Raw genomic sequence first — 122,377 nt, 5'->3', positions numbered from 1 at the left:
TAATTAACCTCAATCGTTTAGTATCACTGGGATCTAGTATAGATTGATCAATTTTGAGTTATGTCTGTTGAAAAACTGCAAGAAGCATCTTTCTAACTCTCAAAGAATTATTTTTTTCTCAAAAACATGAAATAGTTGCAATACCAAAGCTACAATTAAATAATGACAAGGTTAGAATATTTTATTTTGACACAGCAGCAGGCAAGGGAGTCTTCTACGACAAGGCTTGTGAAAATGCCTGGTGCCTCTAGCACAAAGCCTGATGCTGTCTACTTATGTTGTGGTCACAATACATAAATTCCACTTTGCTTCAATATAAAACCCACAATATCTGGTTTATACCATAGCCAGCCAGAAACGTGCTCTCCCCGCTATTGTGAAACCAAAAAGACCCATGTTTTTCTGCTAGCACATAGCTAACAAAAGTCCCCCAACCTTTTGTTGTACTGCAACTCCCATAATGGTCAGGCAGCCAATTAATTATCATGGCAATCTATTTCTATGATACTCATTGTAATCCGTTCTTTTGCTTTGGAAAATTAAATAAAAGGTTGTTAAAAGAATGACACTTTATCCCCCTCTCAATATAATGTTTAATCTAACCTTATGTTAAAAATGGTAAAATATTGTCTGTCAGTACAGCCAGATGTAATGGACATTTATCCTAAATGACTAAACATCTACCACTTTAAATTGGGTAGCTATAAAATCTTACTTTTAGTAAGGTCGGATTAAGTGTTTCAATTGATAGAAAAGATATTTATTGTCTTATATTTTAAGAACCAGCTGTACTTTTTAAGCATGAGTGCCGAGACCCTTGTGCTTAAATGAAAGGGTTTACAACCTAAATTATTAAGTGTCTGGGCTCCGCACTCTACTACCATGCAATAACAAGAGGTCACTTCAAGACAACACTTTTCAATTAAAGGTGTAAATCTGGGAGGGAAATTGGAAATTATTTTTGGACCAGGAATTTAACATCTGGAAATTCCTACAGACTCACTTTATACACACTGGTAATTATATGTTTCTATGTTTTCTTCCTTGTTTTTCCAACCTGTTTTTGTACCTATATTTTGACTCACTAGTCATCTGGTCTCAGTGCATCAGTATTCTAGAAAGGTATATCGTGGCAGTACAATATATTAGGATTATGGGAGCCCTACGGCCCCTTTAGAAGGCTGGGCTTTGTACAGCTGTGCAGACAGGAACTCCCTGATGGAAGCCACGCAAACTATGTTACATACCACATGTATGGCATGTAAGTAGTTACACTTTATATATATGGTTTCATTATCTATAGATAAACGGACAAGTACCCCTTTAGTAACTGCACTCTCCAATACTTCCCTCCATTGGTCACAGTGTAGGCGACGTCCCCCAGTGGCAGTAACTGCAAAACGAATGCATGGAAAATACATCAAGCCGGAAAGGGCTCAGTGATTCAATTAATGGATGAAGCTTTTAAAATAAATACCTTAAAGACCCTGGTATCCAGTAGCATAACTACAGGTGTTGGCACATGTCTCTAGGGGGCCCGGTGCAACCCCTGCGAGCCCTTGTTCCTGTGTCCTCGTACTGGTTCAAAATTTTGACCTGAACCGCACCGGTCACAAGTTGGAAGGACCCTTTCTAAACTATTTTGGACCGGCACAGGGAGACAGGAGCGTATCGTGTACCATGTATGTGTAAATGGGGTGACATGGAGTGTGTGTTAGAATAAATGTGTTCATGTGTGTGTAGTGAATATGAGTAAGTGTGTCTAATTTGTGTGTTTAAATATGGGGCAAGGGGCCAAGAAGGTCCAGACAAGTTGTTTGGGGGCAATGAAGGCACAGACCAGCTGTTGAAGTTGGGGGGCCCCGTATTTGTGTATGCATCTCCCATACACAAATTCAAAGTTAAGGCAGAAAGATAGGGAGAAAGGAGATACAGGCCCTGGAGGATGAAAAGAAGACTATGCTAGTAGCGTCCAATAGAAACTGCTCTATCGTAGGAATAAGGGGCCGTGGAGGAATGACTTGGTGGCTGTGAGGGCTGGAAATTTAGTGTCTGTGGAGTTTTTAATTCTCTTTATATTTATTAAAATGATATCACAAATTTAGGAGAACGTTGGCCAGGGTACGCAGGAAGAGATGGGTTTTTCACAATTTTCTTTTTTTAAAAAAAAAACGTCAGTACCGGCAAATAGATACTTTAATTATGTAAATTTTTTAACATTTTTAAACACACACACAGATTAATGACCTGTTTTTCTCTCACTTGATACATCTTGAATATGGTATCACCTTCCTACTGCCTTCTGCTTGTCCACATCGTGTAGCTATGGAGACCGAGCAGGGTGGCAGATTCTGTTTACTTGGAGCTCCAGCACGATCCTGTTTGCTGGCATCTGTCCAGACTCAGAATGCAAGCTGGTATTCTGTAACTAGGTGCTGCCTTCGTCAACAAGAGTAGTGTCTAAAATGACCAGTACTCCAGCATTAACCTCAAAACAGCACATGGTATCCCTGATCTATTGTATTATAATGTAATTCTTTGTTATTGTCACCAATAGATTGGATTTTAATAACAAAATGTTTGTTATTATAGGTAAAATATTTTATTTCTACTTGCACCAACTTTTAAACTGCCTTCAATTCTGTTAACATAAACAGGCCACTAAATTATCTGTGAGTGATGTCGAACATGTCAATAACTTGGTAATTCCTGAAAATTAATAGTCATGCTAAAACATTTATGCTCACATAACATTTATGTTTGGTGATCACCTAATTAAAACTATACTTCCTGTTTTCTGCACTAAATATAGAGTTTTGCAAATATGAAAACATCAGAACATGACATATTTAGTAAGTTCCGATTAGAGATCCACCCTTGTATGTGTATTCTACCCTACCACTGTTTCCTAACTTGTTTTGTGTTTTATGTTCACCATAAGACTTACTTAAATGACAAGCACTTTTTGTGCTTCTGGCACTAATTTGTATTGGGTTTGTCCTTGGTCACAGAATGTGATAACACTGTGGCTATCACCTTTTGAGTTGGCAGACAGCCAAGAAAGCATCAGAATGGGCTAACACAATATAGCTCTTTTTTGCTACAGTATTGAAAAGATAAAGTTCTACTTTCAATGATATTGAAATGTGGACAAAAGGTTGAGAACACCTGCAGGGTTTAGAAATGCACTTGTAGAAATGTGTCCGTTTTCTAAAACATCAAAACCAGGGTTTAAATGTCGTTGTTCAATACCCTCATTTGACGTTATGTTAACATTTATGTCTAAAATAATGTTTTTGCCAAAAGCATGATTTGATCTATAGCACGTGTTCCATTCATGTTTGTCCTTAAAAATCTCCATGGATCGAAAAGGAATTTTTACTTCTAAGAAAGGACCACTTCCAACCTTGTTTGCCCATACCATGTAATTTTATCTGTAACCAAAGATTATCTAGGTGTCACAAGCAAGGTCCACTGCAGTCCGTGCCACAGCCCAGTCCAGAACCGCACATATTTCAATAACCACCCTAGCACAATTTTCTACGTAAGCAATCAATACACCCTACAGTTTAAATAACTAGTTGTTATCATATTTATGCCACTTAGTAACTTGGCTCCCTCGGCACCTGCTGTGTTTGCTTGTTATCAATAACCACCAGGCCCGGACTGGCCATCGGGCACACCGGGCGTTTGCCCGGTGGGCCGGGCCACATTGACTTAGGGGCTGATGGAGCTGCAGCTCCAGGCCCCTACCCTACCTACGGCCGCATTAACGCAGGGCATAAGGGGCACCTGCCCCTTAAGCCCGCCGCAACTGCGACCGGGTCCGCCACTCTAAGGGGCCGGGAAGTCCCCACCAAGGCCGGCCTTACGGGTCTGCGGCCGCACAGGGTTTAAATTAAAACATCGGGGTTTTTTTAACTTTATTTAACATCCTCCATGTTAAATAAAGTTTTTTTAACTTTATTTAACATGGAGGATGTTAAATAAAGTTGAAAAAAACCCCCGATGTTTTAATTTAAACCCTGTGCGGCCGCAAACCCCTAAGGCCTGCCCTGGTGGGGGCTTCCCGGCCCCTTAGAGCAGGACCGGCCTTTGGGGTGTGCGACCGCACAGGGCGTCACACTCTAGGGGGGGGTCCGCACCGGGTGCCGCTCATCAGGGGGTGCCAACTTGCGGCACCCGGCACCCCTCCAGAGACGGACAGTAATGTCCGCCGCTGGAGGAGCAGGCTCGCAAGGGAGCGGTATCGGAGGTCTTTAACAGACCTCCGGTTCCCTTGAGTGATTTTAAGCCGGGTTCAACCCGGCTTAAAATCACTCAAGGGAGCCGGAGGTCTGCTAAAGACCTCCGATACCGCTCCCTTGTGATCCGCGCGGCAACAGCTGCTGTGTGCCGGGGTTTGTTGTTGGATCCCGGCGCACAACACTGAAGCCACGCCCACCGCTGTCCGTGCCCTCTGAACCGGAAGAAGACAGAGAAGACAGAAGAACTGAAGAAGAGGAGCGAAGAGGAGGAAAAGGAGCTGTAAGGAGAAAAGAGGAAAGGTAGGAAAATATTCAGTGAGAGTGGATTAGTATATATGTGTGGATTGGTATATAGGTGTGGATTGGTATATGTGTGGATTGGTATATATGTGTGGATTGGTATATATGTGTGGATTGGTAAGTGTGTGAGAGTGATGGGTGTTATGCTGTACCATTTCCAATGTCTTTTTCATGATCTAATTATGCTCTAAAAGTACATCATAACTCCCATCACTCTATACTGTTCCATACAGTGGCAGAGCTGGGAGGCAGAGGCTTTGCACCCTCACCGCAGGACTCCTGAAAGGTAAGTGAACTTCAAAGAGGGAGAGGGTAGATAGTTAGGAGGGGGTAGATAGGGAGAAGGGCGTGAGACGGGGGAAAGGGGGTAGATAGGGGAGAAGGGAGTGAGAAGGGGTAGATGGGGCAGAAGGGAGTGAGAAGGGGTAGATAGGGCAATTATACTCCTATCATGCCAAGTCTGCGAGTACATCCTGGAATCTGGGTATGCCTGGGCATGATAGGAATGTGATTGCTGTTAACAATCATATATATATACATATAATATTGTTTTTTAATTGTTTTGTCCTATTTTGGTGTGTTACTTACTTTAAATAAAAGGGTTTTTTTATGGTGTGGGGAGGTCATATTCGGTTTCGGACAGGTAAATGCTGCATTTTCGGTTTCAGTCCAGAATTCGTTTCGGTGCATCCCTACTACTAAGCCAGACTATGAAGTGGTAGGCCTACACCACAACAATGTTTGGCGTAGTATATAGTGATTGGGGTTATGCTGCACTATTGTCAATGTCTGGCTCAATGTATAGTGATAGGGATTACGCTGTACCACTGTCAATGTGTGCCTCAGTATATAGTGATAGGTGTTATGCTGTACCACCGTCATTGTCTGCCTCAGTATATAGTGGTAGGTGTTATGCTGTACCACCGTCAATTTCTGCCTCAGTATATAGTGATAAGTATTATGCTGTACCACCGTCAATGTCTGCCTCAGTATATAATGATAACAGTGAGAAGAGGCAGAGGTGGTAGATAGTGATACAGGGGGATAGATAGTGAGAAAGGGGAGTTTTGTTACAAGTTTTTATTCCTTTCTTTTTTTGGGATGGGGGGGCACCAGAGGAGAAGTCCGCACAGGGCGCCAGAACACCTAAGGCCGGCTCTGCCTTAGAGTGGCGGACCCGGTTGCAGTTGCGGCGGGCTTAAGGGGCTCTGCCTTAATGCGGCCATATAGGCCCAGTCAGTCCAGTCCTGACTGGGCCTATTTTAAGGTAGGAGCCTGGAGCTGCAGCTCCATCAGCCCCTAAGTCAATCCTGCCCTGCCACAGGCACGGTCGCAGTTGCTGCTTGCTCTGGCAACAAGGTAAATAGGGTGAAGGAAGGGGCTGCAGTGAGAAGGGGCAGAGGGGGGTTAGGTAGTGAGAAAGGGGGAGAGGGGATAGATAGAGGCGGTACATATTGAGAAGTGGGGAAGGGGGTTACATAGTGAAAAGGGGGAACATAGTGAGAAGGGGCAGATAAGATGATGAGAGGGGGTAGTGTGAATGCGTATGAGAATGAATGAATAAATGTGTGGATGAATTGTGTGAATGCGTATGACAATTAATGAATTCATGTGTGGATGAATTGCTTGAATGATTTGTGAGACTGCATTAATGAATGTGTTAATGATTTGTGTGAATGATTAAATGCAAAGATGGTACATGAAGGGTGGGCTTTAACAATAAATAAATAAATAAATATGGGCTGCTCAGGCTTAAATGCCCGGGCCTATTTTTTGTCCCAGTCCGGGCCTGATAACCACTAAAATACGTATTGAGTAATTAGGGGTAAAGTGTAATGAGGAGTCCAAATGTGTCTTGAACCGACATTCCTGGACCATTTACATTATAGTAGAAGTTGCATGATTATCGTGGCTCAATCTTTAACTTGTCCCAGTTAAATAATTGTACTACTTCTTGTAAGTACATCGATTGCACACTCCTTAAGTACAGGAATCATTCACTTTCCACTTCTGTGCTGTTCTACATGATTGTGTTTAGACAGATACCCACAGACAGGAAAGTGCCGCCTCAGCATATAGAAATATAAAACGTTCCACATACACAAGCATATTATTAGAACATTTCATTCTGTTTCCTTGTAAGGATTTCAAAATAGGTCAATCTTTATATTACAATGTCTGCTATCAGGGAGTTAAGTCTGCATTGACTTTACTTTCCCCAGTGGTCAGGTGTAGGAGTAGTTTATTGACATGGTGTTTTCTATGTGATGTGGGTTTTGGGGGGATTTCATGCAGTTTCCTGTTTTTCACAGTGTTTATAATTCCAGCACTGTGATCACCATTGTCAAAATCAGGGCCGATTCAAGAGTCTGGTAGGCCCTGTGCAAGAATTATAATAGTGGGCCCCCTCCCACCTATATAGATAGAGATTTCTTTAGGGGTTTTACGTATGCTAGTGAAGTCGCAATGACATCACTGAGCTAACTGTATTGTTTGTTTATTTTTCATTTATATTTTTTTGCATATTTTTTTCCCTTTCTTGGAAGAGGAAGATACATTGTTTTTTACTTTGTTCCCTCTGATGCTCCCTGCATTGATCAACCTACTGGTAGACATCATTAATGATGTTTCCCTGAAGGGAATGCCCGATCATACAATTGGGCATTCTTTATGTAACTGTTTACCAGTGCTCACACCAACAGCTAACAAAGGGGAGGACACAGGCAGTCAAAACAGTGCAAACTGTGTAAAAGAACCCACAACTACTCAAACAAATATCCCCCCCCCCAGAGTGGGCCCCCTGTTGCCGGTTATCAAAATGTATGTGAAAGTTTCCTTTGATTTAGAATTAAAATTACTGTTGCCGTTGACCATTATTTGAGGGACATACAGTATATACATTTCATGTGTTGGTGACCAGCACCATTTTAGCAATACTTATGCCTTAGATGCATAGGTGTTTTTTTAAAATGGGATTTGCGTCTTGCTTTGTTTTGTGTACCTATTAGTCATTATTATTCAAGCAGCAACCCCAGAATCTGAATGTGTATGTCTTTTATGTTTTCTCTCTCTTTTCGGTATATTTTTTGCACTGTGTATATTTGTAGGTTCAGACCAAACCTTAGGGTTGAGCACCCCACCTACCACACAGGTGACTGTTTAATGGATAGCATGAGTGTCTCATTGGGTTCAAAATGCAATGTAGTCCCACGGATTTTGTTCCTTGGTAAGAAAGATTGCCATGAAAGTTAGACTCGCCAAACTTAGTGGTGGGCTGAGCAATATATGGCCATACATTGTGACGCAATCCCCAATATTTATGCCTTAGGTGGTTTTTAAATGGTATCCGTTGAGTATGCGCTCAATTCTTGCTTTGTTTTATTTATACAGTTCACGTTGGTGACCAGCACACATAAAGTGATGCCCTGCATTATTTGGGATATTTAACTGTAAGTAATCTACAGGTATTGGTCTGAGAAAATGGTCAATGTAGTCACGTTAGGCTAGCGTGCATCTCCTCATTATGTAATCTAGCACATTAGCGTAAGGAGACAATTTTGAGCTCAGGCAGGCTACAAGGAAAAAAGGTGAGAAAACTATTCCTTTGTCTGGCACATTTAACACCATGTCCAAGTGGTTAAAGTAAAGTGAATGTATGTGCCATGGCACATTGGATAGTACTTAATCAGGGTATTAAATGTCAGACAAGGTACGGGATCCTGTGTGAACAATGTGTTTGTGTCAGAGCAGGATGTATAGGGTGACTATTGTGTGACTAGTGTATGAGTGAGGTCTGTATCGTGCTTGCACGCCTTGTGTTTGTGGTTTATAGGATATATTTGCATGATAAGCCAAATATTATGAGCATACTTAGTTGGTTAACCATGTGTTAAATGTAGTGTAGCCACCAGGCTTTTGTGTTGTGCATTCATAGCTTTCTGATGTGCCCACTCGGGAGGCCATATCCACAAACATCCTATACTGACCAGTTATGGACTACTACAGTCTGGAGCTCTTGCCAAGGTTTTGTTACATTGTACTGCGTGAAACCACTATAAGTTATATAATTTGTTGATCACAATATGTGACACTAATCATGATCATACTACTTTTTTGGAATGTTCTTCTTTTTTCTTTACATCCATTCCTTCATACTCTTACTACTTTGCAGACATACAGTTTTATTATTATCATTATTTATTGTTTTATTGTAAGCTCCTATGAGCAGGGCCCTCATCACCTGTTCTTTCTGTAAGCCAAATTGTTATGTTATATACTTCTTGTCCTGTCTACCTATTGTACAGTGCTACGGAATTTGATGGCGCTATATAAAATGCAAATGCTAGCTGATTACTTATTTATTGGTTGGTTTATTTATTTATTTGTAGTAAAATATGTTGAGAAAAAGACACCCGGAGAGACCTGTTTGAAACACAAATGTCCCAAGTGTTACACAGCGGTATAAACACAGAGGCACTCTTCATTACTCAGAGCCTGACTGGTACAGATGACATTTCTCAGTTGCTATTTTTAGAGGAGATAGCTTGTCATGTATTCTGCACAACAAGCGTATTGAAGCTAAGGCATTCAGATACCAAGTCTATGAAGCCAGATTGCACTGTAACCATTGATGTATATTCACTAAACATTGTTTGCAAGTAGAGTATTTAATCTCAAGGACATTCTGTGCTGAGGGTAAATTCTAGGGACAATGAAGGATGCTGGGAGTGACAGTGCAGGAGAACAAGGAGATGGTGGGAGAGATGGTGGGAGAGATGTTGGGAGAGATGTTGGGGGAGAAGGGAAAATGCTAAATGAGAAATGTCAGGCGGTATTGTTAGAATAGGATGCTAACAGCCTGCTTATAATCAAGATTCATGCGATTCTAAATAATGAGGACATAGGTGACCATTTAGCTCCGGTCAGTTTTAGTAGTAATGAAACAGCACAAAATTAAGTGAGAAGAAAGTTAATGTGTGGCACGAAGAGTACAGCCAAGAATGGCTTTTGAGTAAGGGTTGGTAGAGCTGGTGGGTCTGGATTTGTACAGTGCCGTTAAGTTGGGGAAAATATGGAGCATTATGAAATGTCCTTGTTTTCCATGAAAACAGCCAAGTGCCCCCAAACCTTTGAATGGTTGCGTAATATTACCAGGTTATTTATACAAATCTTGAAATCACCAGGAATCAGTAAGCACTACATGCACTAAACAAAGTGGACAAGAGAAAGAACCTAATAAAACATAATTAAGTTAATAGATATTTTCATGTAGTTGTAAGGGATATATGAACCGACGCAAAATATCAACACTTAAACACACAACACAAAATATATATATATATATATATTGTGACAGAAAGCAGGGGATGATAATGGAGGGAGTGTACTTATCACCTTATATTTTGCAGGGTGGTTACCCACAATAGTTTCTACTAGCCCCAGGGAGATGTATTGTTAAGAATGTAATTGCTGATGTCTGTTATTTGTCTATTTTGGGTCCCTGGGGTGGAGCACTTGGAGAGTAGGGCGGGCCAGTGCTCCACTCCACAGTTTGTGAGCAGCCGAAGACCAGCAGGTGAGAATCCAGTGCGGAGATTCACAGAAACTCTCCTACTACTCACCTGGTTCCACTAATTAATGGGAGAGGCCGTTAAGTAGCCTCCTGATCTGGGAGCAAGAGAGATCATTTGGCTCCCTGAGTGAGCATGAGAGAGCTGCCAATATTATATACAATTTGTTATTTTGTTTGTTGGGAACGGATAAGCCGTCCAACTGCAGCTAGGCTGGAGAACCGTGTATTAGTTAGTGCTCACGAGAGCAAGGCTTTTTGTTTTGATTTATTTATTTTCTGTAATGCCTGTGATGACAAGATAAAAACAGGCCCAGCCTTTTATTTTACCCTCCTCGTGTCTGAGCCGTCTCTGCAGCCTGGAAGACTGTGTGTAAGTAAAGATTCCCGGACAGAGTACCAAGTGAAGGGGTATTGTGTCACAATATATATATAAATATAAATAAAGAAACAAACAACTTTCATTGTATCAACCAAACAAGCTTACTATAAAAATCCAATACTTTGTTACCATATCAAAGCACTCTTGGCACAAACCCAGAGTGCAACCATACTTAAAATATATACTTACAAGCCATCTGCCCTAAAGACAGAAGGCCCACTAAACCACCAGTTCACCCTTTCTCATTCTTATTTATTTATTGTAAATAAAAAAGGGCAATCTTAACCCAATAAAAGTCACGACAATTAAAATAAAAAACATTATTTTGCCTGAAAAGAAGCTCCCCTATGTCTTCACCTTTGGCTCTCCGGCTATGCTGCTGCTCACCATACGCTCGTACGAGGTCAGTGCAGACAGCTTGCAGTTCGCCGCAGGTAATGCGCAGCACCTCAAAAACGGTGGTTTTTATAGGGCAAATTCCCGCCCTTTGCCCAGCGCGTGGCAAAAAAGCACGGGCAGTTTAAGCAGTGCAAGCGCAGCTAGAAGCGTCTACCTTTATTTTTTCATTTTTTTGCTGAACTTTTGACCTAACCTGCTTGACCTGACTGACCTCTGCATGACCCTTTATCCCCACAACCACATGCCGCCCTGATTGCTCAATTGAGCCAGGGCCAGGCATTGATTTTTAACGTCCATTTCAACTTTTTAAAGTTTAAAGTATAGGAGCACTGCTGCCATCTCGTGGCCATTACTTTTATAAACCTGCACGTGACATTACGAAAATAAAGTGCAGAATGATATATGGGCATGGTGCTGTGCTGTCTCTGTAACTTCAATAGCAGTCATAGAAAGCAAATCTAACCTACGACTGTAAGCAGGCAGTGCAATAAGTTCACAACATCCCCAGGACACAATGATGCAGCCAAAAGCAGAATATGTGTTTTCAGAGATTGCTTTACTGGCCCATGCCCCATGTGGGGCAGTTTAGCAATCCCCACAAATTATAATTTGAGCTACCCTGGGGCCACGTCAGGAATGTGCAGTTTATTTAAATATTCCATTGCCGACATTGTTATAAAATTGAAAGTTTAATTTAAGTTAGATGACCTTTTATGGGTGAATCCATGTATCCGACATTGTATGGAATCCTATATGGAAAATCAGATATATTCCTGCTAAAAAGTCAATAAAAGTGCCATAAAAAGTGCCAACTGAGTTCTAAATCTCAAAGTATAACAATTTCTTATTTAATTATAGGTTGACTAGTACTCCCGGGGTCATTGAAAAGCTAATCTATACGTATAAGAGGATTAGTAGGATAAACAAAGCTGTACAGTTATTTTGAGTCTGTGTGGACAGGTTGAGCCATATATACAGCACTTCAGGCAGAAATACACTTGCTTATGATAACCATGGAACCTATAATACTAAATAAAATACATAACCATTAAAATCACTTAGAAGCTATCACAGTGCATGGACATGAAAAATATTATTACCAGGAATCAGTTTACTGCCAATATTCTTACAGATTTCTCCAGCGGTGGATTAGTCACCAGAGACACTTGGTTGTTGGCAATTCCTAACAAATTTTTATTATTATTATTTATTGTTTTATATAGCGCCATCAAATTCTGTAGCGCTGTACAATGGGTAGACAGGACATAACAAGTAGTATGTAACATAACAAATTGACAAACAGAGACAACAGGTGAGGAGGGCCCTGTTCAGACGAGCTTCATCAGATTGTGTGATATTTGTACAGACAAATCATTTGTATGAACCCTGTTACCCCTGGGCTCTTTATATATATTTTTAGTGTTTTTGAAGCATTGGTTGAACTTCTTTTCCTGTGGTTTGAGCTCTTGGATTGACTTTGTTCTTATTTTTTGTATTTTTGTATTTTTTTTTTTTGGAATATTTGTCCATTCTCTGTTGATTGCGTCTGACAAATCATAGCTATGTAAATATTAGCCTTAGTCTATTTGCTACTATTGTATAACCATTGAAAACTTTTTTTTGAACCCAAACAATGAAAAACAGTATTGCAAAAAGCTTCCTACATCAGAACAAGTCGTTCTGTACACAGTATGCACGGAAAACTTCAGAGTCCTTAACTAAAAGCAAGACCGATTAAGTGCATTATTTGTAATATTATCATTATAAAATAACTAACAGTGTTCATAACCAAATGTCTCTACCACTTACCCACTTACATGGTAACACCGCCACCGTCGGCAGTTCTCGAAAACATCTAAATTGTGACACTTTGTAATTGTAGCTTCCAAAGTAGGTTTGTCCTTATCTGAATTTTTACTATTTACACCTAGGTCTTGACAGATTTTTCATGAAAACATAGACAACATTCAAGGCAGATAGGAAAGCTTCCTATTTCTTCCAGCTGTAGAAATCTCAATCTTTATCCGACCCTTGGTCTTGCCTTAAATTCCAGATAGCCTTATGCCTATCTCATGTACGTTTTAAATTCCTTTAATTTCATGCATTAACCACTGCCACTTATATATATGCAGATATTTACAACAGACATGGTAATATATTACTCTGATGAGAGCCTATGGTTATTGGTGCCTAGGTGCAGTGTTTCTCAAGCATCCCCCAGGCCCCAGACCCACTGTAACTAACACGGAGACTAACACAAACATGTAATAGCACACAAACTTGTTCTAACACATACAAACCATACACTCACTCCGACACTATACACTTACACATACTCTCTCTAACCCATACACTAACACTTTAGGGGCAGATGCCTACCATGTCAATGTCTGGTTTAGTGTATAGTGATGGGAGTTACACTGTACCACCATCAATGTGCTGTACCATATCTGTTCAGTAAATGTTATTGGACATCTAGCAGGACCTGCCCCTGAGCTGAATGTTGCCAGCCAACCATGGTGAAAGCAATTCTGGGCATGTTTTAATACAGCTTTCCCTAATTTATTTTAGAATTGATGTATTAAGGTATACAAAGAAGACAACATGGTATGCGTACAAATCCAGGTAACGGAGTGGACGGATTTATGATTTGATGATGGTGCAGGTACATGTGAGTGAGTTAAGTGATATTGTGTTAGGGAGGTCATTGCAGTACAGAAAGAAAAAGTGCATTTGGTGTGAGGGTGTAGCAGACGTTAGCTCATCAGATTCCACAATGGTGATTTTCTGCTTTCTAGGCGTTTGTCCAAAGAGGGTTCATAACAGCCAATTGAAATAATTTGATTACTTTTATATGACATTGCTACTGTGCAAAAAAGTTACTTATGCACAATATTTCTTCATAGCATGTTTATATATATATATATATATATATATATATATATATATATATATATATACCGTATTGGCTCGGATATAGGCCACACCCTAAAAGTTTGGTGCTTTTTTAAAGAAAAAGTTTTTTTAATAGACATGCTGCCACTCTGTCCCCCCCCCAGATATGCTGCCACTCTCCCCCCCAAGATATGCTGCCACTCTGTCCTCCCCCCAGATATGCTGCCACTGTCCCCCCCCCGAGATATGCTGCCACTGTCCTCCCCCCCGAGATATGCTGCCACCCCCCCCCCCCGAGATATGCTGCCACTCTGCCCCCCCCCCCGACTTACCGGAGCAGACTCCCGGGTGTCTTGCGGGGCCGGCGGGGGACATCTACGCAATACGCGTATACAACTTCCGGTGCCGGCACTCAGCGGATGTGCCGGCACCGGAAGTTGTATACGCGTATTGCGTAGATGTCCCCCGCCGGCCCCGCAAGACACCCGGGAGTCTGCTCTGGTAAGTCTTGGGGGCAGAGGTAAAACGCATCGTGCGGAAGTTCACCGGCTGCAGCGATGCGCGTAAGCAACCTCCGCTGCCGGCACGTCTGCACGATGTGCTTTAACAATCTCCCTTGCCGGGGAATTCCATATTACTTTGTGGTATCACAAAAAAAGTAGAACCAATCCTGCTTAGGCACCACCTATCAATCATCTGCTAATTATTTTCCTGGCTTTTTTAAGCATGTGGGTGTGATGGGGGTTTTTCTAATAATAATAATAATAATAATAATAATAATAACAACACATAGAAAACGTAGATTTTGGATTTTATTATTTTTTATTACAAAACAACTTGCAATAAAATTTACTCTTATTCGCAATCCTTTATGGTTGCAATATTTACCAGTACATAATAACACAGTTACACATATTTACATTATAATTCTATGTATAATAAAAAATACTGTAGCCATGTTGTATTACTGACTAACATTTCTAAGTAACAGCCATAAAATGGTTTCATTTTCCCAATCCGAGACTATGTCTTAGGGGCACAGTATGATAAAAATCAAGAAAATTAGTGCTTTTAATCAGCTTAATCCCTTTAATAACAACATAAATGCATTTCTCATCTTTCTACTTTATGAAGAGATATAAAGTGCATTAGGGTACACGGTGGGAAAATATATGTATAAAATGGATGAATGACAATATGATATTAACATTTGGCATATTTATGCAACACTACACAGACAAATAATGCGCAGATTATAATAAAAATGTTAAATTCACAAACCGATGGTGAAGAAGATGTAAAAGTGTAAAGAATGTATGAAAATTACAAGATTACAACATAAAGCAAGTTTATTTGTGAATCATTCGGAATTAAAGAGACCAGACAGACAATGCTTGTCTGGTACAGTGATTTAAAGAGCATCTGAACATTTAAAAGACTAACAGTTTCCAGTAATAGCGCTTTAAAAGCTACTAGCTAGCCACGATCAATGAATAGAAACATGTCTCTAAAATAACACACTACACGCCCATAATGTGAATTGACTAAAGAACACTACAAAGTGACAGGTTTTTGTTCATGTTTTTTTGTGAAATACAAACAAGCTAATGTATAAAAATGGGGTTAAAATGTATTTTCTCATCATTTCACATTATCATTGGTGTCTGCTGGTAATGACCTGTGATTACAAACTTCATGCAAGTGAAATACCTAAGCGTAGCAGTAGTTTTGTTTTTTCAGAAACAGTTGGAATGTATACAGTTCATTTAGATACAAAATGATGCTAGCGATGGTTATTCAGTGTTGGTCTAGCACTATAAAATGTAACAGGCCCTGATCAACACCACTGTACCTTGCTTAAATAGTCACCGAAAATCAAGATGGGTAAAAAAACAAATGAGCTATACTTACTAACAGTATGTGCATTTAGATTAAATGGGTTTTAAAGGACATTCCAACTCCCTTTCATGGAGTCTAGGGAACTCTGGTAACATTACAAGTTTCTATGTGTCCTTGGACCACAAGGCCCTGAAGGAATCTTTCTAGTAATATAAGCGTATCTTGGGGAAAACCTTTTGCATCAGGGTTCAGGGAACATGGGGTGCAACTGTCTTTTGTAGTTTACTTTTAGTTCCACATATAGCCACCAGTATTAAAGGGGGTTTAGCATTTACACCCTGGTTAGATCCTTTCTTTGCTCCATTTCATGCCATCCATTTGTCAATTTTCTATTGTACAGGAATGTTTAGTGTGCGCCCTTTCTGTCATTAGCCAAATATTTCTGGACACTATGTTATTAGGCCTCCTGCTTGGGCTTGTCCCCAGGGCTGAATAGTATCAGAAATCCATGATGTTCAGGAAGAGTTCTGGTATATACTCCCTTCTACGGATGGTTCGGAAAGGGGGCAAAATGAGTGTGACATTGTCTAAACTTAATGACACTGTTATAATGCATTTACTGGAGGAAAGCAAGGTGGACCTTTATATGCATTTAAAAGACGTCTTGGGACCAGCATGTGGCTTTGCCCTTGAGTTTAAAGGAATATGAATGTATAAAAATATAAAAAGGTTTGTAACAGAATGGTGACACTTCCTGGCAATGGGATGCTTGGGGAATATTCCTCCTAGCAACCACATTCACTCGCTTCAGAAAAACTGACTGAAATGTTACCAATTCAGCCCTTTCCTAGTGGCCAAAGTTCTCTGGAAGAGTCAGAATTCAATCAATAAGACAAATATTTATCCATTGTGTTGCTTCCTTGTCAATGGTTTCGCTGTTTCTATTTAGGGCTTCTTCCCAAACGTGAATTATACAACCTACAAAGTCTTTCTACAAAAAATGAAAACACTATGAAAATCAATTCATTTTTTAAAACATTTTTTTTTTAAATATTCCTTTAAACCGTACAAACCATCTTGTTGACCTCCTAAAAAAAAAAGCTATGAATAAATGTAAAACATCGAATGACAGCTATAGTTTTCTTACATTAAAAAGTAATCAGGTCTGGCAACTGGGTGATTGAAAGTCATACTGAAGATGAATGAACATCCAGTATTACCAGCTACAGTCCTTGCCAGATTTATAGGAATCCCAATAACATTTTATTATTTTGTGCCTGTCTTTTTTCAAACCATGTATTAGATTTTATTAACTGTGATACATGTTATCACCAATTCTCTAAATGCTTCAGTTACTGGGGATAGTTTTTCTAAGAGGGGTAAAGTTGCAGAGTTAAAGCTCCTAATGCCTTTTCACGTGCTAACAGGCCACCTCTCAAACTACTGATCAATTTGGAGAAGGACCCAGAACTAAGAATACCACAAATAAAAGTATCGACCATTGAAAATATACTATCGTTTTGTGTGTGATTGTGAATGAATGAAATTGTTGCCATGTGGTGGTCAACAGTTTATAAGGGTTTTTGAATGGCCTCTTTCTGTATGTGACCCTCCACAATACAAAAGTTAGACACCGAGATTGATTAAGTATATTTGTACAAAAACATTTACAATGTGTCTGCAAAACAAAATAATCTCTTTGGCCTGTTGCTAAAGGACAAACACAATATTTGCAAACGTTAAAGTGTCCCTGATACACGCCATCAGGAAAGGAAACATCTATTAACCTTCCTTTTATATCCATGCAATGGAAATAACCCAGATGGCTTCAGAGTTTAATGTTCCACTTGATAGATTGTTGTCCAGAGAAAACTGTCACCAGCTACACATTCACGGGATGTTTTATGCATGAATTTCTACAGCCTGGCAAACCGCCTTACTAAGAACCGTTTGGTGGCATGCATGATGACATTACTTTGTTGGCAAAAGGGTTACAATGCATGATTCTGAATATGAATCTCTTGTAGTCTATTGGTTAAATAATAATGTTAGGCTCCAGGGGTCAGCAGCCACAGGTCGTATGGCAGACATTGCAATAAATACCTCCTAAGCACCAATGACTTCCACAAGCCTTGTCCCATATCAACTGGTGTCTGCATACCCTTGGCTCCAAACTGTGCAACTAGCCCTTTAACAAGTAGGAGAATGCAGGAAAAAAAAAAAGAGCAGGCACTGTTGTGTAAATAAAAATAAATTTGATAACTCCATAGGTTTATGAATGTGTACAAATCAACTAAGGTATCTGTTTTTACTATTTTGTAGATTATAAAAATTAGATCAGGGCCTGCACTCCTTTCCACACAGGTCTCATCCTGCCCTGAGAACACACAGCTTTCATGATCAGCATTTAAGGCACCAGATTTGTGCCATTTGAGTTGTATTTCCCTGGAAGATTTGCCACAGGGTGACAAAAAAGGTACTATCAACACATAACGTTGCTGATACAAGGTTGCTCACCGCTACAAGTCTCCAATGGTCTACAACCCTCCCTTTTAGGCTACTCATGAGCTGGTACTACTTTAAAAACTCACTTGAATTAATTTCACATAAAACCCCTAAAACCTGGTGTAAATTTGAAAGCACAATACATTTTAGAATATATTTAAAAGTCTCATTTTTCCTGGTGTAGAATCATTAAAGCCTGATGCAAGCCACGCGCCACAAGGGGGTGCATGACCCACCAACAATACATGTAATAACCACACAATGATGGTTAACGCGCTTAACTGCATGGAAAAAAAATAATTGGGGAAAAATAAATAAAATGGGAATACTTATGGTAATATAATTATGTGTCTATCCAAAAGGTCTATTACATTAGAGTCTTCAGAGTCTTAATCCAGCCCTGAAAATCAGCATTAGCATCTTGGTCAGATCTCTAGGGAAGTATAATTTTGTGCTCCAAAAATGTTAGTATAAAATGATATTCCTATGTTCCTTGGGAAAGTAATAAGTGTGCGATGGGGGTATGTATATAAAGCGGTCCTACATATAGAGAGAAGAAAGTGCTAGGGGATCCTACCTGGGATTAAGCCCAACATCTGGCCCAGACCAATTCTATGAGCTAGAGCTCAACTGGTTTTAATGCCCACTTCCCTTCCTTGTGAACATTTGGTAGATGATTCCGGCTTGGCTCATGCTTAGCTTCCTGGGCCTGGGCTCTGGTTTGGTTTCAGTATGACTGGTGCCACTAGCTAGCTCACCCACCTTTATTATACATGAGCTTAATTTACACCCAAAGTTTGAAAAGGTACATGTGTAAAAAAACTCCCACTGTTCTAACAGAGTGGAAAAAAGTGTAAGACGCAAGATTTTTCAATAATAATTTTGGTGTCATTATGAGATGAAGTGCCAAAATTTTAACGAATTTGCTAGTAAAAAACTAATTCTAAAAAGTACACATTCATCAAGCATTTGAAAACAAGCAGAGCACCCTGTTACCCATTAAGAATAAATGAATGCAACCAGGGCTGGAGTGTCAGCTCTTGGCCAAGCAACTACGGGTGTGGCAGAAGATCTCTGTACTAACTGTGACCGCACAGCATACAGCCATCTCCTGCAAAGTTAGCATGACTAATTCATTTTTAGGGACATACATTTGGAAACAATAATCATGGTTGAATAGGATAAATACTACAAAATAAATAATAATATGATAAAAAGCACTACCTTCCATTTTTCCCACAAAGTAAAATATATTATTCCATGTGAGCATGTTCCCGCAGACAGTACAGAGAGAACAGACAGAACGGTGACTGCCGGAAGTTCTCAATCACTGATGTGCTTCCAAGAATAGAACATGCTGTTTCTGGAGTGTCTTGCACTGGCTGAGCAAATCTCTGGCGATATCGGCTGCTCTGATTAAATATGTACTTGTTCTTCTTACTATTAGTCTGTGTTGCATCGCCTAGAAGCACTGCTAGGCCACATTAAGGGTTGACTTTCCATGGGGCAAAACGACAACTGTCCAAGCATATAAAGGGAGTCAAAGTAACCTTCGCGTTTCACCCTCTGAAATGCAAAATAACGTGGACATGGCTGGGTTTGGCTGTATACAATTGGGGTAATGAGATAATATCGGTAGCCCCATACCAATATTGAGCAGCTGAACTGCTGCTTCTTCCTAATGGAAGTACTGTAATAGTATCCCTTGCTTAATTTAGTCTAATGGTCATCATCAGAATCCAAGCATGAATTTCAAGATTTCCTCCGAGACGCCATATTGTTACGTTTCTATGATAAAGTGCAAACTTTGCAACATTTCCCAAGGAATTGCACTAAATAGATAAGTTGCATTTCCCAGGGCCAACTCTGCCATACGCTCAAGAGAAACTCCAGGGCTGTGAGGTGGGAGGAATTTTCCATTCATCTTGTCTACACAAGTAAACAACCTTTCCTTATATAGTTTTTCCATATATAATATATATATATACATATATATAATCCTATTATTACCAATGTAAATACAATCTTTGGTTTTTACTAATGATTCTGAGGACTATGCATGAAAATTAAAATTTATCAATGAGGGCACCAATTTATTTGCATTGTACAATTTGACATTCTCTATGGCAGGCATTTGTGTGTGTGTGTATATATATATATATATATATTATATATATATATATATATATATATATATATATATATATATATATATATATATACATATACATACACACACACACATATACACATACACATATATATATACCATACCACTACTAAAATGTGATTCTGAGGGGCCAACAGCTTTGTCATCTGCAAATTGTAGTGGCTTTAGGCTATGACAGTCTTAACGGCAAATGGTAATAGCCAAAAGCTGATTGCTCGTACTTAGCATTTTAGGCTAATCATACTTTTATCTGATGGTGATGAGTTGTAGCTTACCCACCCTTATTATAGAACATAATCCTAACAATCTTAACCACTTACTGCATTGTACTAGACTCCAGCATTGCTGTGCTAGAATGTATGCATTTATCTAGAATCTAGAAATGATATCAACGAGATGTTACATGTTCTCTATCACACAGCTTCACAGTATGGCAAGCAACTTGTGGAAAAACGGCCACATTTTCTATTAAAGCCTTTAGCAGAATCATCATCACCAGCCCTCAGCACAATGTGATCACCCGCAGTCAGTTCCCTGATAGACAGGATGGCGAGACACCATTTTGCTTTTCTACCAGACCACAAAAAAAAAAAAAGCAGAGCCTGCAATGCTGACGTACGTAAACTTGGAGATCACTGATCTCGGTTAAATTCTTACTTTCTTTAATAGTAAAGTAGAGGTATAAATTTTTTGCTTTTCCAGAAATATCAAAAGTTTTTTTTGTAATGATGTATTTTGTGTAATCTTAGGCGCAGCCTGCCAGAAAAGCAATATATATATATTTTTTTTACGGACAACATATATTTCCAACCCTTCACATGAAAAAGGCTGATAGCACATTTTGTTTCCCCAAAAGTTATCGTGCCTCGTGGATTTTGGGGTATAATTTTCAACAAAGCCTTGAGCGCCTTTAAACACAAAAACCCTGATCTTTGATTTTTCCGTGTATGACACCATCCTGTTTATTCTTTTAGGTCCTGTAAACCCCTCTGACCACCAGTTTTTACCATTGGATAAGTGTCCCTGGCCCAGGAATTTTTTCTGTTCTATCCTATGTTAGTGACATCATTATATCGCTTACACCCCACCCGAGCACCTATTGTGGTCATCAGTACACACTGACTGTGAGGCTAGGTTTCCACTTGGGTTTTTTTTGCTAAAAACGCCCATAAAAACGCCAATAGCGCCACCTGGCGTTTTTTTAGTGAAAAAACGCTGCAGCCAGATGTTAGCTGTTCTTCAATAGGAAATCGCAGAATGCCATATCCACTTGGCGTTTTTTTGTTTGGCGTTTTTTCAGTCCTCTTTGGCGTTTTTTTGCTTTTTTGGGCTCTGTGGCAGTTTTTCAAAATCGCAGCATGTTGACACTCTGGCGTTTTTTGCAAGGAAATCTTGGCGTTTTTCTCCAATAGAAGTCAATGGGAGAGAAAAAACGCCATGAAAAAGCCATGTGGGTTTTTTGCCTTGGCGTTTTTTTTTCACAGTTACAATGCAGAGGATGGACCCGGTATCTGTGTGTCCTACGAGAAATAGGCTGGAAACAAACAGTTTCACACAAAACAAAGTTCATATTGAATTCTACACCATTTGGAACAAACATCCCATTACAAACAAACCAACTGGATCCTGCCTGCCAAAAGCAACAGCAAACAATTTGCACCATCATTTGGGGCCAATCTTCCTCGAGGAGCAGACATTCGGAATAAAGCCTGCCTTACAAACCACAGAAAAGAGACAAAAGGGTCCGCCGGGGCGTTTAAGTAGAACTCTACCAAGTAAAGGACATCAGGAGGGGGCAGATACTTGCCATTTATCCTAATCCCTTTTAGCTGGGTGAAACTTCTAACTTGTAAAGGAGGAAAAACTGCCTAAGGTAAAAAAAAGCAATTTCCACAGAAAGGCAAAAACGCCAGAAAAAACTCCAGAAAAAACGCCAAAACGCAGGTAAATGCAGTGGCAGTTTTCTTGGCATTTTTCCTGGTGTTTTTCATCAAGAAAAAAACGCAGGACAAAAACCCAAGTGGAAACCTAACACAGTTTCTTGTCAGTGTTCCATGCCACGAGCCAGGCTCATCAAAACCTGTTCTCTCTAGTCTTTATACAGGAACTTAGTCTCTGGAGTACAATTAAACCTAGATAATGATCCTGCTTCTCTACTACTTAAAATTAACGCCGAAGAAAAACAAACAAACAAAAATACACATATCTGGTAATAGTCCGAGCAGAACAAATTCTTTTAAAGAGATAGTATAATATCACTACAAATGGACATTTCTTTTGAAGGCCGCTGTAAAACGGCGAAGGCCTTTACTAAGCTCACACCAACGTGCCGCTTCCTTCCGGGGACCTTTTCTCAGCTGATTAACAACAAAACATGGCACTCCCTTCTTTCCCAGGTGATCATATCAATCAAATGCTTATGAATGCTTTTTTTTAACAATCGAGTGTATAGCTCTTGTGCTGGAGTTTGCCTTTGTCAAAGCAATATAGCAATATCTCTGCCACAGGCTTACTGGTACAGATCACTGGTACACAGGGAATCACAGGAATATTGGTTAAAACAACAATGATCAGAGGCAATAGACATTAGTTTTCAAGCCAGAAGAGAAGATATCAATGAGAGAAGGAGGAAGTCCCTTTAATATACTGATGGCATGAGGGGTGAGAGGGGCGTAATCTTATGCAAGGGTTAAATCCTTCCTCCTCCACTATCCATGTCTCCACTTCAATGATGTCCCATTTATGTAGAATTATGGGGCTTGCAAACTGTGCTGTACACGTCAATTAAAAGGTTATGAGTAGTGAATTTTTTTATCTGTGATCCATACAGATATCATCTAATTATTTTGACATTATACATGTGAAAATCCCATGTGGCAGTCAGTGACGTACTGTGTTCAAAATGTGACACAAGAACTTGAAGCATTCCGCAGCACCCAAAACACCTCTGCTATTACCAACAAACTTAGTGGCTGAATTTTCTTATTTCTAGGAAAATATATTTATTTTTTTGTTCGGAGACCTTTCTAACATTGTAATGTTCCAACCACAAATGCTGCAGGAAGATTTCAAAGATGCTGCCAGAATACATTTCTCTAAACTATAGAACAAATGTGCTGTTCAACGCTTTAACCCGTTGAATGTATGAGAAGACAGCAGTGCTCAATCTATTGGAACTCACTTGGTTAAATGACACCATTGCTTATACCACAACCAAGATGGCTGGACCACACAATTAGGAGCCATGACCTGTCAGTAGTTTCCTTTTCTGTTTCATGGTCCCCATTTGTTTTCTTCAACAAAATTAAATTTGTTATGTAATTGTTATGCAAGGCCATGAAGAATGTTAAATCACATGCAGACGGCAAAGGCCCCTTCATTTGCTTCTGGGTGCGTCCTTCCTGTAACCATGGCTTTCTCATCAAATGCAAGCTGACCATCGACTCCCAAACGCCACGACACTGTCCTGTTTAGTTGGCAAAGCAGCCAAAGAAAACTCCCAAAATACCTGAGACAATGCTCTGTCCATCGTAAATATATCTATAAGTGTGACATACATGGATTAAAACTAGGTTAACAAATAAAAGAACCAATGCTTTTTAATCTCTATTTTTGTTTTGTATTCCTTTTTTATGAAACAGCATCAGATTTCAGTTTTAGTTTCCAGGTCCGCTATCCACAACAGGGGAAGCCTGCAGTTTGAAGCCTTGCACGTGAGAGGAAAGGAGGAAACCTCTGCTCCCAAGATCAACCCAACTGAAAATCCAACGGGAAGAAACTGTGCTGAACACAGCAGGCATCTGGCGCTATTGCTTTCCATGGTCATCCTGGAATGGAGAGCACTGGAGATTTTATGGTGGTGGAGATTTGTTTATGCTTTATTTTTTTAGAACAGTCCAAACTCCAGGAGAGCCATCTCTTCCCATCTTCTATGACCATCCTTCTATTTGCAGCAATGTTCCTGCTCAGGATTTCACCTCCTCACAGTCCTGGTCAGTGGAGAGATCCACATCTGAAAGTCCCACTTCCACTGCCATAATGAGAGAAATATCAGAATCACTGCTGACTGCTGGCTCCTGTTCACCTGAAACATTTAAAGACACGATGAGTAAGTCAATAGATACACACAGCATGTTGATAACATATGCACATATGCACACTTGGCATGTAACTAAAAATTATACTCATGAAACTGGTTGAGAGTCGCTTAATAAGGTGTAGCTTGTCATGCTTTCACTACCACTAGTAAGAGTTCTCTAACCAAGTGATGCTTGCATCACCTTTTCCAATGAGTGAACAGAGCCACCATCAAGAAGGTATGCTTGGTACTGGTCCAGGCTTGCTTATGCTGAGACGGCCACGCGATAACTGAACCACCCAGCGGGGTCATGTAACATGAATTACAAAATACTCCAAAATATCCAAAATACTAGTACAAACAATGGTGTAAGGGAGGTGCCCGTGGTCCCCCATCACCAGCTGCACCCGTTCGGCATGCCACTAGGCCGGTGCTTCGGGATGTGTTTTGTTAGGTCCAACACGATGAGTGAGTGCCAGGATATGACGTAATTTCCTAGAACTCAACGCGATGACCTTAATTATTAAAAATAATTAAGTGTGTGGTCGTATGTTACTGTATGTATGTGCTAAAAAAATGAACTTTCTAAATGACCCTAAACTTATGAACAGTACTATTAGATGTATACTACTTGAAGCATTTAAAGCGAGTTTGCATGCTAGAAGAAATACTGCACCCAGGTACTAATTTATTACCCCGTTCTCATAAGGTGTCCTTATGGGAGGATTTTAAGACTGGGTGACGGGAGGAGGAATGGGTGGGACAATGCGATGGACAAGGGGCAGGGTGATGGATGAGGCATGGGGGCCCAGGCATTCGGCCTGTACTGGGCCCCTGGATTTCTGATGGGGGCCGTACGAGTGAATACAAGGAATATGGCTCACAGCAACATGATTTAATGGAAATATACATTCACAGTTATAGGATAAAAGGCACTATATATGCATCTCATGGCACAATAAAGAAACATACAAGCGTGGTGACAAAATAAAATTGATTTTATAAGCACATATTGACAGTATTAAGAAGGAATATATAGAGGAATATTAATTTACAAACAAAATAAATAGGATTAACCCCTTCGTGACAAAGGCTGATTCTATTTTTTGTACCCTTCGTGACAATGGCTGTTTTATCGTTTCTGCGGTGTTTGTGTTTAGCTGTAATTTTCTCTTAACCCATTTACTAAACCCACAATTTTTTATATATGATGTAATTTTCTATAATAAAAATAATAAAATATGACGAAAAATTGAAAAAAAAAAATTCTCACTTTTATTTGAAAAATCTTTTATTCATCATAAAAAACTACTGAAAAAACCTGCTAAATAGATTCTACTATTTGTCCCGAGTTTAGAAATACCCAATGTTTTTATGTTTTTTTGCTTTCTTCTACACGTTATGGGGCAATAAGTACAAGTAGTGTTTTGCTATTTAAAAACCATTTTTCTCTGAATCTGGTAATTCTGTCTCCATGTGGTATTTGGGGCATCTTTGAAGCCAGCAAATTAAATTTACCCCACCAAACCATATATTTTTGAAAACTAGACACCCCAGGGTATTTTAGATGCTGATAGTTTAACCCTTTCCATGCACTAATCCTACCACCAACCCTTGTCAAAGTTTGTGATAGTAATTGTTTTTGCTGTTTTTTAAACATACTTTGTACTTCAGGTGTAAAATTACAGCTCCTGGTATGTTGTTGCTGTCACACAACACCCCGATATGTGTTCAGCAACATCTCCTGAGTACATTGATACCCCACATGCATGGGTTTGTCAGATTGTTTGGGGGCAAAAGGGCCAAATTTGGAACATGCCTCCTCAGCTGTATACCGCTGCATGGCAACAATTGCAGCAAAAATAGTGGGGAAGGAAAGGGTTAATGGCTCTAATAAAAAAAATAAAAAAAAACCCTAAAAAAAAGTAAAAAAAAAAATAAAGTAAAAAAAAATGTAAAAAAAAATAACCCCAAAAACAATTGCCACTATGCAAGATCACTGTTTATGCAGTGATCAATGGCAATGAAGGGGTTAATATTAAATGGGTGGCTCTTATAAGAGCCTTTGGATCAATATATATATATATATATTATTGAGAATACCTGAAAACACACTGATCTGTCTCTCTCCCTCACTAGAAGCAAGTGAAGGAGGGAGGCAGATCCAATACTGATCAAAGGCAATGTTTAGAAAACATTGCCTTTGATTTAGCAAATCATGATCACTCTTATGAGTGATCTGACCACTAGGGGTGTTATTCACTGGATGTCCATGACATCCAGCAACACCCCCCCCCGATGATGACAGCAGGCTCCGCCCCCGGCTTGATGGGCACCGCCATCTTGAAACACCGCGTGTGTTTTGAAGACGCCGGTACCGGGAAGGTAAGTTAAGCATTTAGGAAGCGATCGCGGGTCGCTTCCTTTGCTAAACAGGTGTTGCAAAGATGCCTCGATACTGAGGCATCTTAGCAACACCAGCTAAGCAAAGGAAGCGACTCGCGATCGCTTCCTAAACCCGTTTTTCGGCGGCGGGCGCCGCCATGTTTGAAAGACGTGCAGTCTTTCAAACATGTTTTTTTATTTGCTCCTAGGAGCGATCGGGGGGGGCTGGGAATGTTTTTTTTTGTGTTGCTCAATGCCTCGATGTCGAGGCATTAGAGCAACACCGTTTGAGTGAAAAAATCGTTCACGGATCGATTTTTTTCACCCGTTTAAAGACGTGCCGGTCCTGGCACGTCAATTGTCATAATCGTCACGATTTTCGGTGACGTGCCCGGACCGGCAATTGTCATCAAGGGGTTAAATATGCACTCCTCTTACACACACTGGTCAGCCTGTCAGCCAAAATCTCCTTACTTGTTGTTTGGATGAAACCTTATGAGATTAATGTTAAAATGTTTCCTTTAAGTACAATGAATTTAGATCGGAAAACTTCTAAAGGTGCAAACTACTGTATCGTTGAACCACATCTGGAGCACATTAAGGCCATTGATTCCCACAAACTCCCAGACAAAATTCTCAGAAATATGTGAAAGCCTTTAACAGCATGAAGTACGTCATGGAGGAAACATTTCCAGCTCGCTCCCTAACAAAGGGTCTTCTCAAAATAATTACACAACAGTAGTATTTTAGTTTTAAAATCCTCAGCAGGGGATGTTTGTGAGTTTCTTGTCGATTTCGAAGCATTGATGACAGCCAATAAAAATGCAAAATTGCCACTAATGGCCAAAACTCTGCTTTTCTGTGTAACCAGCTCAGAGCCTTCGATCATTCAGAGACTTGAGCCAGACGGGACTCCAGCGCATCGGTGATATAATAAGGCATGTTTCTGGATTTTACAGTAACGATTGGCTGGACAAAAACTTTACATTCTATTTATTTAATGACCAAATCCACTTTATTATTAAAGATGGCATAAAATGGAAAATTACTCAATAAGGAAATCACATGAAATCACAATAAATTTACACATCCCCCATAAAGGGAAGCAGCTTACAAGTGATGGTCAGCAACACTTAAAAATGTAATGCATCTTGAAAAAAATGGCCAATAGGACAAACCTATGGTTGTCTGACAATAAATGTAGCAGGTATTGCGTGTTGAGAGAATCACATTTATAAAATAAGTAAGAGGTGAAAGCTATGATTAACAGCCACATTTTATTGAAGGCAGATGTGGGTAGGAGTGCACTGGAAAAAGCAACAATGACATGTTCAGGATAGGGGAGACCCGACTGTCTGTAGAAACTCGTAGCTGGCTGTCTGCTCATCTGGAAACTTAATAGGATCTCATATGCTGAGGCAAATCACGATTTCTATTTTCATTCTGGTATGCAAATCAAACTGGGACTTTCCACCTCCGCCTCCATTACCAGATCAAATAAATAATATAGGGAAGAAATGGGTTGGGTATCATCAGAGTTGTAATTCATCAACATAGTATTGTATGGAGGTAGCCATGGAAAGAAGAGGAGTAAACTAACTAACTGAAGCGCAATAGATTTCAAGCTTTAGAGACTAGATAGGCATATTACATGCCACATAGTAAATATTATTGTGCTTTAGTTCCATTACTTTTGATTAAAACACTGGGGAAAAAACAACCTCTAAAAATGGTAGAAATAATACTTAGTTTAATGGATGAAATGCCTACTTATTAAGTCTATACCCTTATGGATTACATTAGGGAATATACTTTTACGCAACGTGGAGGAGCCTTGCAGTAAAGTAGGAGATGACCAATGCTGCCAATGTGGCTAGGGAGTTTAAGCACTACTGACGCACAGTGAATAAATAAATAAAACCCCCACTTGTTAAATGGTGAATGAGCAGCTTTTCTTTAAAACCAATGTTTTTACTCTTTATATAGATTTAGTCCATTGATTCAATACAGCCTTCAAAAATTGCAGAATGTCCCGGATATGTATTAAGAGCCAAATATCCAATCTCCATTCTTTTTCTGCATATATAACTATATACCCATATATACAGTGTCAATGTTTGGGTCCCACTTGGGGACTTTTATCATTGGACTTAACTTTGATGCCTGCATTTTTGCATTAAAACCTGCATCACTTTTCAACGTCCTCGGAGCGCTCCTATTTTTGTTTGTATTAAGTATGAAGAGCCAAGCTAGCTTGTTTGTTTGTTTGCTATATATATACAGTACATATGTAGTATAGATGTATGAATCATGTTTGGTTTCCATGAAACGTCTTATCTTCATTTACGTCTCGGCACACTGGTAATACGCACTATACAATCAGGCTAAACTTTGGGAAGCTAAACTAGGGGTCTGGCAACAGAATAACATTTTTAACATTTTCAAAGGAATGGTTTTGTAATCTGAAGTTATGTTGAGGGTTGAACAGAAGTTGACTGAATGGGTGGAGGGAGAGAGGGGTTCCAAGAGGAAGCTAGCACTTGTAATAAAGAAGGCAGGCAGAATGCATTTTTCTTACAAGTGAATACTTCAGTACAAATTCACACCGTTCATTCTTTCTAATAGATGGATATCAAAATCTAGTCTGTAGAGACATCTTTTGATGATCTTCTGCACATGCAGTGAAATGCTCCTAATTCTATGTTTCCAGTAATAAGTCAACATTTATAGCTTTGATAAAGAGATTATCTGTATACCACCAAAAAAAATATGCGGCATCTAAACAAACACCAGTGTAAAATGTCTGTCTTTCCCTTTAAAGCGCATACTGTAAATAAACCCCCACCAGTATATTTATATATTAATGTTGAACATTTGTTGTAGGTAAAAGTGTTATTGAGACACACTGGTAAAAACTCTGAATATCGTGTGTTAATAAACACGGACTTGAATGCTGTTCAGATATTATTATAAAGGTTTGACAAAGTGCGATAAAACGTTTTAATGTAATTATTATTACGTGTTATTATTTGGATACAGGTCACCTTGTACACTTCACTAGAAGCCTCATTCTGTTATTCCATTTTAACAGAAAGACCTGATGATGAGCGTAGGTAATATCTATAGCATTATTTCCAGTGCCTGTTATTTATATATTCTATTTTTGTATATTGTGTCACACTCTGCTTATCATGCTCAATTTATCAGACCGCATATGCTGGTAAGCCTCTTATTAGGAGAATGAAAAGCCCTGTTGCCTGAATAGCGCAGGGTGACATGTAGTTGTGGGGATAGGAGATTGAGTTCAAATTAAGGTCACCTATTAAAGTCTATGGCAGGTCAAAAGTTCAAGTCAAAGGTTTAAAAAAAAATAAAAATAAATAAATATGATGAGTTATATAACTAGAATTTTCTGGGGTGCGCTCGCGCTGCTGAGTGGTTTGCCGCCTCCGTCGCGAGACACCGCGAGGCGCCTCGCGCAGCGCTAAGGGCGCGAAATTGCACTATAAATAGAAGTGGAGTGAGGGGCAGCGCTTCATGCCACAAGGCGAACTGCAGACTGAGGTACTAACCTGTTGAAGGCTGGTGATCTTAGTTACGCAGGAGAGCCGCGGGCGAAGAAGATGGAACTTCTGCTGGAAAAGCTCCGAGAAAAAGCGATGACGAGAGGAGGGGAAGCGTGGCTGCAGAGTTGCCTCGGGATGAATATTGAAGAGGATACCACCCACTGTTGGGTTGGTAGCGAACAAGAAGTTGTAGCGGAGGCGGAGCCGGTGTGTGACGACTCTTCAAAGGTTCCGGTATTGCTGCAAGATTCATCGCGTGAGCAGATTGAGTCATCGCTGGAACTGGCTGAAACGTCGTGTTTGGCTATGCAATCACGAAGATCAAGCAGAAGAGGTTGCCTGGCATCCCGGGAATGCGAAGATCGCGAGGATCGTGAAGAACGCGGAAACAGAGGCAAGAGGCCGGTTTCCAAGCAAAAAAGACCCCTTTCTCGCTCTCCGGCGAGAAGAGGGTTAATTTCAAAGAAGAAGCAGCTGCTCCAGCGGCAGGAGAATGCTGAAGAATTACCTCAGGACCGGTATGGGCGACAGGGACTGGCGATACCCGGTCCTGCACACCAGGAGGGGTTAACAGAAGACTTTGAGCACGAAAGAGGCAGAGCTGGGTCTAGCAAGGGCGAGTACAATGATAATTTATGTAAATTAAATGAATTAGTTAGCTCTTTAGTGGGTTGTTTGAAAGATTTTAAAGGTGCTAGCCCTGCTCAGGCTTGGGAGAAGTCCTCTTCTGAGGTAAATAAAAAAACTGTAATTAGTGAGCGTTGTATGAAAGAATCTCTGCCATGCGAAGTGTCACCTTTAGGTTTTCACTTAACTAATGCTTTAAAAGAGAAAATTTGGTCTAATGAGTATGTTGATATACTTTCACTGTTACCTGCCTCAAAAGAATTTTTGCATAAACATGATAAGGAGGAAGATAGACGTAGACCTGTAGCTAGGTCTTTTAATAACTGGTTACAGGCTTTCTGCATTTATGCTAGTGTATATTGCGAAAAGCACAGTGATAAGAGCTCTGGTTTATTTCAACATCTTGAATCAGTTTTGGAGGCATATAAAAACTTTGGCGGGTTAGCATGGTTTAATTACGACGAAGTTTTTCGTCAGAAGTTATCGGTGCATAAGAATTTGAATTGGGGCATGAAGGACGTAGGGACTTGGAGGTCGGCTACGGTTTCGAGGTCTCAAAATTGTTCAGGTCCACAGCGTAGTAAGGGTATATGCTGGGCTTTTAATGACTCACAGTGTAATTGGCCCAATTCTTGTAAATATAAACATGAGTGTACGATTTGTGCGGGTAGTCACCCGGCGCTGCGGTGTTTTCGGAGGAATCAGTCTAAAGAGCAAGTTCAGAAAGGCGGAGACGCCGGTGAAGTGGGAAAGAATGCTCCCCTTTTTAGGCAAATACCCAAGCAAACGGAAGGCTGAGTTACTTGCATTGGGTTTTTCTGAAGGTTTCCGGTTACCAATCTTTGAAGGAAAAGATTTTGTTTGGGTTGAGAATTTAAAATCTATAACTAATAATACAACGGTTGCTCAGGAAAAAATTAAAAAAGAGTTGAGATTGGGTAGATTTGAAGGCCCATTTTCGGTACCACCTTTTGTTAATTTTAGAATATCTCCGCTGGGTTTAGTACCCAAGAAAGAGGCCGGTGCTTTCAGACTCATACATCATTTATCTTTCCCAAAGGGTAGATCATTGAATGACGAGGTTAATAAATTTGAGTTTCCAGTACATTATGCGTCATTTGAGGACGCATTAAAGTGGGTGAGATATTTGGGTAGGAATACCTTGTTAGCGAAGGTGGACATAGAGGCTGCTTTTAGGCTTTTACCTATCCATCCTGCTTGTTTTTGTTCTTTGGGTTTTCAGTTTGAAGGGGAGTTCTATTTTGATAAGTGTTTGCCTATGGGCTGTTCGGTTTCGTGTTTTGATTTTGAAGCTTTTTCTTCCTTTTTAGAGTCGTCAGTTGTTCAAGTTGCGGGTTTACGATATGTTGTGCATTATCTTGACGATTTTCTGTTTTTAGGTAGAGCAGATAGTAAGGAATGTTTAACGTTACTTAATTCTTTCATGGTTTTGGTAGAATTTTTTGGGGTTCCGTTAGCTTCTGAGAAAACAGTGTATCCGACAACTAAGTTGCAATTTTTATGGATAGAAATTGATACAGAAAAAATGTTTTTCAGATTACCAGATGAGAAAATCAAAAAATTGAGATGGATGATTCGTTTTGTTTTGCGTTCAAAAAAAGTTACGGTGCGATGCTTTCAATCATTATTGGGTTTATTAAATTTTGCATCTAGGGTGATTCCTATGGGCCGAGTTTATTCTAGGCTAATTGGTAGAGGCATTGCAGGGAAAAAAGAGCTTTATCACAGAGTTAGAGTAACTAAACAAGTTAGGGAAGACTTGGCGGTTTGGGATTTGTTTCTAGTAAAATTTAATGGATCAGCTGCCTGGCAGGAGGATTTTGTCAGTAGCGATCAGTTGCAATTTTTTACGGACGCTGCTGGGGCTACCGGTTTTGGTATCTATTGGGAGGGTAAATGGGCTGTGGACATATGGCCGGATGCATGGCGGCAAGCAGGATGGACCAAAAATATGGTGTTGCTGGAGTTGTTTCCAGTAGTTGTGGCTTTAGAGTGTTGGGGTAGTAAACATTGCGAAAACATGGGGGTAGTATGGGTAATCAATACCTTACGAGCAAAATCTTTACCGGTTATACATGTTTTGAGGCGTTTGGTTTATTTATGCTTAGTGTTTAATATATGGTTAAGAGCTAAACATATCATTGGTAAGAAGAATTTAATAGCTGATGCTCTTTCACGTTTTGACTTTAAGAGTTTCCGAATGTTGGCGCCACTGGCGGAGAAGAAAGGGATGGTTGTCCCGGGCAGTGTGTGGGATTTAACTTCTCCCAGATAAGTTCATTAATTTCTAAATCCTTATCCAAAGGGACATGGTGTGCATATACGAAAGCATGGGTATGTTGGTGTAACTTTATGAAAGAGAGGAGGATTGATGAATTTGATGAAAGGTTGGAGTTTGCTTTAGAGTTTGTGCTAAAGCTCATAAGTGATGGTTGTTCTAGAGCCTGTATAGAGAGATACCTATTAGGCATTTCATTCTTTTCAAATTAGCGGGGAAGCGCTCGTCTTTCAAAGAGTTTTTGATTAAGCAATTGTTAAAAGGTTATAACAAGTCGAATGTAATTAGGGATACAAGAAAGCCTATTTCTTTTGACTTGTTAAAAGGGCTGGTTAATATTTTACATAAAGTATGTTGGGATGATTTCGAGAAACGTTTATTTAGAACTGCTTTTATAATAGCATTTTTTGGAGCCTTTCGAATCAGTGAGTTGGTTGCGGCCAATAAAAAAGGTGGATCTGGTCTGCAGAGTGAGGATGTAAGATGTGAAGGGAATTTAAGAATATTCTTACGTTCCTCTAAAACGGATAGATTGGGTAAGGGTTGCTGGCTGGAATTGAACAGAATTGATTCTTTGATGTGCCCTGTTTTAAATGCTGAGTTATTTAATACCATCAGGCCAAATGTGGGTGGGAACTGGCTTGTGCATAGTTCAGGGCTTACCGTTAACGAACTTCCAGTTTAGAAGTGTACTTAAAAAATCATTTATTGCACTTGGGCTGGGTGATCTCGATTACTCTTCACATTCCTTTCGAATTGGTGCGGCCACAGAAGCTGCAATGCTGGGTTTAGACAAGTCGGTTATAAAGAGAATTGGTCGATGGGATTCAAATCGTTTTAAAAGTTATATTAGACCTGAATTGTTATAAGTGCTAATAATATTTTCTTCTAGGTCAACATCCAGCTATAGTGTGGATTGTTGGACATTCGTTTAGCTATTGGGCGCAGAAAAGAGCGGCGCAAAGGAGCTACGGCGACAATTTAGGTTTTGATAGTAATGCAGTTCAGATATACTGGTTGGGTATTAGGGGTTTAGGTATTTGTCAGTTGGAACATATTATTTTAGATTATGCTAATATGTTACCTGTTCCGAATGTTATTATTATTCATTGCGGGGGGAATGATCTGGGCAAAACAAAGTCTATTGAATTATTATTGCTGTTTAAAGAAATAATATTGAGTCTCAGACGGTTTTTTGTAGACACAATATTGGTCTGGTCAGAAATCATTCCTTGGTTAATCTGGAGTTCCATGCCTGAATTTAAGGCATTGGAGAGGGTGCGTAGAAAACTCAACAGATCAATGGAAAAATTCATGTCCATGGAAGGTTTTCTGAGTTTTCGTCATTTGGACTTGGAGGGGAATTGCGATGGTTTATATCGGAACGATGGTATACACTTGTCAGATATCGGTTGTGATATTCTTAACCTGGATTTACAAAGTATGGTGGAACAGGCCGTGGCTTTTATGGGGTAGGGCCACAAATGGGATATGTCCATTTGTGGCGGGTGGGTGAACTTGTACAGAGTTGGTTTGCCTTCCGGCTTTTAGGGCGGTCGGCTTAGTATATGTATATTTATTTTTTGGTGTATATTTTATGAAGGTGAGACTCTGGGTTTGGGCCAAGAGTTTCGTTGAATAAATATGTTATGGTTATACAAGAGTTGTAAAGCTTAATAAAAGTCCACGGCCTGGTTATTCCAAGATAAATGTGTTTTTGTCTTTATTTCAAATATTTGGTTATAAGGTTACATTATATGGTTACAATATCCCTTACAACTACATGAAAAGCCCTGTTGCCTGAATAGCGCAGGGCGACATGTAGTTGTGGGGATAGGAGATTGAGTTCAAATTAAGGTCACCTATTAAAGTCTTTGGCAGGTCAAAAGTTCAAGTCAAAGGTTTAAAAAATAAAATAAAATAAAAAAATATGATGAGTTATATAACTAGAATTTTCTGGGGTGCGCTCGCGCTGCTGAGTGGTTTGCCGCCTCCGTCGCGAGACACCGCGAGGCGCCTCGCGCAGCGCTAAGGGCGCGAAATTGCACTATAAATAGAAGTGGAGTGAGGGGCAGCGCTTCATGCCACAAGGCGAACTGCAGACTGAGGTACTAACCTGTTGAAGGCTGGTGATCTTAGTTACGCAGGAGAGCCGCGGGCGAAGAAGATGGAACTTCTGCTGGAAAAGCTCCCACCAACCCTACCCCTTATTTATATAAAAATAAAAATAAAATGTTTTGTCGTGTGCTTTTATTAGAGTTATAGTTATCGCTTATAGGGATGAACTGGTACAGAGTTGGTTTGCCTTCCGGCTTTTAGGGCAGTCGGCTTAGTATATGTATATTTATTTTTTGGTGTATATTATATGAAGGTGAGACTCTGGGTTTGGGCCAAGAGTTTCGTTGAATAAATATGTTATGGTTATACAAGAGTTGTAAAGCTTAATAAAAGTCCACGGCCTGGTTATTCCAAGATAAATGTGTTTTTGTCTTTATTTCAAATATTTGGTTATAAGGTTACATTATATGGTTACAATATCCTTTACAACTACATGAACTACAATAATATCGAATTCAGTGAACAGCTTATCATTTTAAGTGTAAAATTATATTGTTTGGGAAGTTCTTAGTAAACCTGAAGCAATATGAGTATATGCGATTAGAGATAAAGTATAGAGATATTGGTTAATATTTTAATTAATAATAATTTTTTACTGAATATGATTGGTGGCATTAATGTAATAGGTGGAGACATGCGTGTGTGTTAATGGGTTAATTTATGTTTTATACAATGTTTTTTTTTTCCACTTCACTCAAACTGTGTATAGCATTTTCTTTCTTTTTTAAAACGTTTTTTAAACTGCGTTGGGAAATGGTAAATGATCCCAAAGCTGGCTGTGCAAAGCACTGAGCCGAGACATGTACCCATGCAGCTTGGGTATACACTCTTCTCTTTTACTAAGATAACGAAAGGATGTTTAATCCAAAAGAAGCTCGGTTTTCTATTTCCAAAGCCAGGGTAAGGTGACTTCGTGGAAAAACACCCAAATATGATGAAAAAAAACCCATTGCCAGTAATTGTTAAGTGTTGCCTAAATAATCTTCTTGATAATAATAATCTTTGTAATAACGCTGTGCGTACGCTGCATTGTTAATTTGTGTACATTTTCAGCTCTTAATGTTAAAGTATTCTCCCCTTTTATAATGGTGCCACCGAACCTGATGGTGCTCTATAAAAAAAATGTCATAGCTAGGGGGATCGGTTTAAGGCTGTCAATAGAAAGAAAAAAGGTCTCTGTGGAGACGTAGAATCAACACTCCTTACTACCAATGATTCTAATTGCTCTTTTTATTATAAACCAGCATTTTATCAAATGGAAATACTGGATGGAGGCTTACTCCAAAGTCAATAGACAGCCTGATCTCCCGTGCCGCAGTAGGAATATGTCCCTGCCGCTGTGAAGAACGCATGACGTACAGGTACGTCCTAGGGGCAATCTTGCCACAACTTTTGTTAATTATTCATTCACACATCCCTGTGCATCTACAGAGTTGTTGTGCTCATGAAGAAAAAGCTATGTGTGCAGCAATACTATGTGGAATATGTATACTGCAAAAACCGAAGGCCCAAAATGTGTGTCAAGATATGCAAACATGTTTCACTGATAGCTTTTTCTACAAAAGCTGGTATATGTGGGCTAAAATGCAATCATATTCGTATTTGTCACTTCTTCACGCACCAATCAGGTTAACATTGCTGAACTACCACTTACAAGCTGGAGGAGGATCATAGTTCAGTAAGCAGAAGAATTTGCTTTGCTTTTTCCAACCTTTTTTGTACTACAAGTGAATACTATAAAATGTAATAAAACAAACAACTTACTGCTTGCAGTAAGGCTAATGTCCCCGACCTGCGGAAGTACTTCTGCATCTTGGATCACTTGTAATACACCCACTGCACGAACAGGAGGGTCAGCTCCTACAGAACTCTCGTTCGCAGTTACATCGCTAGCTCCTGTTATTTGATTGGTGGGTGGCCCCACGGAACCTTCAAAGTCCGGAGGGATATCATCTAGGCAATCTGCATTTGGCTGTTGGAAAGAAGGGAGTCATTCTATTTTCACATTGTGCATGCTATTTGAGAATACAGCAATTTCCAAATAATCCTAGTAATGGTTGAGTTGCAGTCTTGTCACTTTCCAATATGATATATATATATATATATATATATATACATACAGTATATATTATACATTTATAAACATATAGTATACATCACTTGCTGTTTTTTAACTTACTTATTAGTCAATAGACTTGTAAATGGTCTATACATTTTGTGCACACACACACACATATCCAGATGCTAGTATGGCCCCACTATACATTAAAAACAAACATTCTAGCAGTTTCTAGGTGACTCAGAGACCGTTCAGTTGGTTCAATCTGTAAAATGCAATTTTTCAGATACGCCGCTGCTACTGTTGCACATCCAGCTTCCAGTTAATTATCTATAACCTCCGTGGGGTAGACCGCTGAGCCGAATGACCATGAGCAATAAAGGTTGTCTTTGGTTGAGCCGTGAACCTCATCTGTACTTACTATAGAAGCTGAAGTTATCAGTCTTCTGTAATAAGTATTTCCTTCGTGCCTTACTATTATTTTCATTTTATTTTGCTTCTGATAATGTCATCACTTAGGATGAACTTGTCCAATGCTCATTCATGTGACCCATTACTCTAAATCAACTGACTAAGAATCTGGGAAGAAATGAACAAGCCGCAGGCGATACCTGTACATGGTGTGTTAACCCGCTCCAACCTGCTAACCCTGTACACTCTCTTAAGCTGTGGTTATTCTTATTAATTAAAATGCATGAATGTGATGTTATGTGTGAATATTCTATTCTTAAATATGGGTATGTCACACTTGATACGCTTCAGATATAGATAATTAGGAGGATGCAGTTCCAGAAAATACTGTATTCTGTCACACCGCCATCTTGTAAACGGGAAGGCATTGCATGTAAGCATACGACAGTGTTGGATGTTCTATGGAGTGTTAGATTGCAGGCCCCTGTGGGCTTGGCATGGCTTACAGCTCTGCCAGTATTTAATGCTGTCTGGATCATTCTCCATCTGGCACCATGCCCAGCTCTAATCTAATGGACTGAAGTAGGAGTGATGGACGGTTTTGTGGCAGCTGGTTCCTGCCGCCGCTTGGTGCCCAAATTCAATAATTCATGACTTGACTTATCTGCCAGATGAATTCTATATGACCTGCCTGATGCAAACACTGATAGAACAATGTAACATAACCTTTTTATATTGTGCTAGATGAAGCCACAGGCCTTTAATGTTGTTAAAAAAAAAAAGAAGATATTTCACGGGGCTTAAGCATGTGATTGTTCACTTGGACACTGTACCACTGTAATAACCGTTTCATAACTAACATTTCTGTGAGAAGGTTACGCCAACACAATTTACCGTACATATGCATTGCACGAAAGGAGAAAAAGTAATTTTGGCTGCATTACTCCCAATTTAACCAATAATGCCCTACAAAAAATTACAATAGAAAATAAGCCCCATAAAAGTAATTTTCTGTAGTAGGCAGTGTCCTAATTCAGCTAATACCATCACTGCATTATAATACTTGCAATTATGTGATTCTTCCAAAATGTAGAGCATAATGTTCAAAAGGCACACCTTATAAGGGAACAAGAAAAAACAACTAATAAATAAGCTTTTGTTTTAGGCGCCTTTCACAGCCTTTAACACAGTGTAGCGAAAGACCTCTAAAATATTCTTTGCTTTAGAGAACATATTCAATAAATGTTATTTGAATAGCTGTCAACTCGGGCTCTTACCGGTATCCCCAGAGCTTTCAGAATATTCATTTTACACATTGGACATGTGCGATGATCTAATAGCCAAGGATCCACACACGATTTGTGGAAAAGGTGCCTATATTGAGGAAAAAAAAAAAAAAAGGAAGTTCACATTGTAGCCCACTTTATTTTATTTTTTACGTCAAGCATTACGTCAGCCACCGCATAACGGCAGGAATGGATATCAGCCTAGAGCTGAGTTCTGACAAAGAAAGGGTTAACAGAGCAGTTGTGCTTTGGATGCCAATATTGGTATAATAGTTCTTAAGCCTTTTGAGCTTAATCTGAGTGTTCCAAAATGATTAATGTAATTAAACAGCTGAAATCTAGAAGTCAGAGACGCTGTTCTGGGGAAGCTCTTAAGGCGTTTAAATCCATTCAAAAAGCCTAGAATAATGATACAAAAAAGTATCCCTGGAGTTTCCATGTTTGCTGTACTAGAGTTAAAAGTGAGAGATGAAATTTAAACAAGGGCAGACAAAAATACTAATCATCGGCTTCATGCAAAGTTCAAAGGCAAAGACGTTTTATCGTACCTATTGCTGGCTTGGGTTATTTTGTAATTTAAAAAAAGAAGGTGTGGCACTGATGGGAATACCGTAAAAAGGTGGTACGGATGATATACCGTATATACCGCATTGGCCCAATTATAGGCCGCACCCGATTATAAGCCCCACCCTTACAAAAAATTACTGCAGTATTACTGCACATTTACTGCACTTTTTTTTTTATACTGCAAACCTGCAGTTGGACTTCAAAGTACTGTAGCTTTATTGCATTTGTACTTCCTTACAAAAATAACAGTGAAGTACAAATGCAGTAAAACTGCAGTAAATGTGAAGTAATACTGCAGTAAAAGTGCAGTATTGCAGTTTTTTCATGTCCAAAAAACTGCAGTATTACTTCAGAAAAACTGCAGTATTTTTTTTGTAAGGGCACCCTTATAGTTTGGTGCTATTTTAAAGAAAAAAATAGTAAAGAAATAATGGTAAAACAGTATTTTATCAAATGAATACATGTATTTTAACATTTTAGGTATCTAATGCAGTTAGTCCTGCTTCTGACATCATATGATATATATATAAACAGAAATTTGGAAAACCAATAGCCATTTTAAGGTCCCCCTTAATTCATAATGCACCTTACTTATATATATGCCACTCTGCCCCCCTCCCAGACTAGTGGGGGCAGCCGGTGGACGTCTGCGCGATGTGCGTAGACAACCTAAGCTGTTGCTGCCCACCACTTCCGCTGGGGCTTCTATGACGGAGCGCCAAAAGGTAGTCATTCCGGTGCTCCGTCATAGAAACGCTGGCAGCACCAGAGGTTGTCTGTGTGCATCGCTCAGACATCCACCTCAGACGGCTGCCGGAGAGGAGGATCCAGGTCCCCTCCAGCGCTGCGGGGATCTGGATCCTAGCCCTGCTGCTTGCCCACAGCAGGACTAAAAGAAAAAACACATGCCCGGCACCCGGAACTGCATATCCTGGGCATCGGGCGATACGAATTGGGTAAGGAAGATAAGTCTGGCAGCAGCATTCAATTAAAACGGCTCAAGATGAGTTGAAGTAATACTGACTTGAAGCAGTCAAGACAGGATATGATGAGTGAATAAACAAGAACTTTGGTTGCGTCTTATGTTAGGAATGGACAGCTATAAGCTTTTTTAAGTTGAAGGTAGCAGTTTTTGGAAATAGACAAATGTCTATGTTGAATGAGAGATTGAAGTCAATAATGATACCAATGATGGCTGCACCACTGACATGGAGGGAGACTGTCAAAAGATGCTAGCATTGGAGGCTGGTTGAAGTTCACTTGTGGAGACATTGAGTTTTAGGAATTGTGCAAATATCTAATTAGTAACATGATCAACGAGGAAAGGTTGAAAGGATGAAATCAGTTTGTCAAGAGAGGTAACAAAGTGAGAACAGAAGGGGCACTAGAACTGAACCTTCGGGTACACCAACTAAGAGGGGAAGGGGAGAGGAAGAGTTACTACAGAAGGAGTCACTGAAAGTGTACAAAGTATGAGAACCATGAAAAAAGTGGGTCCAGAAAGACTATCAAAGAGTGAATGTCACTTTAGCAAAAGCGGTCTCAGTAGCGTGAAATCCAGGTTGATGAGGGCCAAGTAAAGAGCAGGAATCAAGAAGGTTATTTAGCTGGGCATATACATGACTTTTGAAGGAGACAGGAAGTAGAGAGATAGGGAAGAATTTTATCGCCTGGTTGGGCTTTTGGGAGTTGTGCAGGCACGCTTGAAGGGCAATGGGAAATAACTAGAAGAGATAAAAACAGCGAAGATGTCAGGGTAGGAACAAGATTGGCAAGACAGACTGGGTAAGATGAGACAGCATAGCATTAAGAAGATAGGTAGTTTGGTGAGAAGAAATAAGAAGAGAAAATACCCCTTCTTTAGTGGCAAATGGTAAAGCCAGTGAAAGATATGAAAAAAATAATTTCCTAAATCTGTAATGATATATATAGGAGACAGAAAAGGAGACCGCTTGCCAGAATCCAGGGCCCAAAATGATACATGTCTCAGAGCATCTTATTTAACATCTGGCTTGAAACTGTAACGCAGCTGATATAATAATGTTACATCACTGTAATATATTTTATTTCAGCCTAAACATGACCATATGTGTCGTGTTCCCTAATTTCTCCATAATCAAATCAATTGGTTATGTCAGTGATCCTCCTCTCAGATTTATTCTCATATGGTTACTAACATCATAAGGCTTGGACACGGAGAGTTAAAAGAGCAGCAAAGCTGAAATGATGAGTAGGTAAGAGAAATGTATTTTTATAAATACAAATCTTTGCAGTCTGTGCCAGTGCTGTGTCGTATCTTTCCATTTGGGCTGTGAATGCATGTGGAGGTGGTCCCGGCGCGTCCTCAATTTGGGATGTGTTTTTAATTTACAAACTACGTGGGACTGCAGTGGAAACGGAGGAAAGGAAATTATGACTTTGTTCATATTCACTATTAAACAGCTGACTGTTGGCTTGTAGAAAACTACTAAAAACCCTGGCCAACATTTCGAGGCGCTTCCGTTTCTCACAGCTTTTATTTGTCTGTGGTAAATAAAATGAAATTCAAACACTTCGCAGAATAACCCCATGCAAATCTACATACAGTATATATATATATATATAAAAATACATACATACATATATACATATATATATATATATATATATATATATATATATATATAAAAATACATACATACACACACACACACACACATTGAAATCAATAGGGCCTCTTTCTGCGCATGCACACAGCAATCTCATTAGACCCTCTGGAAATAGCGTGCGAGTCAGCATTGCAGATGGCTGAACGCCTCTTCTGCAATGCAAATAGCTGGGGCACAGAGTAAGAGAAATCCATAGAGGAAATTCATGTGAATCCCTATATGCATTTACTGGGGGGGGGATTTAAGTGACTCTCTGCTTCCCTTTTTCTGAGAAATGATACTTTAGGGCAGGGCCGTCCAACCTGCGGCCCTCCAGCTGCTGCAGGACTACATCTCCCATAATGCTCTTTCAGCTAAGGGGCTGGCAGAGGAGCATGGGAGATGTAGTACTGCAGCAGCTGGAGGGCCGCAGGTTGGACGCCCCTGCTTTAGGGTATTCGAAAATGCTTGTTGTAAAAGCTCACTGTAAGTAGGTAATTACCCAGTAAATGTAGGTAAGAACCCAAACAAGCTGTTTTCAATTTATAGATTGGGAAGGGAATGTGTTGGAAATCGGAGTAGATGCTCTGGATAATAATTTGGGTCACTGGTGTCAACCCTGAAGATACTTCATTGACCCCAGCTATCTGTAAAAGCATTGCACATCTGTAGTACTTAAACGGTGATGTACACATGTTGGGTTTAAATTCAGAAGAGTACCCCAGTGACATTTTCCTGCCACGGTGGCTAAACTATGCATTATACATACTTAATATGGAGAGAATTCTTAAACTTCACCTGAACTATGCATTATAAGCAGGGCCGGCCCAAGGCAAAATGCCGCCTGGGGCGAATTTTAAAATGCCGCCCCCCCATTATCTACCCTTCCTCTCCCTCCGTCCCTGCCGCGCCCCCCCCCCTTGTACTTACCTTTCAGCAGTCCTGCGGCGAGTCTCCATGTTCGGTCTCGGTGCCGGCTTGTAATGCTGAGCGCCGGAAATCTCAGCATTACAAGCCGGCACTCAGCATTACAAGCCCCTTCAAAAGTGCCGCCTGAAGCGGTTGCCCCACTCGGCTCCATTGTCGGGCCGGCCCTGATTATAAGGGCCAGCTCAGCTCTTCTTGGTATGAAGCCCTCCATAATGCATAACGAGATCAGGTTTAGTGATCCAGTTTAGTGAATACATAAACGCTATTATGTTGGGTTTTATTCATGTGATTGCAGGAATTATTACACATGGCTTAAAAGATGCGCACACACACACACACACACCTCAACTTTGACTCTGAATCTTAACTTTTCAATGTTTTAATTTCATATATCTTCCCTAATACATTCCTCGGAGCATTGTTTGTAATGGGAAGTGATGAAATAACAGGAAATCTTTGCTTAGGTTCTGGGCAATTATTCCTTCCTAACAAACAGCCTGTTTAATGAAGTCAGACACTCCGGGTCTTCTGCTTGTACATGCGTGTATCAGAGTGCAAGCGTGTGCAAAGGCGTGACATGGTACATACAGAACATGAAAGAGGTGGGCCACAGAGACACCCCCAGTCTATTCATAGACTATTCAGGAACGGTCAAAAAGGAAAACAAGATGAGATGACTGTCCATCTTTGCTGGCGGACAGTTTGTTTTGGCAGGGTGAGAATAGGGAGATATTAGGACAGGAAATTAATTAGTGTGCTATTTCTGCCACCTTTTCCCCCAAATATGTGCATGTATTATGTAATTTTGCGATTAGTTAATTTAGTTCAGCTAAAAGCAGTTTCCGTGGCAGTTTCCCTAAAGCATTTTAGGACTGATCTGTTCTTGTGATCATGCATCTATTAACGGCAGCAAATGGTGCTAAAATTAGAGGTGCTACTGGAAGTAATTTACAGAACAAACCCAAATAGTATATAAACAGTAAATGGCCCTATGATTTGCATGTCACTTCAAGGCAATCATTTAGTTAGCCATTTTTTACTGATGATCAACAGAATCTCCTACAGTTAAGTGCAAGATCCCAGTAAACGGGCTATAGCCTAAATACAATCAAATGTATTTAAAGGGATTCTGTCTGTTAAAAATGTTAACATGATAAACGGACAGATTTTTTAGGGTCAGAGGATTAATGACTAGTTGTTTTAGGTGACAAAGCCATTGTTGCATCTCAGATCTAGTTAGTGACGTAGAAGTGAAGTTTACGGCTGAGTAGAGTACGTAAATGAACATTTGTTCCATCTGGGGTTCCTGTTTTCCCAAAAAGTATTTTACCACAATTGTTGACTTTTACCAACATTCTCCTGCAACTCAAAAGACTATGTAACATGTTCCCCGTTACAGATACCTGACCTGGAAAACCAGCATGATTGGCGATGGCCTGTTCTGCATGGATGAATTTGATCTTTCTAGTCCTAGCTCAGATAACATAGTAGGCGTTAGCAGTAACGCAGGAAATTCTGTGATCACAATTTAATAATCGCACTGCGGTTCTGCCATTCCGGCAAGCAATGCACATACCAATGATTTGTCCTTCCCTGAAACGCGCACAGAGTGCCACAAACTCTGCCAACATTTTATTTAAACTTACCGGCACGGCAAGATTCGGACAACATCATTAGGTTTATATCCTTCAATACAAACAGCACAGTTATCAAAATCTGGTTCTGTTTCCTGCAACAGAAAGAAACATTTTCTAAATAAGCCGTTTGTTATGTGGAGGTGCGACAATGATAATGATTCGCTGTCTTTCATGTGTAATGCCGTGACTTATAGTCTTAAATCTTTGACATGCTCATCATTGCTGTCCACATGCAAACAACGTATTTCAAATGAAATCAGTGTTAAGACTTATATTTGTATACTTTCAGATTTCTAGTTTGTAATTGTTTTTTTTTATATGGGAAACTTTGGGATTTGTAGAAAAATAACTATTAAAATGCATATGCTAACCAGAGAGGCACTTAACAGTGAGCTTGCTGCCACAGGTTTACTTGATTAACCCCTGGAGCAAGTCACACACTGGTTTGAGTCCTAAACTGTAGGAGAAGTTACTTTACGATTATTCCATTTATAGAAGTCACAGACAAAAATATGCACAGGTGTTAATTATTCCTCAGGTTACTTTGAAACATATTCCTAAAAGCATGTAAACGCTGAGACAAAATGATCAGTATCAAAATGTCTACTTTGTTCCAAAATGCTGCTTCTCCAAATCATGGACTAGTATGCAAGGCTTTCTTCACCAATGACAAGACTCAATACAACATAAGTCAAAATAAACTAAAAAGACCAAATGGATCATTTTAGACAGGGCATTTTAGAGTAAAGTAAGTAAAATAAAGTTTATATTACCTTGTCACCTTTTTTGATAGTTCTGACCTGCAGTTTACTGATGGCCTTCTTTGCTGCATCCCCAAGCCGCCTCTGTAAAAAGCACAAAACAAGACATATTGACTATATACCGGTAAGTGTCTTACTCCTGATATTATTAAAACAATGATTCATTATTCATCAGTTTTATTACAGGCTGATTATCCCTTATCCGAAATGCTCGGGAGCAGAAATAATTTCGGATAACGGATCTGGTATGCTGGTCGGAGTATGGTAGGAGGGGATATATTATCCCTGTTCTTTACTCTCTGGCCAGTCGCACGGCGCACAGCGTCAGAGGGGCTGAAGAGGAGGCAAGAAAGACTACTGGACTGCAGGAGCTTTCCTCAACCTGTACTTAAGGTTTGGCTATTCCTGGTGGCCAGAAAACAAAATACATCTTGACCTTTGGGTTGTACCACAAAGATGCCTCATTAATGGAGTCCATGGAGGGCTTTAATCTCTCAGTGGGTTAAAAAGTAACTCCGTGCTCCATGGCAAGCAACACAGACATGTTATGATCAGACATGCCTTGCCAAGGTAGTGGCGGGTTAAGCAATATATGCCATATAGTATGATAAAAAATATTATACATAAATGAAGGAACATAATAATGGTGGCTGCAAGTTAGATTTTTGTTTTAAAAAAAAGATCCGTTTTGGTGATATAACTTTTTGATAGATTTGATCCTCGCGCCTCCTCTCAGGCAGCTCCCCTTAGAACGGTTGGATCCCTAAGCACCTGCTTATACGCCACCTCTGCTGGTTGGGTTTTGTGTGTGATAAGTGGTGCATGACTAAGGTTTATTCAATTTTGTAACCACCTAGCTATCCTCAAATACAAAGATGCCCCATTATGAAAAGAACCTTAGAATAATAACTAGAGGCAACAGAGCAGCAAGCTTCTTCCTCCTTAACTGCAGCTGTAATTGTGAAAAGGCCCAGCTCTTCAATGTGTTAAAGACAGGACTGACGACATTCTGTTCAGAAGCTGTACTTCCCCAGCTGTGATGATAGGTAATCCAAACAGCTTTGTTAATAGCCCTCAGCATTCGCAGCATTAACCCGAATAACATACTGTGTGTATACACAAATAAAAACAAACAATTATCATACAATAATAATAATACCCGAAGCCTACTGTACCCTGATCGTGTTTCTTTACTGTATTTTGTAGATTACTGAACTGATTGTACTTCCCCATTATTATATTGTTAACTGTAAAGAACTAAGTACATCTGGTACACATACATACATACATATACATACATACATATATATATATAATCAAGTTGTTAAACCAGAGGGTCCAACGTCAGGCAGATTTATTGAGACAAAGAACAACGTTTCGACCTCACAATGAGTTATTTTTCAAGTTAACCACACATTCAAAAGTGAGAGCTTAAGTAGCACATATCAATATAAGGACAGCCAATCAAAAGACCAATCCAATATAGTAACACATGTAACATAATTAATGATCATGTATTAACAAAAATAAATATTCAAAAGTGTACATCCCATAATACACAAAGGAGATATTTATAAATGTTAAAAGAAACCAGTAACAAATATATATATATATATAATATATATATAAATATATATATAGGGCTGCAACTAACGATTATTTTAATAATCGATTAGTTGGCCGATTATTTTCTCGATTAATCGGATACATTTCTCTATTCACCATCTTATTTTACTCTCTCTATTCACCATCTTATTTTACTGACATAATAATAAAAGCTACAAGAACCCAAACACAGTGTTTCTCAAACTAGGTTTTAATACAAAGTTATTAGTAAATATTAATTCATATGTTAACTATTTATCATATTTAATAAAAACTATGAGAAAAAAGCCTTGTTTATATTTTCTTTTATTTACCAAACTGCCCCCAGTTATGCACATCTGACCCCCAGCTTGCCACTCTGCCCCCAGATATGCCTTATACCTCCTATATGCCAGAGATTCCACTGTGCCCCCTGATATGCCACTGTGCCCCCGATATGCCTTATACTCCTTATATGCCAGTGGTATGCAACGGAGCCCCCTGATATACCTTTTACCCCCAGATATGTCTTATGCCCCCATGATATGCCTAATATCGATATGCCTTATACCCCCTATATGCCACTGTGCCCCCTGATATGCCTTATAACTTCCAATATGCCACTCGCCCCCATTTATGCCTTATACCTCCCTATATGCCACTGTGTACCCTGATATGCCACTCCGCCTCCCATAAATGCCCTGCACCACCCTGAAATTCATTATACTCCCTGATTCACCACTCTGCCTCCCCCAGATATGCCACTCTGAATTCATTATACCCCCCATACACCACTCTACCTCCCTCTATACACCACTCTAACTCCCCCAGATATGCCATTCTGCCTCCCTGAAATTCATTACACCCCCATACACCACTCTGCTACCCTGAAATTCATTATACCCCCCATACACCACTATAACTCACCCATACACCACTCTGCCTCCTCCCCCCTCCCATACACCACTCTGCCTCCTCCCCCCTCCCAAACACCACTCTGCCTCCTCTCCCTCCCATACACCACTCTGCCCCCCCCATACACCACTCTGCCTCCTCCCCCCTCCCATACACCACTCTGACTCCTCCCCCCTCCCATACACTGCTCTGCCTCTCTCCCGACTCCCTGGTGTTTTGTGAACCTCCGTTGCTGACAGGCACTTTCACTGCAGCTTCATAGAAGCCTCAGCGTAAGTGAAGGGCAGTAACGGAGGCTGTCTGTGCGCATCGCGCAGACCCCCACCAGCTGACTAGTGTTATAATCCGATCTCTGTTTGAGGATTTTTATATATAAAAATCGATTTGACTAATCGATAATGAAAATCGTCAACGATTTTCATTATCGATTATTATCGATTTTATCGATTAGAATGGCACTGATAAGCTGTTTGGTGGTTAGAATGGCACTGATAAGCTGTTTGGGGTTTAGAATGGCACTGATAAGCTGCTTGGGGGCAAAGGTGGTACATATTGCTTGGTGAAGTTGGGGGGCCCCGGGGCAATTCTCACACCGGGGCCCTGTGGTTTCTAGTTAGGCCCCTGCTGTCAGCTGCTTAGCTAAGCTTCTCTGCTCCATTAATACATAGCCTATAGGAATGTTTAACACAAATTAAAAAAGAAAACTAAACGACAATTAAGAAAAAATCATAAAACACATCAATGAGAAGAAGCTGCTTTGAGTAAGAAGAGGAGGTCAAAATACAATGCTATATCTTTGCAAATTCCAGGAAATACCAGTAAGTCAATAACATGCCTCAATGTACTGTGTTTATAAAATGAAAAAAGAACACAGCCAACAGTCACTCACAAACTAATGAAAGCTTGCTGTATGCCAAATCATTACATGACAAAAAGCAGCCCCCATTCGCACATAGTGGACGTTGATGAGATATCAGGAGGAATGTGTGAGAGGGAAGACAGAAGTGGATAGAGGGTGGGAAACAGGATGGAACCGAATGTAACAGGAAGTAGCAGTAATAATTAGGACAGGAAAAGTGCTTGTAAAGATAGGTCATTATGAACCGACTCAATGATACTTTTTCAATCAGAAAATTTTTAGATAGTAAAATCTTTTGATCTGTGTCACCATATATGCCAGTATTAACTTGTAATAAGTGCTAATTGACGATAGCCCAGGCTGCAAAATGCAGCAGACAATATTCCAATTAATAAGTGCATGGTGATGATAATTATAAAAACCAGGATCACCATCACAAGTTTCCTGACAGAGGATCAATTTTGGACAGGGCCCCAGTATCAATTTACGTACAGGACCCCATCCTGTCACAGTCAATCATGTTTACCCCATAACACTCCATGTTAAAATAAGTCCTGCATCCCTTTCCTTAGATTTCCTCCCTAGTTTAAAAAGCCTGTCTGACTTCCCTCTTTTAAAGAAGTACAGCCCCATGACATCCATGTGACAAGTCTAGGCATGGGTGTGGAAGGAGTACAACAAAGTGTGGGACTACGGGGACCCCAACAGAGGTTGGGCCCCATACAGCTGTTCTGGCCGTATAAAATCAAGGAAAACAATAGCTAGGCCATGATCGGAGCTTAAAGACAGGACATAGTTGTGAATTCTAGCAGAATGTAGGGGCCATGGGCATAACCCTGGGCAAGTTTACACACAGACATTCTATATTCAATATATGACATATCTAATACGAGATGTTACATTATACAGTATAGCAAATGTGTTCACAGAGAGGGCATGTCTTCTTAGAGTCATCAGAGTAACATGAATGACACAGTACACAGGGTTGGCAACACTCAGTAAGGTCGCCACATAAACATTTTTTTCTAAACATACGAATATGAATAGCCCATGTTAAGTGCAACCATATTGAACTATTGAGAAACAACCTTTTACAGGCACAATCCCATAACCATGACATTCATACTCCATACTTAATCTTGTATTTTCTGCTCACCTTCCCCTGCTATAACCACCATCTACTCTCCTCCAACCATAACCTCCCTGTAATAATCCATCCCTCCCCCTTTCCTTAATCTGCCTCTCCTGACATTCCTGAACAGCAAACTGGCTACAACTAAAACAGGCATACAGCACAACAAACATGGGGGCAGTAACAGATCTGAGGCACAGGATGCACCATCTCATTCACTCACTCTTAAACTAGGGAGATATAACAAAATAAGACAGGAAGCTTCTATATATTTGATAGACCTGTTCTTGAACTGTTTATAGATTCCCCATAAAGTAGCCCAGTGGATTATGTGTGATACGTGATACGTGGGATTCCCCACTTAGGCAGGCCCAGTAATTCAAAATGTATACTGCAGGAAATTGCATTATTTGTTTACAGTCTAACAGTTCCATTCATTTCTAATAAAACTGTATATGTGGGAATGCAAAACTTAAAAGGGGTCACAAGCAGTCTCAACAAAAGAATGAATATTAAAGCACTGTGCGAGTAAAATGTTCATAAAAAAGAATAACGGATGATTCGATGATTCACGGCACCGATTGAGTGCTTAAAGCAGCCAATCAATGGGTGGGAAGTGCCCTTACTGAAATAAAAATAAAAAAAAACGCACATTAAAAACGAATAAGGGGGGGTCTCCTTATACCGCCCTGGAGTGTTCGCGGAGCCAGTGCTGGAGCTGACTGGCGGTAAGTATATCACATGTTAGGAGGTATTTACCGCTAAGCACATCTGCTGCATGGCAAATAGCGGGGGGCAGGGGCAAATTCTTATGGGGAGGATTCTTCAGGATCCCTCTATGCATTTGCAAAGGGGACATCATGTAGATTTAAAGTGACTGCTCAGCTATTATATGCCTTAATGTCCCTTTAATGGTCCTGTAGCTGGCGTGCAAACCAACAATATATAGTAGTTAATGGGTAAGCTACATTTACTAAACCATAAAGCTGTTCCCACACATAGATCATCCCTTGTGTAACCAGCCCTATAGAATTACACATTGCTTATACTAAACACACTGCACATACATTTCACAATAATATGTCCCATGTTAATGACACAAGCAGCGAGGCATGTAGCATGAAACCTGCGTGGGAAAACATTTTACTGCTAACATCTGATTAAGATTTTCATTTTCACGTTTGGCCATAAACAGCATTTTACGCAGAAGAAACAAGTATTGCATAGCGACAAGCGGCCGAGGCATTAAAATCACCAACTTCTCACTGTGACTAAATGGACCAATGAGCATAGAGGGGTGTGTATCTGTGGACCAATGACTGCAATGGTGTGTAAAGTACCAATAGCAAAAAAGATGTACAAAGTGAAGTCAAATTACAAATGACTATTTACATAAATTATTTCCTTTTTTCTTTCCCGCATTTATGTTTGGATTATTTACATGCTCAGTAATTAGCCCCTTAAGGACAATGGGCGGTCCCTAAACCCATTGAAAACAATGCATTTTGAGCCCGTACATAAGGGGTTACTATGCCATGGAAAGGAGGTCTTCAGGTAAAGAGTTAAATGTAAAACATATACACGATACCTGTAGATTTATTATTATTATTTGATGTATATAGCGCCATCCTAATCCACGGAGCTGTACAGTGTTTTAGTAGTTACTTCTTTAAAACCACACATATTCAGTGTATCACAGTTATACTATAAAATATTTAGAAAATATGTGACTTTTAAAGATTCTAACACCGTATGACAATGTATTTAATTTTACACAATTTCATTTATAAACAGGTTTTCTGTTGTGTATATAAATAAATAAATATATATATCTATATGTATCTATAATACAATACTTTGATATACTCATACCAAGAAACATCTCAGATCCTAGAAAAGAGGGACATCGGGGATTTGGGAGACTGCCTCTCCTAAAAAGGGAAACTTGAGAGGTATCGTGGAGCAAGAATGTTTTGAATCAAAGATGACATCTGGGTATTGTTCTTTTTGAGTTGGTGAGGGTCATTGGTGGTAAGACTAATTGGAGAATGGGGTGGAGAAAGACACAGGATTATTAGCGCTGTCTTTTAAGTTTAAGGTACAGGTGATGGGTAATCAGTTGTTGATTAACTGGGACATAAGAGTTAATGGATAGGTTTAGATCTTGTCAGTATACAAGTGGTACTAGAAGGTGGGAACCAATAGTGTCACATCTAGTGCATACAACTAGGAAAATTAGGCCTCATGTTTAGCTGACCGAATGTCTCTAGATACTGTTGTTGGAGCTGATCCAGCAGACTATAAAATCAGATTGGAGAAAGGTAGTATAGGCCGTTACTGGAATAGACAACGTAAAACACACAACCTTCATTGATAACAGCAAAATCCCTTTAAATGCATCTAACAAAAAATACAATCCATAATCTGTGGATGTAAAATAAAGTTTGTTCGCTAAACTGAAAATGATGTCAGATTAAGACAGAGAAATGTCAACATGCCACTCACCTGGTTCCTGTCCCGAGCGTTTGCGTATCTAAATCTCTGGATGTAGTAGAAAACGAGCCATGCAAGGGAAATGATCATCAGGACAATGAAGGATATGGACACAAACACCACCGATGTGCGGCTGACAAATTTTTGTAAGTTCCTCGTGCCAATTGTAATATATATTGTCACATTAATGTTCCTTTCAATCAGGCTTGCTATCTCTTTTCCTTTCGGCTCTGGGATCATTATTGCTACAATATCTTCAATTCCTGTCAAAAGGAGGAAACTATGTTAAGGACATACAGACATTACTTTAATATAGTAAAAACTAGCGATTGTAACTAATAAAAGTCATTCTGACATAGTTTGCCTGATGTTTTGGTGTTCAGACCACTTCTTTTTTTTTCATAAATCTACTAGGTAAACCTAGAGAATAAGTGAAAAAGGTAATTACAAATAAAGGGCACTTTTCCCTTTCAGATATAGAACAAGATTGGTTAAACATTATTATTCATAGCAAATGTAGTTCTAGTATGCTTTTATTGAAAGTGGAAAAATATGTGGATCATAAAACAAGGTGGTTGGTTGACTGCCCCTTTGAAGTATATTTTATTACTTAGACACAAACTGATTATAGCTTCAGTCTCATTGTTTGCTCATAAGAAATGGAGAACTCTGAGAACCATAAAAGACTGGCGTATAAAGCCTGGGCAGTCCAAGGTTTAGCAGAATAACATTAGAAAAGATGCAGGCGTTGGAGAAGGAAATACGGGAAGCCCCATTGGAATGGCAGGTATCCCCCCATTTGCCTTTCCAGCAAAGGTGAGACCTACAATGATCTCTACCATTATAGATCTTTGGAACTAGGAGTACCAAGTCATCAGAACCCCGATAATGTCAGAGTTATGTTTCTCAAGCATTCCAGTAGTAAACAATATTTTGAAGCAGTATACTTTTGGGGCTAGGACTAAACATGTCCATATCAGTGAATCGCTTAACCGTGTCATCATCTTTTCAACCGACTCATCCTGATCAAACATATTGAGCTGGTTAAAGATTAGTATGCGTCATCGAGACAAATAAATTGTGGTCTATGTAAAGGCAATTATGACAAAGAAAATAACAAACAAAACCACAAGATGCGTTAAACCTTATTCAGCTATAAGAAAGGGTTGACCTCAGAAAAATGGTGAAACCAGCAAGCTGTTATCAAAAGGATTGTCAAATACAAACTTCTATTCTGCAGTCCTTATCAGACAGCCTTGAGGCAGTGTTTACATGAGATAACCTAATGAGCTCACCACGGCAGAACTGGAGAGAGCTAAACAATGATAACCAATGAAGTCAACAATGTATTAATGGTAACCGGGCATCATAAACAGTCTTTCAGTGTTCCCCACACCTTTTACACCAGTATCTACTAAAGCACCATAGAAACCCATTGGTTGCACTTCCATTCCCATGTACGATATACAATCAGCCAAAACTACCGGGCCACTATTACCTCCACTAGGATCTTTATCGCCACCCCTGGAAATTACTTGTTTGATCCGACACCTGATTGTTTGCATTCCAGTGGGTGGCCACCTTTATCAGGAGTTGTAAATGTTGTAGATATGTGTTGCTCCCACAGCTAGTTCTGGTTCAACCCATGATACATGTCTTCAGTATGATCATTACCGTAAAAGCCCATTACTGTTTAATGATCGTTACTTATTAAGCTAAAATTTAGTACTAAAATTCTATTGATCATTTCTGCTTAGCCCAGTAACTATTTTATGAGGCTTATGCTGCAACATTGAAAAGCCCTTAACTTCACGTGAATGTCAGAGTTCCACCCATATACTTCAAAGCGGATTCGGAGCCATTCTAAGATACTGTATCTACTAAGCACAGTGTTTTTATGTAAGGAAAAAGACAATAATGAATGCTTTCAGGTAAAATTACCTAGTAATATTTTTCTTTTTTGCACAAAAAGGTGCTTAATGCAAAGACAGATGCCATATTTTTCAGCTGCTTAAATGTAGATCTTTATAACACACTATACTGGATATTGAGTATCATCTAATTGCGCCCAATTAAAACAGTAATGAGGAATAGGTATCACAAGAGTGGTACTGATCAGCAAGATAGTTTTGAAACTTGACATGATTGGCATGGTAAAGTCAAGCCAGTTGGCAGCAATGGATGACTGCAAGGGCTATGTTTGTCGTGGAGGATAATTGTGGTGGACACTTCACCACGTAGTCTGCGTGGCAGGCTGCACGACCATGTACCAGAATAGCTGTCATTAGGGAATGCAGGCTGGTAAATTTGGCAGATCACGTCCACACCGCACGCTACACTAGTGCAGTACAGCTACAGTTACAATGAAAATGTCAACAACCTAATCATTCGAAGCTATGTGCGAGTTTGCCCATTGTTACTCCAGGTCTGTTTGAGCTTCTTTGCAAAACGATGATACTCCTACTAATAAAATTAAACATTGTAATTATAAAATCTGAATCTCTCAAGCATTCTTAAAAGTTGAAAAAACACATATGGGTTATGTATAAAGTCATTTTGGAGTAAAGTTTTAAAAGTAGTGGTATCATCATAGCAACCAATGAAACATCCGTGCTCATTAAATTATACCAAGCTACCGATTGCTATGGTGATAACACCACTTTTAAAAATAGGAGCACTTATTACGCTATGCAAGACCCCATTGCTAGTAAATGGCTCATCGAGGCAAGGGTTACTGGTTTCCAATATCGGGAATGGGAGGTATAGAATAATATATCCCTTGGGGATGGCAGACAAGAGGGCAGAGGGGCAAGGAGGATGTCTGCCAAATGTGTTTTGGGCCCCTGCATGGAGGCAAGGGCTGCTGGTTTCCAATATTGGGAATGTTAAGTACCTCCGAAAGAAGGGCGACCACATTGGCCTTTTTTCTCTTCCTGGGATGTATATATTGTTTGTCGCACAAACTGCTGGTCAGCAACATTTAAAACATGAATGTCCTAGAAAAAAAATGGCCAGTACACCATAGGCAGCCTATTGCATGGGTAGGACAAATAATAAAATATATCGGTATACTAGCAACTGCATAGCCAGTTTTGTTGTTTAATTAGAAGGTTTCATAAGTCTACATCAGAGTCGACATGCTCGGCTGAGTATTTTTCCATATTTAATGCTGTCACTAATATACTAATGCCGTTCCCGCTCAATGGCTTGGTTTATAAAACATGGGCTACTATTTGCCCGTGATTGTCCTGTGGCACCAATCCCATACCACACACTGTCTATGTGAGAAGTCTTTTTATTTTAAACATCAATTATATTTAAAAACATACAGTTAAGTATGGTAGGTTTCATATCTTGGAATAAATATGTTTATTAAGAAAACAAATGTCTCAATTAGATAAAGTTCCGAAATGCTATAGAACGGAAAGATTCATTCACTTAGCGTTTGCACCCTGAGAGTTAGTTAAACTGCCAACACCCGTGCCATGACTAACCAGCTTTTATTAGCCAAATTATCTGTAGTTTAGGATTACGCCGCCGCATCTTCTAATTACGCAAATGTTTAATTTAAATGTACCATTATTATCCTTTGAGGAGTTTTATTATTACAGATAAATGGTTTTATTGAATTCTGAGATGAGCTACACCTGTTGCATCACAATAGGTCATTCAAATCTAATTACTTCACATAAATGCATGACTAAATATCTGCAAATATACAGTTACTTATTAAGTAACCTGTACTAAAGTCATGATACCAATCTATTAAATCGGAGAAGGCCATATTAAATGTACTCGTGGAAGTGAACCAACTCCGCAATCATCCCACATCAGTGATACGTGAAATGTATGTTTTTCCTCCAAAAAAGAAAAAAAAAGCCACCAATGTGGCCACCCTTGATTATTCGCGTGACCAAGAGTTTGTTAGGTGAGTTAAAACATCTCAGGTCACAATGATTATGACAATGATTACATCTTATCAGCAGTCAACCCAGTTGGCCCCGTGCAATTCAGAGACTGATTGAATCCATCGCATTGATTTAGATCGATTTAAGGCCAAGCTCCATCATTCCTGCAGGAGAAGCCTGTTACTTATATGATCTGCTATGATCAGCAACATCTCATAAGAGGTGTAATTTCTGTACATGTATTGTGGTCAGATTTTGTATTAATCATGTTCAGCAGTGAAATTTGATTCATTGTGGCGCCAAACATTCTTCTACAAACGTTAGGTGGCAACTACAAGATCAAACAAGGAGAATCCATAGGAAAACCACAAGGACCGAAGAGGATACCGTTCACAGACGAGAAAAGGGTCATTGGTGGTTTGGACTCTTTCTATGAGAGGGTAAAGAAGATGTGTGTCATTTTTTCAATGAAAAATGACTCTAAACTTCAATGATTCAAAAATCTAAAGGTCGTGTCTATTGCAATACTGTTATGGCATGCGAAATCAAAAACCTCACGCGTGTATGATCTCATGTTCTATCGACACGGATCATTTCTGTGGTTTCTTTGGATTCCAAGCAGTGAGATAGCAGAATATCACCATCCCTGGGACTGCTCAAACGCCCTCTCCTAAAACAGCCCTTTTCCTTGAGCCGTTTACTGGCACATTGACAAACATCATTGTATTTCCCCTTCCGTAAATTCCCACAAGATTGTGAGGTTCAGCGTGTGCAGATAATATTTTTACAGACTACTATATAAAACTCAAGAAAGTAGTAGAAGATCTAACATTGTAAAAGGAATATTATTACCATAGTTTTTTTGAAAATGTGTCAGATTCTGTAAAACTATCCAGTTTATTGCGACGTTATGACAGATGGTGTGGGGACCCTTAGTCATTAATATATAATATAAATTATACTAGATTTCCTAACAGACAGCGCCATGATGGATTTTTCTTCTACGTTTGTAAATAGTGGATAATAAGTGTAATATGCGTTGAATATGCAATGCTAGCCACCTCCTGCGTTGCCTGCACTCCCCAGTCTCTGCTTTCATATATAGCGTGCAAAGGGCAGCAATCAATACCTTTATTTAATTAAGAAAAGACAATATGGGTCATGTCCCTTCTTAAGAAGGATAATAATGGGAGCTATAGAATAATATATCACTCGGGGACTGCAGACGAGAGGGCAGAGAGGATGTGTGCCAGATGTGTTTTGGGCTCCTGCATTACTCCCCATTTGGCTCTGCTTGCCACCAAGGGCAAACTCTGAAATGCCTCACCTAACAATAATTGCATGGTAGGCATTGTGTGTAATTAATCTAAAATGACAGAGATTTTCAGTTCAATCACCATTTGTATGTACATACCCTCCATACCCTGCCATCCCAACTGCCATGCTGCCGATTCAACTAAGTGCTGATAAGGCAACTCGAGACTAGCATGACGCTAACAATGAGGGATTCTGGAGAAATTTTTTTTTTTTTTAAATGATTACACTGAAACTTTGTACTTGTCTGACATCTAATGGCTAATTAGCTTAATTAAGATAAGATTTTATTTTATTTCTTTACAAATGACTTTTCGGCCTCCTTATCTCCTTATCTCTTTCAGAAAAACCCTCCATGTCTTATCTGTCTAAATTGATGTAAATACTAACAAATTTGAGTGTGTACAATGAAAGGCCTCTTAAACTATGAGCTAATAGACAAATAAGGTGGGACAACTAATCATTAAAGGCAGATTTGCTTTTTGATCAAATGCATTGAACAATACCAAACCGAAGCAAGGATTCACAACATACTCAGAGAATACTATTCAAAAAACATCTATCGATGGCATAAATATTGGGGATTCCATCAAACTATACAACCATATATTGCTTAGCCTGCCACAACATGAAAGTACTCAAAGTTTGGGAGCAATTTGAGAGTCCCTTTTGGGTTAAACGCGAAGTATACTTACTGAATCAGCTCCTTGGTAAGCAATATAGCCATGAAAAATTATACCGGACTCGCCACACCTGGGGTACTTTGACGAAGTGGTGGGCTAAGCATTATAGTGCCATATAGTGTGACGGAATCCCCCCAATATTCATTAGTAAGGAAGCATTGACATAGCATTGATTTGGATGTAGAGTTCATCAGTCAGTGCTGCTGGTCCACTGTGTATTCAAACTTATATATACAGATAGGGCTGCAACTAACGATTATTTTAATAATCGATTAGTTGGCCGATTATTTTTTCGATTAATCGGATAAAAAATGCAATTTTTTTAAATTTAAATAATGTAATAAAAAACGTACAATTTACACTTTCATCTCTTTATTGCAATGGCCTCTCTCTATTCACCTTCTTATTTTACTAACATAAAAATAAAAGCTACAAGAACCCAAACACGATGTTTCTCAAACTAGGTTTTAATACAAAGTTACTAGTAAATGTTAATTCATATGTTAACTATTTATCATATTTAATAAAAACTATGAGAAAAAAGCCTTGTTTATATTTTCTTTTATTTACCAAACTGCCCCCAGTTATGCACATCTGACCCCCAGCTTGCCATTCTGTCCCCATATATGCCTTATACCTCCTATATGCCAGAGATTCCACTGTGCCCCCTAATATGCCACTGTGCCCCCGATATGCCTTATACTCCTTATATGCCAGTGATATGCAACTGAGCCCCCTGATATACCTTTTATCCCCAGATATGTCTTATGCCCCCGATATGCCTAATATCGACATGCCTTATACCCCTTATATGCCTTATAACTTCCAATATGCCACTCGCCCCCATTTATGCCTTATACCTCCCTATATGCCACTGTTCACCCTGATATGCCACTCCACTCCCCATAAATGCCCTGCACCACCCTGAAATTCATTATACTCCCTGATTCACCACTCTGCCTCCCCCAGATATGCCACTCTGAAATTCATTTTACCCCCATACACAACTCTACCTCCCCCTATACACCACTCTAACTCCCCCAGATATGCCATTCTGCCTCCCTGAAATTCATTACACCCCCGTACACCACTCTGCTACCCTGAAATTCATTATACCCCCCATACACCACTCTGCCTCCTCCCCCCTCCCATACTCCACTCTGCCTGATCCCCCCTCCCATACTCCACTCTGCCTCCACCAGGGAGTCGGGAGAGAGGCAGAGTGATGTATGGGAGGGGGGAGGAGTCAGAGGGGTGTATGGGAGGGGGAGGAGTCAGAGGGGTGTATGGGAGGGGGGAGAGAGATGGAAGTGAGAGACCGGCCGACAGTGAGGGGAATCCAGGTCCCCTGCAGCGTTGCGGGGGATCTGGATTCTAGTGTTATAATCCGATCTCTGCTTGAGGTCGGATTATATAAGGAGAGGAGTTTTTCAGAGCATTTGCTCTGAAAAAAACCTCTTTTTATAATCGATAAAAATCGATTCGACTAATCGATAATGAAAATCGTTGACGATTTTCATTATCGATTATTATCGATTTTATCGATTAGTTGTTTCAGCCCTACATACAGAAGACACACAATACAAAGTTGCTTACAAAGCCACAGAACGTTTTGTGTATAAGTCACTACCGGATGACGTTCACATAGAGACCGTGGAAAGGATTGTGACTGTGCCATCCACCTTTGTCATTTGTCACTCCATAAAAACTTTTGCATGGTTTATTTAAAAGGCCCAAGCTATTAGATGCAAAAAATGTTCCTCTACCACATTCTGCATTGTTTATGTCCTGTATTTATGCTATTAAGTCCTATTTTAACTTAGTAATTAACAGTTCTAAGTGATTTGATGAAAGCTGCTTAGAAAGTATAGTTTAAATAATTATAATTCAAGTAATTCAAATAAATTCTCTATTTAACTCTTAAAATCAATTTTGAAGTCATGTTAGTGTTTTGTTTTTTTCTAATTTCTCAATCGACAAACACTTTGCTTGTTTACTTTATGAGCAGAATTGGTCCTTTAAATGTCTTGGAAGATTCAGCACTCATTAACAATCTATGATGTAATGGTTTCTGCAAACATTTATCTTGCAATTGTTGTTTTCTAGGCTTTCGAAGCAGCTCCTGGCCTTAGACACAGAAGATGAGTTGGGCTGCAGGCAAACATGGGCTCGTTAAAACTGTCTGCCTTTGTACATCACGTGCACTTCAGTCTCTGCGTGCCCGTGATAAAAGAAGCTCTAACAACCAACCTTCACTCCTGCTCCACTTACTACTTGTCAACAGGAGAATGGACAGCGCAGAATGAGTCGTGATTTCATTAACGCCAAAGTGCTAATGTCCCAAATGGAATCAGCAAGCGGGTTTTCTTTTAATAACATCATTTGATATGTATAGGCCTGTACACGGACGCTGACTGTTAATGCTTTGGCTCAGTCTATTAGTAGCATACATGAATGTGAATCTAGGAAGCTGACAATGGACACTGTCATGTCCAACTATCCTGGCGGTAACCGATACGTAGTCCCCAGAAATTTAACTACAATTCCTGTGACTCTCGTTTTGAGCACTGTGACTCACAGGTGATGCAGTTTAACATCAACTATAGAAAGGTAGCCAGTTTTAACTCCAAAAAAAACACAAAACAGTTAGCAGTTTGATTTTTAGAACCACTGAACAGAATAAATTCAGTGGGTAATTTATCATACACAAGACATGGATTTAAGTATATGTAACCCAACAAAACATATAGTATGTTTAGGTTTTTTGCTTTTAAATATAGCACTATGATTGCAGGAGCCGAATAGATCTCCGGGGACACTATGTAACCATTTTATACAGGGTTTCAGATGATGGAGTTCATAGAAGTAATATGCAAAACTAAATAAAACGATACAGGAAGGGCAGAACAAAATATCACCGAATAAGAAAACATTTGTTCAAGTCACATACAGTCATCTCAAAATAAACAGCGTAATAACCGGGACCATATCTTCCCTTGATATGTCGCACAAAAATCAGGCTGGCAGCAGTTACATAAGCCCACTTCACTGAAGCATGTGTCGTTGGAATGGCAGGCCAGATGTGTGTTACCCCCACATTGCCCCCCCCCCCAGCCTACTGCAACAACAACATTCCAGTCTCCAGCGGCGTTCATACTGTAACATTCTGTACCTCCACGGGCATCGGAAGTACAGCTACGCAGACGTCACCCGCCGCTCTACATTAAACACAAACGCAGAATACTCTCCAAGTAAACAGATATGGAATCAATTACATGTTATTTTGGGGGTGGGATGAGAGGTTGAAGATAAACAGAAGACAAAGTGGTTGTTCGTGCTTCTGCAGCAAACGGATTCACCTTAATGTGAAATAAAATGGTTTGTTTGGCTATTATGATGTAACATGACATCAGCAAATTAAATAAAAATTGTATAATGCAGCTAATTCCATTGTCGCTTTCCTAAAATATAGCAATATGCGCATTAGTGCAACTGATCTAATGTTTTCTGGTAAATAAGCAATTTATGAGAGAATTTACATTTTCTCATAAAATGATGGTTGTTTTACTGTTAAATGCCTTGTGCCTGTGTATTATTTTGCTTCCCTTCGGTCTCTGATTCTAATTTCAAAATATGTCTTATTGAGAAAATAATTAACAGGCTTTCTATCGTATTTTTTTTTTTTGTCATAACCATCTTAACTGAATACATTAAATATACTTCTTTGAATTATTAAACTCATGAAAAATGTAAAAGTTGGAGTTTTTTATTTTTGTAAAAACAATTATATATATATTTGTTTTAAAATAAAAGGAATGATATCTTATTTATGTAACTTCATCTTGGTATACAAAGATGCATTAGTTCTTTAACATAACTACCACAATAAAACAGCGTGAACTGCACTGCTAACAAATGTTTCTTATAAAAAGAATAAATGTTATTTGACACCTATGAAGAAACCTTTGATAGTTGTAAGAAATGACTTCATGTGAGAGCAACTTGTATTAAATAAAAGAAAAAAACAAACCCTCTGTATGAATTCCCCTTTCTGTATTTTTTTTAAAGCCAATGAATAAGGTTAGCTATAAAAACAATGTTGTACAATTTGATAAAGCATATTTGGACTTGGGATGTGGACAATGTGTAGGTTGTTAAGTAAAAAAGTCAGCAGGTATTAAGCTAGCATTTGATTCTTCAAAGACATTTCATAACGAACAAACCCAACCAATTGCACAGTAAAGTATCAAAGACCATATACATGACTATGTATAATTAAGTGTCTAGTATGCCACACTGGATATCCAACTTAATTAGAGAAGTGAAGAACTATGAAAGCCCCTGGTTGGTTTCCCAACATATCCAGTGTTGACGTAGCTGGCAAAGATTACCAAAGAGGTCTACTTGATAGCAAAGCAAAACAATATTACCCTCAACTGATGTCCTTCCAACAGACCTCAGGAGATGTCTACAGCGTGAAAAGACACAAACATTTGGAAGTCATTAAAGTGTAGTTTGCAGCAGTTACTGCGTTGCTGTTGTTAGGTAACTGAATGGTACATCTCCGTCACTGAATGGATTTAGAAGCGGAACTAATTTTTAGACCTTCTAAGCAACAAATGAGTTATGTCCTGATATCTTTAGCTACACTAATAGTATGCACTAGTTTCTCAATTCACCATTTATTACTACATTTTTCCAACTAAATGATGGGTGAAATAGTCATTTTCATACTGAAAATTTTTTATATTTCTCCAAAAACAGCAACTATGGCCCAGTCATGTTTCTACCCTAGATTGGGGTTGGAGGCTGCAATTCTTGTTCACACAGTTGCTAACAGTTTTCTCTGTTCTCATAATAGGCCAGGTCCACTGAGGCTCAGGGCTTGGTCACCTCCACACCATTTATCACACTAACCCTATAGATTCCTGTTGAAACCCACAGCGTTTGTGTGCACTTTTGTCTTTTTCATATATAAGCAATAGGCTGAGTGCTTGTTGCTTTAAATCTACTGTCAAAATCTAAGCTCTTCTGCTCGTGAAAGATGCTGGTTTATACACTGAAGACAAGCAAAGAATCTCATGGACAGACACAGAGGTGGTATCATAATTAACTTAGTTGAAAGATATTTCTGTTATTGAAACTGACAGGGAGTGTTATCGATTTTGCAGATCTGCTTTATCTTCACATGATCTATCAAACTGCATTCATCCCATTCCATTTAGCTACCATAAAAAGGTACTGAGCTTTTTGTGATTTTTTTGAACTTATCTGTTACATGGTTGCAGTTAGAATGATGATTTCTCAAACGGTGGTATGGAAGTAGTTATAATAGCAGTATAGTAATCTGTCCTATATTCATGTTTTCAGGTATTCAAGCCAAAGCTAAGAATCTCTCTCTGCCAGAATAAAGAGTCTTTAGATGCTTCTTGGAGGTTTCCAAGAAATGTTTCTTGCAATTATATGTTGCCATGTCTTTCTTGAAGTATGATAGCCTTAACTGCACTTTTCCGAATCGATCCAAAATGTTCAGGAATATTCAAATGAGGTGAATCTCCGGACCACTCAGATTTTGAAAAAAGGTATAATTTTATTGGTGTAAAAAATCTAGAAGGAATTTTGTTGTGGAAAAAAAGAAATCACCCTTCATAATGATCGAGTATGAAGTTAGGGTCTCACAGAAATGTTAGCTTCCAGGATATCTCTAACGCTACAGACCCCTAAATGTTATCTTGCATCTGTACATCCAGAACTAGTTTGTGGAAACTCTTTTCTAACCATCACCACATTACACTACTGAATACAGGTACTGGCGCATATTATTATCATTATTGGTTAAATTAATTTTAAAGTTGGAGTGTTGAAAATATAACATTTACAGAACGGGAAGCACAGAGCACATAAAGGACCCTGCCACCATGTCCATATTGTTCTAGACACCTTATATGTTGAAATGCAAGTAAAATCCAAGTAGTGGCCTAAAAGTCATGGCAGCCCACTGGTGGAATTGACCCCTACTACCCATTGCAAGCCCTCTCCGGTTACTATAGTGTCTCTTGTGTTATGTGACATCCATGTGCATCCCCTTCGAAAACACAGCCAAGTAAATTATGTAATTCCAGTTGTTATAATGAACGTAATTAAGTGTTAAATGTTAAAATGTGCATTTCATATCCTGTTTTAATCCCCAGTCAAGAAATTTTTTTGCTATGAGTAGGAAGCTTTGGACCTCCCAAAAATGAACAAAAAATGTTTCCGAATGATTTTCTATGGATAACCATAAATCCAAAATATACAAATATCTCTGTGGTTACTACATGACGTTAAAGAAATTCCCAAAGCTTCACGAAACAGGCGAGCAGCATGTGCTAATCACACATTTTTGGAAATGGTCGTTAGGAATATACACACAGACTGTAATAAATCCAGCAAGAAATCCCTATCATCTGTATTTCATCGGTAGAGTATCAGATAAGAGATGTATTACAAGCCTCCTTTTTTCAACATTCTAGTAGGATTATCAAGAATTAACAAGCAGTTCTAAGAATACCAAGTGGCTACTTGCCTGCAGGCCAAGACTTTAAACAGGGTGAACCAATGTTCTAAACTGGGTAGGAAAGTCATGGAGTAATCCATCTCTTGGCCATCTTTCAATGCATTTTCCATTGAATTCTTTAAGTTGCAAGTTTGAAGGAGAGGCTTTTGGGCTAAGGTTAGAGGGATGTGTTTTGTGATTATGAAAAATTATCTTTCCAGAATAAAACCCAAGATTGGAGGGAATAGCATAAACCACACACTGTATGGAAAAAGGAAAGTAATATGGGGACAGGGTTTTATGGAATTTAGTATATACAGCATTATACAAACGTTTCACTAAATTATTTCTTCATTTGTAGTATCATAATATTAAAGATAACTAAACAGTGGACACACACAGTTGAACTAAGGATCTTGAGAAAAAAAATTAGGAGACCCAATGACATGCCTATTACCTATGCTGAAAGTGCGACACGTAGAAGTCAGTGACAGCTTTCAGTGGTCCAGAATAATCATAACATAAGATGCGGTCACAAACTATCAAGACCTTAGACTCTAGGAATAACGTCTACATAACCATTTGTCTATGTGACTAATAAAGCATCATCTTCCTTTGTGCAAGGAGCTTGATAAATTCAAGATTGAGAACCCAAGAGATATCTCTAGTCATCATTTCTGTACTCACCACACATAAGTAAGTTGTGCTTACAACATGCTTACAAGTGTTCTCCTTAGTTTCTTGTAAAATTTGATTTTGGTGAAAACCACATATGATTTTGTTATTTTTGCGTGAACCAACTATAAACTTCTGTCATGTAAAACAAAAATGGGTTTATTCACTAAAGGGAGAGTTGCAGTTTTAACTCTCTCACTTCACCATTCATTAAGACGGACCAATACCAGCAGGTCACCGTGTAGAGTCTTCCTACACTTGCTGTAAACATGCTACTCACATAATTCAGAGAGAGAAAGGCTCAACTCATAGATTAAAAACAAATGATTTATTATGTAATCCACTACATCATGGTTAGATATTTCCTTTACCAAGAAATTGCATAAATATACATATGTTTAGAATAATATTTTGGATTTTTTTTTAAGTGGGTAATCTATTACGTTCATGAAACTACTTGATCAAAAAAAAACTACTTAAATCAATATGTAGAATAAAAAGTAACGATGAAAGTATCCAGTTTCCTGCATGTAAACTACGTAGCTCCACATATGAAAATATACTTACAAATCCGTATTTACAAAATTATGTTATTTCCTAATCCCAGTCAGTTTTACATTACATTTTTTTGTAGAGTGTCAGTAGATTGAGTGATGCTATATGCAATATGGGTGTGGGAGGGAACATTACCAATATTAGTCCAAATTACTTCACCGATTGTGCGAGAGATTCCTCATACCCAGCTCTTTGCATGTATTGTTTTAGAATTACAGCCCTTAGTGACGTGGACACATATAATACCGTATTTGCTCGATTATAAGACGACCTCCCAAATCTGAATATTAATTTAGAAAAAAAAGAAAAAGCCTGAATATAAGATGACCCTATAGGGAAAAAGTTTTACCAGTAAATGTTAATTCATGTAAACTATTTTTTTAATAAAAGCTATGATTGAGAAAAATATTTTCGTTTTATTTCCTTCTATTTTCCATCTGCCCCCCCAGTTATGCCCCAGAAATGCCTTATACCCCCTATATGCCACTGTGCCCCATGATATGCCTTTTAACCCTCTAAATGCCACTGGGCCCCATGATATGCCTTTTAACCCTATATGCCACTGTGCCCCATGATATGCCTTTTGACCCCCTATGTGCCACTCTGCCTCCAGAAATGCCTTATATGCCACTCTGGCATTAAGGGGGTTAAAAGGCATTTCAGGAGGCAGAGTGGCGTATAGAGAGTTAAAAAGGCATTTCTGGAGGCAAAGTGGCATTAAGGGGGTTAAAATGCATTTCATAGAACACTCTGCCTGCAGAAATGCCTTATGCCCCCCCATTTAACACTCCCCCGCCCCCCCCCAAACTTACCGGTGCTTCTGACTCCCCTGTCATGTAGCCGGGGCAGCGTTTAGATAACTTACGCTGCAGCCGGAAGGAGGTGTGGCTAGCAGCGGGGGTTGTCTGCGTCCATCGCGCAGACCTTCCCCGACTGTCAGAGAGAATTCCCCGCACCTCTTTCCGTTGCCCCGGCTGCACACCGGGGACTCAGAAGCACCGGTAAGTGGGACAGGTGGGCGGGGGGATGAGACAGGAGGATCCAGGTCCCCTGAGGTCTGATTATAAGACGACCCCGATTATAAGACGAGGGGTATTTTTCATAGCATTTGCTCTGAAAAAAACCTCGTCTTATAAACGAGCAAATACGGTACTTCCCAGTTTATTCATCCAGGGTACCTGCTAGAATAATAATGACCAATAAGTACAAAAAAACAAAGCAAGAATTCAGCGCATACTCAGTGAATACCATTAAAAAAAAACACCTAAGGCATATTGGGGATTCCATCGCACCACATGGCTTAGCCTACCACTACGTCAAAGTTACGTGATGCAACGTGACTCCAATACATTCCTGTCTCCCCGTGCTGCTTCAAATTAGTTTAGAAAGGGCCCTTCCGACCTGGGCTGATAAGGCACCTCCAACCTGGACCACTTCTAAACTATTATTAATCAGCATGAAGAGACGTGAATAAGGGGTTGAAGGGGTCGCCTCGAGCCCCCTACAGGCATGGGCCCAGTCACAGCTGCGACCGCTGTGACCCCTGTAGTTACTCCAGTGGCTTCAGTGGAACCGCCTGCCTTCATGTCACTTATACCCTTATCAGAAACTGAGAGGATATCAATGAGCAACATTTTAAATAAAGGGAGAGTTTGCAGGAGAGCGACTTAATCTCACTGATGTCACTTTACATCACGAAGGTCGAGCCACAGTGAGCTGCTGTATAATACACACTTAAATCGGTAAGCTTCCTCCTTACACATTGAATTATGCATTATGCAAGGCCGCTTAAACTCTTTTTGGTGGAATGAAGTGGAAGAGCTGAAACCCCAAAAGTGTTTTTATATGAAAATGGTCTACTCAATATCTTAAATTGTTGCTACTTATCCAGTCCTGTACGGATTGCTCAGGGTTCTGGATCGTCTGTATCCTCTGACCTGCATAGAGCACACAGACCAATGACTCAGTATCATGTCTTCTCATCACAAATTTTCCAGAATATAAACTCCAAAGGCACATGTTTATAGGGACGGACCACCCATCACTGGCAAATATGGAACTGCAAGAAAAATGTATACCTGATGATGGACCTAAATCATCAAAGCATGACAGCCCAGGCAGCACAGCTAATATAATAGATAGATAATGGATTTAGCAAAACATTCGATGTTACAAAGAGCCTGTAATCTCTTAATTTAACTTTTGAAAGCCTTAATTACTATTATTTGGATAGCTCTTAATTCATATAAATTTTATGTGATACATTTCTGAAAACATACATAAGTAAAGTACTGGGAACCACAATTATAAGCTTTCCCAGGGCCCACCCATGGCTTAAAATGGCTTAAATTCAAATATATTAGTAAGGCATGTTAGGGTATAGTCACCAAAGAAATAAAAAAATAAAAAATAAAGTGCATTTCACAGATACCTTCCAATGAATAAAACCTGCAAAAAATGATACTGCCAAAGTGTTGTTAACTATATACAAGAAGGCTGGCATATTTAATCAATTGAGAGAAAGCGTGAAAGGGGCAATGCTCTCCCAACTAGCCCACTAAACAGTGGTGCACCTGAGAGCCTGACAGTCCATCAGCATACCGGGGAACTCTTCGGGTCAAGACCCCAATGCTCCAGGTCGCGGGAGTGGTGTCTTGTCACACCCTGCCCATTTTCCTCTGAAATAGGGGTGTTTCCAGCAGACGTCAGCGGGAATGCCCCTAATGTCAGCGGGACCTCCCATGACAGCAGGGGACCGCCCACTGACATCAGCAGGACCTCCCCTTGAGGTCAGTGGGACCAGGGCCGGCCTTAGGGGTGTGCGACCTGTTGCACAGGGCGCCATCGGGGGGGGGTGTTGTTTTTTTTAAAAAACTTTATTTAACATCATTCATGTTAAATAAAGAAAAAAAAAAACCCAGATGCTTTAAGTCCCGGGCAGGGGCGCCGAGTGGTTGCTCGTGAAGTTTTCAGCAACCGCTCGGCGCCCCTCACTCTCCGTGACTCCGTCGCGGTACCGGCATCTCATGTTGAGCGCCGGACTATTCCGGCGCTCAACATGAAATGCCGGCACCGCGGCAGAGCGAGAAGACAGATGCCTCCCGCTCCCACCGCAGGACTCCGGCAACAAGGTAAGTGAGGAGGGGGGTAGTTTGAAGGGGCAGAGGGGGTAGTTTGAAGGGGCAGAGGGGGGGTAGTTTGAAGGGGCAGAGGGGGGCTAGTGAGAAGGGGGCGCCAGAGGAGTAGTCCGCACAGGGCGCCAGAACACTTAAGGCTCTGAGTGGGACCGCCCACTGACGTCAGTGTGCAGTCCTGGTCGCGTCCCGCAAGAGAAGGCTCTGGGCTACCGGAGGCCAAAAGTTCCCAGGTATGCCCATCAGGCCTACCTGCGCTTGGTTTTGAGCAGCGGACAATTGCTTTGCACTTTACACCAGAGTTTCACAACTTTTGGTCTTATCCCAACAGCACTGTGTGTCAATCACTGCATCCATGTTCTATGTAAAGAATGTGTTTAGACATAAACAGATGTCTTTACTCATTGTTATCATTAAATTGTTATTTTTGGAATAAGACTTGCATCGAGCTTGTGGTACTCAGAACTGAAACAGCAGTAACGGTAACTCTCCCATGACTTCCAAGATAATCTCAACGCTGCCGAGTGGCAGATCAGTCTGGCAGGATGCCTGGCAGGGAAAGCACTAGCAGCTGCTGTAAACTTTGAGAATTTAGTTACCTTCTTCAAGAAGCACCAAGGTCTTAGGTTACAGACACACAAAACAGCGGGATTCTCACTAGAAAATCAGAAAAATACCCGCGGTTATCTTAGTAAAAAGAAAACACAGTTTTATGCAAAACACAGCACATAGGGAATGATCAATATGTGGCTAGGGCCAGGTATATGCCGTCAGCCAATATTTAATATGGACCCCTGCATACATAATACTTAAGGGTATATATGTTTACAGGGGAACCTTCGGAACATGTACTTTCCAAATTTTGCCCCATGGTATGGATTTCCGTGAGAATCCAGATGGTAAATGAGAGACTAATTTCATGTGAATTTCCAAGTAAATGCATTTTGAGGATCACAACACTTCTCTTCTTCGTGAAAAATAAGTAATGAGAACATCACAATCACATAAAACCATAAAATATTTACACAATAGTGCACAGTACTAACATGATATTCAGACACAGCACTAAGAATATGGTGTATATGTGGGTTATCCCACAAAAAGATCTTTAGAAAAATAAAAAACTAAATGAAAAAAAAAAAGAAATGCTTGCAAAATAACATTTTAGAGTTATTAGTGCTAGGAGACAGGGTCGCATAAAAGCTCATGCCGTGGTTAGAATGCAGTATGGCCCCTGGGGAACATGAGTACGCTCTGCACCTCCGCTCATTGTTCCATCAGTGATGTTTTGTTGAAAAGAGGTCCCAGCCCATGCCCAATTCTGGTAAGAAAAACATAAAAGTAGCATTTCTTTCCCCCAATGACATAGAAGTGAAATGACATCCATTGCAGGATGTGTTATGCAAAACACGGGATTATACAACATTTTCACCAATGTTTTCCTTTAGAAAACCTCAAGTTATATATAACTGCCAGCTAGAATCCCAGGGTGAATAACACTATTCACAAACGGAGCATTCACATACCAGAAGCAAATCAAAGGACCGTAACAGCTGTGCCCTTTGCTCATATGATGCCTGCCCTCGTGAATGATACTCTTAAGAATCATGCTGCCTTGGTGCGCTAAATAGGATTGATTAATCTGTAATGTATACCTACTTTTATGTTTTGTTTTTTTTAAATATTCCTACTATAAACTCGGATGTGGAAAAGTCATGAATTAACTCAGTCTGCCTAAGGATCCATGTTTAATTCCAGCTCCATTTGCAAATTCCATGTAACCCTTCTTTGTTGTTAACAAATACAAAGAGAAAACATGAGCCAAGATAATTTTGATATAGTCGACATATATAAAAACTGAAAATTCCTTATCCTCTGGTTTACTTTACAAAGCCCAAGTTCACTGCCGCCATGTTGTTGGTGGGATCTGTACTGTACATATGCAAATTATTTTAGAATAAGGTTTTGAAAAGGATTATAAATTTCCCTTTTCATCTTTTTTGTTTGCTTGACTAAAGTTCCATAAAACCTGCTTATGACTTGCTGTTCTTCTATAGTTTTACCATGCCTTATATAAAATCTTGTTGGATCGCTAAATAATTTCCAGACCTCTGCGGAACAAATAAGATTACTGATAGATGAATCGTTATCTAGAAATCTAGAATCTAAAATTTTCAAGAATAGCAGACTTAAGTCACAGTCCATGTCAAAAATCAGTGTCTAACCATTTTAGAGTATCTGATGAAATAAAAAAAAATATTAAAATAAGTTTACTAATGTATTAATAAACGTTAAATATGTTGATACCTGAGATCCAAGTTAGTCTTGTTTTAACTATATTGTGTAGAGATTACCGGTGGGTTATTCCATAGCAGGGCTGCATAACTCTAATCTGTGTATGTCTTTCCCTGAAAAGTAGTTTCATTAACATGCCTTTGCAAAAATATCATGGCCTATCTGGTGCCTTAAGGGGTGGACTTGAGCAGCCCTGCTCTATGGTCTTTTATTTATAGAGATCTTCTTACAGTTTTGTATGTTCAATCATAAAACATAAAATATAAATTTAATCAAAGTTATAATAATTTGTGATGTTTAGGTGGAGCAGATATAGGGTGTTAGCCATTTTATAAAATTGTATTTTCATTGAAAAGGCTACATTGTCAGGGTTTTCTTTAATTTTTACTTCTCTGCACTCGTTCGGGGCATTTGTCTCACCTTTCTACTGTAGGTTATATTTGTTAAGGCATGGCTAAACATTTCTAGAAAGAAAGAAAAAAACCCAATTATGGTCCGTAATGCATTGCTGAAAAATGTATTTTAGCAGTCTGAGAATTTCCTTTATTAAAAGTCACTAAATCTGAATTGGGAAATCTGTTGACTGCAGACACTGAAGCCAACTGTATGGGTCATTCTTCCGTTGGAATGTTTGGGATTAATTCATGTAAACAGCGACCTGAAGACGTGTGGATGAAAGGTCACACTGTTCATGGATCTTGGCAGTGTGACAGGTGTGTGTACACAGGAAACTTCACGCGGGAATGTCTGCTTGCATCCGTTCCTCTGTTCATTGTGTTTACAAGCAATGTGTACACTGTATACATACAGCTCTTCCTCAATAAAGCAAACAATCTGAACATTAGCTTAAACGTGCCATGGGATTTGACTGGGCACAGGTGGTAAGCACAATGTTCACTATATTAATGCAACCAATAATGCTACAGAGCGTAAGTGGGATAGGAGATAACTGGTTTTTATTGTCACATCTGAAAGAGAAAGTATAGCTTAATCTAAGTAGCAGTCTTAGCCCAAGATTTTGTCTATTTAGTTACAAAACCAATTTAGGTAGTAATGCATGAAATTCTTATCTTGAGCATGGGCATCTGCGGGATTTTTCTCAGGAGGGGGATATCCTCTCCATCTTTCTACTTTTCCACCTCAATACCTCCTTACCTCACCTTTGTTGGCTCAGGAGAGGGTTTCCTGGTAGGAAGTAAATGTAAGTTACCCTTTAATAGGATAAATGATATGACCGGTAGTAGCTACAGACCATGATGAACTTGCACAACATGTTAACTTTACAATTTTAGGGTGGTAAAAATTACTCACAACTTCCCCAGTCTAGATTGCAAATTCTCAAAACCAGGGCCCTCTTCTCCGTTTGTACCAGTTAGTTATTGTGTGTGATTTTATATCGTTTTATTGACTCTGTTGTAACAGCGCTATGGAACCTGCTGGAACTATATAAATAAATGTAATGTAATGGTGTTCAGCTAGTAATGGCTGACTGTACATCATGGGAGCTACAGTTAGTGTGTAGCGTAGGCCACCACAACCCCAGTCTAGAACTAGACTTCCCATGAAGTTCGGCCAATAATAATTGGGGTATAACGACAAGGACTGAGCATCTATAAACCACCAACACACACTGGGAGCTTGATTCTGAGAACGTAAAGACATGGAATTGTGCCCTATATGAAACAGAAGCTTACATTACTTAAATATGGCAACCGTTCTTTAAATTATCTGCTGCTTCATGTACTCTGTTCCACTGACTACCCTTTATGCCATCGCTATGCAGTGAACTAGAAAAGCTTTATCTTGAGTGCTTGCGCTTGCATTAACTCAATAACATTCCTTTCAGTAACAGCTTTTCAGGTTCTCAAGTCTAATACTATCTCCAAAAATATGTAAAAAAGCTGAGGAGCTGAATCAATGGAAGACAGGGGAGGGTGTTTTACCCAGACATTTGTTGGTGCAATTCATATTTAAACACATGTGCATGCATTCTAATTTATTTTAATCTAGAAAGAACTACTATAGCCTTAGTAGCAAAGCTATGAAGCTACACAAATGATACTGAGCCCCGACAGGGGAGATACTATCAATAAACTCTGTTTTCCTGTTTAAGGAACATTATATTGTTCAGCCAGCGCATGGATGTTTGTTTCTGTGGGAGAAGAAGCGATGCTAGCATCAAGACAAAGAAAGGGTCAATTTACTACAAAACATTTGCCAGTTTTCTAAACTGTATCTGGTTATTTATAATTTTAAGGGAAAGCACCTAAATATAAAAAATAACAAACATTATTGAGGGGGGTGGCAAGCTTGCCAGATGTTTAGACAAAGAACATTCCAAAGGCACATGGGAGAAGCAAAATTATGTAGGTGTGAAGGAAATCAGATTAGGACGACATGGAAAACAAACACTAATGAAGATGAAAATTTGAAAAAAAAAAACAACAGCGAAATGTGCTCAATGATACTCTGCAATTCAGAGCATGATAAGGCTCATCCTTGTCTGGGGTGATATCTTTCATCCAAATACACTTTTACTGTGTAAGCCAGTATGAAGTCCAAAGAACCTAAATGGTATGAGTGACAGAGCCAGCCCTAGGTATTCTAGTGGTTCCCCCACCAATCCAGGAAAAATGCTTGCCTTCACTGGAAAGAACCCCCTACCGGCTCATAGTCCTAGACAACCTTTGAGTTTGCCCATATGACAGGGCTAATTATTTTCATGTTAACAAGTGAAGTCTTCATGCATAAGAACTTCACTCCAACACCTCCCATAGCGCTACCTCTGTTGAGACAATGAGCCATTGTTGTAGCAGACTTATAACGAGCAGGATCCATTTGAGATAACCAGCATATTAAATATGTTGCTATTCTTGGCAGGATCAGAACAGGAACAGGCTGCTGCTCGTTCAAGCCCAACTGATTAGTCAACAAATGGAGGGGTTTAAAAAATGCTAGATCTATTATGTGATTTATGTGTTTAGCTGATATTCATACTTAATAGGTATAATATCTTTCACTTTACATATATAACATACGTAGAATTTATACATAACTGTTCGCAGAGCTTAGTGTGACGACCTCCCAGAAGAGTGCGTACCGTAGTGTATTTAATGCATTGATTGCAGATCATCTTTACTGCCATAGGTTATTGATCACATGTCACGTCTGGTTCATACTAGTATCTGGCAAAGTAGACTGCATGTCACAAGGTTATCCAAACACAACAGTGAACCAACTTGCAGTTTGCACATTCTACTTTTAATTGTCCAAAAAAAACAACACACACATTTTGATGCATGAAGCCACATCTCTCTAGAACTCTTATTATTATAGTTATTAGTTTTATAGATTACTTTGTGGGTTATTCACAGCTTTTTATGTACTTAGAGGAACAATCATCTAAAATTTTCTGTTTTATTTTACTTAATAATTGGACGCCTCAAGGCTCGCTGTGAGCTGCAGTGCTACTAAGGACCTTCCCTCGTTGCCTGTCAGGCTTTGTCCATAGCAGAGATCCACTAAAACCATCTGTAAGGTAAAAGGCACTGGGAGTGCACATGCTTTCCATTCCAGTGCCTGCGTGTGCATTCGCAGACACACTGAACTACTGCAATAAAGGCTGTCAGGAAGCGACCATCTGTGGATTGTTTCAGACCCTGTAGCAAACTACATTGAGAAGCTTAAAATTATTTCGGCAAAATGCATGCAGTCCTGTATAACATTCACTGCAGAAAATGAATGAGCACATAAGGGATTCAGTTATAGTGCAGTTAATGGTTTGTTACTCCAGACTTTAATAGCTATGTGTGAAATCAAAAGTAAAATACCTTATTTATATATATATATATATATATATATATATATATATATATATATATATATATATATATATATATATATATATATCTCTCGCATGCACTTTAAAAGAGATAACTCCAGGAAAGATAGACTGAGGGATTCTGGTGTCCTTCTTGTGGGAAGAAGTAGTTGTTACTCTGTACTTCATGGACATGCTAAAATCATGTTCTAATAATCCTTCCATTTTACAAATATTCTTTTTAAGTAATTAACTGTCTATATGTCGCAAACAAAAAAACAAACAAGTATTTCAGGTTTAGGCCCCAAATTGCACAATATTTCAGAAAAACTGTTGTTTTCATGTATTAAATGTTTGTAGACAAGAAGGGGAAAAGACATAACTAGAATAATGCATCTACCATGTAGGAAAAAGTTACCACACACAAAAACTCTTTGCTGGTAGATAAAATGTGTAAACACTTGATTTATTGACTGCTACTTAGAATACCCGATGGGCCAAGGCCTGAAGCGACCTTTTGGCCTGTTTATCAACCATGGCCATTGATTGTCCTTAAGCATAACTTGCATCCGTTGACCCAGTGAAGCCATGGTGGATTGGACAACCTAGAAGCTCTACTTCTGGTGACACTTGGCTGTTGCTGGTAAAAGTTATTTCTATTACTGACTACTTTGCTTTTGCATCCAGCCTACAACACAGGACATAACTGATTTTCTAATGACTAGTCTCAAAACAGATAAAGTATTTTTCTACTTGGTACTGCAGATGTCCTTTGTGAAAAAGGTGTTTCTGGGCTTCCCCCATCACTTCTGGTTTGTAATATGATTTGTAATGCTGTAGCCCATCTATCAAGAGACAAGAAAAGCCTTGCATGATATAAACGGTTCAGAAATCACATAGCGAGTATTCTAAATCATGATGTCAACGAAGTTAACAGATCCATTTTGAATGATCAAAACTGCACAATTGCTTTGTCAGAAAAATAACAAAGCAAGTCACCACTCAAATAAAGAGGGCATAACGTACATGGGATAGACATAAAGCTATCCTGAATCTAAAACAAAACCAAGTCCTGATTAAGGCCCGAGTCTTCCATCAGGAATAATGGGAAGACTAGATGGGCCGAAAGGTTCTTATGTGAAGTGAAATTCTATTATATTTATGTAATATGTGTTAGAAATAAAAATGATTCAAGGAAAGCTACGCTGATTTAATTTTTCTAGTACTTCTAGTTAACAACAAAGAATCTTAGATAATGAAATGAAACATACGTCTGGGTATAACTTTTTTGCCTGATTCTGTAAATGTATTAAAGTTGTGCACATTGTGTGTTTTGACAGATGATTGTGTTTCTCCAGGCATAGCTGCCATGGAAACACAACGGACTTCAGAATCTTAATTGAAGCAATGATACAGCTATAGCTAGGAAATACGACTTGGAGAGCTGGTGTTCATTATTAAAAAGTAAAAGAGGCATTTCAGACTCAGTATTAGCTGTATAACAAAACATTCATGGAAATTCAGGTAGGCTGCTTAACCAGGGGCCGAACAATGAAACAAATAAAACAACACTAGCTGCCAAAGCCCTAAAATGCTCAGGGGTTGGATCCTTTTCCAATGGCTCTGCAGAATCAGCCTGAGACAGAACTTAAGTATTCAGCATTAAAACGATGCAAGCTACCTAGTCAAGTTTTATAGTATCTCCATCCTCCAAAGCAAAGGTCTATACATTACATTTTGTATGCAGGTATGCATGGGGCCAATTGACATTCCAAGGAAACAAAAACTTAAATGGTTTTAGGGCATAAGTAGAAACCTTTCCTTTAATTTTAACCACAGAGAATGGTATTTTTTTATTGTTAGAGTTCACATCTCCAAACGGATGAAAACAAGACTATGACACAGTGCATGTTCATATTACTTTCACAGGTTACAGTACATCATGTTTGCTGCAAAATCCAGTGGCGATTGCTGGAGGAATTTGGTGGACATACAATAAAATACCTCCAATGCATATACTAGTGTAAGAGGTTTGAAAATTGCAAATATATAATGAAGCCCAGCAAGATCTACCTTGTAACAATATAATGATAAACCCATATAGACTGTAGAAAGGGACCATTTTGGGGCTGGGGTGATGTGAAGTCATCTTCTCTGTCAACCATGAAGAAAAGGAATGTAATTTTATTATGTTGAAGTGGTCTCTTGGACTGCCAAGAAAATTGAACACGGTGAAGCCCTTAAACACCACTGAAGCATACCTCTGACTGATTACTCAAGTAGTGTATCAAGTTGATTTTGCAGAGCTATTGTTTTTAAGAAATATTTTTTGTGAACCAACCGCATCATGGCAGTGACCATGATCAACTTCAGCTGAGCCTCAACATGCTCACAACAGTTGTGGGTGACGGTAATGAAGGACAGAAAATCCAACAGAGTTGTAGGCTACATCTACACACCCATGCGAAGGCAGGGGTAAGGAAACCAAACTTATCATCCCCAAAGAACTCTGTTAATTGACTAAGAACATTTATTAAGATTTATTTAGATAAAGGGGATTTTATTCGCTAAGGAGAGTTTGCAAAAGAGTTGCGATTTTAGCTCCTTGACGTTTCTATACTTTATGAAGAGCTAACTTCGGGGACCTTCTGCTGCAGGAAGAGCTTGGCTGGCACCGTATAATGTATAGCTAAAATCAGTGAGATTTCCTCAAAGTCTGCTCATCCATTAAGTTATTCATTACACAAAGCCAGCTCAGCCTTATTTGCTAGAGAAACTTCCTTGTCATGGCCCTTCATAATGAATAGTGAAGTGAGTGAGCAAAAACCACCACTCTCCTGTAAAACTCTTATGCCAAATAAAACAAATAACTGTTTGCATGTCTATAGAACTTTTAAGAATTGTTGGGTATCTCTGCGACATCATTTTCGGAACCTACCGATATAATCAAGAAAATAAATCACAACACACTGTTTGTTATTAAAGGGATGTAAGTATTCAGTGGCTAGTTTAGAAGACTCTGCACTATTCCTTTAGGAAGCATGTTGATGGGATAGCATATGTCAGGACATTTTGTGACAGGTTGAGACACGACCTCCCAATAGCAGAGTGTTTACAAAAATGTTTGCAAAATGTCTGTAAATTTGGATATGTGCTACATCCAAATGCACACAGTACAAGGAGCTGAACATGATGGTGCTATATAAAACAATAAATAGCAATAATAATTAGTGTTTGCCGATGCGTTCTTATTACAATATGATTGACATACATTAAGACGTGCTGGTATAGAAGGAGAAGGTGGCTGAACTTTACAATTTACAATCAAACACCCTTTTTGTCTCGGCGATGCCCATGGTCTGAATATATTTGAAACAAGTGATTTTTTTCACGTAGGATGCAATATGTAATTGCGTTTGGTCAGGGAAGAAACAGTGAGGGATGGGAGAAATGTATAAAATGCGGCATTAGCTACTTTATAGATAACATTTGAAATATTCTTACTACATCAATAAAAGTTAGCAGACACGCTTCACCTGACCCTTCATAGATATAATTTTTTTCAACTATTACGCGTGGCAAATTGTTGGCGGTATATAAATAAAAGATAATAATAATAATAATCTAAAAATGACAACATACACAGGAATTGGGACAACATCTTGAAACCCATTTGGCTTTTTCAAGTGCATTTGAACATCATTGGAACACCGAATGTTCCAGTGGAACCGAGTCCCCAAAGACTCCGTTCGGTTTGGAAGCCTTCAGTGGGTCTCCTCTAGGGGAGATCATAGAAGATCTGGCCCTCCCAAAGCTTAGGTCCGGGAGGGAAGGAAGGGGCTGCATATCACCTTGGGAAGTGCAGCCTCAGAAGATGGAGATTGAGGACTTGGTTTTCACTGTGACCTTACCATTTCTGGATCACTAAACCCCCTTTTGTTGTTCTTCATATCGCACAGAAGTAGATGACGAAGAGCACAATTCCTCGGGCTCTCAAAAACAGAAAAAGAACACATCTTGAAACCCAGTCACAAGGTGTGCCCGAAGTGATGCATTAAGCATTAAAAAGTTGTGTGTTTTGGTTTTTTATAGAGACTGCTCCTTAATGTTAACTTTTACAGTACCCCCAGCCTTTACATGCACTGCAATGTTTCTATGTAAAACACTCTCCAGTGGTGCGTGAAGCTGGAAAGCCCCTATAAGCTGTAATGGCAAGTCGAAAAGGGTAGCAGAGGAACATGTCATTGGCACAGATGTGTTGGAGAAATGAGAGAATGCAAGCACCATCATTTAATGCGCCATGTCCCCTCATTCATGTACCATTTAAATCCCCATTTTAAATCCCCATGTAAACAGTTTGCTAATCTTATTTTGAACACCAAGCTACTGAATATGCTAAACATTTCAGAGAAAGCAAACAAGTTTATTACTATGTGTTTGTGTGCTTCTCTATCCTGGAATGTATGACCCATAAAAAACTAAAGAATAATAATTTACGGGCTTTTTCGTTAATTTGGTATATTTGCATATGACCTAATGAAACACATTATATTTACATTTTTTATAATAGTTTTATTGCTTCACTCCTAAGCTGCGGAACTTCCAGCAAGCACATGAGATGTAGGAGAAATGAGGATCTCAGAAGTGTTTACGCTGCAAATTTTAAATAAAGCAATGTGTCTCAGAGTTCATAGCTTGAGACCGAGGAACAAGGCAGGGGTAAGAATGCTCTCCCCCACATCTATTCAGCCAAACACATGTCCAAGTCATATACTTACCGCCAATCATCTCCAGCCCAGAAAGTGCATCCAATGATTTCAATGACAGCTCTTTACTGAACCCAGCAGCGAGGGAAGAATACATTAGGAGTTCAAACACTGGTGGAAAGGTGTAGGACCTTAGATCACCAATAAAATTTGACGATCAAAGGTAAAACCTAGTGGAAGGTGGCTACTATAAATGGCTAGGCTTATAAAATGCTTAGGTCATAAAAGTCGTGACATTACATCATTATTACGGTTTGTACTGGGTGGACCACACCACCCAATGTACCCCCTTAAAAAGAGAACGTTTTTGCACATGTAATTGCATTGGAGAAATTAGGTTTAAAAGTTTTTCTAATTTTCCTGCAGTAGCCAAGATCTGTGGCAAAAAGCGGTGTATTCTGGCCTAGGCCGACTAGGCCAAGAGCAGCAGGTCTAGGGGGGGGCACAGCCCCTCTGCTGCATAACAGGGAGTCAGTCGGCATATTGGACGATCAGGCGCCAGTGAAAAGGAAATCAGTCCTTCATAGTTTGCTTCCACCAGGCATTGCGCATCCTTACAACGTGGAGTTTGGGATACAACGTTATAAACCGACACCCAACTTCCAGGACAGAGATATGGAGGGACTGCTACCCTGAGTTAGGCCTAGGTGAGCTCTGAATATAAATACACCACTGAGAACAAGTATACCTAATTCATTTGCTGTCCTGAGCCGACCTGCCTTTATCCGACCTCTTTAAAAGACCAATCGGCAAATTAATAAGAGGGAAACAGTAACGTAGGGAGGAGGAATAAATTACCCGAGAAAAGGAATCAAACATGGCTGTCCGGTCATATGCATATGGATTTCTGCCATAAACACCTTTTGGTTAACCTGTTAACAGCGTTGCATGGATTGCGCGTAAATAACTTCTTACCTCTTGTTTCTATAAGTCAAATCGTTATGCGATGTACTACATGATATGTGATGTTTACTGACTGAACAGCGCTGCGGAATATGATGGCGCTATATAAAACAACTAATAGTAATAACTGTAAAACTAAGAAATATTGGAAAAGTTCGACTTTAGGTGGCATTATTATACAAATAAATAAACTGCAAAGTTTATGGTGCAATTACAATACCATGTGATCTAGGAATTAGTTACTATAAATATTAAACGCCAGACTTAATAGTAAATTTATTGCCACCATTAGATCCGCACTGCTGAATTCATAGCATGTCCCAGCCAGCAAACATTCAGAAAGCCTGGTGTGTATTTTTAAAATGCACTGTGACCTCTACATTGCTTTCAACGGAAGCATGTACTGTACAACGTCTTGCGTACAGAGATTTAACCTCTTAGCTGACAGCCACTAGTGCTCCTCAGAACGTTAACAGTGCTCCTCGGGGGGAATGGAATGTATTTTTGGAGAATATTATACATGACATACAGGTCAAGAGGGAATAGTTTCTTCATTTTTCAATAAAAATACACAATATTTTCCCATTATTCTGCGGTGAGTAAGTCTATTTCCAACTCTCACGCCGTTAAAGAAGACAGAACGCTAACCAGCACTCCAAGTATATATGAGACCCAAAACCCCAGTTTCGATTGGGCTTTATGGGTGAGAACCCTAGAAAAACCTGGTTAGTAGACATCGGTTGTGTTTAAATGTAACTGATGTGTAAATGTAACTATTTTAAAACAGATAGATCACATTTAGCAGGGGGATCAGCTGCAGAACTGATGCACATACAAAGCACTAAGTAACATATTAAAGGGACAGTGAAGTGTCTCTGTCATCCCTTTTAAAGAAGAATGAAGATGAGAGTCCTCTGGAGCTGGCTGGCTGTAAGTATATCAAATGCCCTGGACGCAGAGTAAGGGGTAGATGTATATGGGGGCATTCTGCAGAATCCTCACCATGCATTTGCAAAACAGACACCACAAGAGTGTAAAGGGGTGATAACAGGGGTGATAACATAGTTATCGCATCCATTAAAGTGAATATGATGGCTGGAATGTCCCTTTAAAAATGTTGTAATGGGCTGGCATTTACTTGATTTTCTAGAATCACTGAGGTTCCAATAATCCGCATAATATAGTTTTGGAGCCACTGGTTATAAAAGTTTACTGTTTTGGACTAAATGCATTAGTTACATACCATAAACAATAAGATATACAAAGCGTACTTTGCATACTTAAGGAATTATTACTAGCGTGTATATATATGATTAAATCAAGGTGGGCTTTCAAAGGCAATCCTCTTTTAAACGAAAGAGATACTATTATTTTGGGATATGAAAGGTATTTTTAAATATAGCATCAGGCATCACATGTTTTAAAGGGGTCCACTGGATACTTTCTATAAATAACTCCTTCACTGCTTCTCATATACTTTCTAAATATAACTCTTTTGTAGGAAATATAACAAATTGCCTACGGAAATAATCACTAAAATAATTCTTGCACTTAACGTTTTTAACGTATAATAAATAATTCTATGAATTAAAAAAAACAAAAACATATGACATTGAGTTTTAAGTTAAATAACTAATCTACATAAGGACCTGTTGGGTGTCCAGTTTCCAAACCTAAAAAGTACATCAGTACATCAGGGAAAGGCTGTGTTATGACACAAAACGGTGGATTAACTGGACACAAATCATGGATTAAGCTGGATTAAGATACCACCCAGTTGGAAAATGTTTACATGAGCCTTCTAATGTTCTCCTTGGATTACTCCTAATAACTTTTAGTGGTCCTGCATCCCATATTCAACAAGTACCATCCTAGACTATCCAGCAAACACATATGCATTGACTGCTATCCTCCACATTTGACATGCACAATAACATGTGTATCATGCATGACCAATGCTCATGTCAAGACTTTGAAAGCCATGGACATGAGAAAGACCATCAAACTTTCTGCTCGGTAGGCCTTCTTTTCTGAACCCAAACGCAAGCGGCGTTAAGATGCCATCACGTATGTCCTTATTTCTTGAGAAATGAGAGTAATCCACCTCAACTATATGAAGTCCCAGACCAGACACAGCCATCCAGCCAGCAGTAAGGAACGTAAACTTCTAGCACAAAGTACACTGATGTCCTACAAAATAAATCCATTAAACACACTGTAACTGAAATACCATTCAAAAGGCATACAAATGTAATTTATGGGCAGAAGTGTCCATACACCATACTGAACATGTGAAACACATGTATGTGAAAGGGATCCATTATATCATGGGGTTATTTTCTGGAGTCTATGAACCAATAACCTGAATGCAACACCTGGGCAGGTCTACACTACACTCTCACAACAAATCGATGGGCTTATTGCAAAAAGATGGTCTTGTCAACAGAGCAACCTAATCAATGGCCCATTAGACAGGAACATTACACTGGTTGCCATGGTGATAAGCACACTTTTAAAAGTTTGCACCAGAATGAGGGGGGGGGGGCATTTCTGAGTTTGCTCCATATTTCCGTTATAAATATAAAATAGGGCAGCCTCCTGATCGCAAAATCCAACACCCCGTGCTAGCAGGTCACTGATGCAGTGTGACACCGGAGTGTAGCCACCGGCGCGTGCTGTCACCCGGGACCTGCACGCTGGAGGCAGAGCACTCACCTGCATGGGCCATGGTGATGGTGTCATTGGCATTGCTGGAGCCCACGTTATAAATGAGTACAGCCGAGGCGTTGTGCATGGCTGCGTGCCGTATCTTATCCCTGAATGTGCAGTTCCCCTTGGGGATCAGAGCCACCCATCTCACTGAATGGGCAGGTACATGGAACTTGGTGGCCGGGTCGCAGGCCAGTCTATCCGGCTGAGAGGAGGGCATCACCGCCAAGCCCCAGGCATCCTGCTTGAGGGAGTGCTCGCCGTACCTCCCGCACTCGGTCTTCTGCGTCCGGTTCGCACCGCTCACCGGGTCGTAGAAGGTGATGTTGACGAAGGCCGTGTACCATTCCTCCTTCTCGGCCACCGTGAAGTCCAGACAGAGCAGATGCACGAAGCAGAAGGACAGCAGCCAGGTGGACAGAGCCAGGCTGCGGCACGCTTGAATGAGAGACATTGCCATTTTTATTTTGCCTGCTCTCTCTCTCTCTCCAGCAACTCTGCCTGCCGCATATGTCACAGCCAGAGACCTGCCTTTCATTGGCTAGAGCGGGATCTGCTCTCTCCCCCCACCCCACCGCCTCCTCTCTAGACCGTTTCCCCCCCACTTTCTCCCACTCCGGAGCGATGCTTTCTCCGGGTTTCCTCTCTCCGGAGTGACTTCTCGGGGTAGTTGTTCATTCATTACATGCTGATGACGCGCTCCTAGAATGCCGATCTGGGATAGAATGTCGGTGGGATCCGGGAGGTTGGGCAGCCCTGTAGCTTTTGTTTGGGTCCTGCTTGTCTGCCCTCCTCCACTTCCATAGGAGGGGCTTGTGGGATGATCCAGGGTTTAGCTACCCAGAGGCCGGCTGGCAGCTTTCTCATTGAGAGGGAGTGTGTGGCGGGGATGTCATGCACAGCCATGTGGTCTATTCATCACTAACCAAAATAAATGGAAATTACATATCCACCTACCTACGTATCCGTCTATCTACCCATCTATATATATATATATATATATATATACCCACCTACCTACCTATCTATCTACCCATCTACCTACCTATCCTTCTATCTACCCATCTATCCACCTACCCATCCATATATCTACCCATCTACCTACCTATCCGTCTATCTACCCATCTATATATATACCCACCTACCTACCTATCTACCCATCTACCTACCTATCCGTCTATCTACCCATCTATCCACCTACCCATCCATATATCTACCCATCTACCTACCTATCCGTCTATCTACCCATCTACCTATCCATCTATCTACCCATCTATATATATACCCACCCACCTACCTATCTATCTATCTATCTATCTACCCACCCATCTACCTACCTATCCGTCTATCTACCCATCTATCCACCTACCCATCCATATATCTACCCATCTACCTACCTATCCGTCTATCTACCCATCTATATATATACCCACCTACCTACCTATCTACCCATCTACCTACCTATCCGTCTATCTACCCATCTATCCACCTACCCATCCATATATCTACCCATCTACCTACCTATCCGTCTATCTACCCATCTACCTACCTATCCATCTATCTACCCATCTATATATATACCCACCTACCTACCTACCTATCCATCTATCTACCCATCTACCTACCTATCCGTCTATCTACCCACCTACCTATACATCTATCTACCTATACATCTATCTACCTACCTATCCGTCTATCTACCTACCTACCTATACATCTATCTACCTACCTATCCGTCTATCTACCCATTTACCTACCTACCTACCTATACATGTATCTACCTATTATCCATCTATCTACCTATCATCTATCTATCTATCTATCTATCTATCTATCTATCTATCTATCTACCTATCATCTATCTATATCTCCATTTTCCATTAATTTACTGTTTGTAGTATTTTACAGAAAACTACATACTACCGTTATAGAAACATTACACACTGAAGAGAGCCATCAACTAACAGACATATAATTTGTTCTGTCATGTTCCCTAAATAACCAGGGCTGATTTTCTGAAATAAAAGTTACCAGGTCAGCTAACTTTGGGCTGTTACTCAATATTTCTATAGGTTATGCTTTCACCTCTCTTAACCCACATTTGGGTTATCTTGAAGACTGTATCCTTTTTTTATGCTTCACGAAACGCTTATGCAAAACTTAGATATATAAATATAGTTTTGCTCATCCCTGGCAGAAATTGTGAAATGTTGGCATTGATTTTGAAAATATGACTGATCATGCAAAAAGCAGTCTTTTAGTTAAGGCTAGTGGTCATATGAAGCCATTTATGATCACATAGGTGTTTGGGTACTTTTTAAGTCATAATGATAACAGATATCAGCCAAACGGCCCTGATCAAAAGTTTACATACTCTTCAATGTTTGTTACAGACAGAAAGAATCCTTTACTGTTCCAGTGACACAAAAAAGCCTGGTTACAATATACCTGACAACACCTTGGCACACCTCACAGGTCTGGCATACTGTAATTTTGTGTAATGAGACCAAAATAGAGCTTTATGGTCACAACCATAAGCGCTATGTTTGGAGAGGGGTCAACAATAGCGAAAAGAATACCATCCCCACTGTGAAGCATGGTGGTGGCTCACTAGTGTTTTGGGGATGTGTGAGCTCTAAAAGCACAGGGAATCTTGTGAAAATTGATGGCAAGGTGAATGCAGAAGGTTATCAGAAAATACTTGCAAAGAATTAGCATTCTTCCGCATGAAAGCTGCACATGGGTCGCTTTGGACTTTCCAGCATGACAAAGACCTTATGCACAAGGCCAAGTTGACCCTCCAGTGGTTACAACAGAAAAGGTGAAGGTTCTGGAGAGGCCATCACAGTCTCCTGACCTTAATATCATCTAGCCACTCTGAGGAAATCTGAAACGTACAGTTCAGTCAAGACAACCAAAGACTTTGCATGACCTGGAGACCTTTTGCCATGACGAATGGGCAGCTATACCACCTGCAAGAATTTGGGGCCTCATAGACATCTGTTAGAAAAGACTGCTTGCTATCATTGATGCTAAAGAGGGCAATACACAGTATTGAGAACTAAGGGTATGCAAACTTTTGCACAGGGGTCGTTACATTTTTTTTCTTTGTTGCCATGTTTTGTTTTATGATCGTGCCATTCTGTTATAATCTACAGTTGAATATGAATCCCATAAGAAATAAAAGAAATGTGATTTTCCAGCTCACTCTTGTTTTCTTTAAAAATGGTATATATATTACCAATTCCACAAGAGTATGCAAACTTTTGACCACAACTGTATATTAATATATACCGTATTTTTCGCTCCATAAGACGCAGTTTTTTTCCTCCCAAAGTAGGATGAAAAATCAGCCGCGTCTTATGGAGCGAAGATGCATGCAGGCAGGCAGGCAGGGAGGGGGGGCAACGATATACCGTATTTATCGGCGTATAACACGCACTTTTTTAACTAAAATCCGGAGCTTAAACCCTACCTGCGTGTTATACGCCGATAAATCCGGGGTCGCAACTGAGGCAGGCGGCGGTGGCGGCGGCCGCCAGCAGAGGAGTCCTGGATTTCTGCCAGTCAGGGGGGCCCAAGGGGTGCCGAGCGGTTGCTGAAGACAACCGCTCGGCAACTCTCGGGCCCCTCTGCCTGACAGATATACAGGAATCCTTTGCTGGCGGCAGCCGCCGCCACCGCCGCCTGCCTCAGCGCTTCAACTCCTGTGTTGGAAGCGTTTGTCTCGGGTGCCGGCGCTTTACGCTGGGCGCCGGCATATGACGTCAGACGCCGGCGCTCAGCAGTGAAGCGCCGGCACCCGAGACAAACGCCTCACGCTTCCAACACAGGAGTTTAAGGTAAGTGACCGGGGCGGGGGGGGGGAGATCCTGAGAAGGGGGGGTTAGGGAGTTAGAGGGGAGATCCTGAGAAGGGGGGGTTAGGGAGTTAGAGGGGAGATACTGAGAAGGGGGGTTAGGGAGGGAGGTCTTACTGTGTGTGTCTTACTGTGTTTGTGTGTGTGTGTCTTACTGTGTGTGTGTCTTACTGTGTGTGTGTGTGTCTTACTGTGTGTGTGTGTCTTACTGTGTGTGTGTGTGTGTGTGTGTGTCTCACTGTGTCTGTGTGTGTCTTACTGTGTCTGTGTGTGTCTTACTGTGTGTGTCTTACTGTGTTCATAGCTTATTCAGTTATTGTAATAAATATTTTAGCCCATTTTTTAGCTCAAAATATTTTTTCCTTTTTTTTCTCCTCTAAAATCTAGGTGCGTCTTATCAGCAGGTGCGTCTTATAGAGCGAAAAATACGGTATATAAAAATATAAAATAGTGAGTTAACTTGCACTGCACGCTTACATGCCTTTTTCTCTTTGCCATCGTGCACAGGTGCTTTCCGCCAATGAGGATGCAATAGCATGTTATGTAGCGTGCAAGCACATGCACTGTCAGAGAATGACAGAAGGGATGCTGCAGGAAGTAAGCACCATAAAGAAAAGTCACTTAAGATAATGATTGTATAAACCTTTTTAATACTTTAAACTTTAGGAAGTTTACATTCCCTCTTAAATGAACTGGGATGTCAACGTGGCATCTACACGTACTATTAATGCTCTGCCAGTGTGCCTGAAGAAAGAGCTTCCTGATTGTTTTTGGCTCTGTGATCCTATAAAGTTGGAATGCAAAAAAAGAATCCAAAAAGAGCAAAATTAGACCCCATTAAGCTTCTGGAGCAATTAGACCAAGGGTGTACTGACAAGCCTTGGGAACTTAAAGCAATCATGATGAGCTGTGTCCATGATATCTATATTGAGAGATGCAGGGTATGTGAAACTGGGGTTCGTTGGCAGCATGTTTCATTTGTCAAAAGCAGACCGGTCCAGCATTTAAATGAGAAGCACCGTGTAACACTCAGAAGAATAGACCAGGGGGCACATGCTTTTAGGCATAATCGGATAATACACTAGTCTTGTTTATAGTAAATAATGACATAAATAAAGGCATCCTCTGTATGACATTCTTAATCGATTCTGCACTGGAATCTTCAGGAATACCTGCGTACATGCATTGTGGCTCTCACCAAACTCAAAGTTGAGTTGCCTTCCTTCATCATTGATCTACTTTTTCTGGCAGAGGATATGTAGGATCCTATATGTGTGTTCTGGCCTAGACCTTTACATGGTATGTATCACCTAGTTAATTGATTAAATTGCTTATGTTCGAGTAACAATAAACTTAATTCCTGGTGTATTTGCAGCCCAAGACACATCAAGGGAGGATTTATACGAGTCATATGTAGTAGGCTACTTAATTTAGAGTGCTCTTAGTAGTCTTTACATATTAGGTACAAACCTGTTTTGTCATTATATCGCATAGCCAGCTAAGGTTTCTTTGGGTTATGTTTTCCTTAGTCAAACTTCTTCAATAACTTGTTTTAATAAGACCTTAACGGAAGTTTCGGGTAATACTAGTGTCAACTGGCCTAGCCCAAGAGAGGTGCATTTGCGTATTTATAGTCAAAAATGAATAATAGCTCCACGGTAATAACAGAAAAAGTGTTATGATTAGTCTCTCATTTTCCTATTTAAAACCAAGGTCTGTTAGAATAGCAGTTCGAGAAATGCAGCAAAATAGCTTATTTCTTACTTTAAGTGAGCTTGGCTGATTTCCCTCTGCTATGCTACCTACTTCAACCATAAATCATTGGTGTCAGTGCATTCACACGTTTTATTTTAAAGCAACTAAGCAAGGGGCCTGTAAACTCAATATGGGGACAGATATAGTACTTTAATACATCACTGAGGCCATAGTCAGAGATACGTAGGGACTATTGCTTAGCTGTCTATAAAATGGCTGCAAGCACTGAAAATATACTTTTTTAGTTACGGCCTTTTTTTCTGCTCTGTCAAATAGTTGTAGGTATAAAAGCTTTTGCAATCATTTCTGCAAAATTTAGCAGAATGCATTTATGCTAGCTCTCTATATTACAGAATACATAGTGATTAAGCATAATACTCAATGATAGCTGCTTTCCGTTGTCCATGAGATGTTCAATGCATCCTTCTTGATGCTAGTTAGTGACAATAGGCCAGGCAGCAGCACCAGTGGTTTAATCTGTATTAAGAAAACTGATAGAGGGTGGTAAATACAGGAACAAGTATGTTTCTGTGCTGCCTTGTCCTCTATTGTAGGAGTAGTGTCAGAGGAATCTGATGGAGTTTTCAAACAGGACATCTGTATAAAGAACCCCATTCCACATCTTCTTTAATGGAATGCCTGTTATATTAGTGCACCCTCTTCCTGATCTGTTTATGCTGATCACATTGTGATCAGCAAGCAGGGCCCCATAGCCTAGAAAGACCCTGCTGAGGCTCACCTGTCCTCAAGAGAATTCTGGTGGGTGTCAGCAGTAACACCTACTGGAAGGGAAAGCCAGATTGTGTGATAGGACATTCCTTGAATGAGGAGCGAGCACCGCTACACACAAGCAGGAAGCTGGCAAGCAATGCTGGCTTTAGCCGACAGGTGAGAGTCAACGCGGTCAGTAGACAGCTTGATTTCCTGTGTGGTAGCAAGGATATGTCGCCTGTTTTTAAGGATGAACAGGTACATCCTAAGGTGACTGAGATGGTTAAAGGGGCAGTGTAATGTCCCATACAGACTCATCAATGAACAATGCATACAAAAATAAATTATAAGTAAAATGCTTTATTTAGCTGTAAAAACGAAATAAAAAAAAAACAAAACGAAAGTTTTATCTGGCTATAAAAAATGCTACTGTTTCACAGAATTTGTCTGCTCTCTGCATTTCGTTCTAGTTTTGGCTGAAAAAATCAATGGGAGCACATTCTACACATGCATGCAGAGGGTGTAATTAGACTGAAACTGTTGTATAAGCCAGAACCGGAGCTGGCTGGCAGGCGTTATGAGGTGAGATGAAAAATCCCTCCATGCATTTGAATACAACCCCCCCCCCATTCATTTTAAGGTGGCTATCATATGCATTAAAATGAACATGGCTGTTGAAATATCCATTATTGTAGCTACCAGTTACTATGGCAACAATTAAAGGGACAGTTAAATGTCCTGGGCAGCCTCACCAAAGAAGAATACATATTAATTTACTTTGTGTGTTGAGTACTTAAGTACGCATTCTTTAAAATGGAGGCCACTGATTCGTGGCATGGATTGGCTGCTTCAAGCGCAGAATTTCTAATGCATTTGCCGGGGGACGGCCTGTAAACTTAAGGAGACCAGTATGCATTAAAGAACATATGATGACTGGAGTGAATAGTTTACATCTCTTCAGAGAGGTGCTGCTGATCTGTCCCTGACAAGCAATTTCCTTTGTTCAATTGGAGACCCTGTTTTTAAACAATTCCCTCTCAGTAAAGTTAAAAAAAAGTTAAATCCCCAGCAACACTTTCCTTGTGGGCCTTGGAGTCATGCTACACCTAGGGTCATCACATTGGCCATGTTTACCAGGACACATATATTCCTCACATACTGATGACTGTCACGGTCTGCCCAGGCTGCGGAGCTGCATATCTGTCCTGCTTTAGTTTCTCTGCTTTGTTTTGATCCATTCCTGGATTTCCTTTTGCTTTGTTCTATTTTCCATTCCTTGCTTCTGCTCCGACTCTTTGCTTCAGCTCTGCTTCCTTTATTAGGTTTGCCCCACCTGTGTTCTGTTTGTCGCAGTCTGCAGTCTAAGGTATGTCTCTGTGCTGTGTTTGGTTTACATGTGTGGTTTGTTTTGTATCTTGTCAGCAGGGATTAGCGTTAGGACCCACCGTCATTGGAGTACTTTGGCGTAGTGGTGGGCTAAGCATACTATGGCCATATCATGTGACGAAATCTCCAATAGTTATCTTGTAGTCCTAGGCTAGTTTCTGTAGTCATGTTTGTGTGTCTTTATGTACCTTTGCCCTTCTTCCTTGAATCATCTGAGGATTCCGGTTCCTCTCTCCTCTCCCCATGTCCCTGTTAATATGTCCTATCCTTGCTTATAGGAGAAGCGTCCGAGGGTTCCGGCTCCTCACTCCTTCCCCTGTGTTCCTTGCCTTCTTCCCTGTCCTTTGTTGTGCCCTGTACTATGTATGTCTTGTCTAGTTATGTTTATTCCTCGTCTAGTGCCTGTTTATATTTTGCTCTATTCATATCTTGTTTCTGCCACTTCTCATGTATATTCTATATCATGTTTCTTGCCTGGTCTCCCTTTCCTTTGCTGTGTTATGTGTCTGCTACATTAACCCTTTGCTTAGCCTTCATTCTCCCAGCCTGCAGCATCCTGCTCGTGATCCGTGTGATATGCTTCATGCCTGCTCCTGGGTGCCTGCAGGATTCGTTTTATTCTGGACTACATCTGCTGCCATATCAGGGCGCTGGTGTTTGGCTGCACTTCCTAGGTGCTCAATGCTTGGGTGAGTGTGGTCACCCTGCACCAGGCCCTGCCCCAGACTCCACTGCTGCATCGAGACTCTTGCAAACAACCATCGGGCGCGCTGGGTCCTTCTGCCATCAGCTTGGACCCAGTCTGTGACAATGACCAGTGCTGCCCTGCGGTGTGTGACAGGTGATTGATTCGCTTTCATATGTTTACACACTGCCTTGATTATTATGTGTCCTTCAAAACATGGCTGATGTGGTCATCCTAGCACAGCCAGCTGTGAGTGATAGAGGTTGCATCACGTCTCTTCACATTACAACAGATGTCATAACACTTCCCTCCCCCAGCTGGCAGCCTTGGACAGTGGGTCAGAGTAAATCCCTGAATGAATCCTTGTATTTACTACTGAGTGGGATAGAAGAGGGGGAGGGGTACTGGTACAAGCTTGTGTAAGTTTTGGTTCCTTAACTATGTGCTCTATGTGTAACTGTGCGCCTTGCCTTTTTTTTATTTTTGTGCTTTTTATCTCCTACCACTTAATGTGGTGGAATGTAGTTTCACATCATGCCCGAGCTCACCTCGAAGGGATTCATCCTCTTTACGTGTAAAATGTTTTAGCTTTCTATGTATTATATTCCCTTCATGTACAATAAGGGCAGGGTGACAAAATCGATATTTTGTGGATAGGTCTGCTTAAGCACATGCAGAATTCCTGGTCTGTTTTTGGTTACAAGAGTTGTTCAGATTTGCTTTTTTTTTTTAAACATATTGGTATATTGAATGTGTAGAAGAACTAAATTTAGCTATAATGGTTGCTAACAGGATGATTATGTTGAAATTCCATGAATACCTGCTTTGTTGGGAGTGGTAGGGAGACTTACAACCAACCCATTCTGTGCTCTAAAATAATATAAGTGGCGGGTTTCACACATTTCAGAATGAAAGCTGCTCACCCCCAAACACATCTATGCAATGCCACATAAGTATCCGGTTCATAAAATCACATAGAACACTTGTAGTCCCTGAAATTAAACAAATTACAATTAAAATGCCAGGAAAATATGATGGTGATATGTAAAGCAATAAATAATAATCTCAGGTGGACAACCAGAAATTAAAGGAGTCTGTGGTTATGATTGGTGGATGAGCATTAACATCTATAGTAAATTAAGATACTTATCAGCTGCACTATGAAACACATTGGCTTTTCAACTTACTATCTTCACTACTTATTATAAAGGGCCAACCCCAGTGAAGATTTGGGAAGATATATTGAAATACGTCTCACCAATAAAGGTGTGTATTTTATAGGGCAAGTTTCTCCATGAAGATGGAGATCATTGGGGTTGTATGTAAAAGATGCATTCCACGTCCCACTTGGTTCTTATCTTTCTCACTCTTTCTTACAAGAGAGAACCAGAGGACCAAAAGCTCACTGTGTGGATATTCAAGGGCAATTGCACCTCTTTGAGCCAAAAATTTACAAATGTCGCACAGTTGGACACTGTTTGCACATATTGCTACTTTCTACAATTGGTCCTCATCTGACCTTTTACTTGACACACACTGTGAAGATCACTTTATTCATAAGGGTTTAATATATTTACTATTATCTAACCCCCCCAAAAAGTAAGTATTTGATTCCAAAAAATTTATTTTTTTTCTATTTCACAGTTGATTATCATCACCCCATTTACACATGCATTGCCAACCAAGGAGAGTTCCTGCTCACGTTCTCTCAGAAGTTCCCATCTCAATTCATGTCTTTGTCCATTCTGTTTTGATTTTAAAAGGCTCTGGATTAACCATCCAACACTGGTTTCCCTGTTCTCCTTATATTGATTTAAGGACCATGCAAGGTTTAACATTTCCTAAACAATTGACAGTGCTCGCCGTAAGCCTACGAGGTAATTCAATCACAGCAGACCGCATATTGAATTAATGTGAAATATTTAAAATAATCATCATTTTGGGCAAAAGTAAACAGGCTATTTTACTATTTAGAAAAGTAAACTTGTTTAGAAAAATAAAAAGTGTCATGTTCAAAAATATGCCCAACCAAGACTTCTGATCTTCTGAGAAACAAATGTGCAGTTCTTTAGACTAGAAAGTTATATTAACATTAAATAAACCCTTTCATTTCCAGTGGCTTCAAGAACTTGATTGATTACCGGTATATTTTTTCATATGCAAGCTTGTGAGAAGGGTCTCCTTTACCTAATGTGTCGGTTTGTCTTAGTCTGTCAGACCCAAATCTGTCATATCCTTTGAATGTATGTATTGTAAATTGTCGGTGCTAAAATATAATAATAATAATGGTAATGGCAATCTTGGTTTTCATTTAGATTTTGGATTACTTTTTTATGTAAAGGTCTAGCAGACAATACATGGTTTAAAATGGAGTGTTGTAGGTGACATAAAAAGCCTTGTCTTACAGAACTAAATATGCATCATACACGGCCAACTCTACTTTTATCATAAAATGGCCAGAGTTGGCCCTTCATAATACATGTTGTAAGATGAGACTTCATCTCTTCACAATTTACCTATAAATCTATATTTACAGTATCAAATCCAAGGTTACAGCAGATAAATTAGATGAATCTACCACAGCTACTAATGTATAATGTATGTAAACTATCATTTCTATTGATGGGAAAACTATGTTCCAAGATGTAAAGTTGGGTTTATTTTCACAAAAAGGTAGAAAAATATTGTCAGGAACCACCTTTTTCGCTGCCTGAACCATGGCTTTTTCATACCTGTGGCATTTAAATCTGCTACCACTAGTGGCCACCCTCTGGAGCACTCAGAACTCTATTACTAGGATCAGGTGTGCCTTGTTACCTGGGTTGAGCCCTAGTGCATACATCCAGCTGGGCCTTGTTACCTGGATTACCCTGCCCTTCCCTTCAGTCAGGGCCTTTGTATTGAAGTCTATGGACCTTCCTGCTGTGGCTCTGCACCTGTACTGTTCCTGGTTCCCTGCTTTGTGTCCTTCCAAGCGGGCTCCCTGCCAAAAGACTTATTACCGGTATTTATTTTGCCATATGTCTGGTTTCTTGCTTAGACTATATTACCCTTATTTGCTGGTCCTGTTATATACATAAAATACACTGCATTATCTGGATTTCTGCTTGTGGTGTCTTTGTTTGCATAATCATGCACCGTGGGTTACATACTGAACCCCAAGTATCCCCTGCGCATGGGCTCCTACCTGACCTGATCACCCGAGTCCTGACAAATATTGGCCTAAAATATCCTGCTGGACAAGCAAATGGATTTGTGATCTATAAACCAAAAAGCTTATTTAACTCACTGAGTAGCTAGAAACAATAAAAACCACACTGGCTATTGCTGTCCAATACCAACTGAACCTGAGGGTAGAACCAATTTAAGAAGACCTTATAGCAGACGCACCTCTAGGCTTATGTGGCATAGCACAGAAAAAATTGCTAATGACAGAGCTGTTATATTCGCGCCCAGACATCCTGTTGAGATGCCAAGAGACCATCCAGGAAAAACGAGCTAAACGAGTGTTGCTGGTAAGTTTACCCTAAGGGGTTTATTTATTAAAGCAAGATAAGACAAAACACATCATTCCACCACTCTAACCATGTACTTTAACGGTCCAAGGCCAGTGACACTGACAGATTAAAAACAGCTGGGGCCCTGGGGCAAAACACTCAAGGTAGACAGATGCCAAGTCTGGTCTAGCCCGCCAGTGGCTGCAATCAGCACATTGGGCCCGCATTATTTTCAGCATTAAGGGTAGGAAACCAGATACAGCCTGTAAAAAATGGCGCCTTGTGGTATTTTTACTTTTTCAGGATTTTATAAACACTAGAGAAGCAACTGTCCGCACACCACCTGAGGCATTATTATAAATGACTACTTACAATTATAATAATATGCCTCATATATACAATACATTAAAAATCCCTGCTTTAGTGTAAAATGTCAAGCTGTTGCTAGGTATCTTATTGTTTCTTTACCACCTAATAAAACAATATGAAACAAAAGGCAGCTAAACTCTCTAACCATATATGTTTATGGGCCAGCCTGCTTTTATATCATGATATATCATGCCATGATAGCGTTGTAAGCTCCGTGCCCACGCTCCGCAAAAAGCACAGAAGCAGTACGTGCCTTGCCTCCGTAAGGCTTTTAGCCCTTAGTGGTTGTTGATTGGCCGCCCGTTTCGCTGACGTCACGGCACGCAGGCGTGAGTTTGGTGGCGAGAAGGAAGGAAGGGGCAGGAGAGGTGCGGGGAAAAGTCCAGTCCGAGAAACGTTGCGTCCGGGTGAGTCCGCTATCGGCTTGCCCTGCCCGGACAGTTACCGGGGCGTTCGGCTACTTCTTAGCATGACGCGAACGCAGTCAGTTACAAATCACGCGGCTCATTTGCACGTATTCCGCTTCCCGTTTGTTTGCCATGATCCCTGCCAGCGAGCCTCTGCCTAACCCTCCCAGAGGTCGTTGCGTGTTTGGAGCCCTTGAATCTGCATGCCAAGTGCCCTTACAAACGTGCCTGCGTGGCCTACTGCTGTCTATATGTTATGACGTTGAGAAGCATGGTCAGCCATATTGGTGCCTGGTGAAGGGAGATGACGGCAGCACACGGGAACGCATTAACCCTCACTTTACCGGAATCACAGAATTATTACCGGTCGTGTAATAGTTATTTTCACACTTACAGTTAAATGCTTGTGTGTGTGATATAAACATATCTCTGTAGTACTTACCTTAGAATCCCAAGCTGTTTCACAGCCATAGTTAACCTGTTCTTAAAGTGCCAAAGTGGCTTTTTTTTTTTTTTGCGCGGTGGCTGGTACGTTTTACACATTCTGACGTTTTTATTAGTGTGTCAATCATTCTTTTTGTGCATGTCATTATTTAAAGAGAGAGATTTTCTTTATAGGACATTATGTTGGATGCTGCGTAAAGAAGTTTTGCTTAGGTGAGAGAGTGGTAGAAAAGTGGAATAGCCTTCCATCAGATGTGGTAGAGGTTAATGAAGTGATAGAATTCATGGGACAGGCATAAAGCGATCCTGAAGCTCAAATATTTTTGGAGAGACAACCAACCTTAAATAAGGGTTTAACATGTTTGAATAGACACACCTGGTGCATCCATAGTGTAAGTAAGGGGTTAATATAGCATCTATAGAATTCCTTTACTCGGTACTGCTTTGTTCAGATACAGCTGACTGTGATCCTCCTGGTCCAGTAAAAAGAAAAGAACAACGCGTCTACGTTAAGGCGGTAGCAATGAGGAACAATGAACGTTTTACGGTATCATGTTACTCTTTGAAATTCACACGGTTTTCCTTTAGTTTCAGTGTATTCAAAATGCCCAAAAAGAAGACTGGCGCCCGGAAGAAGGCAGAAAGCCGCAAGGAGAGAGAGAAACAGATGAGAGCTGCTCGGGGAAATGTTGACCTCGCTAAACACCCTTGTAATGCTCCTATGGTAAATAGTTTATAGAACCTAAGATCATATACATAGACGACATGACCGAACATGTGTGTGTGTGTTGGCACCTGACCATCTATATAATATATAATCTTATTGGACATTTCATTCCAAAAGCATGGGCATTGATTAACAAACTGACTGCTAAAGGTGATATCCTGTGACATGTTGAAAATCTTCAGTACGACCCATTCTACTCCCAATCTTAGCCTATGGAGATGGCCGACTTTGTCCTTATTTTTATTTTTCCACCTTTTAGCAATAGATGTGGCTGAAACACCTAACCTCAATAATAAGGGGTGTCCACATACTTTTAGTCGTATAGTGTGTCTGAAATAAATAAAGATGACCATGTGAAAGTTAAAATAATGTATCTGCTAAATTCTCCTTAGCCTATGTGTAATGCCACTGTTACATTAGGAGAATTTAATTGGAAGTATTTGACTATATTCAGTAAGTCCTGAGAATGAGATTAGTTACAACTTTGGCTGAATTCAACAATACGAAGACATTTGTTATTTTCTGGGTTACTTGTAAATCTGACTAGTTGACTGCCTGTTGACTTGTCGGGATGTTAGTTGCCCAACCTCTGTGTGAACGGTTTGCTGGGTAAAGGTTAGTAAACCTTGTGACTTGATTGTGATGAAGATGGCAGTAGAAACGAGACACAATCAGATTTTTGCTGTGATGCGGGCAGAGGCATTTTCAAGTTTTCCTTTTGTGCTCATAAATGGAATATTACCAATATTACACAGTTACAATAAAGGACCCTATGGCTGTACAAAAAAGTGTCAAGATGACCTTTATAGTAGGTAGTGCTCCCCCCCCCCCCTCTTGTTTTGGCTGTTAGATCTTCGCACCGATGCAGGAAGATTAGCCTGTCTTCTGACGGCATGGATCGCTTCCCTGATTTTTGTCAGAAGGAGCCAGCTTCATTGGCTCTAAGTTGGCAGCTTTTGTTTAATGCTTTATCGTTATCCGCACTGACGCTACTGAAAGCTCTGATTAGCAACGTAGAGACTACAGATTCCCTATGTTTCCGTCTCCTTAAAGAAAAAAAAATATGGAAAACAAAAGAAGTCGCTCAGACAGCTTTTTTAAAAAGAAAAGTGTTGTGGTCATTTTAAAATATAAAAAAATTGTGAGGTATAACTATGTTGCTGCACATAATTTGCCTTATGTATGTTAATATGGTTTCAAAAAAAAAAAGCTCTGCTTAAAACGAAATAGTTTGTGATGGTAAGCTAAACTTTGAAAATTAATCATGATTGGGCAAATATATAGCAAAAAAAGCTCTGGCGTATGAAACATCCTCGGTCTTGTAGGGCTTAATCCACATGTACGTGTGGCATTCACATAACGAAACTAAAACTAGTAAAAGTGACCACTGCCAATGAAGGGTTAATCTTTAATCATAAAAAATGAGCAACCGTTCAAAATAGTTGTGCAAAGCTAAATGTCACTTCTTTATTTTCAGCAGTCTAATGTCCAGCGGTGAGTGTGTGGGCTCTGGAGTTAGCACCCAAACTGTCTCTTGTTAACAAGGTGCCAGAGCAGTGCCGCCCATGCAGTGCCGCCCATGCAGTGCCGCCCATGCAGTGCCGCCCATGCAGTGCCGCCCATGCAGTGCCAGTGAAAGCGTATATGGCATTCAATCAAATGTGAAAGTTAGGTTTATGACGATGGCAAGTTAAAAGCATCTTGCGTAACATAAGCTATGTTTATACTGTATGTGGGTTGAATGTAATATTCTGGAATGCTAGAGTAAAGCTGAGAGCTTAAAGAGTGCATGAAACATACAGTAGCGGAATACGAATGTACCATAACTAGTACAAATGGAAATGCTCAATCAAAATGAAACATCACGACTAGACATGAGAGAGGGAATGGGGCTTATAGCAGAAGAACATCAGATATGGAATTTGGAGAAATAGAGATGCCCCAAGTAACCAATCAGATGGTTAAATCCATTGAGAATTCACAATGAATCGCTTTTTCCTAAAATAAATAAATAAAATTAAAAAAAAATGAACAAGCTGTGTTGTTAAGCATAGCTGGGAGGAAAATGTTCTCACTTTGTTCATTATTGACACAGACCTTTCAGTCATTCTCTGTGCATCCATTATTATTTCTTTATAAAGTCTGCCGTAGATATGCTTCAATACTGAAGGGACACGACAACAAGTAAACCTACAGAGCAAGTAAGCCGCCATCCAAAGCCTAGAGACCATAGTCCAAGGTCAAGCTGTATTCAAGGCATATAGAGCCCGTTCACATAAATAAAGTAAAAATAAATAAATAAAAGAGGATGATGGTAAATACAAGCAAAGAGAGATAACGCTCTAAGGTCAAAGGGGGATGTGCTAATGAGAAAACAAGTACTGGCAGTGGCAAGCTTAACGTACATTACTGGGCTTTGACAGATAATCGTAATCACTGCAGGCTACACTGGAGTGTGTGCGTGTCCGCGCGCACGTGTGTGTGCGTGTGCGCGTGCGTGTGCGCGTGCGTGTGGATCTTTTACTATAAAAGTAAGCCATATCACATTGTGCCTATTCAATAATCTCAGCACATTGTTGAATGGGCACAAGATACACTATTAATGATATGCAGGGGATTCACAGCACATACAGAACCTGTGAAATAAAAAGACAATGTTTGGCCTTCTAGTGCACACATCATGAAAAAGAGAAACTTAAACTATGGGAAACGTATTGCAGGACCTTCACAGTCCATAGTAGAAGTAAGTTGTAACTAGTAGTTGTTTGTTGTTATCTCTTATGTGTGTGTAGTCAGCTGCATATACTGAGCTTGGTCTAGGGTGTGTGTGTGTGTGTGTGTGTGTGTGTGTGTATGTATGTATGTATGTATGTATGTAGCGACATCCTGTCTACAGCATAACTGTTTGGTGTTCAGCCTCATCAATGTGCCAGGTGAGAAGATCGCAGGCCTACGTTGTAACCAAGCCAATTCGCTGTAAAGGTCTGTGTCTAGTCGGCGTAACCTCCATAGTTTCCTACCCAACACCGAGAGCTCTTCTGAGGAGTGCAAGAGTGTTTAATGTTTCAACAAAGTATCTCTGAGATACTGTAGATATCTAAAATCAATCATTAAAGCTATGTAAGAAAGTGTGAATATGACCGTTCCTCAGAGATTCCAGGGTTGCTGCTAGAATAATAATGACCAATAAGTGCACAAAACAAAGCAAGACTTCAGTGCATACCCGGCAAATACTATTCATTATATGGCCATATATTGCTTAGCCCGCCATTACATCAATTTGGTGAACCCTGTGTAATTTCTCAGGACTGTATTGCTGAATCAGTGGGACTGTATTGCATTTTGACACATTTGGACTCCCAAGACATGTAAAGCTTCTCTGGACACCATTAATACGTATAAAATATATAAAAATATAAAGGTGAGCGGACAACCTGAAAAGCATACACGGCATACACATTCAGATTCCTGGGTTACTACTATAATAATGACCAAAAAGTACACAACGCAAAGCCCTGTCTTTGTGTAGCTGTTTGATTTAGGCTTATTTGATAAATCCTTTAGACCTATTTTCTGTCTTGGAGGAAACCACAGATGTGGACACGTAAAGTAGAATAAAAGATTTCTTTTCAGTGCGCAACCTTATTTATCTTACTTTGCTGTTTATTATCTACGTTAGGGGGGGAATAAAATAGCCCGTCCATTGTGTCGATCTATCACAGTGAACTTTTGTCTCTTCTCTTAAGAAGAAAACAAAACCAAAAATGGCAAAGAAATATAGCGGCTGGCGGGGAATCTTTATGGCTATCTCTCCCGTGGTTCCCATAATGTCATACGTGTCCTCTGAGTACTCGTTCTAACCAGGTGTGAGGCGCAATAACTCAGTGTATCTGTCTCGCCGGGGATAACTAAGCACCGCTGTTTATTTATATATTCCGTGACTGGTGTGCTCATATAGTTAAAATGTAAACGTATACCAAGCACAGTGATCATTTTCACGGTGGGAACCGTTATTTCCGCAGAACATAAAATACGGCAGAAGTAAACACCAGCGGGAGTTTTTTTTCCCCCATGTAAATATTTCTTCTGATATCATTTTCTCTTTATTCTTATAGGAATGTGACAAATGTCAAAGGTAAGCTCAGTGCTTTTTATTTATATTTTTTAGTGCAATTGTAATAATTTTACCGCTATTCCAAGAGTGTGCTTTAAAAAGGATGCATAAATCCTGTTTTGTTTTTTTTCTTCCTCCTATTTATATGTGAAATGAAGACGGCAGAAGAACCGGGCGTTTTGTTATTTTTGCAGTTCTGTACAGAAGCTGCCTATGTGTGCGCAGTGTGGTAAGTAAAGAGATGGACATCGTATATCTGCTGTGCGTTTCTATTCTGTTAGTATATTATTCTATTGATTCTTGGTTCCGTTAATCAGCATAATTGACACGGGGGCAGAACTGATTACTTGTCCTTCTTTTCCACCACCCTTAACCCCTTCACAGCAAAGCCCGTACATGTAGGGGCTCGCCACGCATTGTCATTATTCGGTTTAAGGACAACCCGTTGTCCTTAAGGGGTTAACCAAGGAGGCGCAGTAACTTAATAAAATATTTAACTTAACCACATAAGGTGGTTTTATTCTATATTATTTAAATGTAATATTTGGGGGAATTGCCTGACCTGTCTCATATAGATGTCATGTAATAATATTATGATAAAAAGAAATATTTTTTTTCCTTAAAATAAATTGCAATCACTGTTTATTACATATTCTGTGACTTAGTGCAGAGTACATATCCTCTTTCTGCGGTATTTAGAGGGTAGGTTTGAATGTTTTTGATGTTCTTGATATGGTCCCTTTAATGACTGATGCAAAAGAAACTGCTGCTGTAGGCCTTACCACCAACACTGACTCGTATACCCAGGAATTGTACTACTGCTGTATCGATACGCTGGTAATCCTCTGCCTTATTTGCTCTTTCAGGAAAGACAAAATGTATGATGAAGTCATCTGATTGCGTCATCAGACATCCCAGCGTGTACAGTACTGGTATGGCAATGGTGGTAAGCATACAAATTCTCAAAGTAGTTTAACGCATAGAAATCCATCCTTCAGTTTAAAATAAAATGTGCGTTTTATAGCAAAGTAATATTTCATTTGGGCTCTCTTGCCTCCAATAACAAGATTTTATCCTTCCAAACACGGCACGTAAACAAATGAATATATTGTTGTGGGCTGTTCACCTCTTCACCAGAAGAGGGCGCAGTCTGCACAGAATATTTCCGCTCATGAGAAGCAGTAATGGAACTGTTGGGACGATTGAACTATCCCGATTCACACTAAATGTTTAATGTAAAAACTGCATAAAGATAGAATTTTTCATCTGTGCCCTTAACACATTTCTAAATCCTACACTTAGCAGTAATGTATTTTAAACATGTATGTTTATAAACAAACCTATGTAATAATATATATATATATATATGTATATATTATGTATAATATATATAATTTTAAACCCATTATGTGGATACTGTGGAGAAGCTTTATTTGCTCAGTATCTGAAAGGTTACTCCTCATATCTTACCTCCAGCCTGTTAAGTTGGCAGCCTTTGTAATGGATAGGGAGGAGAAGGAAGATAACTTTGGGACAGGAAATTGATTAGATAATGGTTAGCTCTGTAATAGGCTGCAGATAATCTGTTTTCACAACGAACATTAACCCTAGGGGATCAGGGTTATTTTATGCTACAGGACCAGATAAATGTTGTTATCTATATCTATATATGTGTGTATATATATATATATATATATATATATATATATATATATATATATATATATATATATATAGAGATAGATCTCTTAACCCCCTTCATTCCCCTATGGACATCCCGGTACATCCAGCCCTTCGTGCAGCGTCAGGGACACATCCCTGCTGATGCACAGCCTGGACTCCCCACTGACAGCAGAAGCCGGCGTTGCCGGCTTTCTGCTGTCCGATCTCCTGTAACAGCTTCCGGCATGAAAGCCGGTAAGCTGTTACACTGTAAACTGCCCGATCGCGCAGTTTCAAACGCACGATCCGGCATTCCCTTCCGGGTTGCGTCACTGCTGACGTAACCCGGAAGGTCATCGGAGGACAGGATGAGGCGCAGAGACGCTGCGATCTCTATGCAGGTCTGTGAGGACCTGCATTGAGATCACAGTGTGATCGGTGCAGGGGGATCGCGGGGAGGGGAGTGAGAAACCATCTCTCTCACTCCCCCTCCCGTCCTGAAAGAGAAAAGCTGAAAAAAAAAAAGTTAATTCATTAAAAAAATTATATTAAATAAATCATTAAAATAATAATATAAATAATACTAAAAAAAATTATAATGTGAGCTGTGATGTCATTGTGACATCACTGGCATGTTCAGGAGGTCCCTAAGAGGACCTCTAACCATTTCTGTGTTAAAAAAAATATATAAAAAATACAAAAAAAATGTAAAAAAATGAAAATAAAAAAGATAATTAAAAAATATTTAAAAACCTTACTTCCCATTGCCCTACCATAACATCTAGCCAGTATAAACCTCCTGCCCCCGTTCACAACCCCCAAACCCGTTAAGCCATAGGCATAAAAAGTATACAAAATTGTACACCTTATAGTATGCTCCCTGGTGCTGGGAAAGTCTGGAAAATCTATATAAATAAGGTATTTCTGAAATCAGGACACCTGAATTGATAAACTTGGAGGGGATTTTCCATCACTTTACCTCATTTTGTGAGGATTCAGAGGGAAAATGTTAAAAAAAACCAATTTTTTCTAATCTTCGCTAGTTTTTACTAAATTTCTCATTCTAAATTTTCAGCTAATCATCCAACTATGGTATCAAACGAAAGCTCAATCTCTCCTTGAAAAAACAATATATAGTTTACATGGGTACACTATTCACAGGAAAAGAGAATAATCGCTAAACCGACATACCCCAAAAATGGCAAAATTGCTCCGGGCTTTGAGGTACCAAGGGGATTCAAGGGGTTAAACAAGTGGGATTTAAAAAATAAACACATATTTACGGGTTAAAAAAAATCCTATACAGCTGGTATAAATGGGGAAAAATACCAAAATATATGTACTTCAACTTGCCCTGATTTGGAAACCACCCTACAATATACTTTCATTATTTTAAGTTTTGGAATTTTTGTTGCTGCACCTCAATCTTGGGACCCAGGAGAACACTGTTTTCTTACAGTTCCCTACTTTCCGCGTTGGGTTGTTGGCTGCCATCAGTTAAAGTTTTCTGTATGTTTGCAGGGTGCCATTTGTGATTTCTGCGAAGCCTGGGTGTGCCATGGCAAGAAGTGTCTCAGTGTTCACGCGTGCACATGCCCCCTCAACGTTGCAGAATGCATTGAATGTGAAAGAAGCGTCTGGGAACACGGTACGTTTAACTTTCACATCACGGAAGAAAAACCGTACATACCAGTTTTTAAAAAGCCCTGTGATTTAATGCATAATTGAATGATATTTGCAGCTATATATGCAATATTTGAAATCGTTACATGGTTAATTAGTTTGAAAAAAGGCATATAGTCTACCAAGTTTAACCATTCCACAAACCCATATTGACTGATCCAGAAGAAGACAAAAATGCCCACTAAAACAACGTCATTTCAAAGGAAACAAAATCATTCTCGACTCCAAGGCAGTCAGATGTTCTAGATGTGGTCTTACCAATCATTTGTAGAGACCCAATTATCCTCTGATTTCTTAAACATGTTCCACTTTTAATGCATGCCAGCATCTTGCTTGCTTTAGCAACAGCTGCCAGAGGTTGTGCACAGTCTATTGTCAACAAGAACACCCAAATCCTTTTCCCTAAAAGATCTACCCAATTTAAAAACGTTTAGATCAAGTCATTTCTTGAACACTAAATGATCCCTTTTCTTTAGTTCAGCCTCGGCACAAATGCAATAAAAAGTTACCAGCTACTGCTTTGACAGATGAAAAACCCATTTTACTAAAGTTTATTTATTTTTGTATTATTAAACACAGCTTCTAAGGCACACATAAAAAATGCTTTTAGTGATAAAGCCAGTTCTTAATAATTTAACTAAGGTGTAGTTAGATCAGTCATACGAAGGGTGATATTGTCATTGCCATCACATGTAAGCGCTCACTTTTAAGGTTAATACACTAAAGCAGAAATAAACAACAAATCTTGCTGAAACCCCTGTTACTATGGGGACAGCCATCGTAACTTATTCAGGGGATGTGAGTGATTATTCCTCCCCATTAAGTTATTTCTTCATATTAAATTACTCTCTCTCTTTGGTGACAACCGGGGCTGCCAGCCTTTGTAAGGCTAGTTAAAATAAATCTGCCTTTTCTCAGTTATGTGAAGTATATTGGATAGCTATAAAGTAGTAACATATTATACTACTGAAATACACCGTTTAGACATGATATCTATATCTAAGGGAAGAATCATGATGCTTTGCCTCTAATGCCATCCAGATGTCCAGAATGTATATCAATGATTCATTTTTTGTACTGATTTCTTCCCCTACAGGTGGCCGGATATTTAGCTGTTCATTCTGTTATAATTTCCTCTGTGAAGATGACCAGTTTGAGCACCAGGCCAGCTGCCAGGTCTTGGAGGCAGAGACTTTTAAATGTATGTTCACTCTCCTCTTTCTGTGTCACGGTTTATTTTGAATGCATCCAACCATACCTTACACATCCAGTAACTGAGCAGGGCACACACGCATACACACTCACACATGCACACACACACACGCCTCTAGGTGAGATGTTTTCTAATGTTTTATTTATATCCAGGTGCATCGTGCAATCGTTTGGGACAGCATTCGTGCCTGCGCTGCAAGGTATGAATCTGCAATGGTTTTGTACAATGCATTAGGCAGTTAACATAGCAAGCGTTATCAGATATTGTAGCAACACGTATTCTGTTAAATAAACTGGTTTGTTTAGTATTATGTGGGACATACAGTACTAACGCTACTGAAAGATCAAGCAAGCTACTTGTCGAAAGGTATTGTATGTTTTAACATTGTGGAATGCACATTAATATTGTGTCTGCCAACATTGGTTGAAGAGGTGTATAGATGCAAAGAAATGTGATTTTTGCAGCATAGAAATGTAATCGATCAAACGTTGAGCATTTGAAAGAGACACTCAAGGCATCTTAGCCACTTTATATAATAGCCGAGTGTCAACTTTAAGTTAATTTTGTTTTTAATGCAAATACATAGAGGCATTCATCAGACTCTCCTGTATGTGATTGCTCTTTTTTTCCTGATCCACCAGCTATTTGCATTGCTTGGGTAATGAGACCACTCTGGGGCTGGAAGCGTTTCCGACAGTAATATAAATATAAAGCAACATGTCTCTTATTACCATTTGCATTCTTTGGACAGGCATGCTTCTGTGATGATCATGCACGAAGCAAGGTCTTCAAGACTGAGAAGGGAAAGGCGCCACCTTGTCCCAAGTGTGGCCATGAAACTCAAGAGACAAAAAATCTGAGCATGTCAAGTAAGCACACACATGCATCTCTTTCCCACTTAAATAGTTGTATTTTCAAACTACTCTGGAACTCTGTGTTTATAGATGGTGCATACCCTGCTTCCAGAATTTGGATCATCTGCTGCATGTTCTCTGTTCTTTTGTAGCACGGTCCCTGAAGTTTGGCAGACAAAGTGGGGCGGATGAGGACAGCGGTGCTTCTGGTTATGAAAACTACTGGAAAAATCTGTCATCTGGTGGAAATAACTATGATGACGAGGAAGAGGAGGATGAATATGCAGAAGAAGATGAAGATGATGATGGAGAAAAGGACTCTGATACAGAGGCCTCTGAACCATTTAGTCATCTGAATTTAGGCAGAACATATGCCAGTGGCTATGCCCACTACGAGGAGTCTCAAGACTCCTAATGTTCCGTTTAGTGGAAATACAGTGCTGTCAGATGAGTGAATGTAACTTCTTTGCTCCGGAATGTGTTTGTGTTTAAAACATTTGTGCGTTTTGCCAAACATGTCTCCGTTTTTTATCTGTGCAATTTCATGACCATTGAGAGACTTGAGATAAATTCAGCTGTGATGCCAACAAATGATATGATTTTTCAGTCATTGAGCACTTACATGGGTTTTCTGATTGCATAAAATGCTTTATTTAGAATGTTACAAAGCTTGCTATTACTCCTTACTTGCCATTTGACAGAACAGTACATGACTTTTGGACAAGAACAGCCAACATTAAAAACTAAAATATATATTATAGATGGCGCTCTATTAAAAATGATCTGTTTTTCTGAACCAACATTGTTAACCTGATGGATTTTTTAAGTGAAAGCGTTCAAAGCAATTGCAATCTCAAATTCATATATAAATAAAGACAAGAAGCAGATGTGTCATATACAGAAATCTGCCCCCCCCCCCTCCCTAAAGGTATCTGCACATTTCCTCAAAATTATGTGCAAGTCTCACTGATAAGGTACCAATTCAGGAATTTGGATCTTATCTCCAAGTAAGCAAGTTTTTTTTTTTTATTTTTTTTTTTAACACTGAAATACCGTATTTGCTTGATTATAAGACAAGGTTTTTTTTCAGAGCAAAATAACCATCATCCTATATTCGAGGTTGTCTTACAATCAGACCTCAAATAGAGGTCTGACTATAAGACTAAGCTCCAAATCCCCCACAGCGCTGCAGGGGATCTGGATCCTCCTCTCTGACAGCTGGTGGAGGTCTGTGTGATGTGTGTACACAACCTCGGCTACTGCCAGCACTTCCTGTGGGGCTTCTTTGTCAGAGTGCCGGCGTGACAGGACTTTCCGGTGTCCAGTCATAGAAGCCCTGGCGGAAGTGCTATCAACGGCGGAAGTGCTAACAACGGCGGAGGTTTTCTGAGCACATCGCACAGACCTCCACCGGCTGCCCCCACTAGACATCAAGGAATCTGAAGCAAGGGGGACAAGTCTAGGGAAGCACTGTCGGGGGAGGGTAAGAGTGGCATATGGGGGGGGTATAAGGGCTTTCTAGAGGCAAAGTAGCATACAGGGGGTTAAAAGGCATATCAGGGAGGCAGAGTTGCATATAGTGGTGTATTAGGGACATCTGGGAGGCAGAGCAGCATATAGGAGGTTAAAAGGCATATCTGGGAGGCAGTGGCATATAGGGGGTATAAGGCATATCTTATGTGTGAAATATGAAGGGTGAAAAACCAGTGTCAAAATAGAAGTGAATAAAAAATAATAGTTAAAGGAATACTCTCCTTTTTTGATCGCGTGTACAGCAGCAACCCTATATAACACTCTCCACAAAATAAAAGACAGGTATTGGTGGTGCAACCCACCAACAGTGAGCGGAGCGACAGAAGTAAATATAAACATAACTCACCCCAATGGGTTATGTAGAATAAACGACAAAAAAAAGGATACTAGTGCACTCTTTATGATAAAATATAGCGAGTTTTGTTTTTTTTAATGTATAAAAAAAACTCCCTCACATTCTGATGAGTCAGACAAAGACTGACTCAAATCATCAACGCCTGGTGTGATTAGGGATCACACACCCAATTGTACTTGAATAGAGATATCTTGCCTAGAGCCTGTAACCTGGCTCCAGGGATAAAGAACACGGTACTGACTTAGGGCAGTACTCCCCCCTTTAAGGTGATGAACAGAAGAGTGGATCCAGCAGAGTGTATGGAGTATATGTATAGAAATATAATATAAAAAGTGATGTAAAATGTAGAATAAATACTTAATTACATAAATTACAATACTATCTTAAAATATACTCAATTTAAGTGTCTCTGTGAGCCCTCCGATCTCCCGTGGGTTTCCTCAAGTCGGTATATCCAGAGGAAGAGGTCAACCCAGGATATACAAGAGTCATCGTCACTCCGGGGAACATACCTGAACCGTTTATGCATGACACATTCATCTAAATGTAAGTGCAACCAACTATTACGCATTATTAAGTGTTGAAAGATACCTTCTCTGATCTCTGACAGCCGGGGAAGGTCTGCGTGATGGACGCAGACAACCCCTGCTGCTAGCCACGCCTCCTTCCGGCTGGAGCAAATCGCGTAGACATCTACACGCTGCCCCAGCTACACACCGGGGACTCAGAAGTACCAGTAAGTGGAGCAGGGGGCGTGGGGAGACAGGAGGATCCAGGTCCCCTGCAGCTGCGGGGGTTCTGGATCTTAGTCGTCTCATAGTCAGACCTATTTGAGGTCTGATTATAAGACGACCCCAATTATAAGACGAGGGGTTTACATTTGTATGTGATACCTACAATACATAGGCATGTCATTTAGTATGGGTTGTTTTCGGTCTGTGCTAATTACGCTTTGCTGGCACATAGAAGATGTATTTGTGTGAATCACTTGGGTTGTTTAAAAAATGGCAGTGCTGCATTAGCTCTTCATAACTTGTGTTTACATACAGTAGTTACATAGGCTGAAAAATGACATGCGCCCATCAAGTTCAGCCTCTCCCATATTTGTTAATTGCTGATCCAAAAGAAGGCAAAAAACCCAGAATGGCAGTCAGATCTCTCCTTGAATCAAGAAGCTGTTTCCCCATAATTTAAAGATTATATCCCTGAATATTATGTTTTTCCAGGTATCCATCCAGTTGCTGTTTAAACGTCTGTACAGACTCCGATAAAACTACCTCTGCAGGCAGAGAATTCCACATCCTTACTGTAAAAAACCCTTTCCTCTGCCTTAGACTAAATATCCTTTCTTCCAGTCTAAACCACGTGTCCTATGCATAGTCCAGTTTATGAACAGATTTCCATACAACGGTTTGTATTGGCCCCGAATATATTTATATAATGCTATCATATCCCCTCTGAGGCGCCATTTTTCTAAATGAAATGGTTTTAAATTAATTAACCTTTCTTCATAACTAAAGTGTTCCATTTCTTTTATTAATTTTGTAGCCCGCCTCTGCACCCTTTCCAGTGCTATAATATCCTTCTTCAGAATAGGTGCCCAAAATTGCACAGCGTATTCGAGGTGCGACCTTACCATTGATTTATAAATAGGCTAAATTATATTTTTATCCTGCGAATTGATGCCCCTTTTTTTACATGACAATACCTTACCTTAGCAACTGCTGACTGGCATTGCACATTGTTGCCTAGTTTGTTGTTTATAACAATTCCCAAATACTTCCCATTTGTTGTTATCATGTTGTTTAGATCACTATCATTTTTTGTGCAATCTAGATAATACTGGAGCTAATGTTTTACTTCATAATCATAATAACATATTCTATGCCATGTATCTCTGGATACAAAATGACATTACTGCAAAAAGTGCAGTCCCTGATATCATTGTCTCAAATACTCAGCCTTTTGGTTTGAATAGATCAATGGGACATGAGAATAACAATTGAGAATATCTTATTTACCCGAGTGTGGTTTATAGCGCAAAAAACTCATCTTTGTGGTCGCAGGAGATAATCTAGTGGCAAAATAATTAGGAATTCATCTCCCAAAGGGGATTATACTTCAGCAATAATGATTTCTATGAATGTGAAAGGTTACCAAATATATTCCCTGAATAATCAGTGTTATGGCTTTTCCTGCAAAACAATCAATAGAATCTTCCAACACATCATCCCAGGAGTAAAGTAAAAAGAAATCCTTGATACAATGCAGTTTGTGATGTGAAATATACCGGGTGAAGGATTAATCTCAAATAAGGAGCCCACAGGTGTGATTTTTTTGTCTAAATCTGTTTGATTAAACCACCATGTTAAACCAATTCATTCCCCCCACTCCCTCATTGGCAGCGTAATGGGTTCCTACCTTTAATTCGGATAAATTGCTTAATTGTTTCTGCAGAGTAACCAAAAACTTCTAAAAGATCTTACGCAAAGGAAAAGTACTTGTTTGGTAATCATTAACCATACATATACTGGGGCCTGGAGAAAAAAAGCTGACGTCTTGTCACTGTGCTCATTTGCATGTATTCAAATTGAAGGAGGAGGCTACAATATAAATAAGATCTCATCATTTAGCATACATCGTGTATTGACTACATGCCAAAACCCAAATGTGTCTAAGTACCTGACATACGGTTTACATTATTTTATTTAATAGCAGTTTAAAGGTAATAGTACATGCCTTGACAATGCCTTTGTTCTTGTGTCTCTGCACATGACTTTTGTAACATTTGATTGGTATTCCTTTTTCTCCAAGTTCATAATTTACGAAAATATTCACTTAACCACACACCCTTTTATATCTGTAATGATGACAGCTGTACAATCCCACTGGCTTTATTCATTTGTACAATGATCGCATGTAAGTTGCGAAGTTTAATGTATACTCATACTTTGTTAATTAGATGAAATAGTATACACTGTGACAGGGCCAGGCTAGCTGGCTCATATGTCATATGAAGTTTAGCCGGGTCACGGAGCACTTTTGTGTCCGGTTCTGTATACTGTAATATATTATATTGTGTTTATTGTGTAACCGGCCCAGAGACTGATGTGGATTCAGCCCCAGCCTTCAAAGAGACAATCCTATAATCTGGCTGGGGCTCTTAATCAGCCAGCACAGCCCTGTCTGCCCAGACGGCCCCCGCACTACAGGGGGGATAACACAGGTGGGGGAACCCATTGTATTCTGTAATCCCCTCACCTGATACATCCCCTGTATACTGATGGGATTTGTGATGGGATGGGAGTGATGGGATTGGGGGTTGGGTTCGGTACACATTGCATTGAGATTGTATATAAATTCTGTGTGTTTGTAATAAAGAGAGTTCTTCTTGGTTTGCTACGAATGGTGGTCTGGATGATCCGTGGATAGCTGAGTGCTATCCGTATGAGGGACTGATTGGTGATTCCTCAGCCCTCAAACAGGGGTACCCAGCCTTGGGTACGGTGACCCTGTAACATTGGTTGGCAGCAGTGGGAAGAATCCCACGATTTGGGTGAAATCCAAACCACCAACTGGGATTGCAGACGAGAGACACCAAGAGAGCTCCGGGAGGTTTGTAGCAAAGGAAAGGCTACTCTAATTGCGGACTGCAGAGAGATGGACCGGCACCAGGATGCCCCAGAGGAGAGCCTCGGACTGAGTGCTCTACAAAAGAACATTCTATGGCACCTATCCCTATACCCAGGAGGGGCTACATCGGAGCAAGTGACGGCGGTGATTAAAATGTGTCACCAGGAACTGAGCCAGAGTGGGTCTGTATCTCCCAGACTAGGGGAACAGAACACCAAAATATCATACCAGGATATCCAACCCTTCCGAGAACCAGAGGGTGAGACAGACCGGGTTACAGCCGAGGTGTGTGAGCTGGAACACCAGCAATGGCAGTTAGAGTCTGCGCTTGCAGACTGGAGGGATGATTTCTCCCATCCCCACTTAGAATCATACTGGGCACAGTACTGGACAATGTGGGATCTACGAGTTCCACTCCTGGGGGAGAACCCGTTGCCGGAGTGGGAAGAAGAATTGAGAGGTCTCATATTTGCAGAGCTCGACCTCCAGAGCCGCTACCAGGGATTCTCCCAGCAGTTAGCAGGTGAAGACCACAGCGACCCTCTGATGCTGTATAGCCCCGTCGACCCAGGACTGATATATGATGCCTTCCAATTTGACTCGTCCTTCGGAAGCCCCTACCAGTACCGCAGGGATACAATCTGGGACAACCGTGCAGAAGTCCTGGTTTATGCTATTCCCCCCGAGCTGGAGGCTGTTATGGATTGCCTGGTCCAAGAGGAATGGCAGCTCGAGAGGGACTATAAAGAATTGCTGCGGAGAGTGGAGCTTCAGGAGTTACAAGGAGACTGGGAGCATGGTACTACAACTTGCAGGAGTGGGACCGAGGTCCTCTTCACCTACTCCGCGGCCCCTGCCCTGGCGAGAAGAACCGAGGTCCTCGCCAGCAAGAAGAAGCGGAGGAGGAAGCCAAAAGCTCCGACCCAAGTCCTCACCAACAACCCTGGCTGCTCTACCCCGGCAGAAGAGATGACTGTCCCCACCTCCCGAGTAAGTGGCACAATTCCCCTCACCAAACCCCTAGCTATGCCTATAGAAGCCAGTGCCCCAGACTGTCCCCCTGATTTCCTGAGTGTCCTGGAAGAAGCCCGGGTCACTGCCCCAGAGGTTCCCTATGAAGTCCACGGTGACCCAGTAGAGGCACCGTTCCCTAACCTAGCGAGGACGCCAGAGGGGCTGCCGAGTTCCCTGGGTCCTCTCAGTAGCCTGGCGCAGGCCCTGGTTCCTATCCCTGTGTTCTCTGAAGTGATCCCTGGTTCCCGAAGTGTCCTCCTAGAAGCCCAGGTCACTGTCCCAGAGTGTTCCTCTGACTCTCCCCGTGCCCAGGCAGAGGCACCTGTCCCAGAGAGGAAGATCGAGGGTCTGCTTAACCCTCCCGGTGGTCCAGTATTGGCACCTGTCCCTGCCCCGGAGTATTCCCCTGGGTCCCCTGAGTACCCCGCAGAGCTGCTTAGCTCACCCAATAACCCTGTAAGGGCACCTGTTCCTGTCCTAGAGTGTCCCCTAGGTCACTCCAGTGTCCCGGTAGAGGCCTCGCTTACTACCTCTACGTGTTTCCCTGGTTCCCCGAGTGCCCCCGGCCCGATCAGCAGGGTTTTCCTTCCATGCAACCACCCTGGCCTGGCAGCTGCCCCAGACTCAGTTCCCAAGACTAGGGAGCAAGAGTCCCCACGTGCCCCTGTTACCCCGGTGAGGGGGATAGCCATGTGCCCCCGGCTGAGCTGGGACCGTCCTCCAATTCACAGAGGACTACTGACTATCCTTTTGGGCAACCAGGGCCCTGGCCCACCTTCAATGGATGATTCTGACAAAGGGGGCCATGAACTAAGGCCTGCACCTTTGAACTTTGTCCACTCGGACAGCCTGCAGCAGACCCGTGTGGATCTGCCTGGTCTGCCGGACCGTTGGTCAAGGGGGAGATCTGTGACAGGGCCAGGCTAGCTGGCTCATATGTCATATGAAGTTTAGCCGGGTCACGGAGCACTTTTGTGTCCGGTTCTGTATACTGTAATATATTATATTGTGTTTATTGTGTAACCGGCCCAGAGACTGATGTGGATTCAGCCCCAGCCTTCAAAGAGACAATCCTATAATCTGGCTGGGGCTCTTAATCAGCCAGCACAGCCCTGTCTGCCCAGACGGCCCCCGCACTACAGGGGGGATAACACAGGTGGGGGAACCCATTGTATTCTGTAATCCCCTCACCTGATACATCCCCTGTATACTGATGGGATTTGTGATGGGATGGGAGTGATGGGATTGGGGGTTGGGTTCGGTACACATTGCATTGAGATTGTATATAAGTTCTGTGTGTTTGTAATAAAGAGAGTTCTTCTTGGTTTGCTACGAATGGTGGTCTGGATGATCCGTGGATAGCTGAGTGCTATCCGTATGAGGGACTGATTGGTGATTCCTCAGCCCTCAAACAGGGGTACCCAGCCTTGGGTACGGTGACCCTGTAACATACACCGATCAGTCATAACCTGACCACCTGCCTAATATTGTGTATGTCCCCCTTTTTCCGTCACAACAACCCTGACCCATCGAGGGATGGACTCCACTAGACCTCTGAAGGTGTGCTGTGGTATCTGGCACCAAGATGTTAGCAGCAGATCCTTTAAGACCTATAAATTGTGAATTGGGGCCTCCATGGGTTGGACTTGTTTATCCAGCACATCCCACAGATACTCGATTGGATTGAGATCTGGGGAGTTTGGAGGCCAAGTCAACACCTTGAACTTGTGTTCCTCAAACCATTCCTGGACCATTTTTGCTTTGTGGCAAGGCGTATAATCCTGCTGAAAGAGGCCAATGCCATCAGGGAATACTGTGTCCATGAAAGGGTGTACATGGTCTGCAACAATGCTTAGGTAGGTGGTATGTGTAAAGGAAAAACCCTGGCAGGACCCAAGATTTCCTAGCAGAATATGGACCAAAGCATCACACTTCCTCTGCCGGCTAGCCTTCTTCCCACAGTGCATCCTGGAGCCATGTGTTCTCCAGGTAAGCAACATGGTTATGCCACTGTTAGGGCCAGTACATTTAGGTGCAAGGGTTTCCAATGGTGCATTTTATTTTGCATACAACTTTTATACATTTCTGAGAAAAATAAGTAAAATGCTACCCCGTAGTATGTTTGATGCATTTGAACGCATAGTTTAGATTTAAAAAAAAAAAAAAAATTAAAAAATTCTGTTCTATACCTATATTATTACGCACCAAGTAACCTATATCTTCATGTGTATGGTCTGAAATTTTATACTCCCATTGTTAGTACTTAATTGACTCCCCAAACTTGCTTTTCATTATATTTGCAACATTACAAATCTGAACATGTGAAATAATTTTAGCTGTTAATATTTTCCTAAAGCAAAATTTATCCAAAAGTTGATAGGTACCCAGGTGGTGAGTGAAGGTCTCAGCTGTAGCTAAAATAAAGTTGTATCCTACTAAGTCCCTTTAGACTAAGGCCATCTGTTGTTAGGAGACAAATGGAGATGAGGCCACGTGTTAGACACCTGCTGGATACTAAACAAGCATTATTTATGTATTTTTTGTACACTGCAATCCTACCACAATGCTAAAATAATAAGTCCCCAAAAAAGGTCAACAATGGTGTGCAAATCATCTGGATGAAGATAGCGTTGCTTAAACCATTACAAGCTTCCTGGGGACTGATGTGATCCATAGGAAGTAACAAAATTAATCTCTCTGTACCTGCTTGCACTACCCACCTTGTTGAATGCGCACTTAACATCTGGGAAACAAAGTACTTATAACAATAGGCTTCTGCTATATACTTAGACTAATATCTTGTTTGTTCCACATGGTCCTGTGGTGTGATGTATTAATCTCTATGCTGTGTGAGCTACCAGAAATATCTGACTTCTAGAAAAGGAATATTGTACCCAAGGGCCAGATTTTCAAGATTAATAACTGAGCTTTATCTTCTCTTTCATGCTGTTTTCAAGTGTTCAGGTATTCTTAACTTGTATCATAAGCACATCTTTATATTGTACATTGTTTATGTTGTACTCTGCACATTAATATATTTTAAAAAAATGTTCATTACAGAGTGTATTGGGTAACATTCAGTTCTGTTGCCTTAAAGTGAGCTTCGGGAGATCTTTTTGGACCCAATTGGAATAATTAACTGGTGCATTTTGATGGGATATTTTGCCCATATGGACATTGGAGATTATTCACTAATGAGATGAGAATATTGGTGTCACGACCCAGGTAAGCAGGTCGGGTAGGAGCCCAGTAGCAGGGGATACAAAGGGTTCCGTTTGTACCCCACGATGCATGACGGTAAGTGGGGTGGTACGGACAGGCACAATAAAACACAGTACAAACAGAAGACGTGGAAAGGTACTGTATTAATATAGGTGATATGACCAGCAAGTAAAGGCAGAAAGTCTCTAGGCAGGATGCCCACTGGCAGGGCTGACGGATACGGAGGCCCACTGGATGGGCTGATGGCAGGAAGCCCACTGGCCGGGTTGTCGGGTATGGAGGCCCACTGGCAGGGCTGACGGGTACAGAGGCCCACTGGCCGGGCTGACGGGTACAGGCAGGTAGCTCCGGTACAGGCAGGGTTCAGGTACAAGGCCAAAGCAGAACGGTCATAACACTACAATGCAAAGGCCCTGACTGCAGGGCTGGGCAGGCTTCTAAAGGCTGAGATAATTAGATAGCAAGGTGCACCTGGACATGATAATCAGCCAGAGAGGTCCTGAGTGGCAAGGGCGGCCACTAGTGGTTGACAACGGGAATGAACCACACAAAGTAAGAACAAGTCCAGCCAGCGAAGGGTGAAAACGTGACATACCCCCACCGCAAGGAGCAGCCTCCGGATGCTCACAGAACCATGGAACAGTGGTCTCACCGTCTGCGGTGAGACTTCTTCTTCTTCTTTCTAGCACGTAGTGCTTTCTCATACGCTTCCAGATCTTCACGACATATTATATTGCCGTTGGAAGTCACTACACAATCTGATGGCAGAGGTTCTGTTGTGCTGAGTTGGGCTGGATAGGCCTCAGCTACTGGATACACGGACGTGATAGTCCCGGTATGTGCTTGTCTTGTCCTACTTCTACTCCTGTGAGTGGTAGGAGTGGTGCTTCTGACTGCACAAACAGCCGGGGGGTTGATCTCCATGGATGTGTCCATGACCTCTGCATCAGATGACGCACTGTCCATATAGGACCACTCGGGGGTGTCAGACAAGGTCTGGAGGTCTTCTGACATTGTGATGGAGGGCGTAGGAGTCACAGGTGCCGAGGACTGGTTAACCCCTGCATCACCTGTCTGTGGATGTGACAGGGTATGCTCCTGCTTTGTGACGTTGCGGGCGTCATATGCAGGTTCCGGGGCATGGGGTTTCTCCAGGTGGGTTGTGGACGGTTTGACTGGTTTGTGCGGACAATATGTAATCCTATGACCAGTCTCTCCACAATAATAGCATAGGTTATCATCTTGTCTTTTCTGTCTTTCCTCCTTGGTAAGTGGCTCTCGCTTGAAGCTCTTCTTAGCAGCCTTCTTGCTTTTGGTCTCCGTCTTGGTCTCTTTAGCTACATGGTCAGGTTTTAACACAGTCCTTACAGATATACATATCTGGAGAAGACACTCCGCCAGTACTTCTAGAACTGCGGTTATCCCCGCGGACTCCTTGGTATGGCCTTTGCATTTTGTCACGACCCAGGTAAGCAGGTCGGGTAGGAGCCCAGTAGCAGGGGATACAAAGGGTTCCGTTTGTACCCCACGATGCATGACGGTAAGTGGGGTGGTACGGACAGGCGCAATAAAACACAGTACAAACAGAAGACGTGGAAAGGTACTGTATTAATATAGGTGATATGACCAGCAAGTAAAGGCAGAAAGTCTCTAGGCAGGATGCCCACTGGCAGGGCTGACGGATACGGAGGCCCACTGGATGGGCTGATGGCAGGAAGCCCACTGGCCGGGTTGTCGGGTACGGAGGCCCACTGGCAGGGCTGACGGGTACGGAGGCCCACTGGCAGGGCTGACGGGTACGGAGGCCCACAGGCAGGGCTGACGGGTACGGAGGCCCACAGGCAGGGCTGACGGGTACGGAGGCCCACAGGCAGGGCTGACGGGTACGGAGGCCCACAGGCATGATAATCAGCCAGAGAGGTCCTGGAAATGGGGTGACAAACATAAGGCATAGAGAAAGGGTGAGAGGTATTGTGGGGGTTGTATCGATGACAAGGAAGTTCTAGCAGCTAAGATGGTATGCTTCTCTGAAGAAGTGGGTTTTTAGATGTTTCTTGAAAGTTGGGAGGGAGGGAGAATGCTGAAGGTTCCTTGGGAGTAGATTCCAGAGATATGGGGCAGCTCGAGTGAAATCTTGTAGACGGGAAAAGGAAGAGGTGATGAGTGAGGAGGAGAGCCTTAGCCCATGGGAGGAACGTAGGGATCGAGTAGGAGAGTATATGCTAATGAGGTCAGAAATGTACGGAGGAGCAGTATTATGGATGGCCTTATATGTCAGTACCAGGATCTTAAATTTAATTCTAAAGGTAATTGGGAGCCAGTGGAGGGTTTCACAGAGGGGGGAAGCAGAAGAGGAGCGACGTGCAAGGAAGATGAGCCTAGCAGCGGCATTTAGGATAGACTGTAAAGGAGAGAGTCAAGACAGTGGAGTGCCAACCAGAAGAGTGTTGCAGTAGTCAAGACGGGAAATGATAAGGGAATGAACGAGGGTTTTTGTGGATTCTTGGGTGAGGAATGGGCGGATACGAGAGATGTTTTTTAGGTGCAAGCGGCAGGATCTGGCGAGGGACTGAATGTGAGGGATGAAAGAGAGGTTTGAGTCAAGGATGACCCCAAGGCATCGGGCCTGGTTAGTAGGCGAGATAGTCGTGTTGTTAATGGTGATAGAGAATTCAGGGAGTGGAGATGGAGGGAGGGAAGATAATGAGTTCAGTTTTAGAAAGATTAAGTTTCAGGTAGTGTTGTGACATCCATGAAGAAATAGCAGACAAGCAATTGGTAATACGGGACAGGAGAGATGGAGAGAGATCAGGAGAAGACAGGTAGATTTGGGTATCACCTGCATATAGGTGATACTGGAGGCCAAATGAGTTGATTAGTTTGCCAAGAGAGGAAGTATAAAGAGAGAACAGCAGAGGGCCAAGGACTGAACCTTGGGGGACACCAACCGAAAGTGGAAGGGGTGATGATGTCTTGCCAGAGAAGTTGACAGAGAAGGAACGGTTAGACAGATATGAGGAGATCCAGGAGAGAGCTGTATCTCGAATGCCTATAGAAGCAAGTGAGTGTAGAAGAAGGTGGTGATCAACAGTATCGAAAGCAGCAGAGAGATCCAGTAGAATTAGAATAGAGAAGTGACCTTTTGCATTGGCAGAGAGCAAGTCATTGGAGACTTTTGTTAGAGCTGTTTCAGTAGAGTGAAGGGGTTTGAAACCAGACTGTAGAGGGTCAAGGAGGGAATTAGAGGAGAGGAAGTTAATGAGGCGGTTGTACACAATCCGTTCAAGCAGCTTAGAGATAAAAGGAAGCAGAGAGATAGGGCGGTAGTTAGTCAAACAGACGGGATCTGAGGAAGGATTCTTTAGAATTGGTGTGATTAGCGCATGCTTGAAGGCAGATGGTACAGTTCCAGATGATAGAGAAAGATTAAATAGGTGGGTAAGTGATGGACCAAGGGATGGATATAGAGACTTTGTGAGGTGTGAAGGGATGGGGTCGAGGGGACAGGTTGTTGGGTGAGAGGAAGAAAGAAGAGTGGCTATCTCTTCTTCGGTTGTAGGGGAAAAGGCAGTTAGTATAGTAGGAGTGGAGAGAGTCGTGTTGAGTGGTGTAGGAGGGAGTTGTAAGGAAGAGAGGTCTTTTCTAATAGTCTCGATCTTCTCTTTGAAGTGGGTAGCAAGATCTTGGGCAGTGAGAGAGGTTTGTGGTGTGGGTGTGGAGGGACAGAGAAGGGAGTTGAAAGTAGAAAAAAGGCGTCGTGGGTTGGAAGAAAGAGAGGATATGAGAGTGGAGAGAGTCTTCGCTGGATTTGGATACTTGCGCATTCCTGTTTGATAAGAGCAGAGCAGGCAGGGGATCCGTTAATTTCCCTGTAACTGAAATGAGTGAGATTCTCCTGCGTGAGACTTGGTGAGCCTGAGCCTGCCATTTTTCAGGTGAAATAAGTAGATTCAACTTGTCACTCAAGAGTCTGTATAGATCACGATGAGCTCATTTTAGTCTTTATAATTCTACAATACTCTATAAGAGGACTATATTAGATGGGTTTACTAAACAGTCAAGTTGTCAGTCAATGTGAGATAATAAATATTTTCTTACTACATTAACTATATCTAATGCATACTATGTCATGAAAGTCAATTCAGCTATCAAGGTTTGCAATGGACAATTGAGCTCCACAGAAAACGACATTAAGCAGCCACCAAATACAAGAACAGTTTTAAAGTCAAAACATCATTAATAAAAGTATACAGTCCATCAATGTCAAGAATGGATTTCACATTACATATCCTGGATCTAGAATATCTATGTACTTAATCAGTGGGCTGTCCGATGAGTTTGTACTTTTTACCTTTGTGGAGTAAAAATATAAGAGTTAATATAATTTGCAAAATAAATTTGCACCAACAGAATCATGACAAGGACAATAGAAATCAAACCAATATAAAGCACCATGAATATACAGCATTTCTGTGAATAATATATGTTTTTATGATTGCATGATTCAAAATCAATAATGTAATAAAAAAAGGAATAGAAATATATGGATAACTCAAAGAAAGGTAAGATTTTCAAAATTAATATTGGCAGATATGTTTCTAAAGCCAACCTAATCCAAAAAGCCATAAGAAGTATCGATCGCTAGTTTTTTCAAGCATGAACGCTCAATGCCAGCAGGGCTAAGTCAGCAAATGAAACATACACATTGTATAATTTTATTGAAACTTTTAACTTTTTTTAATGAATAGGTCGTGTTGTTGTAAACTTTTAGGGACAAGCCGCTATCAATGGGCCTGCAGAATATCTGTGTGTGTCAGAGATTTGTCCAGTCACTTGAAAACTTTATAGCGTGGGGTTGTAGCTTGTGTTTAAACGCATTTTGTTTCTTGAGTTTTGAGTTCCCAAGACTAATTATTCTCTACTCCAGACTAGTCCGTTCTAGCATTTCTCTACTCCAGTAATCAAAAGAATACTAATTATTAATATTTGTGCCTGAACATGGGATGGCTTACACTGTACTATTAATGAACTGAAAGGTACTAGGAAGGAATACTAAATATACATCCCAGATCTAAATTTTGGATTGTGATTGCAGCTCCCATCCGCTTCTTTCCATTTTCCATTTACTAATTTCCGAGCAGTTGTCGATACTGAATAATTCCATGACTGTTGAGTGATGTGATACAGTTAGTGTGTACCAGTGATTCAGTCAGAGACCATACCTTTTCTAGTTCATTATAAAAGTAGTCAGATTGGAATGAATAAAAAGAAGGTTCTTCCTTAAATATCATAGGGGATCTCCAAATGTACACGGAGT

At 40.4% G+C, this 122,377-nt stretch overlaps 2 protein-coding genes across 2 annotated transcripts; one reads left to right on the top strand and one right to left on the bottom strand.

Moving 5' to 3' along the window:
* Positions 1-24,271: 24,271 nt before the first annotated feature.
* LOC149287426 (RING finger protein 150-like) lies at positions 24,272-84,421 on the bottom strand. Its single transcript, XM_089492933.1, has 7 exons — positions 83,944-84,421; positions 52,653-52,903; positions 45,670-45,741; positions 44,906-44,988; positions 39,127-39,223; positions 37,144-37,351; positions 24,272-24,390 (listed from the first exon to the last, which is right to left on the bottom strand). Exons 1-7 carry the CDS (start codon positions 84,395-84,397, stop codon positions 24,272-24,274), a joined length of 1,284 nt encoding a protein of 427 aa, XP_089349059.1. The 5' UTR covers positions 84,398-84,421.
* Positions 84,422-97,654: 13,233 nt separating this feature from the next.
* Positions 97,655-107,718, top strand: LOC149287425 (zinc finger protein 330-like). The gene is made up of 9 exons (XM_089492913.1): positions 97,655-97,774; positions 101,893-101,912; positions 102,050-102,120; positions 102,758-102,837; positions 105,075-105,201; positions 106,333-106,437; positions 106,602-106,648; positions 107,201-107,318; positions 107,456-107,718. Exons 1-9 carry the CDS (start codon positions 97,655-97,657, stop codon positions 107,716-107,718), a joined length of 951 nt encoding a protein of 316 aa, XP_089349039.1.
* The last annotated feature ends 14,659 nt before the right edge of the window (positions 107,719-122,377 follow it).

This window comes from Sceloporus occidentalis, unplaced genomic scaffold (genome assembly GCF_023333645.1).
Source record: "Sceloporus occidentalis isolate IW3139 unplaced genomic scaffold, rSceOcc1.0.p SCAF_61, whole genome shotgun sequence".
NCBI classification, from domain to species: Eukaryota; Metazoa; Chordata; class Lepidosauria; order Squamata; family Phrynosomatidae; genus Sceloporus; species Sceloporus occidentalis.
The sequence above is the reverse complement of the archived record's forward strand: the minus strand, read 5'-3'. Positions and strand labels throughout refer to the sequence as shown.

What these genes read in the sequence shown, in the direction of transcription:
- LOC149287425 (XM_089492913.1), top strand. Translation starts at nt 97,655, where the DNA reads ATGCCCAAAAAGAAGACTGGCGCCCGGAAGAAGGCAGAAAGCCGCAAG. An exon ending in GAATGTGACAAATGTCAAAG is followed by an intron (nt 101,913 to 102,049) that starts GTAAGCTCAGTG and finishes TGTGAAATGAAG; the next exon opens with ACGGCAGAAGAACCGGGCGT. An exon ending in ATTCGTGCCTGCGCTGCAAG is followed by an intron (nt 106,649 to 107,200) that starts GTATGAATCTGC and finishes TTCTTTGGACAG; the next exon opens with GCATGCTTCTGTGATGATCA.
- LOC149287426 (XM_089492933.1), bottom strand. Translation starts at nt 84,397, where the DNA reads ATGGCAATGTCTCTCATTCAAGCGTGCCGCAGCCTGGCTCTGTCCACC. An exon ending in GTCCGAATCTTGCCGTGCCG is followed by an intron (nt 39,224 to 44,905) that starts GTAAGTTTAAAT and finishes TCCTCAATATAG; the next exon opens with GCACCTTTTCCACAAATCGT. An exon ending in TGAAAGCTCTGGGGATACCG is followed by an intron (nt 37,352 to 39,126) that starts GTAAGAGCCCGA and finishes TCTTTCCAACAG; the next exon opens with CCAAATGCAGATTGCCTAGA.